The 137399-nt window shown below is 58.6% G+C and overlaps 4 protein-coding genes across 11 annotated transcripts; 3 read left to right on the forward strand and 1 right to left on the reverse strand.

Moving 5' to 3' along the window:
- Positions 1–8774: 8774 nt before the first annotated feature.
- Positions 8775–43909, forward strand: FGD3 (FYVE, RhoGEF and PH domain containing 3). Of its 6 annotated transcripts, XM_046023512.1 has the most exons (19): positions 10064–10204; positions 15600–15754; positions 17008–17159; positions 18193–18352; positions 22570–22659; positions 23255–23391; positions 24961–25117; positions 27580–27718; positions 28162–28220; positions 30602–30748; positions 31105–31197; positions 32533–32612; positions 34162–34192; positions 35015–35122; positions 36088–36150; positions 40109–40231; positions 42161–42304; positions 42829–42975; positions 43235–43909. In XM_046023512.1, the coding sequence occupies exons 1-19, from the start codon at positions 10123–10125 to the stop codon at positions 43442–43444; spliced, it is 2277 nt and encodes a 758-aa protein (XP_045879468.1). In that variant the 5' UTR covers positions 10064–10122; the 3' UTR covers positions 43445–43909. The 6 variants fall into 6 exon arrangements, with proteins under 6 accessions (XP_045879470.1, XP_045879468.1, XP_045879469.1 ...); XM_046023514.1 differs by lacking the exons at positions 10064–10204; positions 15600–15754 and adding an exon at positions 8775–8886 and having other exon boundaries at positions 17820–18352; XM_046023513.1 differs by lacking the exons at positions 10064–10204; positions 15600–15754 and adding an exon at positions 12424–13169 and having other exon boundaries at positions 17820–18352.
- Positions 43910–57219: 13310 nt separating this feature from the next.
- SUSD3 (sushi domain containing 3) lies at positions 57220–70347 on the forward strand. Its single transcript, XM_046023852.1, has 5 exons — positions 57220–57339; positions 66054–66242; positions 67941–68085; positions 68585–68743; positions 69763–70347. Exons 1-5 carry the CDS (start codon positions 57252–57254, stop codon positions 69956–69958), a joined length of 777 nt encoding a protein of 258 aa, XP_045879808.1. The 5' UTR covers positions 57220–57251; the 3' UTR covers positions 69959–70347.
- A 4239-nt stretch (positions 70348–74586) lies between these two features.
- Positions 74587–88132, forward strand: CARD19 (caspase recruitment domain family member 19). 2 transcript variants are annotated; one of them, XM_046023965.1, is made up of 6 exons: positions 74592–74752; positions 84121–84263; positions 85870–86023; positions 87114–87173; positions 87350–87421; positions 87847–88132. In XM_046023965.1, exons 1-6 carry the CDS (start codon positions 74746–74748, stop codon positions 87960–87962), a joined length of 552 nt encoding a protein of 183 aa, XP_045879921.1. In that variant the 5' UTR covers positions 74592–74745; the 3' UTR covers positions 87963–88132. The 2 variants fall into 2 exon arrangements, with proteins under 2 accessions (XP_045879922.1, XP_045879921.1); XM_046023966.1 differs by lacking the exon at positions 87114–87173 and having other exon boundaries at positions 74587–74752.
- A 7746-nt stretch (positions 88133–95878) lies between these two features.
- NINJ1 (ninjurin 1) lies at positions 95879–104844 on the reverse strand. 2 transcript variants are annotated; one of them, XM_046023572.1, is made up of 4 exons: positions 104691–104844; positions 98059–98284; positions 97271–97432; positions 95879–96426 (listed from the first exon to the last, which is right to left on the reverse strand). In XM_046023572.1, exons 1-3 carry the CDS (start codon positions 104763–104765, stop codon positions 97278–97280), a joined length of 456 nt encoding a protein of 151 aa, XP_045879528.1. In that variant the 5' UTR covers positions 104766–104844; the 3' UTR covers positions 95879–96426; positions 97271–97277. The 2 variants fall into 2 exon arrangements, with proteins under 2 accessions (XP_045879528.1, XP_045879530.1); XM_046023574.1 differs by having other exon boundaries at positions 95879–96429.
- Positions 104845–137399: the final 32555 nt, after the last annotated feature.

Here is a 137399-nt window from a genome sequence, read left to right on the forward strand (position 1 = left end):
ACTAGAGAACTTTTTGCAAAAGTGTGTTTTCAGAAAGCAAAATTACACTCTGTGTCCCTTCCTTTTGGGTTTCTTAACCACATTTTTTCCCCCAGAGAAATGTAGGACAGCTAAGTAGAAATTAAATTTTCCATATATAAACAGACTTGGAGACAGCTGGCTCTGAGGCAGTTGCTAGAGGCTTAGAATCTCAAATGAGCTATGGAGGAGATGTTATCATCTTATTTTTAAATAAGTCGACTTCTCTCCCAATTGCAAATATAATAAATGTTCTTTGTAAAAATGTATATAGTACCGAGAAGCATGGAGAGGAAAGCGAACACCCCCAGAAGCTCAGCGCCCAGAGCCGGAAGGTCATGGGTCTGAGGGCGTGCGCAGCGGGCCCCTGCTCCTGGGTCTTGTCTGGGGCTGTGCAGGGGCCCCCATCCAAAGCCCGTGGGTCCCACCCTGCCTCCTGTCTGGCTCTTGCCCAGCTTGTGGAGAAGATGTCAGCACTGGACACTGTCCCACCCTGGCCTGCCCGGTGTCCCCAGTGCCCCACTGACCTGAGAGCCAGGAGCGGGCAGCCCCCTGGTCCTCACATGCCTCCCTCTTGGGAAGCTACTTGAGGCTCCGAGCACCTCTGAACCCTGGTGTCCTCGTCGGTAACGGGACTCTCACAGCCAGGGCTCCCACTGGCCCTCCAGGCTCTGCAACCCCCTTGCCCCATGCCCCTCCTTACTCTGAACCCCCTGCTGCCTACTCGCTTCCTGCTGCCCTGCACCCCCGCCCTTCCCACCACTGCCCTGTGCCCCCCTCACTGCCGGCTCACCTCCTGCTGCCCTGCGTTCCCCCCCACTCCCCGCCCGCTGCCTGGGCCCCTTCCAGCTGCCGCGTGCCTCCCTGCCCTGCGTGCCCCCCTCCCCCGCTGCATTGCACCCTGTGCCAGTGGCCAGCCATCCTGGTGGTGTCCTCTGCCGATTCCTGCTTCACCTCCTTAGACACCCCCTCCCCTTCTGGAAATGGGGCAAAGGGATGGTCCTGAGGCTGCTCCTCATTTTCTCTGTTTCTATGTGGACGTGGGGACAGCGAGGCCAGGTCCAGATGGCGTGGGGAGGGGAGCAGTGGGTACAGGAGGGCAGGAATGGCCAGCCTGCGCCCCAGAGCTGGGTGTGCACAGTGAGGGAACAGAGTGAGGCAGGCGGGGCGCACCGGGTCTTGTGGGGGAGCTATGTGGTCTGGGGTCTCCGCCGCTTCCGTTTCTGGTGATGTGGAGGATCCCAGAACTGCCGTTTTCCCGGGAAGTTCACTGCTTCTTGTAAGAGTCAAGGTACCTGGGACGCCTGGGTGGCTCGGTTGGTTGAGCCGCTGCCTTCGGCTCAGGTCATGATCCTGGGGTCCTGGGATCGAGTCCCGCATCTGGCTCCTTGCTCGGCAGGGAGCCTGCTTCCTCCTCTCTCTCTGCCTGCTTGTGTGTACTCTCTCTCTCTCTGACAAATAAATAAAATCTTTAAAAAAAAAAAAAAAGAGTCAAGGGACTCCGTTGGCCTTTTTTTTTTTTTTTTTTAATGAAGCTTTTTCTTTTGCAGCAACTAACTGTAGGCTCACACACAGCTGTGAGAACCCCGTGGGGATGGTGGACCCTTTGCCCAGCCTCCTCTGGCGGTGACATCCTGCAGAACTATAGTGCCCCCGCCAGGGCGGGGAGGTCTGCACCGTGCAGGGCCGGGGACCCCTCCCATGCCCCTGCAGGCGGGTGACCTGCACCCTGTGAGTACACTTGGGTCATTTCAAGAACGCTCAGCATGTGGAATTCGGAACGTTTTCACACTGGCTTTTCCAGTTGGCGCTCATCTCAGGCGACTCACCCAGACCGTGGTGTCCGGCTCCCTTCCTCTCCAGCGCCGACTGTGTCTGGGATGTGGCCGTGCCACGTTGGGTCCTGCACCCCTTGAGGGCCATCAGTTGTTTGCCCTGCACGTCTGTGTGCGGGTCTCTGTGTGAACGTAGGCTGCACTTCTCGGGGACACATGCGGGGTCCCCTGCTGCGTCCGGGGGTGGTCCAGCATGTCCTAAAAGACCTCGCCCAGCTCTTCCCAGGGAGGCTGTCCCACCTGAGTGCTGGGTCTGAGTGGCCCCATTTCAGTGCATCCTGGACGACGCCGGCGGGTAACCCTGCTTCCTGTCTGTCCACCCGGCAGGTGTGAGGGGAGCTCCTCGCCGCGGCACTGGCTTGCATCTATTGACGATTTTGTGATGGCTCTTGCTCTTGGTGTCCCATCTAATCTAAAACCCTACCCCACAGATCCCACAAGTGGTTTCCTAATTTTTTCTTGTTGAAGTTTCCTGGTTTACATTTTACATTTAAATCTATGATCCGGGGGCACCTGGGTGGCTCAGTGGGTTAAAGCCTCTGCCTTCGGCTCAGGTCATGATCCCAGAGTCCTGGGATCGAGCCCCACTTCGGGCTCTCTGCTCGGCAGAGAGACTGCTTCCTTCTCTCTCTCTGCCTGCCTCTCTGCCTAGTTGTGATTTCTCTCTGTCAAATAAATAAAATATTTAAAAAAATAAATCTATGATCTGTTTTGAGCTGGTGTCCTTGTTGGGCACGCGGTCTAGGTCAGGTTCTTTGGCTGCCTGGGATGTCCCATTGCCCCAATGCCATCTGTGGAAAGGCTGTTTTTCTTCTCTTTGCACCTTTAGTAACCACCCCTGTCCTTGGTGGGCTCCTGCTGGGTCCCCATTGTGTCCTGTTCACCCCTGGATCTGTCCCCTCAGCACCACCCCGTGCCCTTTGCTATGGCGACAGAGGTGTGGTCCATCCTGGTCAGGCTGCCTCGCTTCCCCGGGGGCCTCTGTTCTTCACGTACATTCAGGAATGAACTTGTCTTAGAGCCACAAAAAGCCTTGCTGGGGCTTTGACAGAAACGGTATTAAGCTCATGGATCATTTGTGAGAGAAATGACATCTTTCTGTCATTTCTCTCACAAATCTTTCCATCACATCGTCAGTCTATGAACATGAACACAATATATCTCTTTTCTTGGGCCTTTATTTCATCAGTGTGTTGAAGTTTTGTTGGATTTACATTTGAGGCTCCTTTTTAAATTTTTTTTAATTTTCTAGTGTGAATGGCATTGTGTTTCTTAGTTTTTGGTGTCTGCATTTTAAACATTCAAGCAGCTTTGATCTTGTCTCTGACCTGCCAGATTCACTTGTTAACTCTAGCGGTGTTTTTGTAGATTCTCAGGATTTGCTTTGTAGACAATCGTGTCATTGGCAAATAGGGACACTTCTCTTCCTTCCATTTGCTCTGCGTGCGTTTTCATTCCTCACCGTGCCTTATTGCGTAGCTGGAACATCCAGTACTCTGACGAGCGAGGACAGTGATGTTACAGGATAAATTGCATCGCCCCAAAATTAGTATGCTGAAATCCTAAACCTCAGTGCCCTCATTTAGAGATGGAACTCTTAAAGAGGTAATTAGTTAAAATGAGGTCATAGGTGTGGGCTCTAATCCAGTGGGACTGGTGTCCTTCTAAGAAGAGGAGGTGAGGACAGACATATACTGAGGGACGCCCACATGAGGACTGGGGAGAAGGTGGCCTGTCACCCAGGCCAGGAGAGAGGCCTCAGGGGGAAACCTGTCCCGCCCACGCCTGGATCTCCGACTTCTGGCCTTGAGGACTGGGCCAGGATGCATTTCTGCTCTTGTTTCTGTGGAGTTTTGTTACAGCAGCGAGAGCAAACCCATACTCCTGCCCCCGGGGCCACGGAGGTCGTGCTGCTCCAGCTAGTTCTGCCCATTCTTTAACCCCATCTAGAGCAAACTGTTGCACCTGGCTTCCCTTGTGAGCTTCACCCACGTCCCTGGTTCATTGGTCGCTGAGTAACCTTCCGTATGACGAACATGGCGGCACACTTCGCTCAGTCGTTCTCCAGTTGGAGGATATCTGGGTCATTTTCAGTTTTGTGTTATGATGAGTCGGGTTGCCACAGACACGGTGACCAGGTTTCTGTGTGGACAGATGTTTTCTCTTCTCCTGGGGAGAATCCACAGGTGTGGAATTGCTGGGTCGCTAGCAAGTGTGTGCTTAACTTCGTGAGGAAATGTCAGGTGGTTTTCCAAAGCAGTCGTACAAATTTGCACCTGTCAGCACTGGGTCACTGACCCCTGCGTGCCCCGCGTCCTTGCTGGCGCGCGATGGGCGTGGTGGTGTCTCAAGGCTGTAGCTTACATCTCCCTCACGCGGGGGCTCGGGAGCACGTCCCTCGGAGCTCACTATCCCTTCAGAGAACTTTTGAAGTCCCTGGTCTAGTCTGTTCCTCAATTTATTTTTATTGGATTGTGTTTTTCTTTATTGAGTTGTAGGAACTTTTTATATATTCTGTGCACAAGTCCTCTGTCAGGGAGATGTATTACAAACATTTCCTTCCTGTCGCGGCTCTGGCTTTCATCTTTTTCGCGGGGCCCCTGGATGAGCACCAATTCTCCTGCTGATGAAGGTTGGTTTATCAAGTGTCTTTCTGCGGCTTTTAGGCCGGGGACATCCTGGCCTGCCTGTGCGTTTCTGGAAGCTCTAGAGTCCTGCTCACAGTTAAGACCAGGCTTCATTCCAACTATGTTCGCGTGCGCGTGCGTGTGTGGTGTGAGTGATGGTTAAGGCTCCCCTGTCTGTGTCCACGTCCTACAGCACAGTCATGAAGGGCTTTCCTCTCCCATGCTGAGTGCTGCCGCCTTTGCAAAAACCCGACCCACCACACGCATGTGATCGCACGTCAGGACCCCCGTTCCGTTCCGTTGACACATCTCTCCATCCCTGTGTGACACCACCTGTCTTGTTTTATCTTAATGTGCTTTCATTATTACAGTGATTATCTTACTTAATAAGTGAAATCATTTTACTGATTATAGAAACCCCACCCGTGCTATCCCATTGTCAGACACTCACGTCTCCGATTTTCCGCCTTGCAAATACAGCTGTACTGTGGGACTAAGGACCGACGCGTGGAGGGGCTGCGGGGGGCAGGGGTGTGAGCGGCTCATGTCTGCTGTTTCCGTCGAGCCTCCAGGTTGCCGTCCACTAGGCAACCTAGGCAAGTCCCACTAGGCAGGGAGAGGGGTGCTCCTCAGCCAGTCAGCTCCTTTTCACGCCTTCCTTCTTCTCTGGGGTAGCGGTGCTCCTCCCCGTGCTCCTCTGCTCCTCTGCTCCTGGGCTCCCCCGTCCTCATCCTCCCCCGAGCTTCCTCATGCTCCCTCCTATCCTCACTCTGCCCCGTGCTCCCTCTGCTCCTCTGTGTTGTGCCTGTGGAGCCCCAGCCTGTGTCTTGGCTTGGTGCTGCCTTTGCCATGGGGACAAGCCATGAGAAGAAGTGGAATTTTAAAATTTGTGTCTTCATCATGGTCATATAAAAAATTATTAGGGGTGCCTGGTGGCTCAGTCGTTGGGCATCTGCCTTCGGCTCGGGTCATGGATCCCGCGGTCCTGGGATCGAGCCCTGCATCGGGCTGCCTGCTCAGCGAGGCGCCTGCTTCTCCCTCTTCCACTCCCTCTGCTTGTGTTCCCTCTCTCTCTCTCTCAAATTAATAAATAAAATCTTAAAAAAAAATACCTTAAAAAAAATTATTAAATTTAGGGGCCCCGGGGGGCTCAGTGGGTTAAAGCCTCTGCCTTCGGCTCAGGTCATGATCCCAGGGTCCTGGGATCGAGCCCCGCATTGGGCTCTCTGCTCAGCGGGGAGCCTGCTTCCCCCTCTTTCTCTGCCTGCCTCTCTGCCTACTTGTGATCTGTCTGTCAAATAAATAAATAAAAATCTTTTTAAAAATTATTAAATTTAAAAGTAGGCAATATGGTTACATGGTTAAAAAAACAAAAAGATCCAAGAGAGCTCTCGCTCCCACCCTGGCTCCATCCATAAGATAGCCATTTTAAACAGTTTTTAAATTTTTCAAACTTATGGAAAAGATGCAGGAATTCATTTATCAAGCGTCAATCATTTGCCCTGTTTGTGCTTCCCCCATGTAGAGAGGGAGGCGCGTTTCCCCAGAACCATTTTGAAGAGTTGGCAGAGCTCACAACTAGAACATCTGGCGGCCAGGTACTTCATCCCATTCTAGTGACCGGCTGCGTCTGCCCATGAGGAGGTCTGGCCACTCTGCCCATTAGATGCTTCTCTGTGCTGAGCGGGAACCACGTGGTCGACCCACTGGCTCCCCAGGTGGGCCTTGGTTGTTTCCAGCCTTGCTCCTACCTGCCCTGGTGCAGGAACCACCTGGCACCCTGCTGTTGTGCACCTGGGCAGGTATGCCCAGCACCAGTTTCCAGAGCAATGTCCACTTCTGTCCCACCCGCCATCCTGTGGAAGGGTCTTTGCTAACCTGATGGGGAGAGAGGGCACTTGGGTGTGGGCTGTAACTGTCTCATCACGTGTGTGTGGTCACTTAGATTTCCTTTCCTGCGAGCTATCTCTTCCTGACCTTGGCCCTGAGCTATCAGTTTCTGGATCATTCCTCAACCCACTCGTCCCTCACCCGGCACCCAGACTCAATGACAGAGGGGACTCATCTAATGGGGGCTAGCCATTGGAATCTTAAAAACACAAAACCAAACCATTTTGCAAAAAAACCAAGTGTGGGCTGAGTCGAGGCAGCCCCATGCATGTAAACAGCAGACAGACTGCTCTGTGTCTGGGGACTGTCTTTACCACTCTGTGTCCCTTGTGCCACCTCAGTGGTCACCGAGGATACAGGGAGATTTCCAGGACGTGAAACACTGGAAGAAACAAGATTCTGAGAGAAGCGACGTGGCTCGTGGTCCCACACAGTGTTGCTCCATCCGTGGAAACACTAAGTGTTGAACTTAAAAGCCTTTGATTCTGGAATAATTCTACATGTGCAGACACATTGCGGAGACAGTGCAGAGGGTCCCTTCTCCCCGTGTCAGCACCCACATAACAGGCTCCGTTGGCCCAGAAGTGAGCTGGCAGAATACCACAGGCTACAGACCGTTGGCACCCAATCTGGGATACAACAACGTGTTCAGTAAACATGGAATTTTAATTTTGTTTGTGCCTAGAATTCTCCTAAAAGGCAGAAGAGAGAATTTGGTTATCTCGATACATTCTGTTTACAAAGAAATAAACTCATTAATTCTCTGTGTGCTTAATGAGGGGTCAGGCTGGAAGGGGCACATGGCTCCTGTGGCTCCCGTGGTCCGGGGCTGGGTCCTGTGGCCCTGTCTGCTGCCAGGGAGGCCGGGAGCCAGCACACGTGGTCATGCCACTGTCCAGGAGCAAGTGGGAGCCATACCACTGTCCCAGGCTCTTGCGCTCAAAGGAGTGCAGAGGAAACAGTGACCAGGGACCATGTTATGCTGCTTAATATTCTACATGATGAAAACACTTGTTTCTGGGAAGTGTGTTCCTTGTTGGACAGCGCCACTGCCCAGGTAGAGTTGTCCCCCGCCCGATGTGGTCCGGCCGGGCTGCACCCCACTCCACTTTTAGTCCATCACCTTTTGGGTCACGACATCTGAGCTGCTGCCTCCTTAGGCCATTTCTGCACAATGGGACTCTGGCCTGGGTCCTCAGGTCTCGGTGGGGTCTCGCCGCCAGTCTCCTGGCTCAGGGATGTCCATGGGCAAGGGCCATGCTGGGGAAAGGTGTCAGATGTGGCTCTTGCCCACTGGAGTGGGAGGCACCTGGAGAGGCCACCTGCCACAGGCCAGGCCCTTGTTCCTTGCATCCCGTCTCCTTTCCACTTTATGGCAGAGGACTGTGGCCCTGAGGGTTCTCAGCCCAAGAGCCCGGATGTGTGCCCAGGTACCTGGGACACCAGCCACCATCCTGCCACCTGCCAGTGGGGCAGTTTGGAGTCCTCAGCGGTGGCTGGAGGCCAGAGGGTAGGCGCTGTGCGTGCTCACCGGGGTCCTCACGTCCCTGGAGGGAGGAGCACCGATGTCCGTGCACACGGCGCTACCCCTGGGACCTGTCCGTCCCCGACTTCCTCATAGACTTCCTCAAATCTGGGGTTAAGAGGAGGACTATCTGGAAGTGAAGTGGGTAGTGTCAACAGTCTGATCCCCTCGCCCCCAGACAGCCGAGCACGGGAGCATCTTTGCTGTGTGGACACCACCGGCGAGGGCGTGGAGAAGCCTCCGCTGTGTGCCCCCGGGGTGAGGTGGGGGGGACGAGGCAGGTCCGTGCGCGCTGGAGGAAGGCCCTCGTTAGCGCCCCGGTGCTGACTTCCTCATACTCGTGTGTTCCTTGTGTGTGAGGCGCTGCCCCTGGGGGACTCTATGGTGACCCCCTGCCAGCAACAGGGCCACCAAGGTTCAAAGAAATCCCTTGTTTCTAAAGAAGCGTGCAGGGTGGGAGGAAGTGGCCGCTGCTGGAACCGATGCAAGAGCTCATGCCCTGAGCTTTGTAGGGTTCGGCATCTTCGTGCATTTACCTTCCCAGGGGGTCACGGAGCTGCCCTGTGACAAAGGTGCTCTTCTGACCGTGCACGGGCCCCCTCTTAGCTAGGGGACCCCGCTGCTCAGGACTGCTGGACCCCCTGAGGGTCCCAGTGTCCTGTGCCCACAGGTCTGTGCAGAGAAGCCCACAAGGCGAGGTGGAGGGGGCAGGCAGCGGCCTCCATCACCTCCACCCCTGGACGGGAGCCGTTAAACCACCACAGGCCGTGGTGCAGAGGCTCACGGGGGCCTGGACGGCTCTCCAGCCAGTCTAGCTGCATTTTCACAGAGGAGGCAGCTGGGGAACCAGTGAACTTGGGCGTGTGACGATGCGGAAATGCGAAGCCGCTGTCTTTGGTGACCTGTGTTGCAAAACCAGCGAAAGGAAGTTGTGTTTTGCTGTTGCCTGAAGTCAGCCCCGGGCAGAAGCACACGCTCCCAGGGAAGGCAGGTGAGTGGTGCTAGCTCCGGGGTCTTTGCCAGACACCAGAGCCTGTGTTGATCCTCCAGGGGCCACTTTGGGGGACAAGGATGCTCTGAGCAGGAGCGGCTTGGGGTGGTGGCTCCAAGGCAGGAAGCCATGCAGTGGTGGGTGAGTGGCACGTCCGTGCTCCTTTGGCTCTCGGGTGCCCCTGGCTCGATTTGCGAAGAGCCAGCAGCAAGCGTGCCTTCGGCCGGGACAGCACTGACTGTTGTCTGGGTGCCTTGGACTCCTGCTAAGATGAACTGAGCCCCCGAGGGGCCAGGGTCTGAGGCTGACCCACATCAGGGTGACCCCCACGTGGGCCCCACATGCGCACCTGTCACCGAGGCCCTGGGCAATGTGGGTCTTCCTTTATCTGGGCTGAGGAAGGGTGAGGGGTCCACACAGTCGCTAGGGGGCTAGGCCTTTCCACAAAATGTGCGGCTCTGGAAGGTTCCTCTGCAATCAGATGCAGTTGAGACACTGATGGGGCTTGGCTGTAGTGGTTACCGGGGAGGAGGACACCCTGGGATGCCCATAGCACCGACTCCGGGAGGGGGATGGGGGCGTCCTGGGTGGCAGCGGGGTGGAGCCAGATGCCACCGTGTTCTGTAGAGTTGGGGTGCGTTCAGGGGCACAGCTGTACCCAGAGAATTTGGCTCCTGGGACCCTTGGGGCTTGCAGGCAACTGGCTGAGTGCTTGGCCACTCCTGAAGGAGAGGAGACAGAGGGAACCCTGGGCCTTGGCCTGCACGCTGCCCAGCTGGGCCCCACTCAGACCCTCAGAGCCTGACAGTTCGCCGGGGCCAGGCGGGGCTGGGAGGGGCCGGTGCTCAGGGAGGAAGTGGTTTGGCTCCAGCTGGGTGTTTGCAGGAGGCCAGAGGCCCTGGTTCCGCTCCTTGGGTTTGACGTCTGTCTCCCCGCAAAGGCCAGCACCTCCGAAAGTTCACAGAGGCCTGATCCTTGGTTAGTCTGCGAAGGCCAGAGCTCAGATGGGGGCTAACAGAGGCCTTGAGGACATGTGGGGCTTTGGTGTCCTGAGCCCAAGAGCCCAGGGACTCAGAACAGTGCTGGCCTCAGCTGGGAGGCTAGGAGCACCGGCCTCTCCACATCCTTCTAGGTGGGCTCTCATGACCCCCACTGACAGATGGGCAGAATGAGGCACCTCAGTAAAGGGGGTGATGTGGAAGTCAGACTGTGGGCCAGATGTGAAACCAGCCCTGAATGGAGCATCACTCACCCTGGGCCCACGGTTGGGAGACCCATCCTGGCTCCAACCCCAGCGTTCTACCTCCTCTGTCTCCAGGTACATGCCTCCAGACGGTTGGGCTCATTCTCCTTTGCCCTGCTTCTTCTCTCTGTCTGGGACGCTGTTCCCCCCGCCTGGGACACTGCTCCGTCCGTCTGGGATGCTGTTCCCACCACCTAGGATGCTGTTCCATCTGGGACGCTGCTCTTTCCATCTGGGACACTGCTCTTTCCGTCTGGGACACTGTTCCCTCCATCTGGGACGCTGTTCCCTCCATCTGGGACGCTGCTCTTTCCATCTGGGGTCCCACGTATGGTGGTGATGGTTGGTCACCAGATAGGCATGCAGTGAGGAGGGCAGTGATTAACCTTCCCAATTGGCTCTGGGGGTTCCGATGGACCCCCATGAGGCCCATGTATGCCCAGGATCTATGGCTATAGTCCCTACAAGTGTGTGGCTTTGGGAGGTTGAACCTGCGGCCTGGTCTCCCTTTCCCGCAATAACCTAGTAGGTCACTGTGCAGTCCAATGGGACCTGAACTCGTGGGGAGGCATCCCTCAGGGTGGCAGTGAGAGACCCTAGGCGGGGGTCTGGGGGCAGCAGTGAAAGTGTATGTGCGGAGCTCCCCACAACCCCATGGCGCTGACACCTGGGGTGGGCAGCGCCAGGCTGCATGCACACAGGCCAGCCCTGGGAGCATGGTCAGGATCTCTGTGCAACTGGAAACTTTTGGAAGGTTCTTGTCTGGTCGTTTCACTAGGTCTTCTAGTGAACATCTCAGACATAAGCAAAGGTGAAGTTGTGTGGGGAGCCCGGAGCACCAGCAGTCGGCCTGGGACCCTGCCCCATGCACACGGCCGGACAGTAGGTCACCCAGCAGGTCTCTGGAGCTTCACGGGTCCGCCCAGAAGCAGCTGGGGCTGTGGCACAGCTGGTTACCATGTGGGGACCCGTTTGTCCACAGCAGACAGTGATGCGGTGTCTATATTCACAGTCCAGGTGATGGCGAAATAAACACAGAATTGGAAATACAAATAAAGCACATGAGAATGCGCGTGTTAACAGTAGAAAATAAAATTAGGAAGAAAAGAAGAGCATTAAGTGTAAAACTGAAAAGATTAAGTGGAAGCAGCTCAGGCGGTCAGTTTTGCGGGCCCACCGGGTCCGTGCATGTGCGTCCTGTGTGCTGTGAACCCTCACGCCATGCAGCCTGCGTGCCGTGCGGCCCTGCGCGCGAACGTGCTTTGCGCTGTGCACCCACGCACCATGCACCTGCGTGCCTTGCAGCCCCATGCGCTTGCGTCCTGCGTGCCGTGCTCCCGCGCGCCGTGCACCTGCGTGCCGTGCAGCCCCATGCGCTTGCGTCCTGCGTGCCGTGCTCCCGCGCGCCGTGCACCTGCGTGCCGTGCAGCCCCATGCGCGTGTGTCCTGCGTGGCCTGCGGTCCTGTGTTCTCCCGTGCGCCTGCGTGCCGTGCAGCCTCATGCGCATGCGTTCTGAGTGCCGTGCTCCCGCGCGCCGTGCACCTGCGTGCAGTGCAGCCCCATGCGCATGCGTCCTGCGTGGCCTGCGGCCCTGTGTTCTCCCGTGCGCCTGCGGCAGCTCTTCTGTCATGGCTTCTTGAGGAGACGCAGTGCATTTCTGGGCTTGCCGTCTGGGAGCTTCTGGTAAGCTAGCGTTGAGCACACAGAATAAGTAGTGTGCCCTGGCACGACCTCACCAGGTCCTGCAGGATGCAGCCGGTGACAGGGACCTGGGAGCTTTCAGCTGTGTCAGTGGCTGAAGCCCACCAGCCTGGCAAGCTGTCCTGGCGGTGTAGGTCTGCTGGGCTGCCAAACACGTAGGATGTGGCCAGTTCGGGACTCAGGGCTATGCCCGCCTTTGCAGGACTGTTATGTCCGTTTTAGGCAGGAGAAAACTGAGGCTCAGCAAGTGCATCTTGTCCCCGTGGCCCGGCTGGTGAGTGCAGCAGCCCATCGCTCTGGGGCAAAGCATCAGGCCGGCTGCTCGACCACCTCCCCGCATCCACACCGCAGGACCCATGATGCCCCTGTTCGCTCTGGGGGGGGGGGCACGTGGGGGCGCCGCATGGAGCATGGGCTGCAGTCTATCTCCTTGGGGTCTGTGTCAGGTCGGCAACCCCCCGGGTCTGTGTCAGCGCCCCTCCCCGCCCCAGTCCCTGCTCTGTTCCAGCCCCACCCCCCCAAGGGCCAGGTCCTCGTCAGAACGCGTGTCTCAGGGGGGCGCCAGGGGTTTCCAGGGTGTGCAGAGGAAAGGCCAGGGCCCAGGCAGGCAGTAAGTTCTAGGCATTTCAATCACTGTTGTCTTAGCCATCAATGACACATCTTCTGATGAGAATTTTCTAAAACACATTCTTTTTTTAAGCTGTTTTTTGGTGGTAGAGTACACGTAACATAAAATTTGTCATCCAAACAACTTTTAAGTGTCCAGTGGTGGTGTTTGCATGCGGTGCCGCTGTCCTCACTGTCTGTCTCCAGAATGTTCTATCTTCACAAACTGAGACTGCGTCATTAAACACTACTGCCCCCCAGCCCCGGCGCCGCCATCCACGCTCTGTCTCTGTGATTTGACGACTCCAGGGACCTCACATGGCGTCTGTCCTTCTGGGACGGGCACTCAGCCTCGTGTCCTCAAGGCCCGTCCATGCTGCGGCAGGTGTCAGGGTGTCCTCCCTCTTGAGGGCTGGGGAATGTTCCATCACCAGTATGCCCACGAGCTGTATATGCGTCCCCTGCCCTGGCTGCTGGGGCTGATCCCCCACTAAGCCCCCGTCTGCTGCTGCGAGGAACGCTGCTGCGATTGGGGGTGTGCGTGTATCTGTTCAATTCTCTGCTTTCAGCTCTTCTGCGAGAAGAGCATTCTCGAGGACCAGGTGTTGGGATTCGGTATTGCAACGACAGCCTCATCTCTAAGAAAAGGTGCTGCCCCCCTCCAGGAGCCCCCACTGGGGCCATCCTGCCCACAGGCCATCCTGCCCACACGGGCATCCCAGCGCCACAGGGGTAGGGAGCGTTTATATCCTTTTTGGTTTTCTATAACTTCTAAGTTTACTAAAGAGGACGGGTCACTCCATCAGCCGTTGAAGGCGCGGTAACTTTAAGCGATGGTGTGAGCCGATGAGGGCATCCCAGCGCGCGGGGATGGCTCTGCGTGGGTCTGCCTACTTTTTTCTGTGCTCAGCGTGCCCTGCAGCCTGTCCCCAGGTCCCACTGACCCCGACCACATCCCAGAGCACATGGCACCCCACCGTTAGTGCCCGTCACCACGTGCTCAGCAGACAGGGTGGAGACCCCAGGCTGAGGGCCCAGGACAAAGGTTGTGCTTCTGGAACCTGACCCTGGAGCACAGCACCTTTGGGTCCCAAGCCTTTCTCACTGCTGCATGGCCTCGTGGATTCTGCAGCCTTGTCTCCCCTCCTGGACCTGTGGGCAGGTACCGCAGGTACCCTGGTGTATTTTCAGACTTGTTCAAGTGACCTATTGCATGTGAGCCGCCACTCGAGCGTGGTGGGGAGAGAGCAGCCCCACTGAGCACTGTCCTCTCGCACAGTCTTGGTGCTGGTGCTGGTCAGGGTGGGACAGTTTCAGAGGCCAGCCAGAGGTGGCTGTTGTCGGCAGGAACCATACAGGGTGCCAGGTGCCAGGCAGCAAGAAACAGGAGGGTGGTATTTCTAGTGGGGGTCCCCATGTCGCTCCCAAGGAGGGGACACCTGGCAGCAGGTGGGGTGGGGCCATGCTCGGCCTTGTGGTCCATGCGCAGGACCATCCCTGCCTGTCTCGGGCAGCCACCAGGCAGTGTCAGGGCTCCAAAGCCACTTACATGGTCCAAACACCCTGGACATTTAATTTCTCCATCCTTCTCGAGCACCCAAACCTCCCCCAGGCTCAGTGTTAGGGCTTTGATGCTGGGCGGTGGCACCCTTGGATGTCAGGGGCCCTGGGCCCTGGCTGTGTCCTGCTGTGTTTGTAGCTCCCCTGCAGGTGGGAGCTCAGCTAGGTGACTCAGCGTTTCTAAGGTGCGAGCCAGGGCTGGGTAGAGAAGGCTGACCACAGCTCTGTAGTTCCTATGCTCACACCCAACCCCATGCCGGCCCTGGATGTGTCAGTATGAACCAGGGTCAGCCTTGGCTTCCTTGTCTGAAACACAGGATATCACCCACCTTGGTGTCTGTGAGTATCCAGAAGTGCTGAGCGCAGCTCCTCACGCATGGTGTGTTTGTGTGCGTGTGTTATGGAAGCACATGTGTAGGTGTGAGTGTGTGTGCATGTGTGTGTTCCCTTCCCAGGGCCCCCTGCTCCCCTGTGCGGTGCAGAGGGCAGGTGGGAACTGGGCTGGCCTTCCCTGGTGCTCACCTTGGACTTGGAAAGGCAGCAGGGAGACCAGTCCCAAGGTGAACAAAGCCATGGGCTGCATCCTACACCTTCCTGGGGGAGCAGTGGTCTTTGTTGTACCCCACACTCTGCTCCCTGTGGGATGTCTTTATGTTGAGCTTTGGGCTCTCCCATCTGACTGAGCTGGTTCTGCCGCCCTTGGAAGAAGAGTTGGTCATGGCTCAAGGTCTCCAGGGGATGTGTGCACCCCAGTCCTCTGGATGAGAATGACCATGTGGGCACCAGGGCTGCCAAAGCTTCCCCAGGCTGTGGGGTACCACCTGTGCTCTGCCTGACCCCCGTACCTTCTGTAAAATTGGCACTTGCGGGAAGGGTCCTGGGTGGCTCAGTGGGTTGAGCATCTGTGTTCCACTCCGGCTCAGCAGGGAGCCTGCTCCTCCCTCTCCCTCTGTCCCTCCCCCTGCTTCTGCGCTTGTTCTCTTGAGCTCTCTCTCTCCAATAAGTAAATGAAATCTTTTAAAAAATGGCACTTGGGGAATGTCAGCTGGGTAAGTTGGCTCACGCCCGAGGCATCGCCGTCTGTGCAGGACGGCACACGTGCAGAGTGCAGACCCGATGCGCAACACGTGTGCGTACCCGTGACTCAGTCTCCCTGGTCAACACAGCGAGCCCGTCTGTGGTCCCTGACTACAGGTTCACATGCGTCTCCTGGAACTCTGTGTAGACGGAAAGGCGGGTGTGTACCTGGCCTTCTGCCGGTCGGCATCTGCCATGTACAGGGCTCAGCGTTCTGCAGAGCCTTCTCCTGTTCCCCAGCGTTTGCTGGAATTCACCCCGAAGCCTTTGGAGCCTGGAGCTTTCTGTGTGGAAAACTACTTACAGACATTTCTCGTGCTCGCGCTGGTTGAGACCCTTGGCTCTGTGGGTTTACAACTTCCGTTGACGCAGGAATGCTGTGGTCTGTATTCCGCAAACACTTCCGCCACTCCCCTGTCCGGGGTCCGGTTACGCCTATGTTTGCTGCGGGACGTTCGCTCACAGCGCTCTGTCTGTCCGTCTGTGTGTGCTTCAGCGTAGATGGTTCTGTCGCTGTCCCCCCAGACCTGCTCGTCGTCTGCAGCGTCCGGACGTCCCTCTCCCGCAGGCCTCGTGCTCTCGCTGGAGGCTTTCCCCTCTGGAGGCTGGAGGTGCGGCTGCCCTGGCTCAAACTGCTCTTGAACGCCGTTCGGGGGAGCCGTGACGCTGCTAGGAAGCAGGTGGGCATCCTGGGACCTGAGCAGAGCTCCCCATGGGGTGGACCGCCCCCCCCCACCGGTGGGGCCCAGCTTTGCCCTGCTTGTGCCTGGCCACTGCTGTTCCCCCAGCGGCTCCTGCTCAGTCTCATGGTGCCCTCCCACATGTGCCAACCATCCTCAGGGACCCTGCAGGCCTCTGCCCCCTGACAGGGCTCTCCGGCCGGTGCCCTGCCTGTGACCTCCACTTCCTTGGTCTCCTGTCCTGTCCCTGGGGTCCATGTGGGGCTGGATCCATGCAGGAGCGGGATGCAACGGAGGGCGCACTGCTCTGGTTTCCACCTGTTGGGGACGCTGTGCTTCGCTGTGTGGTCGTGGGGTGACCAGAAGCAGGACCCCTGGGGGTTGCCAAGGCTCCCCTGGGTCCAGACACCACATTTGACACACAGAGGCTGAGCGTGGGGCCCGCATTCCAGCGGCACGTCTGCAAGGCTCTGTCGTGTCTGCGTGCTGGGACCTCGGGTTTACCTCCTGTGCTATGAGAGGAATGCGGTAAAGCAAGTACTTTCTGTTTCAAAACCTTCATGTTTCTCCTCATGAAGCTCATCAAGAACAGGGTAGGGGCCCGTGGTGCATGTACCTGCTGCTCTGGCTTTGGGGCCACTTAGAGAAAGGTCCGCCCCTGAGCAGTCTGGCCCGGCGGGAAGGGAGCTGTGCGGCAGGTGTCGTAGGCGGAGTCCACCGTCCCACCCAGGAGGCAGCATGCCCAGAGGTCTTCCTGCCTGCGAGGCGCTGAGGGGCAGGCTCTGGACACCTTTAGGGCTCTGTGTGAGGGCGAGGTGGATGGTTCTTCAGCCTGGTTTGCGAGGGAGGAGGGGAGCGTGTGTAGAAGCTGTGGGCTGCTAGGCGGATAGTGGGTGTGAACCCTGGGTGCCTGTGTTTGCAGGAGTCAGGAGGGAGCTCGGGTCGGGCTGGGAGGTGCCCTCTGGCCCTCTGCACACTGGGTGGGACCCTACCTCCCCCAGCATGGGCACCACGGGTGGGGACGGTCAGTTCTGGCCTGGAGGTTTGGGCTGGACCCCCCCAGAGTTGTCCCTATGTTCTGGCAGGAAGCCACGTGCTCCATCTGCCTGTGGCCTATGACCTGTCCAGGGCTGGCCACGCTGGGCGGGGCCACGGAGGTGCCCTTCCACCTTCTGTGTTTGGAGCTGGCTTGACACCCGGCCACAGCGGGTGCCGGTGAAGGCAGCTTTCCTGCTTCTGTCGTGTTGTTTCAGGACCCCTGTGTCAAACCTGCTGGACAGGAAAGAGATTTGCAGCTAGCCTCCCAGCCCCACTCATGCTCACTGCCTGAGGCAGCCAACCCAGACCCCGCACACAGCCCGCAGGGAACCAGGTGTGGAGCCCGCCCTGGAGACCAGGGCGTCAGGTGAGTGGAGTCAAAGGAAGATTCTGGGGAATGTCGATCTCCCTGGCCTCGTCCCCCCCGGACCCTCCCACATGGTTCTCGCCTCTCCCGTGAGGGTGTCAGAGAGAGGCGGCGGTGAAAGCAGCCAGCAGCTCCAGGGCGCTTTGTTGGGGGGGCGGGTGGCATCTGGGGCAAAGCCCTGGCCTCCCTGGGCCGGGGTCTCTGGACGATGAGGGTCACAGTGACGCCACAGAGGGGGCCCCTCAGAACCACACCCCCGGGGCAGAGCACGCAGACGACCAGCCCACCGCACTCACCACGGTTATTTCTGTGGGTGTAGTTTAAACGTGTTGTGCAGCAGGGGGCTTCACCCTGTGGGATTCCTTCCCTCCGTCCTCCTCTTCGTACCTCCCTCTTCCCTTCCCTCTCTGTCTCTTTTCCTTTTTTTTTATTTTAACATAGAGAAATTGACTTATTTTTAAAATCAAATGCTTTCCGTTTGCCATTCCGCAAAGGCCTGTCTGGCAGGACCCAGCTGGAGCTGCATGGGCTGTCCCCACACGGCCCCCTCCCTCCTCCACCCTTCTCTGGGTGGACATGCCTGGGGGCTGCACTCGGGGCTGCGTGCAGGGGCTGGTGCGTGCCTGACTGGCTCTGACCCTGCTCATTTCCCCCCTGCAGGCAGCCCTCTGGCCAGCTCCCCCTGGAGCTCAGGGAGCTCAGCTGTGACGATGGAGTCAGGAGGGGGGGCCTCAACAGCCCAGCCCCGCATTGCTGCCTTGGGGGAGCTGAACTCTGGGCCTGGCTGCTCCTCCCAGGAGCTCCTGAGGGCAGACCCGGGGAAGCTCCAGGTTCTGCCCCTCGGGCCTAGAGCCCACGGCAAGGACTCTGACCCTGGGAGCCCCCGCAGCCCAGCTGCTGCAGGGGTTGGCCCCCCGGATACAGGCCCCTCGGGGGAGCTGAATGGTGGTGCTAAGCTCCCCAACCGGGATAGCGGGATCGACAGCCCATCCTGCAGCGTGGCTAATGAGCAGTTCCCCTGCGGGGAGGGCAGCGAGGCTGGCCAGGGCCCCACAGTCCTGGAGCCGCAGCTGGACGGAGTCCCAGAAGGCAAGGCCCTGCAGGAGGTGGCTGATAGCGACGTGGGCGAAGGCAGCGGTGAGGAGCCCGACCCCGAGAACAGCCCCCCCGAGGACCTTGCTGACCAGGCCAAGGTAGGCCGCCCTCACGTCCTGGGGTGGCAGGGGCTCTTCTGAGGGTTCGTGAGGTCAGGGAGGCCCGGTGGTGGGTCAGTGGGGAGGGCAGGGGCTCTGGCTCCCCATGTGACGGCCTCACTCCCAAGCCTAGGTTCCACGTCCTCACTGGGGTGCAGGGGCCCTACCCCCAGGACGGTGGCCATAGTCTCAGTGCTCACGGAGCCACCACCAACCCCTTGATCAGGGCTGGCTGCCCACCTTGCAGAGCCCCTGTGTTGTGAACAGGGAACCAAGGGTCACCATGGGGCGTGACGGGTGGGAAGGGAAAGACATCCCGGGAAGCAGATGTACCCACGGCACAGTGGGTTCGCTGTGAGAGAGCCCCTTTGCGTCCCGACAGCACCCTGGGCTCTGGGGTCTGCACTGGAGTGCGTGGGGACGAGGAAATGAAGCAGGGGACCCGGGCTCAGAGACACGGCCTGTGCAACAGGTCCCACAAGCGGCATAGGAGGCGCCCGATCTGCTGGCCTGGTGGGGACAGTCCTGGCTAAAGGGCCCCGTGACAGAAGACAGGCCTGGCAGACGAAGGACAGCCTTGTGCCCGCACTGTAGTGAGCCCGCTTCAAGGGAGCGGGCAGCTGGGAGTCACGTTTGAACCTAGGTTTTGTTATTATTCGGGTATGGAAACCCCGAGAGATCAGGGTGCGTCGGCCACTGAAAAGATAGCTCGTTGCTTGCGGTTCGTAAGAGGAGGAGCAGGCCAGGCCCCGGGGCCACACAGGAAGGACCAGAGTGGGTCAGGAGGCAGAGGGGGTGGAAACTGCGCGAGAGCCTGTCCTGTTTCTGGGGGAGGGAACAGGTGAGGCAGGGTGAGCAGGTTTAGGACCGGCAAGCCGGCGTGACTTGGCGCTGCACAGAGGCTGTGCACGGTGTGTGGCACCTGGTTTGAGTGACCAGGGCCGGGGGGCCCGTGAGAGCCCACGGAGGTGCTGGGCTCTGCAGGGGCTGGTTTGCGTGAAAGGCACAGCACATGGGTCGACAAGGACCTGAGATGTGCAGACACCCTACAGCATAGGGTGTGCTCAGGGGGAGCGCCGCTGGCCTCCTGTCTCCCAGGTGGTGGGGGGCAGGTGCTCACCCCAGGCCTGCTCCCCGCCTGCCCACGCAGGCTCTGGGGGAAGGCCCATGTCGTCATGTCTGTAATACGGATGTGCCAACCTTTCTGGGTCTATGTGCTCAGTCAGGCCCTGGCCTGTCCTCAGGGTGACCCTACGCCTCATGTCCCCTACCCAGGTAGCGGAAGTCAGCATTTGTCCTGTGGTGGAAGTCCCATTTACTGGTGGTTTTGTCACAGGGGGCCAGTGAATGCTGTCAGAGGCTGCTTCTGCATCGATGCAGGTCATCACAAGGGTTTCTCACGGGCGTCGAGTCTCAGAATAAACCTCCCTTGGTCCTGGTGTCCAGTCCCCTTCTGTACGGTTGAGTCGGGTTTGCTGGTGTCCTGTCGAGGACTTCTGCGTCAGTCTGCGCCAGGGTCGTCTGTCTCCAGGGTCCTTGGCAGGGCTTTGCCTTGCTTTGGTGTGAGGGCAGTGCTGGCCTCAGAGCTCAGACGTGTTGTCTCCTTGTGAGTGTTTTGGAAGCACTTGAGAGAGATTGGTATTAATTTTCCAGTGAACCCAACTGGTTCCAGGCTTTTCTTTGTTGCCAAGTTTTTCATTGCATATTCAATCCACTTACTCCTTCTTGGTCATTCAGATTTCCTATTTCCTCATGTCTTCAGTCTTGGTGTGTTTCTAGGAATTTATCCGTTGGTCTGGGCTGCCCAGTTTGCTGGAGTATAATTGTTCGCATCAGTCTCTCTTGATTCTTTTCATTTCTGTGATGTTGGTTGTAATAGTTCCTCATTCATTTCTAATATTACTTATTTGAGTTTTCTCTGTTTCTTAGTTAATTTGGCTAAGGTTTTGTGAATTTTGTTGATCTTTCCAAAAAACAACTCAGGTTGATTGATTTTTTTCCATTGTTTTTCTATTCTCTGTTTCATTTATCTCTGATCTGATCTCTGTTATTTCCTTCCTTCTGACTGCTCTGGGTTTAGTGTGTTCTTTTTCTAATCTCTTGAAGTGTGAAGTTACGTCGTTGATTTGAGATCTTTCTTCCTTTTTCACACACACATTTACAGCTAGAAATGTTCTTCCGAGCGGCGTTTGCTACGTCCTAAGTTTTGGTGTTTGTATTTTCATTTTCATTTGTTTCAAGCTATTTTCTAATTTCCTTTGTGACTTCTTCTATTCTTCTTGAAGACCGTGTTGTTTAATTTCTACCTATCTGTGGGTTTCCCAGTTTTTCTTGTGCTGTTAATTTCTGGTTTCATTCTACTGTCACTGGAAAAAATATTTTATGTGATTTCAATCTGAAGTTTGTTAATGCTTGTTTTGGGGTCTGATATATAGACCATCACGGAGAATGTTCCATGTGCACTTGAGAAGAATGTGCCTTCTCCTGCTGGGCGGGGGTCTGCGTCTGTGTGTCTGTTCATACCTCATTTCCTCACTGGTATTCTGTCTGCGTGTCCTGCCCAGTGTTGAAAATGCAGCACTGAAGTCTCCTACAATCACCATGCTGCTCTTTCCCCTTTAATTCTGTCAAAGTGTGCTTTCAGAGATTTAGGACTTATGAGTTTGGTGCATAAATATTTGTTTAAGCTTTTTTTAAAAGTCTTTTTATTAATTTAAGTCCTTTCTGCACCAAACATGGGGCTCAAACTCAGGACCCCGAGATCAAGAGTCCCACACTCTTTCTTTCTTTTTTTTAAGATTTTATTTATTTATTTGACAGAGAGAAAGATCACAAGTAGGCAGAGAGGCAGGCAGAGAGAGAGGGGGAAGCAGGCTTGCTGCTGAGCAGAGACCCCAACGCGGGGCTCAATCCTAGGACCCTGAGATCATGACCTGAGCCGAAGGCAGAGGCTTAACCCACTGAACCACCCAGGCACCCCAAGAGTCCCACTCTTTCAATGGAACCTGTCGGGTGCCCCTGGTGCATAAATATTTCTAATTGTTTTATCTTCCCGTGAGTTGGTCCTTTTATCATCATATGATGTTCCTCATTATATCTGGTAACAGTTTCTTATTTACAGTCTGTTTTGACTGATATCAGTGTAGCTGCTCCTGTTCTCTTTGGAGAAGAGAGAGTCCATTTACATGCCCGATCTTACCCGTCCTCCACTTCCAGCCTTTGTGTGTGTCATTAAATCTAAAGTGTCTTGTGCATAGCATGTGGTCAGATGCTGTTTTTTAAATGCATTCAGCGGATCCATGTCTTTTGATTAGGGAGTTTAATCCATTTATGTTTAAAGTAATTATAGGGAGGGATCGTTGCTATTTTGATAGTTGTTTTCTACACATCCTGTGGCTTTTTTGTCCCTTTCTCAGAGCCTGCCTTATTTTTTATTGAATTTTTGTAACGATATGTTTTGATTCCCTTCTTGTTTCCTTTCATGTATATTCTATAGATATTTTGCTTGTAATTGAAATTACATAAAGCCCCTTGAAGTTAGAGCCTTCTGTCTTGCACACGGCTGGCCTGTTTCCAGGACTTTCAAACCCTGGTGCGGGTCATGACAGCACTCCCAGTTGGGCAGACAGAAGCCAGCAGTCCCTCGGGCGGCCCCCAGACACGTCAGAGCCCTGGATGTGAGGCTCACTGTCTCATTTCCATCCCAAGTGGGACCTCCAGCCTAGGGACTACATTCCACGTGGGCCACGCTCTGCTGCCTGGGGAGGGACACTAAAGGGCATGCCAGATGCTGCCTGGTTTCCCCATTTGCTGGAATCTCTTCTTGGTTTTACCGTGATGTGGAGCGGTAGCTTCTCAGCTCTCCTCTGGGTTCTCACGGAGGGATTCCGTTCCGTACGTTGTTGGCTCCATGTCTCTGGGGACAGGAGGGCCTGTAGCTTTCTAGTCTGCTGTCTTGCTGACAGCAGGCCACAAAATATTTTGATGTGGCTGCTGTAACTGCTCTGCGGTCAAGGTCTCAGGAGGGCAGAGTTGTATCTGGGATGGTTGGGGGCGTTGGCAGGAGCTGTTGTGCCTTCCCCAGAAATCTCCCTGAGAAGTCCATCTGTGAGATCTGGCCCAGTCAGTGCTAGTGGCCTCCTCTGGCCCCCAGGCCCCCTGATTACCCCCAGTGTCAGACCCGCCTCCCCAGGGACCTGTGGTTCCTCTCTCTGCAGTGCTCTGAGCCCCCGAAGCTGCTCCACATCGCCCAGGAGCTCCTGCACACCGAGGAGACCTATGTACGGCGGCTGTACCTGCTGGACCAGGTAGCCCCCTAGGCCTGGGGTCCCGCCTCTGTGAGCTGCCAGTTTCAGAGGCAAAGTCCCCGTCTCTTAGCGCTGGCTGGCCCTTCCAGCTGGAGCATGAGGGCCTTCACACTAAAACTCAGGCCACTGTGAGTCTCCTCTGCAAACTCCTCCCTTTTGCTGTCTGAGCCTGGGGCTCTGGGGCCAAGGTCCTGTCCCGTCACCTGGTTGGAGGGGTTCTTCCTGGCAGTTGCGTTATCTGAGCATGGAAAGGGGCTCCGGGAAGCTTGCTGTCCCCAGAGCAGCCCGGGTTTATGAGCACAGGAAGTGCTCTGGTGGACACCCAGAGTCCTGCCAGGTATCGCGTCCATGTGTAGCTCACAGAGCAGAGAAAGGAAATCCAGACCCTCCAGCTCCCTTGAGAGGTGAGCAGAGGCAGGACAGCAAGTCCCCATAAGCAGAGGACCGTGTCTGCCTCCCCCGCAGTCCTTAGCCGTCAGTGAGCTGGCTTTAAAGCCATAGGTCTGAGCCCGTTTGCTGAAGCGGAGGTTCGTGAAGAAAACAGGAGCCCCTCCCCCCAGCTCAGCACCCGCTGTACGGGCCTCTGTACCCCCAGGTTTTCTGCACCCAGCTGACAGAAGCCGGCATCCCTTCGGAGGTCACCACGGGCATCTTCTCCAATATTTCGTCCATCTACCGCTTCCACGGGCACTTCCTCCTCCCCGAGCTGCAGACGCGGATCACGCAGGAGTGGTGAGTGTGGCCCCTGGTTCCATACTCTGGAACCACATTCAGGAACCCTGGTTCCTGGGTCAGGGCAGCTGTGCGGGGCTCTCGTGGCCAGCCTCTCCGTGCGGAGTCTGTGTGCCCGAGAGACGCGCAGGCACGGGGCGGGGTGGGGGGCTGTCTCGCGGGTCCTGCCTCCTTCCCTGCACGGGCCTGGGCCAGCTCTGACCCACAGTGTCCCCACCCACCTCCGTTTCTTCATCTGCACTTCAAAGCTCCTTTAATCCCCCCGCTCAGGCTCTGTGGGGTCTGTGAACAGCAAACAGCAAGTAAGCAAGTAAACGGGCCTAGCACGTTTGTTTTCCCTCCTCACACAGACTCCACCTTTGCTTTGGAGACGGAGGCTTCCCCTTCCCAGGGCACTTTGGATCCTCCGGCTGCCCCCAGGGCCTGTCCTTCTGTCCCTCTGCCGCGTCTGCTTGTTCTTCGAGGAGGGCCGGCTCGACTCAGAGTCTGGATAGCAAAACATCCCAGGGGTGGCCCTCCGCCTGCCACTGTCCACTTCGCACGCGTCCCCCACTCTTCCCAGAGCTCTGATTTGCTCTGGGTTGTCTGCTGTTTCCTCTCTCTCCCGCCTGGCTTTGAGCCAGTGCCGGGTCTCCTGGGGCATTGGGCTCCTCGGGAGCGCCACCCCTTGGCTCCCTGAGAGCCCCTTCTCCAGCTGCAGGCAGGCGAGTGAGGGTGCAGAGGCCAGGAGCCTTGCCTCAAGGGTGTCCCCTCAGTTGCCCGGCCCAGTGAGGGTCCCTGTTGGTTTGCAGGTCTTCATGAGGAGCTCACTCCCCCTGCAGAGCAGATCATACTGTGTCCCCAAGGCCATCAGATTAAAGCCCAGGGCCCAGCTGACCTTCTGTCCACACTTTCTAAAAATGAGTTTTGTCCTCGAGGCCCCAGAGAGACTTCTCGTGCACAGACCACAGGGAAGAAGGCTCACCCGCCCGCCTGCACGGGCAGCCCAGCCTCCAAGGACGGTGACCAGAGCGCGTTCTCATGATGCCACCCCGGTGGCTTTGTGCAACACCTCCTTGCTTTTTGATGATGTCTTAGGGTCACACTTCCCCTTAGAACTGTGGTTCAAAGCTTAAAGACTATGGGTGTATTTTATGCTTCTTGAAATTTATTTTCAAATCCCTGTCCGTGCTGGGTTTATCACTAACCTGCTGCTTTCCAGTGAGATTGCCAGAGTCTGCTCATCCCATTGTTCCTGAAATTTGCCCCTCTAAGGGGTGACATGGGGCCTCACAGATCCTCTCTGATGAGCAGCCTGCCATTTGAACAGTTGCGTCCTCACTGGCACCCCTGGCCTGGAGCCGCCGTCCTGTGTCCGCACAGTTGGAGAGCCCACGGGATCCTCTCGTTTACCTCCGTGTAACACGCAGTTCCCCCCTACATGGTATCAGGGAGGAAAGTAAGGCTCAGAGAGGGTGACCAGTTTGCCCACCATCACACAGCGCTGGGAGTTGGGCCATTGCCCCATGGATTCTGGGTGACGTCCCTGTCCCACCCTGACCCCTCTGATGACCTCTCTCCCCCACAAAGGGACACAAACCCCCGGCTCGGGGACATCCTGCAGAAGCTGGCCCCGTTTCTCAAGATGTACGGCGAGTACGTCAAGAACTTTGACCGGGCCATGGAGCTGGTGAGCACCTGGACCCAGCGCTCTCCGGTGTTCAAAGACGTAGTCCACAGCATCCAGGTAGGCCAGCTGCCGGCACACACTGGGGTCGCAGAAGTGTGGGGGAGATTCTGGGAAGCTGCAGCCCGTGTCCTGCTCTGCTGAATCACTCCGGGACACTAATCCTTGTCATCCTTTCAGGGGACGGGGGAGCGCCTCCGAGAGGGTGTGTGGTCTGTATGGTCACTGTTGTTGGGTGCACTTTGGATCCCAGCGCGACTGTGACTCCCGCCTCTCTCCAAAGTCCCCTCCTCCCTCCATGAACCTGCCGGCCTGTGGGGACCTGCTCATCCGCTTGCTTTCTCTCTTCCCGCAAACAGCCCCTTCCCAGCTCTTCAGTGTCGCTTTTCCATATCAGTTTGCCAGGATTTTACACATTAAGAATGTCTTTTATTATCTGTCCTGTATCTTACAAGTTATTTTCCCCATTGATTTTTATTTACAACATTGTTTACTAAACAAAATGTTTAGTTTTTAAGGAGCCACTTTACCAGTTTCTTTATTAAAGTGAAAAGTCTTTTTTAAAATATTTTTAAATTAAAAACAACTTTTTTTTTTTTTAAGATTTTATTTTATGTATTTGACAGACAGAGATCACAAGCAGGCAGAGAGGCAGGCAGAGAGAGAGGGGGGGTGAAGCAGGCTCCCCGCTGAGCAGAGAGCCCGATGCGATGCGTGGCTCTGGCTCGATCCCAGGACCCTGAGATCATGACCGGAGCCGAAGGCAGAGGCTTTAACCCACTGAGCCACCCAGGTGCCCCTAAAAACAACTTTTTAAAAAGATTTTATTTATTTATCTGAAAAAGAGAAGCAGGCTTTCTGCTGAGCAGGAAGCCCGATGCGGAGCTCAGTCCTGGGACTCTGGGATCATGACCTGAACTGAAGGCAGATGCTTAACCGACTGAGCCACCCAGATGCCCCACATTCACCAGTTTTTAAATAAAATAATGGTTTTATTTTTTTAAATAATGGTTTTAAAAATCTTCAAAGTAATGCTTATACATGTATTTCCTATCCCGTGATTAGATCATTTTTTTTCTAATGTTATATCTTTGTTTAAAAAGATTAGAATTGCTATTCCAGAATAGTTTCCAGGTGGATTGTGGTGTGAGATAAGAGTCCAGATTTCTTTCTGTGAATAGTTAGCTACTTGTCCCAATATCCTGTGTACCTTGAGCACCACGCTTGAGTGTCACATACCGCATCGTGCACACACACCGTGCACACGTGTGTGCGTATGTGCATTCCCACGGGCACACGTTCCTCCTTCTGCGTTTCCCCCAGGTCCTGTGGTCCTCGGGTCACCCAGGGTTTCCTCGTGTGGAGTCCTAGATGCCCCCGTGTTCCTGCGCACAGAGGACAGTTCCAGTCCTTCCTCCTTTAGCTCCCTCACCCCTGGTCTGGGCCAGCCCCAGCGGTGTGCGCAGACCGTCCCCCAGTCCCCCAGTCCTCCCAGGCTGTGCCGGTGGCCGAGCCCCGGCCCCGAGTGACCAGCAGGAACTAGGAGCTCGCACTGCCTGTGTCAGCCCCACTGGCCGGAGCGCTGGGAGGCTGGAGCTCTAGGCAGGTGCAGGTGTGGGGGCCATGCGCTCCTGCTGGGGCACGAGGTGCACTGCGGTTTCCTCTCCCAGAAAGCACGTGCCCCCCCAAAGTGTGTCCCCTGTGGTTTTAGGAAGTTTCTTGCAGGGAGATACTTTGGAATTCCGTGAATGTCCGGTTCCTGGTCACCCCTGATTAGCCTCCCCCAGAAGGGTTGTTTCTGTGATAGCTGCCAAAGGCGCTCCTTGGGCCCTGTCGTGTCGAGGGCACTTGGAGCTCCTTCGGGCTGGAGGCTGTTCTCTTGTGAGCCCTGAGTGTCGCGGGTGGCAGGCAGGGAGAAGCAGGGGGACAGCGTAGCCCCCAGCAAACTCAGGGGGAAGGCCGGAGCATCTTAACCAAGGAGCACATGCCTGGGCACCTGCAGGGAGTGGCGGCAGACAGCAAGGGCAGGGGCCCCCAGTGGGACAGCACAGAGGTGCAGTGACTGAGGGCCAGGGTTGGGGGCGGGGCACGAGGCCCGAGCACCCACCCCTGCACTAAGGGTCGCACTTCCCTCTGAGCACACAGCCACATTCAGAGTGGCTTCTAGGCAGGGCCTCAGGTCCCCCATCGTAATTGGGAATCCAGTCCTTCCTGGTGTCCAGGGAAGGAAGAGGCCCAGCCTCCAGCACCCGAGTGAGCGATCATGCAAGTGAACGTGGGGTGGGGGGTTACCTGGGAGGGAAGTCTTCCCGCAAGGATGAGTTCTCTCCCCCGAGGACCTTTATAAAAGCCTGCACAGGGGTCTGGATCCTTGCTCCATTGTTGGGTCTCTCCAGGCCTCGATTTACCCTGCTGTAACGTAGTCTGCAGTCCGCAGAGTCCCGGTGCCGCGGAGGCCAGAAGCGGGGGCCAGGTGCACACGTGTTTCTGCAGGGGCCACGTGCTGCCTTTCTCCCCCACAGAAGCAGGAGGTGTGTGGGAACCTGACGCTGCAGCACCACATGCTGGAGCCCGTGCAGAGGGTCCCTCGCTACCAACTGCTGCTCAAGGACTATCTGAAGAGGCTCCCAGGAGATGCCCCCGACCGGAAGGACGCAGAAAGTGAGCCCAGCAGCCACCAGGCCGCGTGGGAGCTGGGGCCCCTGCTGGGAACCCACAGGGAGAGAGGAGACAGAGAGAGAGACAGGAACAGGGACAGAGCGGGGCAGATTGCCCAGTGCCCCCAAGCACATCTCAGGAAGTAACTGCAAGGGAGAAACCGCCCTGCCCCCACTGCCCTTAGAGGGGGGACCCTGGTTCTGGGGAGGGAGCTGCTGGATGCTGGCAGAGGTCAGGCCCCAGGAAGGTCCTCATGGGGCTGGGGGCGGTTTGGGGAGTGGGATGCCAGCCCCAGCAGACCCCCTCACCAAACGGAGTGTGTCTGCAGGACCCAACCCAGGGCCGGGCCTCCTGAGCAGCCTCGACACCCACAGGGAAGGGTGGGAGCGGGGCAGCCCCGGCGAGGTGGCGGGCACCCCCAGCCTGACTGTGTCTTCCTCCGGCAGGGTCCTTGGAGCTCATCTCCACCGCTGCCAACCACTCCAACGCTGCCATTCGGAAAATGGTGAGTGCGGAGCTCACAGAGGATGCCTGAGGGCCCCCCAGCAAGCCCACCCCGCATGGACAGGGGTTCGGTCACAGGACGGACAGGCCTGCCGGTTCCTAGCTCTATGGCTCGGTCTCAGCCGGCGCCTGTCTCCACCAGCCGCTGTAACAAAATCCCACAGACAGACTCGGGCCCCACCGTGTATCTCGCAGCTGGGTGCCAGCAGCTTCTGTCCCTGGCTTCTGAGCAGGCAGAGCGTGTTGTCTGGTGTCTCATCAGGGTTGTGACCCCATCATGGGGCGCCCACCCCCAAGACCATGACCTCGTCTAAGCTTCACCTCCCAAGAGCCCCGCCTTGGGACACAGCACAGAGATGGAGGGGACAGTATCCCCTGTTGTTGTCCCCCTGTTGTTGTAACACCTCCAAAGCCCATGGTCTGTGGATCAGGGAGTTCTCTGCAGGTGGCCCTGTCCCTTATGTGGCCTGCACGGTGTCTTGGCAGAAGTTCTAAGTCCTTGCCCAGGACTACAGATCAGGAGAATCCAGACTCCTGGCTTTCCTGAGAAACCCTGTAAGTCCCACCCCACAGCCTGTGCCTTCAGCCCTTCTCCAGGCGACCACAGTCCCCACCCACCCCCGTGTCTCCCAGTCCCGAGATCTGTTTATTTTCACACAGGCACTGCTGTTTTCTGAGAGGAAAAAAAAGGTGAAATATCGGTTTTACCCCACGTCTGTCAGTCATGAGAAGTGAGAGGCAGAGACTTGTTTCAGCATGGCCATTGCTATGTGCGGTCTGATGCTGTGTCCTCCTTAGGGGCCTGTCCCCAGGTTTGCTCTGGGGCCCCAGGCCGACCAGCCAGAGATTAGGCCCATGGTGGGGTATCCACTGCAACCCCAACAGGTCATGGTTTACTCTGGGTCCTCTCTGTCAAATGTCCCTTTCCACCTCCCCAGACTAAATCTGGTGGAGACGAAAGACGAGCTTCTCAGAGCTCTGCGGTCGTGAGCTCACATGGGGCCTATGGGTGTTTCGGGGAGCCCCCATGGGTTTCTTCTCTGAGGGCCTCGCCCCAGGGTGGACTCCTTCCCACCTGCAGCACACCCGTAGTGGTTCTCTCTCCTGGTCTGCTGAGGCCTCTGCCCACCAGGTGTGATAGGTGGGGGGCTCTGGCATTGGGTCCAGGTCTGACCCCAGGCCATGGCCTTAGGGAGTGATCAGTGTGTGCTTGTGGGAGCCTTTTCACACGCCCGCTGGTCCCCACCGCCCTCAGCCTCCCCACCTGCCGTCTACTCGGTTTCTGACCCACACTTCCCCAGCTCAGAGCTTCCTATGGGGAATCTGTCTTGTTGCTCTGTGTTCAGAATCCTCTGGCCTGCTATTGCTTGCAAGGTGACACCAGATGTCCCATGTGCACACCTGGCCCCCCAGTGCATGGCAGGTGCATCCTCCCTGGTCCAGGCTCGGTGCACACCCGGCCCCCCAGTACGTGCAAGGCCCTTTGGCCCTGCCCTGACTGCTTCTGCTTACTCTCCATGCCAACTCCCCTTTCTGGCCCCACATGCACATCGACCACCTGTGTCTTGACCAGAGGTAAAGGGCCAAACCAGCCTGCTTGCGGGCTGTGCAGGCCGAGACTGGCCAGGTGTGAGGGCAGCAGCCGCTGTGGTATAGCAAGTCCAGGCTCTATGACGCGGACTGATGTTACTGCAAGCCCAGCTCTGCCTTCCGCTGCATTCTTTCCTCGGGGGGCCGGTAGCAACTGGTCAGAAGCCCATGGCTTCTGGGCTCAGAGCTGGGGCCACAGGCTGACACCACCTTCCTATCACACCCCAGGGCCACAGGTTGGCCGCTGATCACCCAGCCAGTCTTGAGGCCGGAGGGAGAGGACCTGCAGACTGGCAGAGGTCTGGTGTCATGAGGGCACTGGGCCACATGGTCTAGTGTGGAACAGGGAACCAGGCAGGGTCACCGCAGGCAGTGATGATTCCGAGGCAAGAGAGCAGCCTGAAATATCTCCTCTGACCGCAGAAGGGCCATCCTGGTTCTCTAGCAGCTCACTGGGCTGGTCCGTAGCAGTTTCCTGGTCCGTGAATAGGGGATAAAATGGCCCCTACCTCCTGGGGTAATGGGGGAGCTAAATGAGCTGATACCTGCCTTGCGTGTGGGCATAGCCTGGCCCGCAGCAGTGGTGGCTGCGGTTCTCTGCGGGCGAACATGGGCCCATCCCTCACTGCCCAGCCTCGGCGTCACCCCGCATTTTCCGGCCCATTCCATTATCAGGAGGCTCGTTGCCGGGTCTTGGTTCCCTGATTCCGGGCCATGCTTGCAGGGCGGGGCTCCCCTCACCCCGGGGTCCCCCTGCGGCCGCCGCGGACCTGAGCACTGTGTCTCACACAGGAGAAAATGCACAAGCTCCTGGAGGTGTACGAGCGACTGGGTGGGGAGGAGGACATCGTCAACCCCGCCAACGAGCTGATCAAGGAGGGTCCGATCCAGAAGCTGTCGGCCAAGAACGGCACAGCGCAAGACCGCCACCTCTTCCTGGTCAGGCCCCGCCCCAGGGCCCCCATCCACCCCAGGGCCCCATCCTGCTTGGCCAGAACCACGCCCCTTTAGCACAGCACCACGGCCTTCGCCAAAGAGCCTGGCTCAGCCCCGTCTGCCACGCCCCTGTCCGCCACCCCCTTCACCAGAGCCACCCCCAGTCCTGTCTGCCAAGCTCCCTCACCGGGGAGCCACGCCCTTGCCTTCCCCGCCCTTCACCGGAGCCACGCCAGTTCCTGTCTGTCACGCACTTTCACCACGACAGCCACGCCCCTTCTCCAGGGAGCCCCGCCCTACCCAGCCTGGCTGCAGAGCCATGCCTCCCCGCCTCCACCCTGTACCTGTCTCGATTGCAGTTCAACAGCATGATCCTTTACTGTGTGCCCAAACTGCGGCTCATGGGCCAGAAGTTCAGCGTCCGGGAGAAGATGGACATTTCGGGTCTCCAGGTGGGTAAGCCCTGCCTTCTCACCTGCTCCCCTGGCAGGGCACTGGACAAGGTAGGGACACTGAGCTCTGGCTGCTGGAGGGTCACCACTGTGCACCCGGCCTGCTGCCCACTTTTTGAGCTTTGTCTCTGTGACCCACGTGTGGCCTGAACATTTCTGAGTGCCACTCAGCCTGGCGTTGGGCATGGATCCTGTTCCCGTACTTGGCCTACCCACCCAGGCGCTGCTACCTTGTGCGTGCAGGATGAAGGCCTGGGCTACCCTCCGTCCCTGTGAGGTTGGTGCTCAGAGCCTCATTTACAGACCCGAAGGCGAAGCTTGGGGTGAAAGTGGACGGGGTGCCTTCCATACCCAGTCCCTGGTCCCCTGGCCCCATGCACTCTCCTCTCCTGCGCCGGCTTGGAGTCCAGATGATGTTCTGCGGGCTCAGGGTCTGGACGACGTGTTGTCCTTGCTGCCCCTTACGGCCTCAGCCTCTCCATGTCTCCTGCGCGGGGGCCACAGAGCAGGACTCTGCCCCCTCTCCTGTGGGGAGGGCTCTGAGTTAACCCCCACTCCACAAATACCGACTGGATCAAGTACTCAGTCCGTATTCACATGTGAAGGTGTGCCCTAGGGATACAAAAAAAAAAAAAATACTTCTTATTCTGAAATTCTTTGAGCCCCAGCTCAAGAAACATCATTAAAATTAAAAACTACAGAAAAAAATTTTTTTTCATAGTTAGAAGAAATAATTCTCATAGGTGTTTTATGTAAGAAGTTAGTGGGGGGGTGGGTAACTAGATGTGCTAACACAGAAACCCTCAACTTTGGGGCATTTGGGAAATTACTGCTCTGAGGCCTGGTGTCAGATTCTGGCTGGGCCCGCTTCTGCCTACAGCCAGGCTGTGGAGCTGAGAGGGGGGAGCCTGAAGGCCACATCCAGCAGTGTCTTGGGGATGGGGTATAAGTGATGAGGGGTGGCTTCCCACCATAGGGGCTGGTGGATTGGAGACCCCTGCAGAGCGGTAGAGAGCCTCGTGGCCCTTTTAAGATTCCCATTCCTCTCTCAGGGGCGTTCAGGTGCCACGGTGGGAAAGCTTCCGTTTGTCTGGGGCTGCCGGCTGACTTGCTGGGAAGCCCGGCAGGCGGGAGGGTTTGGCCGGCACCATGCCAAGTGCAGAGGATGAGAGGTCCTCCCCCTCCTTCATGGACCAGCTCCCCCAGTATCATGCCCACTGGGTCGCCTGGGCCCCCCCCTCAAGGAAGACCTCTGTGTCTGAGAGCCCAGGGCTGCCCCTCTGGGCCCGCTGAGCAACCGGTTGTTTTGTTATATCCTTGGCCCTTGGCCTCTAGGTGCAGGATATTGTCAAGCCAAATGCGGCGCACACGTTCATCATAACGGGCAGGAGACGGTGCCTGGAGCTGCAGACTCGGTATGGGTGGCCGTCCCAGCACCCGCTGCTGGGACTCAACACTTAGCTGTTGGCTCCTTTTCCTAAACAGGATAACCTTGTGATATGTTGTTTTTGGTTCATCTTATTCGGGGATTTGTGGTTGAAAACGTAATAGTTTTCTGAAGGGAAGTCGATGAAAATTGAGCCTTGGCTTTCCTCTTGCCCTGCCCAGCAGACGTTCTCAGTCACCTCTGAGGAGTCTTTCCCAGACTTCTGTGTGCACGAACGTGTCCCGAGTTTCAAAACCACACACAGCTATTTACTGTATAGCCCATTCTGCTTCTTGCTTTTTTCACTTAATTTGCCAGAAATCATCCCGTATCCGAGCCTCGTTTCCAGAAGCAGTGTAATTCTCCATCACAATCGCCCGACCCATTCCTGCTCCCGGGCACCCTTTGCCGTGGAAGGGTGCTGCACTCAGCATCCTCATGCCTGCTTAGGGCATATTTGTCCTTTTGTCCATCAGAAAGCTTAGTGAAGAGCTGCTGACCAAAGGGTAGCACATCCGCTTTAAGTTTTGGGGGCCATTGTCCCACCCCCCGCTGACTGGGGCCAGGCTTGTGCTCTCACTGGGGGGAGTGTGTGGGAGATCCCATCTCTCATTTCCTCCAGCGATGTGAATCTTTGTAAGTACCTGTTGTGGTCCCAGGAGCTGTTGATTTACATCCCTTGTAGAGGGGCCTGCAGACTGCAACTGACCACACCTGACCCTTCCTGGATATACCTGGACACACCTGACTCCCCTAGCCATACCTGACTCCACACCTGCCCTACCTGATCACACCTGACCCACCCGGACACACTTGGCTCCACACCTGCCCTACCTGATCACACCTGACCCCACCTGGACACCCTTGACTCCCCACCTGCCCCACCTGATCACACCTGACCCACCTGGACACACTTGACTCCAGAGCTGCCCCACCTGGTCACACCTGACCCACCTGGACACCCTTGACTCCCCACCTGCCCCACCTGATCACATCTGACCCACTTGGACAAACTTGACTCCACACCTGCCCCATCTGATCACACCTGACCCACCTGGACACACTTGACTCCAGAGCTGCCCCACCTGGTCACACCTGACCCACCTGGACACCCTTGACTCCCCACCTGCTCCACCTGATCACATCTGACCCACTTGGACAAACTTGACTCCACACCTGCCCCATCTGATCACACCTGACCCACCTGGATACACTTGACTCCACACCTACCCCACCTGATCACACCTGACCCACCTGATCATACTTGACTCCAGAGCTGCCCCACCTGGTCACACCTGACCCCCACCTGGACACACTTGACTCCACCTGAGCCCACCTGGACACACCTGCCCTCCTCCCCTGTTACATCTGACCCTGCCTGCCCACAGTGTACCAGGCACTCAAGGACTGTCTTCCAGGCCTTGAGCTGCACTTGGAGGCTGTGAGCAGCTCATCCATGTGCCCTAGGGTTGAGAGGGGTGTGGAGGTTAATAGTGTCTAAGGCCAGGTTAATAAGATACTTGTGTTTGTTTTTGTAGGACAGAAGAGGAGAAAAAAGAGTGGATTCAGGTGAAGCTCCTAAAATTTTAAAGTAATCACATGACCAAATTCTTGCACAGTATGGCCATTTAATGCTGAAACGAGGGATGGAGTGGCCCTGTGACTCCCCAGGCTTTGTCCGTCCGTCCGTCCCTCTGATGAAGTTCCCTCGCGAAGTCTCTTCAGATGCTGCCAGCCTGTCGGTCCGTTTGGTTGCTTAGCTGCAGTAAATATGCCGGCGCGAAGGGCTGGAGGCCGGCACGTGGGGGGCCCTCACCCAGGGTGTGGATCTGCACTGTCTGAGGGGCCCAAGGGGACCCTCACCCTCTCCCCACCGCCAGCCAGCAGGAGCAACAGGTTACCTGGGATGAGCAGTTGGACTTAGAGGGTGGGGGCCTGTGCTTTGGACGCAGCCAGGCAGGGAGCCGTTCAGTGTCCTGGGGCAGCCAGAGCAGACTTGGCTCGTAGGACACAGGGGAGAGAGACCTAAGCCTACGAGGGCAAAGGTCAGAGCAGAGGCTGAGGCAAGGATCCTGGTATAGCATTAACTGGGAAGGTCTGTGGCTTCTAGAATTCGCAGGACAGAAAGCTGGGCAAGGAGAGAAAAAGGAAATTCAAACAGATGTAAGGGGACATGCCAATGCAGGAAACAGAACCATGTCTGCCAATCCACGTGGAGTGTCCGGGAAGCATCCGCAGCAGCTTGGAACGCTGTGGGAGGCACCAGCCGCGTGCCGGGTGGGTCGGGGACATGTGTGACCACAGGACCTGTCTGTAGGGACAGAGGCGCGCTGGGCCCTGCCCTCTAGGATGAGCTTGCTGAGGGCCCTCGTTCTCTGGTTTGTGTCTCAGGTCATTGAGGCCACCATTGAGAGGCACAAGCAGAACAGCCAGACCTTCAAGGCCTTCAGCGGCTCCTTCGGCCAAGAGGAGGACCCATGCCTCTCTCCAGAGTCCCCTGTGAGCACCAGTGTCCTAGGGACGAGGGAGGGGGACCTGGAGGGGATGTGCCCCGGGCCCCTTGAGGAAGGGCTGGCATCTCCGAGGGAAGCTGGTCCCCATACGTATGCTCCCTGTGCCAAGGGCCAGTGGCTGGCAGGCAGGCATCGCTCCCTGCCTGTCCTTTGCTGAGCACCAGCATGGGGGCCAGGCCTCAGGAGGGGCAGGCGGGAAGAACGGGTGTGCATGAAGCCGCATGTGAGGTGGGGCTGGGATCTTATCAATGCCGGCAGCTCCTTAACCCCGTGCACAGCCACCCCAGGGCCAAGGGAGCCAGGAGGCAGGGGCCCTGCCCAGGGCCAGTTGGGGGAAGTCAGCTGCAGCTGCCCACTGGGAGTCCGATGGGGGCCAGAGCCCCCTCCTGTAGGCACAACCACCCTTGCCTTCAGAGTGAGGGTCCTCATGCCCACCTCCCGCCAAAGGTGCTCTCAAAACCAAGGATGCCCGGCCCGGCCCAGTCCAGCAGCCCCCTGTCCCCAGCACCAGGCCTGGCACCCTCCTCATGGCCTTATCAGCCACTCAACGTTTGCATCAGTTTATCTTGCTGTCTAAAGATATTTTAGAAGAAAACTTTGCATCTCTCCCAGGCTTCTTTGAACAGAGGCCTCGTGGACTCAGAACATGTCTGTGGTTATAGCAGTGCCTGAGGAGCCAGGCCGCCCAGGCCCTGGAAGGCCTGCCGGTGGAGGTGGAACCCAGGGCCGCTTCCTGCGGAGGCACGATGGCACGGGTGGGGGGGGGGGGCGTGCTGCAGGCTCCAGGGCGTCCCACACTGGCCCAGGAAGGAGTGCTTCCCCAAAGTCCCAGCAAACACTGACCCTGTGGCCACACGGAAGGGCTGGGGTGCTGTCAGTGGTCAGTGCTGCGCTGGGGTCCATGCATGGCCAGGGATCCTCGCTCATGCTGGCTGTCTCTGTTCCCTCCAGGTGGTGGGCTCCAACTCAGAGGGGCCGGCAGCGGCAGCCAGCGGTGGAGGGGTTACAGCAGGGGTAAGTGACCCCCCCCAGCTTTGGCAGGGGCAGGAGGTAGAGGGCGAGGTCAGCCAGGGAGCTCTCCAGGGTGGGGGTCAGGCCAGGGAGCCCTCCAGGGTGGGAGTCAGACCAGGGAGCCCTCTGGGGTGGGGGGTCAGACCAGGGAGCCCTCCAGGGTGGGGGTCTGACCAGGGAGCCCTCCGGGGCGAGGTCCATGGGTGAGCCACCCCCATGTGAGCTGAGTCCCCACAGTGATAGTCTCTGGCTGGGTTGGGAGGGGGCTGGGGGTGCCTGCTGGGACCCCCGTGTCTATTAGGTCAGTTGGGTGGTCCCAGCACTGTGCTCTTTACCTTGTGTGGAAAGTATGTGGTTAAAACGACTTAAGGTAGTGCCTGATCCTTATGCCACTGGATCATCCGAAGAGGGATGGTCAGCCCCTGGCCCTGGGAGTCGGGGCCCCAGGAGGATGGAGGGAGGTCCTTGTTGTAGGCCCAGGAAGGCAGTGGTACCCAAGACCCCCCTCCACGCCTGCTCACCACCTGGGCCGTGCAGGCAGGGAGGGGGCTGGGCAGCCTATGTCCTGTCCCCCCAGCAGGGGCAGGCTGTGGATGTGCTGGAGCCCCTCCTCTCTGCCAGCTGCGTGGGGATTAGTGGGAGGGTGTTATGTGCCTGGCCTGTCTGGGCGTCCAGTGCAGGGGAGCACGGTTATTAACTGGCCCACCAGTTGTGAGCCCTGCTGACAGTTGTGCCCCAAGACACCAGGGGAGTGTGGCCCCTGCAAGCTGCCAGGGGACGCTCCTGGACAGGCTTGGGGGGGAAGGGCTGGAGGCCATGCTGCGGCTGTCTGCCTGAGCCCCGGCCTGGGCCCTAGACAGGGGTTTGCTCCTGAGTCCCCCATTCTCTCTGACCTGCCAGCCTCTCCCTCCCTCTCCCACGCCCTCACCTCCCAGGCCCCAGTCCCCTCCCCGGCGGGTGCTGCCCCTCCATCAGCCTGGAACTGCTAGTGAGTCTCCTGAACTCAACATCGAGGCCCAGAGCTCGCCCAGTGAGGTTGTGCTGCCCTTGTGGGTTGGTCATTGTTCTGGGCAGCCCCACTCTGGGGCTCTGGGGAACAGAATACGGTCCCCAGTAGTTATTGCCATTGAGGCCAGCAGCATGGAAGTGGCATGGACAGTGAGAGAGGGATGGTCTTGTCACAGCCCACGAACCCCCGAGGAGCTTCCTCACCCTCCTGGCCCTCTCTCCTCTCACTCCACCCTGCCCCAGGGTCTTTGCACCTGCCCAGAGCCCACAACGCACAAACACAGTAACAGACAGTGGCCCCATGCTTTTCTCACCGGTGTGTCCTGTGAACAGAGATGTTGGTGGATCTGGGGTAGCTCAGTGTGGGTAAAGGTCGGACTGTATAGGGTCTAACTGAGACTTGCTCAGTGTGCGTTAGAGGAAGGTGCTCAAAAATGAGTTTTCATTCCGACACCTAAAGACTGATGCTTGCTGCAGATTTAAGCTTTTTCTTAGCACACTTAGAGAGGAAGGTAAATCCCCGTGTGGCTGCTGGTCTCCTTCCCTGAGCCCTGGTGTCCTCAAACACACGGTTCTGCAAGCACCCCTTTCCTAAGAGGAGCTCAGCCCAGGCCAGGAAGTTCCACAAGGTGGCTAAAGCTTTTTGTGCTCTGCAGAAGTCATGGAGCTCTTCACAGAGAGGCTTTCTGGGGCTCAGGCTTGCAGGGGGGCATGGGCACCCCTCCCAGAGGCCGAGCCCGATCCCGCCCGACCACCCGGCCATGACCTTAGGGTGCACAAAGCTGGTGCTGCCCTTCTGCCCCGAGCCCATGCTCTGGCGTCCCGGATGGAGCTGCCCACAGGGAGCAGAGGGGCCAGGCAGGGCCTGTGTCCACAGTCTGCAGGACTCAGGGCCAGCTGGGAGCTGCCGTCAGAGGCTGGTTGTCAAGCCATCTTTGGGGCCCGATTCTTACCTAAATGTTCCTCCTCCTTCTGTGCTGTGGAGCCAGAAACACCCGAGTGAGTCAGAGTCTGCCCTGGGCAGAGACCACCGCCCGCGCCCCAGCACGTTGGGTGCTTTGGGCGGAGACTCACAGATTCCCCGGTTCTGTACCTGCCTGAGGACTTGGCCCGGGCCTTCCCATGTCCCGTCATCCTAACAGAAGGCCCGAGCACCCCCTGCTGCAGAAATGCCCTCCATCCCACTGGCCTGCAGCTGGTGATCTTGACGCCACACCCCAGCCCCACTGCGGCCACCTCCTCCATCCATCCTGGGCCAGCCCTCTCCTCTGGCCCCCATCCATGCCTCTGTCCCCCCAGGACGCCCCCATGGCCGCCTGGTGTCAGTGACTTGTGGCTCTGGCCTTGGGCCCAGCTGCCCTGCTGTCGACCACTCCCACGTCCCAGGCCCTTGGGGTCCTCACCTGGAAGACAGGGACAGTGGGACCACCCTGAGGGATGGTGGGGGGGGGGCGCTGCTGGGACGGCCATGTTCCCCTTGTCTCTCCCTCCCTTCCCTGAGTGCCGGGCCCCAGGTGGCTCCCCTCTCATGTCTGGCCCTGAGCAGTCCTGAGATGGTCTCTGGGGGAGGATCCCCGAGTGGGGTGAAGAGAAGTGGGAACATAAGGGGAAACTGGCCAAGTCCATTGGGATCCATATGCTATGAGGGGCCTCAGGAGCCATTGCTAACCCCACTGTACAGATGGGGACACTGAGGCTCAGGAAGGAGACCATCGTCCGTGGTCTCATGACTAATGAAGGGCAGGGTGTGGGGCTGGTCCCCACCTTGTACAACTCCTTCCCAGATGGGGAAACTGAGGCTCGGCTGGCCACTCTGCTGAGTCCCCACCAAAGCCTCATGCTATACCTGCTCTTGCCTGCCCCCTGCTCGTGTGAAAGCCCTTGCCTCGGTGGGGCTGGGGTCCTGGACAGGAGTGGGGCGGGGAGCAGCGCACACAGCCACCCCCCCCCCCCGTGCTCCCACACTGTTGTCCCAGGGGCCGCTGGGTGGCTGCAAGGGGGCAGGGGAACCATCTGCTTTCTACTTGTTTACCGTGTTTCTTCCTCTTTTCTGAGATATTCTTGGTGAGCTGCCTGCTAGGAGGGTCCCCGGCCCAGCCAGCCAGCAGGAGCGTCTGGCTGTGCTTCCCCGTCTCCTCTCTCTGCTCTTCCAACCCCTCTGTGCAGAAAGTCCGCTGTCTGCAGGAGCCGCCCTGTGGTTGGGTCCTTCTCCCTGAGCCGTGCCAGGGGCAGCTTTAAACCGAGTCCCACTTGTGGCCTGGCCTCCCTCGCGTGTGCAGAGGGCCGCTCCCTTAGTTTGGGATGGCATCAGAGTGAAATCAATAGTTTGACAAAGAGGGAAATAAGTGCCTGTTTGTAAAGACTAAGGAGGGGAGGAAAGTGAGCCCCGCCTTCGCCCTCCCACCCGGCCCCCGTCTCTGAGAGGGCTCTGAGGTTCTGGCCTACCTGGCCCAACGTATGGAAAGGCACCCATGGTGTCCTCATGACTTGTCCTAAAGCTTGTTTAAGCTCTGTGAACACAAACCATGTTGTTTCCTGACTTCTGTCGTTCCCCTTGTCAGCTCCCTGATGGGAGGAGCGGACAGCTTGGTGGAGGGGAAAGGGAACACAGCCCAACCCGCCCCTGAGCGCTCAGGCGGGCCCAAGGCAGCCCCTGAGCCTCGGCACCTCTGGCCCTGGCGCAGACACTGTCTCTCGCCTGGGCCGCAGGGCAGACCTTCTCCAGCATGGGCTCTGGGCCCCGTCTTTAACGACCTACCAGGTCGGTCTGTGCAGAGTTCCAGACCCACCTAGAACCTCTGCATGCATGCTGGTGACCCCAGGGCAGCCTGGGCAGCAGGGCTGGGTGGGGGCTGAGGCTACGACGCCCCAGCTTCGTTCCCTTCTGCGTCTGCTCTGTGCACGTGCTGCCCGTGTGCTCACGGAGTGGCCCCTGCATACTTGCCTCCCACAGCCCGAGCCCAGGAGGGGGTCTGGTAAGACCAGGCGCGACAAGGAGAAGCAGGGCTGCAGAAGCTGTGGTGAGACCTTCAACTCCATCACCAAGAGGAAGCATCGGTGCAAGCTGTGTGGCGCGGTGAGTGCAGACACTCAGTGCCGGGTCCCCTCGACCACAGGTGAGCCTGGCGCCCCGGAGCAGACAGGCGATGTCCCGTCTGAAGTCAACACTAACCTCCTTCCTCTGGTCAGCTCTGGTGTCTGACCAACAGGGCTGTGGTTGAGAAAGGACCAGATTCAGAACCACAGAGCTCAGCACTGGGTGGCCTGGGTCGAAGGGGAGGTGAGGGACGCCATGCCTGGGAGGAGGGAGAGGGCATGGGGAGGGGCGGGGTGCAGCTGTTGGGGGACCTGCCTCCTGCTACTTTGGTCCAGGTGCTCCAAGGGTGGTGGAGGTTGAGTGGGCCTGAGGGATGTGAGGTTACCTTCAACTGGTACGCCGAGTGATTACCATCTCTATTTCTCCTCACAGAGCCCCCCAGAACCCTTTTCTTTCTCTTGAGGATGGGCTTCTGAACTTGATATTGAAAGGGAAGATTATTCCTCATCAAAGGACTATTGTTGATTTAACTATTTCTAGTTTAAGTTATTAAAAAGGAATTTATGTTAGCAGGTGGGTTTTAGCATGGAGCTGTCTTAGAACTGGTTTTCCAAAAAGCAGCAGCAGACTGTGCCAGGTGTGGTGTTCATTGTCGTGCCCTTGCATGAAACCTTGAGACACTGGGGGAAGGAGAGATAAAAGGATGAGTCCTCAAATGAATGGATAAATGGATAATGGATGGGTGTGTGAGTAGTAGATAGATGGATGGATGGATGGATGGATAGGTAAGTGGATAGGTGAATGGATGGGGAGGTGAATGGATGGTGGGCAGAGGGTGGGTGGGTAGAGGATGGATGGGGGGACGGGTGGATGGGTGGATGGATGGATAGGTGGATGGGTGGGTGGGTAGGTGGGTGGATGGGTGGGTGGGTGGATGGATGGATGGATGGATAAGTGGATGGATGGGTGGGTGGGTGGGTGGGTGGATGGATGGATGGATGGATAGACGGATGGATGGATGGATGGATAGGTGGATGGATGGATAGGTGGATGGATGGATGGATGGATGGATGGATGGATGGATGGATGGATGGATGAATGGATAGGTAGGTGGATGGGTGGATGGATGGATGGATGGATGGATGAATGAATGGATGGATGGGTGGATGGATGGATGGATGGATGAATAGGTGGATGGATGGATGGATGGATGGATGGATGGATGGATGGATGGATGGATAGATAGGTGGATGGGTGGATGAATGGATGGGTGGATGGATGGGTAGGTGGATAGGTGGATGGATGGGTGGGTGGGTGGATGGATGGATGGATGGATAGATGGATGGGTGGATGGATGGATGATAGATGGATGGATGGATGATAGGTGGATGGATGGATGGGTGGGTCTTCATCCATCTACTCACTAATCCAACCATCCATAAAAATAGAAATCATGGAAATTGCCAAGTCTTAGGGTAACTCTGTTTTCAGTGTTTTTGGGGACTGGATATCCGTCTTCCACAGCAGCTCTACTGTCTTGCATTCACACAAATGATGCATAAGGGGTCAGTTCCTCCACATCTTCACCAACATCCTCACTAATGCTGATTGCCTGTGTTTGGGGTACTAGCCATCTTGATAGGCATGAGATGATATATGATATCTTACTGCGGATTGGGTTTGCATTTCCCTGGTGATTAGTGATGCTGAGCATCGTTCCATGTGCCTGGTGCCTCTTCCCAATTTTCTTTCTGTGCACACAGACTGCGGGACCCTCCAGGAAAGGAGACAAGTCCTGGATGGCCCATGGGGCCAGCCCTGGGGTCCTTACCCTCTGATGAGGCTCCTGCGGAGAAGCCCTTCCCCTCCACATGCGGTGTCCCTCCTGGCCCTGCAGCCCCTCCAGCCTCTTTCTGGACAGACGTCTGTCCCCGGGGGGCAGGGTCACAGGTGCCCTCTTCCTTGCAGGTCATCTGTGGGAAGTGCTCCGAGTTCAAGGCCGAGAATGGCAGGCAGAGCCGCGTCTGCCGCGAGTGTTTCCTGACGCAGCAGGCGGTACCTGAGAGCCCCAGCCCCGAGGCTGTGCCTGAAGAGCCCAAGCATGGCACAGAGGTGGGCAGGCCCGATGCTGGGAGCCTCGTGACAGGAGCCCCTGTCCCCAGTAGCCTCTGCAGTGCTCACAGCTGTTGGCTTGTGCCAGGACAGATTGTGTGTGTGTGTGTGTGTGTGCACATGCTAGATGCATGGTGCGTGTGTTTGCCGTGCGTGTGCACACAGTGTGCATGGTTGTGGTGTGCATGCGCATGCGAGGTACATGGTGTGCATGTCCGTGGCGTGCGAGCACGTGCGTGGTGCACTGTGCCTGTGTTCTGGTGAAGCACACACAGTCCTCCCTCACGAGCCACACCTGCTTCCAGCTCTTCCATTTTTTCTTTATTTCTGCCCCAACGCCACTCATAGTCTCAGTCCCCTGGAGGGTCCAGCCTGATACACAGAGGCCCTTGTGGTGACCCTGGGGTGGGTCAGGCGGGCCCAAGCCCTTGTCCAGCATGTTCCCAGGAGGCAAGGCCTGCCCCTTCCCCATGAGGGTGACCCCTACAGCGAGCCTGCCCCTGACCCACCCTTCATGTCTCCAGAACCCAGTGCCTGTGGACCCCCAGCCCAGCATCCTCTGCAGCTCCCTGCAGGTGTCGGACAGCGGTGCGGTGTGGAGCGAGGTGTGGGCCACCATCCCGGCGTCAGAACCCTTGGAGCTGGTGCTGCACCTGCAGAGAGACAGCCAGGTGTGTGTCCCCCACCTGCCCCCGGTTGGGCTGAGGGTTGTGCCCCGATTCTCATAGCCTGGAGCCTGAGGCCCACAGTGCCCAGGGGGGCCTGGGCCATGCAGCCTGGGACCAGCCCTGCTCAGGCTCCTGTGATCCTGGAGCCTTGGTTTCCCCGACTGCTCAGAGTCACCCCTCTGCTCCCTGCCCGTGGGAAAGAGTGTTCTGTGGGCTAGGGCGGCAGAGGCCGGCATGCTGACGCCGCTCTCCCTTGCCACAGGATGGCGGGCCGCCACGCACCATCCCCCTTGCTGGCTGCACAGTGAGCGTGCTGGATCCTGTGGAGAGGCCGGACAGCAGGCACGTGTGGCGGCTACAGCAGGCCCAGCAGTCCTTGTACCTGAGCACCCCATCAGCGGACCTTCGGCAGCAGTGGCTGGAAGCCCTGAGTGCGGCTGCCCGCGGGGACCCCGGCCTGGTGGCCCTGTGAGCTGAGCCTCGGCCCGGTGTCCCGGCTCTGTGGCCACTGTAGCAGGGCCTGTGCCCACCTGGGAGGCTATGTGCAGGCGTACGGGGCTCTCGGACTGCTGGGGGCGGACAGGCCACGGTACACTTGACCCTGGAGGGACCTCTTTCTGAAGCAGAGGAAACAGGCCCACCGCCGGGTGGAGGTCTGCAGCCTGGCTTTCCCTCCCCGCCACCCTGCCCCGTCTGGATCGTGCGAGCTGAACTGTGACCGGCCTGGACTGCACCTTCCTGTTCTATCCGCTCCCGGCGCTGCCGCCGTAGCCCGCCTCCGTGTTCGGAGAGGCCCTTGTCGCTGGGGGCACATCCGCGGGACCTCCCTGAGAAATTCCGCAGAGCCCAGCAGAGGCCTGGCCTGCATCACGTGGGGCCGAGATTTGTGCCCGTGTCCCCTGGCCAGCAGCAGGCCATACTGGTCTGTGAAAATAAATGCTGGCGGCCAGTAGCTGGGCATAGCCTCGGGGTGGGGCCCCACGGAGGGGAGAGCGGGGGATGTTGCAGTGAGGACTGCGGGGAGCAGGTCCCGCCCCTGCGAGGGGGGCAGTGAAGCGCCCAGCCCACCCTTCTCCCTGGTCCGGTCCCTTCTCCTCTGACCTCTGCTCTTTGCACTCACTGATCACCTCCTGCGTCCGCAGGCCTAGTGGGCTCTTCTCAGGGGTGCCCTGTCTGGGACATTCCCACGTGACAGCTGAGGAGACTGAGTCACAGGAGGTCCCATGGGTCTCAGAACTCCAGACCTCAGGGGCAGCCAGGACTGACCCACTGGATATGGGGCACTCCGCTGGGGTCAGGTGTGGAACTAGGCCCCCACAGCAGGAGACCACCTGGGGTCCTCCTGGCCAGCCCCCTAGTGAGCTGTCTGGGACCTGTCCTGCCCAGCAGGCTGGGGTCCCCGTACACAGGTTTCCATGGTGACCTCAAAGGGGCCCAGCCCTCACCAGGCAGCCCTGGGGTGGGCGTGCTGCCCCCCGCAGTCGGCTGCAGTCCATGGGAGAGCCTGGGGCCAGCCGTGGGCCCCACAGACTGTGGCTACAGCAGGGCCAGGAGACATATGCCCACTGCCCATTCTGGACCGGGCTTTGAGGCTGTGCAGGAAGGAATTCCTCCCTGTGGAGCCATATCTCCTGCAGCGTGGGTGTCGGCAGAGCGGTCAGAGGAGGGCAGGTCCCCTGGAGACCTGCAGGGAGAGCACACAGGCCAAGGGCAGAGCTGAGAGGAGCCAGCAGAGCAGGCTGGGGGCCACAGGGCCTGGCCCCAGGTCTCCCCAGCGTCTCCTCTGGCGTTGCTCTGAGAGGTGGGGGCCATGAGGTGGACTTGGGAGTGTGAATGAGCCCGGCCGGCTGCCATGGGGTCAGTTGGTGGGGGCTGATGGAGACAGGGCTCCAGGTCCCCAGCAGGTCTCCAGCAAGAGCCCGGCGATGGGCAAGCCTGAGGCTGCCGCTTCTAGCTGTTCAAGAGATGACTCCGGCTGAGCGTGAGGTCCCAGGGTGAGTGGCGGTGTGTGCCCCCTTGGGCACGTGTCTCCAGGTCCTGGGCTCCTTCCCAACCCAACGGCCTGCCCTGGAACCCAGGGTCTGGGCTCACTCTCCTGAGCACCCACAGAGGGCAGAGGCTCTGGGCTTCTCCACTGGCTTCTTCCTCGTCCTGCTGCTCCTCCTCCTCCCCACCTGGTAGCCCCCGAGGTACGGACACAGAAGGACAATCCCTAGGAGCGGGGAAGGGAAGCCTGCCGGATGGGAGCCCAGGCTGGGGTCTGGGCGGGCCTGCCTGGCCTGGTGCCAGGCCCAGGGGCCGTGGTAGGAGTGAGGGGCCTGCCTGAGCGGTTTACACAGGAGGAAGAATGGAGGACAAAGGGGCAGGAGCTGGGGAGGTGAGCGCACAGGGGCCTCTGCACAGACGTCCTGCATGGTGCTTGGAGCCCAGGCTCCAGCCAAGGGTTCCGGGGCCTGCTGACCACCCCACCGCCAGAGCAAATGTCCTCACTAGGCCCAGAGCGGGTGCTGCTGGCATCCGCCGCGGTCTTGGAAAGGGGATGGAGCCGGCCACCTGCTGAGAAGAATTACTACTCAGAGGCATCGCAGCCTTAGGGAAACAGGCCCAGAGAGGGAAATGCACTTGCCCTGGGTCACACAGCGAGGGAGGGGCTCGGCTGGTGGTCATTCCTTCACTCTGTCCACCCGTTTGTGCACTGGGCACGGCTCCCGTGTGCCGCCACTTGGATTTCTGGCACCGGCGTCACACGGCGCCTGCGGACCCTGGACCTTGCACACGTCCAGCCTCATTTTGTCCCCCACACCCTGCACTCAGGCCCCAACCTCACCACCACGCCCCGCCCCCACCCCCAGCTCTGGCCCCGCCTCCTTCCCACCTCCCGCAGGTCTTTTTGAGACCCTGCTGGACGCACTCTACTGGCCCAGGTATGTGCCCTGTTGTAGAACCTCTGTGCCCCCGTGCAGCACTGACTCCCAGGGCAGGATGCGGCACCGACAACAGGTGCTTGGTGTCTGCCAGTAGCCATGGCGAAGGCTTGGGGACACTGTTCTTGGCATGTGGCCCCTGAGCACTTTGGGTCTGGAACCTTCATTTTACAGATGGGGAAACAGCAGTTCAGAGAGAAGCACTGGCTGCCCGAGGTTGTAAGGGCCCGGTACTCTCCGGGTCTCCGGGACAGAGCTGGTTCATCTTGGGACGTCTGGTCTATTACAGAGACCAGCACCTTGAGACCCAGAGGGGCTGTGTGCCCCAGAACACTGGCGGAGGGGCATTTGGGTCCTACTTGCAGGTCTGCTGTCCTCCACTCCCCCGCCCAGGGGACCGCAGCATACACATAGGCATGGCAGGATGAAGCCCAGATCCCAGGCCTTGGGGAGCTCCAGCTTTGGCCACCACAGCTTCTCGAGGGGCCGGTCCTCCTCCTGGAGTCTGATGGTCCTGGCACCGGGCATGCAGGGAGGAGGGTGGGCTCGTCTCCCCCAGAGCTGCTTGCAGTGTGTGTGCAGATGAGCTCGCTCTGATGGAGCCTTCCTGGAGACCCAGCTGGCACCTGAGGCCGGTTGTATCCCAGACCCCCAAGGCCCATCCCTTTCAGACAACCCCCAAGCTCACAGGGCTCCCCAGTGGGCAGGGTTGGCTGGGGGTTACCTCAGATATCTGACATGGGTGTCATGGAAGCCTCCCAGGACAGCACCTGAGACCCTCAGGCCTGCCCCCAGTGGGACCCTACCTTTCTGTATCCGGGTTCCCACCCAACGCCCTGCTACAAGAACAAAGGACGTCTGTTTGCACCGGGGGCCGGGGCCTGTGGGCAGCGCGTGCTGCCCCAGAGGCATCCAGTCCAGGCCTGTCCACCTGTCAGCTTGGCATCTCCATCTTCCCCAGGTGATGCAGCCTTGACCCCTCAGAGGCCCTCTGCGGTCCTGAAGGGTTCCAGGTGGTCCCCAGGAGAGTCTGAAGGACCCCAGGGGCTCCAGCCTTCCTGGAAGCAGCCACCTGCTCTCTGGTCAAACAGCCTCATGCCCACTGCTGCTCCAGTTTATGAGGGGGAAACTGAGGGCCCAGGGAGGTGGGCAGGGCCGGGACAGGTTGTGGGGCACAGCCAGGTGCCCACCCCTCATTCTGCACATTCCATCCTGGGAAACCAGCCACCTCCACCCTGCTGGCTCCGAGGCCTGCCCAGCCCGGCCTGGCCCCGCCCGGCCCCGCTGGCTGGATGGACTTCTGGGCTCGGTGCTCGCCTGTGGGTGCAAAGCGCCGACGGAGACTCCTGACCCAGAGCCCGGTGCAGCCTGCAGGCTTCCCTCCCGCTGTGCGCGCTCAGGCCTTCCCAGCCTGGCTGGCACCCCCAGTGGGAGCGTTGCCGACCAGCTCCCTCCTCCCTGGCCAGGGCTAGTCCCGGCAGCCCCCAGCATTGCGCAGTGCAGGGGCCCAGAGGCCCACAGCAGACCCATCTCGGACTTCCCCAAAGCCGCTGTGTGAGAATAAAGCTCGTGCAGTAAGCTTTCCCGCTCACCGCTGCCCGCCCACCCGGCCGCTGCCATCTGTAGGGGCTGGCCCGCGCCCTCCACCATGTCCTGCTTTGGCCCTGTCTCCCCACCTCCAGTCGGGCTGGCAGTGTCCCTGGGAGGACCAGGAGGGTCCCCTTCCTGCCAAGGCCAGCACTGCCTGCTGTGATATGGGTCTCCATTCGACAGGGGCTCTGCTGCCCGGTGACTTGTCAGTCCCGGAGAAGTGAATGACACCCCAAACACATCTGCCCCCAAAGGGGCACCAGGAAACTGGTGAGCAGCCCATCCTCTTCAAGAAAAAATAATGGGGTCATTCTCAAGGACCCCCGCTCCCCAGAGCAGGAAGTGCACATGGGCCGCAGCCCAGAGCCCACAACATTCTCCCAAAACCTCACAGAAAGGGGCCATCATCCTCCCCTGCCCAGAGAGGCGTACAGGACAGTTCAGCATGGGAGGGCGTGTCTTCGGGGAATCCCCAGGAGCTCAGTGCAGGGGTCCGCGTCTTTGGGGGGGTCCCAGGGAGCTCGGGGCGGGGGGGGCGTGTCTTCGGCAGGTCCCCGGGAGCTCAGAGTGGGGGGCTGCATCTTCAGGGGGTCCCTGGGAGCTCAAAGCAGGGGTTTGTGTCATGTAAGGTTCTCTCAGTGGCAGATCTCGCCGCACAAGTTGAATGCAAGGAATTTACTTGGGAGACCTCCTAGGAAAACCCCGGTGGGGGGACGGAGAAGGATAGCAAGCCAACACACGTGTCTTCGGTTGATTCATGTCCACCTGGAACCTCAAAATGTGATATTAGTTAAAGTAAGGATAAAGCAGACGGTAACCCCATAACCGGGTCTGTATCAGAAGAGAGGACACTCCGGGACGGCCACGTGACAGCTCGGCGCACCCAAAGGCGAAGGCGGTGGAGAGCCAGACAGGCAGAGCGAGCAGGGTCGCAAGGTGCCCGAGGGCCCTCCCCGCTGCCTCCAGAGGGAGTATGGCCCTGCCCACCCTTGACCCCAGGGTCCCAGCTTCCTGAACCAAGAGAAGATACATTTCTGTTGTTTTGATGAATTTAAGTTCTGTTGTTGGCAACTTTGTGGCAATGTGTCTTCTCCAGCGATCTCGCCCCGACTTTGTGCTAGCAAACACCGGACGGTGGGAGTGGCTGAGGAGCTGGGAACTGGACGAGTTTGGGGCACGGGATGGAAGATGCCTCAATGTCCTCCAAGAGCTTCTCGGTAGAAATAGGGAGAAAGGCTCCTCTGGGGAGGGCGTTGGGGTATTGAGTGTGGCAGAGACTGGCTGAACCACACTCGCGGGTTGAGTGCGAAGGAGATACCGGAAGGGACGAACTTGGAAGGTTAGCTGAGGATATTTCCAAACAAAGCTGCTTGTAAAACCTTGGGGGGGGGGGGGGGTCCCAGGAGGCCAATGGGGGAGGGGCTGTTGGGCAAAAGGAAATCTGCCCAGATTGTTAAATTAGGTCTGAAGGGACACCGGAGGTGCCGTGGGAACCCCTGTTCCTGGAGAAATTGGGGGTGCACCCTCTCAGCCCAGCACTGGGACAGAGGTGGGGACCCCAGGCCAGGTCTGTGAGGGTTCTTATCTGGTGGCGTGGACTCCCTGATGGGGTGCCCAGGGCCCCAGAGAGCAGGGCTGCCGCATGTGCCTAGAGGACAGAGTGTCGGGCCACAAAGGATTATTCTCAGGCCCTGAAGTCTCTGGCTGGTTCTCCTCCAGGCTTCAGACTTGCTTGGGGCCAGCGACTCTGTCCTTCTGTCCATTCTCCTCTGCCTTTTGGAATGGGTTAAGACTCTGAGAGCTGTGAGGATGGGCGGATATATTCTGAACATGAGACCAAAGTGACTTTTAAGGGGATCAGAGGGCAGAGTATGGTGGGTTGATAATGTCCCCCCAAATCCACATCCACCCGAAACATCAGAATGTGCCATAATTTAGAAATAAGATCTTTGTGAATGTAGTTAAGAGAAGGTCCCCATGACGGGTGTCCCTGTAGGAAGAGGGAGAAGATGCCCAAAGGTGGAGGGCAGAGCCAGCACAGCCCACGGACAAGGAACGGCGAGTGCTCTCCGGCAGTCCCAAGCCTGCTAGTCTGTAGCACTTTGCTGCAGTGGCCTCAGGACACTGACACAGGGCCTGGTGTGGAGCCACTCTGGTCTGGAGGTAGCTGGAGCGTGGCCTCTCTCCCCAGCCCCAGGGACATACCAGGGGCTGGCGGCTGCCGTGGCCGGGAGCAGCACGTGGCATGGGGAGTGCAGGCATCTCTGTGCTGGGGTGTCAGGGGCTGGGGGCCAGGCTGGCATGAGGAGACTCTGAGGAGAGGTCAGGGGGCAGGGCGGCTTTGTTAGGACATGGGCCTGTCCATGCCTGAGTATCAGTAACGTCTCCCAGAAGGTGGGAGGAAGGGAGGGAAGAGCCGTGTCAGGTGAGGGGGCAGCGGTCACTCAGATCCCCAGGATGGAGAACATCTGGTGTTCCTGCCGCTTGCCCAGGGACCTCACGTGGACAGGACTGGGGAGCGCTGCGTCCTTGTCTCAGAGCGACCCTGTGTGATGTTGGTGCTGTGTGGCCGCTCCTGTTCCGCTGGAGAGCCCCATGGCACAGCAACCTCGTGGCAGGGGGACCGTCCCTCAGGGCCATCCTGCTCCAGGGGCCAGCAAACCAGGGCACCCAGCACATGGGGGAGCACGGGGGCCCCTGGGAGGGGTTGGCAGGAGGCAGACAGAGACCAGAACATGGCAAGAGCTAGTCCCGTGGTTTCTGTGGGAGGAAGCCGGCAACCATGGGGAGCAGGCCCAGGATTGGCTATTTGAGTAATCTCAGTGGGCTCTGGGCCTGGGGGCTAGTTTAGTTGTCTGGTGCCTGGCCTGGGGTGACTAGGGCAGGTGGACGCCCTCCCCGCCCCCCCCCCCCCCCCCCCCCCCCCGCCACCCGCCCTGCATGGTGGGTGTGGCTCCGCCCGGGCTGGTTTGCAGGTGAGGCAGCCCCCGGGCGTCCTTTACCATCCCCAGGCAGTGCTGAGCCTTGGGAGTCTCTCCAGGGTCAGTGCGGCCCATCCCAGCCTCAGATCACAGAAAATGAAAGACCATAAGGAGGGGCCCCAGGGGAAGCCTCAGGCACTGCGGGGCTTGGCTGAGGAGGTGTGGTGGGCACAGGCGGCTTCTATCCAAAGCACCCCAGCAGCTCCAGGGTCTGAGCTCAAGGTTGCCAATTTCAAAGGCCAAGGTCATTGATGACCTGGGCCGGAGGTCCAGCAGGTGAGTGGAGAGAAAGAACAGACAGGGGATTTGCCTGAGGCATCCCCAGCATTACCCACGTGGGCCAGCAATCCTCCGCGGGCTCTGCAGAGCGCTGGTACCGGCTGCCCTGGGCCTGGCCCGGGCTGTATGTGCAGCCACAGAGAGGAGCTGCATGCGGTCCCCACACTCCTGGTGGAATCTGCTCGTGGTCTCCCCAGCTCAGCCCTGGTCAGCAGGGAGGCTTTCCTGGAGGAGATGGCACCTGTGCTGTGTATGAAAGTGCTGGGTAAGATGGGGAAAAGTCAGTGTCACAGAGGGCTTTCCTCCTGGGCCCTGTGGACCTGGGAGATCATGGAGGCTGGTAGTGAGAGTAGCCAGGTGGCATTCCGTGGTGGGATGGGTTGACGTGAGAGATGGGAAGGGCTGAGCAGGGACTGGTCAGCCTAATCACCCCTTTGAGTCTGGCTTACAGAGGCGGTGGCTGCCTCCTACAGGACCTGGGAGCGTCCAGCCCTCTGAAATCTGCAGCAGCATGCTCGGCATGAAGGATCACCGCACTCAGTTCAACAGGTTGTCCACTGTACAAGGGTCCCAGTGAGCATGTAGCCACACTGAGATCCAGCCTGCGCTCACCATCAGGGCCTTGGCCTTCACCAGCTGGGTGAGCCTCAAAATCCCCTGGCCCTCCCTGAGCCCCACAAAGGAGCTGGGAACAAGGTGATCTCCGGTGGTCTTAGGAGCATGGGGTGCAGGGGATGAGGGAGATACGAGTGCAGCAAAACCCAGGATGGCCACGTGAACTTGGACCCACCCAGGCTGAGAGGGGTCTGAAGAGAAGGAAAATCCATATGCACCATTGGCAGGACCGCAGGCGCTCAAGAGATGACCTGGTCTCTGCTCTCGGGCTTTGCCCACATGCCAGTAGATGGCAGCAGGATAGCCTGAGGCTAGACGGATGGACCGCACATTCCCGTGAAGTCTAGAAGTCCGGGGAAGCTCCTGGGACACGGGAGTGTCCCCTCCAGCACTGACACCAGGCACTGCTCCCCCGGGATCTCCTCTGTGTGCCCCTGCTTGTGCACGTCTGTTCCAGCAGACCTCCGCGGCGTCACACCCGCCTGTGGGGTCTGAATCTGGTGCTACTCTCTGCTCGGGAGCAGGCTGCTGGAGTGCAGGTGGCCGGCAGACACACAAGCAGGGTCTGGGACAAGCTGGCCCAGGGCCCGGACTCCCACGTGGCTCTCAAATTTGCCAAGGATCGTAGCACTGAAAGACAAGGTCTGTCTCCACTCCTGGAACCCGAGCTCTAAGGCTGCTTGAAGAACAGAGTCAAACAGAAGTGAGCCACGCTAGGCTCACAGAAATGGGCGATGTGCACTTCCCGTCTTCTGGGACACGTGCTCCTGGGAGCTAACTCGGGCAGCCTCGGGGAGAGGCATGGAGCCAGAAGGCCCAGCCCTCTGCAGATGGGCCTCGATGGCAGACTCAGGAGCAGAAACGACTGTGGCCCTTGTAAGCAGTATCCCCTGCTTGCAGCAGCAGGATCCAGGAGCCCTGGCCCTCGTGCGCCTCTGCCCGGCCGCAGCGACTGGCCCAGGGACAAATGAGCCCTTGGTCCAGAGCGTCCCTGGGCAGCGGCGTCGGGGTGCTGGGAGGGCAGGACCCAGAACCACAAGGGCCTTTCTCAGAAGTCCTCACCTCCGCCCCTGGGCTGACACTGGGTTTCTCTCTTTTGTAGCTGACTAGGGCAGCCCTTTAGCAAACTGTGTGGCTCAAAAGCCCGAGCCTCAGTTTCTCACCCATAAAGCAAAGACAGTCAAGTGCTCGAGATGGTCACTGGGCAGCATGGCTGTCGGCGTGGAGAGTAAGGGGGTGAGAGCGGGCGCACAGCCCCTTCCCGCTCTGCAGTCTGGAGGACCTGCTTCTGCGGCGATGACACGGAGCCCCTCCTACCAGCCCCAACTGTGGGCCTCCCATGCTGGACATGCTCAGAGGCACCGCACATCCTGTTGTCCGTCAGCCCGGTCGGAGGAGTGCTAGCACACCCGTTGTGCTGGTGGGTAAACAGAGGCACAGAGAGCTGGACAGTCAGTCCCTGGCCCCTGGGCCTTGGCACGAAGGTCTGGGTGAGCAGTGTCGCCAGGGCAGACCCTTCCCTCCAGGCTCCAGTGTTCCCATCAGTGAAATGAGAGCTGTCCCAGCACCTGCTTGGGGCCCGGGCTCCCGGATCTGTCCACTTGGATGGCCTTGGCCAGATTTCCAGGCCCCACGAGGGGCCACCCTATAGGGGCCCCAGAAAGGACTCCTTAGGCCTGGGCCTCCGAAGTGCCTGCAGGAGAGCACTGAGCATTTGCAGGCGTGGCTTGGGGGAGGTGGAGACCAGACTGGAGGCCAGAGAGGGGCAGGGCTCACCCAAGGCCTCCCACCGGGCAACGAGGGGGGCCTGTCCTGGGAGGCCAGCTGGGAGCATGGGGGTCAGGCTCTCACACGTATCTGGTGACTGGGGACTCACTAGGCAGGTGCAGGGCTCAAAGAGGCTTAGCCGGCTCATGAGCGCTAAGCGCCTGGATTGCCCTTGACCCTCCTGTGCACTTGCTACTGCTCCAGTTGCTGGGGAGCCCTGGAGGCTCTGAACACAAGTCTCCGCCCCCAGCAGGGCCCGGAACCCTCTCATTGAGGTGCATGGCCCTGGATGGGGCAGTCCCTTTCCCCGTGCCTCAGTTTGCCTATCTGTAAACAAGGGTTCTCACCCATCTTTTTACAGTGGGACCTGGACCATCTTGTGAATGCATGCAGTCGTTACAGGTCCCTTAGCATTAAATGTTTTACTATTCTCCTGTTCTCGGATTAGATGGATCCACACTTGTTGCAGAAACTTCAGATGACACAAAGAAGAGTGAAGAAGCAGAAAACAGTGGCCTGCAGCCCAGAGGTGGGGAGCAACCCCTCAGGCCATGTCCCTCTCGTGTCCGCTGTGTCCCGTGCCCTGTGCAGGCCTGGCGCCTGGGAGGGGCTGGTGGGATCCTGTCTGTGAATCTACCAGCTGCTTTCACCTTCCAGGGAAGCATGTGGCCCTGAGGCCTGTCTCCTGGCAGGAGGTGGGGAGATGCCTTGCTGCGTCATCCCCGAACTGTCACGGTGAACCTGTGGGGTGGCAGCTCAATGGCACTTGGGGGACCCATCCCCCGCTCCTGAGAGGCCAGGCAAGCTGGCATGTGCAGGCTGCCTGTCAGGGAGGACAGCTGGGCAGTGAGAGCCGGACCCTGGCAGGCAGCGGGCTCCAGGCAGGGGCTCACCTGCGGAAGGGGACCGGGCTGCTGCCTTCCTGTGGGACAGCTGGAGGGCCCAAGTGCACGGAGGGCGCCGTTGTGGGGCAAGTCCTCCCCACACATTCAGCTCATTGGAGCTACAAGTTCATGTTATTTTATTGAAAATTGCTTTAATTAAAAAAAAAAAAAAAAAAGGCCAGCCCACGAGGCCACATTGCTTCCCTAACTCTTAGCATCTTGCAACGAACGTTCTGGACCTGGTCCATTGTCAGAGGTTTTTAGGATGGAAATCTCATGCTTCTGTTGAGTAGGAGCAAAACAATCAGGAATACTTAAAGAAAAACAAAAAACATTTAGCCCTTCTACAGTTATTATCCGATTTGAGGGAAACACACCAATAACCACCCCTGCCCCCCACCGGGCTTATGCACAGGCCCCTGTACCCCAGGCCACCAGTGCCCATGGACACATCAGTCAACCTGGGACAGCCCTTCAGGAAGAGGGACCCCCCCCCAGGGTAGAGCCTCACCATCCCTTTGTTTCTGGCAGCATGTGTGTTGGCCCATTTTACAGAGCAGAACCCTGAGACCGTGGGCCTCAGACCGCTTTCCTCTCCCCCGTTCCTTTCCACAAAGTCATTCATGGCACAAATATTCTAGCATACTGTCTGCTCCCAGCTGTAAACTGAGACAAGGAGCAGGTCATGGGATGGGGGCCAGAGAGGCCAAGGCTTTAATCGGTGCCTTAGGCGTCTGTGCTGGGCTCTTCTTGCCTCTCCAACAGCGGCCCACAAGTTCCTTCCTGGTCTCTTCCACAGGAACGAGGGGAAGCACAGTCCTCTCTGTTTTAGACACAATACTGGCTTTGAGGTCACACACACAGAGATCAGCTTTGTAGGGGCAGGTGAGCAGGGAGGGCTTCCTGGAGGAGGCAGCCAGTGCCCGAGGGCAAAGAGGCACCAGCCAGACCTGGTCCAGGCACTGCTCCCAGCCAGGACATGGAGAGGCAGGGGTTAGGTGGGGGGGGGGGGGGGGGTGCGGTAAATGCAAACTCCCATGGGGCCTGTGTGGCCTCCTCTGTGGCACAACTCCATCGCTGATCATGTCACAGCCTCTGAGGTTTCAGGAGGGTGACACAACATTCTCTGTCCCTCGGATGGGAACATTAAGGCCCAAGGCATGGCAGGAGACCGTCAGAGGTGAAGGGCTGAGATGTTGGGCCCAGGGGGTGGCCCAGGCAGTGGGTCTACCCAAAGCACTTGAGTTGAGCCAAGTGCTTTCCCTCCCAGGCCTCAGTTTCCCTTCCTGCACACAGTTAGTGTTGCTGGACTCTCCAAGAGGCCCCAGAATCAGTAGACAGGGCAGTTCAGCTCGTGGCTCCTATCAGCTGTGGACTCTCTTCCAGAACCAACCCCAAGGCCTCCTGCTGCTTGTAGAGATGGCTTTGGTGGCAAGTGTGTGCCCTGACCCATGATGAGGGACATGGTTTCCCATGGGACATGGCAGAGGTCTTGGGCCACCCTTAGCTGTCTACTGGTACAGAAGGAGGCCAGCACCACATACTTGAACACCCAGAACATGCAACCAAGCCACACACCAAGAAAAATGTCTGTCCCCGACCTTGATACCATCTGCTACAGGCTGAATTGTGTCCACCCACCCCCAAAATTTAAGAGCTGAAGTCCTAACCCCCAGCACCCCAAACATGCTGTGTTTGGAGACAGCGTCTTTCTCTAGGTGACCAAGTTACAGGGAGGTCAAAAGGACTGATGTTACCCCAATAAGATTGGTGTCCCTATAAAAGAGGGGAAATTTGGGCACAGCGACAGAAATGTACAAAGGGACTGCCAGCCACATGAAGTCTGGGATGGTGCTGCCACCAGCCAAGGAAGCTGGAGAGAGGCCTGAGACAGATCCTTCCTAGTGCCTTTGGGTGGGTGGGGGGGCTCTGCTGACACCTGATTTTAGACTTCGGGCCCCCCAGAACCCCGTGAGCACATTGCTATTATCCTGAGCCTCAGTCCACGGCCCCTTGTTACAGCAGCCCCAGAAAACATACACACCCTAAGTGGCCAGGCTCAATTCAGCATTTTGGGGTCCTGAAGGCCATCCCACCTCCCCTCCAGCCCTGTGTGTAAGCCCTGGAGTTGGGCTAGGGGGCATCTGGAAGGGAATTCTGGGCCTCCAGTCCCCTGGCATGGCGTGGAGGAGCCCTGAGGACTCACCTGGCTTCCCAACATGGCAAATGGGAAACACCTGCTTAGTCAAGGGAATCGAAGAAACTCATCCTATGTGGTCCACAGGTCTGAAGTGGGGAGCGGATATTATGAGGCAAAAGCAACTCCCACCCAGGAGAGGGGTGTGCCCCTTACATATTCTACTGGGCTGGGAAAGCAAAGGCGCAGGACAGTCGGGTGGGGGCGGGGAGCTGCTCTGCTGAAATGCTACTCTGTGGTCCCAGGAGAACACTCACCTCTTTGCTGCCACCTGCCAGACCCTTCAGAGCCAGTCCTGTCCACCTGGGCCAACTTCCCAGACTTTCTGAGTCAGCCACCGGACTTTTGGCTGTTCCTCAAGCTTCCAACCTCAGGACCTTTGCATCTGCTGTTCTTGCTGATAAAGAAGCTTCCCCCTTCTCTGCAGGGCGACCAGCCTACTCAGCAGCGGCCTGAACCACCCAGAGCCTCCTCAGATCCTGTGTAGATGTTAGGAGAGCCCACTGGGCGGTCGACGGGGCGGGGCGCGGGGACTGAGCTGGGCGGGGTCTGGGGAGAGGAAGGGGCAGGCCGAAGCTCTGGACCCAGCCCGGTACCACGACCCAAAGTAGTTGAGCTGGAGGGGGAGAGCTGGGAGAGGGCAGTTCCCCCGCATGTGTAGGTGGGGGCACAGCCAGAACCCAGGAATCTGAATGTGTCCCCAGCACCCGGGGTTCCTCAGTGAAGGCCAACAACATCGAGCCCTAGCTAAGAGGGCCTGGCTCATGGTGACACAGATGGGGCAGCCACGTGCCCCTCACGGAGGACACCTGGCCTGGGGGACCGGGGTGTTCGGAGGGGCGGGAGCCGAGGGCAGAGCCCTTGCAAGGCCCTGGAGCGAGACTTCCTGCACAGACAGCTTGGCCCCTTGGGGGTTGGGGCTCCCGCGGGGCCGGCCACGCCCCCAGGCCCGTGGGGAGGGGCCCCTGGAGGGCGTGTCCAGGGCTGCCCCGCCCCCCGAGCTCCGGCCCCGCAGTCCCAGCAGAACGCCGCGGAGGCCGGGATGCCCACGGCAGCCGCGACCCCTCGCCGTAAGGCGAGGCCCCGGGAGCGTGAGGGGGACGAGGAGCCTGCCCCGGGGAGCCGCACAGGTGAGCGCCGGAGCTGCGGGCCGCGAGTGGGGCTCTGCACCCATTTCACGGACAGGGAAGTTGCGAGGCGGGCGGCACGGCGGAGGCGGGGAGGGGGAGCGCACAGCCGTGGGGGCAGGAGCGCACAGCCGGGAGAAGGGGCGCACAGCCGGGTCCGGGACGGCCCCCAGCCCGACCCCCGCCAGAGAACGAGCCTCCCCGACCCGCTCTGCGGGCCGAGCCGGCGCCCCAGCGGAGCCGAAGTCCGGCTGCAGGCGGTCCGAAACCAGGCGGCGGCGCCCAGCAGCCCACCCGCCCAGGTGCGCGCCCTCTCCCGGTGCGGCGCCGGCTCCTGGCCGGCTGCTTACGGGGGAAGTCAGTGAGGCGGACGTGGGGAACCCGCCTCGCTTTGCGGGGAGATGCCGCTGGCTGCCTCCCCGCCCCACTTCACAGGCGGGGAAACTGAGCCTGGAGGGGAGGACGCCTGCCCGAGGTCCCGCGACTGTCGGGCCCGGCGCGAGGTCCGGGGTCTCCGGAAGGAGGGCTGACAGTTGGCTTACTTTGTGATTGATTTCGAGAGTGTTTTGATGAGGCTTCACCGTCGTGCTTGGCTGGGGTGTGGGAACACCTCCGAAGGCCCAGGTTTGAACGCTGGCTTTGCTGCATGACTGCGTCTAAAGCCTAACCCTCCTAGAAGCAGCAGCAGATGTCCCAGAGCCTCCCTTTAGTGCGCGCTGCCCCTCCTCCTTGAGCCCGAGGGTCTCTGCACACCTGTGCCCCAGGCCAGGTGGACCTGTGCCCACACGTGGAAGGTGGACCTGGAGGAGCAGGCTGGCCCAGGTCACACCCCCTGGGGGGCAGCCCATTCAGGCCTAAAACAATGACATCTGCCACGCTGGGGGGGGGGGGCACGGGAAGGCAGGTTCTTCTCAAATGGGGAAACTGAGGCCCAAGGAGGTAAGTTGCCTGCAGAGCAGAGGTGCTCAGCTTTGGGAGTGGGAGCTGAGACCTGCCCATGGCTGGGTGAGGGGCGTTTATTTTCTTTGACCCCCCTCGCACCCCATCCCCTCCTGCATGCGGTGCTTTGCCACTGCTGCTCTGTTCCGCGCGGACCCTGTGGCTTTGTTGCCCCACCCCCGGGGAGGTGGGTGTTGCCCAAGAAGGGGTTTGCACAAGCAGAACTTCTACTGGGATGGAGGCCCTGATGTGTTTGCATACAAAAGACTGCTGAGAACTCTGCCTGGGGCGGCGGCGGCGGGGGGGGGGCAGGGACAGAAGGGTTTCTTCGAGGCCAGTCCCTGCCCTCTGGCCAGCCCAGCCCAACTCCACCCCTGCTTCTTTTTTTATTTTTATTTTTATTTATTTATTTGACAGAGAGAGATCACAAGTAGGCAGAGAGGCAGGCAGGGAGAGAGGAGGAAGTAGGCTCCCTGCTGAGCAGAGAGCCCAATGCGGAGCTCCATCCCAGAACCCTGAGATCATGACCTGAGCCGAAGGCAGAGGCCTTAACCCACTGAGCCACCCAGGCGCCCCTCCACCCCTGCTTCTGATCAGCTACCGCTCAGCCCTCTCCCAGATGTGAGCCTGGGGAGGGGGAGCTCCCAGCCCACAGGAGTCCTTCCCCAGCATTTGGGTTCGGACCCCCCTCCCTCTGACCTGGGATGTGTCTCTCTACCTCTCCCCTCAGTTTCCCCATGTGCTGAGTGGTGGGCATGGTATACCTGCCCCCATGCTTGTGGATGGGCCAGGTGGAGTTGGGGGGCTTGTGTGCCCACCCTGGCCATGGTCCTTCTGCTCCCAGGTAACAGGTCCATCCAGACTCCACCATTCCCCTGCCCCCTGGCCCTGGTCTTTCAAGCTGTGAAGTGGATTCCCTCTTGTTCCGGTGGGGTTGTGAAGGGATGTGTGTGTGGGGCGGGTCTTTTGGAGACACTTTGGCACTCCCTTAAACATAGCAGTTGGGGGTGTCCTGCAGTCGTAAAATGGACACATTGCTCTGCTCTCCTGAGATGAGGCGTTGAAGTCCAGCTGTGTCCTGGGGTCCGCATTCTTCCCGCATCACCCATGTGTGGCTGCTGAAGGGCAGGTGGGCGGGGAGAGGCTGGCTCAGAGCAGGGGCTTAAATGTTTGTGGAGTAGTTGCCTGGGTGCCCAGCCCACCAGGGAGGCCGCCCTTCCACGGCCCACGGCTCCCGCCGGCTCTGGACCTCGTCCCAGAGCAGCTGCAGCAACTCCCTGATGGGAGAGATTGTATAGGACTGCAGGAGGGACACAGGGTTCCAGCCGCCAGAGGTGCCCTCACCCCCGAACCTTCTGGAAGGCCTTGAGGGGCCTGGGAAGGAGCAGCAGGAGGACCCAGGATGGCGAGGGCATGCCCTGGGCGTCGCTCCTGCTGCACAGCTGACCTGCACCCTTTTCATGAAGAAGAGACTGAGGCCCAGGGGGAGCCGTGGAATCCAGATGTGGCCTGTGTTCCCCCCCCAAGGCCAGCTCGGCCTCCTGCCAGGTGTGGGCAGAGCCTCGATGTTCTCCCCTGAAAGGGCTGGAGTCAGCCTGGTTCTGCTCTGGAAGGCACTGTGTATTCCGCTGGTGTGAGGTCACCTGCCAGCGGCCAGGGGAGTGCCTGGATGATCTAGTCTCCACAGTGGCCAACGTCCAGGCCCGCCCCCCCCCATGGGGAAAGGAGACCCACTCTGAGAGGGCGGGTGTCTTGCCTGAGGACACAAACCAGGACTATGGGCCTCCCACGTGTGGCTGTCCCTCCTGCTGGGATCGTGGGGGTCCCACCCCCCATAGAACACCTGTGTGTGTGCAGGTCACCCTTTTAAACTCTCCTCCTGGGGTCTCCCTTTCCATTTAAGGGAAACAGACTCAGCAAGAAGCAAGTCCCACGTGGCAGAGAGACCCAGGCCCTTGGTGGGCTAGCCCTGAAGCTGGCCTCCCTATCTCCCGTGATCCTTTGGCAGAAAGGGGGTAGGTAACTTATTTACCTGGGCCCCCTGTGGGTGAGGTCAGGGTTTGAGGGCAGCTGGGTCTCCAGGAAGAAGGATGAGAGGGGTCGGCCTATGGTCCAAGGTTCCAGATAAAAGATTAACAAGAGAGGCTTGTTCTCTCCCCCCGCGCCCCCCCCCCCACCCCCGCAGCCTGCGGGCTGGGCTGGGGAAGCGCCGAGGTCAGGCCCTGCTCCCCTCCGTGTGTGAGGGCGTCAGGGGGTGAGGAGGTGGGCAGTCCAGCGCAGGTCTGTCCTTTCCTGTCCAGGGAGCCCACAGGTTTGGTTTGGGTTTGTGTCTTCTTTGCATCAAATCCATTTGCTGTGTTTTTCCTCCTTTAAGATGTATTTGAACGTAGCGGAAAAGAGAGAGGGTCATAAAGGGCCTGAGGAGCGAGGCGGCAAAGGCCGAGGGCTGCGGCTTCCAGGTGGAGGGCCAGCCTGGCCGGCGAGGTGTCTGTGTGGGTTTTCAGCAGGGATGGGAAAAGATGGGATTTGCCTCTTAGACATCAAGGGAGGGGCTGTTGGTGGGCTAGTGAAAGGGTGGGGGGGGGTCCTGGGGGTCTCCGGACTGGGCAGAGGCTGGGTTTGCAGATGCGGTGGCTGGAGCCAGCTGGCCCAGCTGCTAGGCCTTGGTGACTCCTCAGGATGTGTTGGGGGGTCGGGGGGGCTGAGGTAGGTAGGTGTTTCAAATCCCCAGTAGCCCTTTGGCACCGTGCCGCCTCCCTGCTCTGGCCTGGCTGTGTGTCACCAGTGGAAAGGTCTTGTGGGGACCCTGCCAGTGGACACCTGGGGTGCTGGGGGACACGGTGGACCTCAGCTTCCTCTTCTGGCAAATGGGCTCAGCCAGGGAAGGGATGCAGGAGAGCCCGTAGGAGCCTGGGGCTGGGAGGTTGGCTTGGTTACCTCGGCCTGGAGGGTCAGAAGAGGCATTGCCCCCTCCCAGGGGAAAGTGTTATAAGTGAGCTCCAGGCATGACTCTAAGGTTTCCATGGGGTGGTCCTCGCCATGACCCTGGGGGCAGGGCACCCTGTTTCGCAGATGGGGACATGGAGTCTGAGCAAGGACCTGGGTCTGGGAGACGGTGGAGCAGAGTCTGACCCCATGGAGGGGGCCTGAGGTTTGGGGGCTGGGGTCTTCCCCACAGGGCAGGACCACCCTCCTGCTTGTCCGCATCCCGTCCAGGCTCTGAGATCACGGAGGCCTGAGCGCCCAGCCTGGCCCCCTCTGCAGGGTGAGCTGTGGGCAGGGCTCCTGGCCCTCCCCTCACTCACCAGGATTATTTCCTCAGGCCTGGGTTTTTAAGTGTTCAAGCTGCACACTCGTGCTGTGACACAACTCCCGGCCCCTGACGGGTCTGAGCTCCGCTCGCTGCTGGGAAATGGCAGAGTCTGAGGCCCCAGGGCTGGGGCGGGCGCCAGGCCTCTCCCGGAGCCCTGCTGCGTGTTCACAGGGTGAGCCCCCACATCCTTTTCCCCCATCTTGCGTTGCGGGTGCGCCATGGAGAGCCTGCAGGTCAGCGCCACCCCCGCACTCTCCCACCCTCACTGCTGGGAGCACTTGGGGAGGAGCGTTGCCGGATGGTGAAAGCTAGGTTGGGCCCCCAGGCCCCCGGAACTGGCCACAGCTCAGGATGTGACTGTTGGCAGCGGGCCCTGCCCCCACGCTGTGCACACGCCAGGGCGCACTGTGTCCCAATGATAGTGGTGGTTTCCCTGTTGGGGCCTTGTTGTCTGGGGCAGGCCCCCTGCCCAGCCAGCTGCCACACTGACAGGTAGGTCCCAGGCCCAGAACCTGTCCCAGGCCCAGAGCGGCAGAGTGACAGGGTCTCCCAGCTGGTGGGGTGGGGGAGTGCGCTGCAGAACAGCCTTGCTGCCTTGATTCCTAGGGCCCGAAGTGCAGCCAGGCAGAGCCCCAGGGGTAGGGGTCTAGAGGGCCACCTGGTTACATGCAGCCATGTGGCGTGCTGGGGGCGCTCTCCCTGGGTCTTAAGTTATCACAGACATACTCACAGAGTTGAAGGGATTTGTTACCATGCCTTCTAGCCTGACCCTGACCCTGGACCTTTCACTGGTGGCTCCATCCTGGGTTTTATGTGGCGTGCTGGGGGCGCTCTCCCTGGGTCTTAAGTTATCACAGACATACTCACAGAGTTGAAGGGATTTGTTACCATGCCTTCTAGCCTGACCCTGACCCTGGACCTTTCACTGGTGGCTCCATCCTGGGTTTTCTTGAGAAAGTTCTAGCTGTACAGACTGGGTGCTGGTGTGGGGGGCAGGGCAGACCAGGGCGAGCACCCCCGGAACTCAGCTGCCTCCCCTCCCCGAGGGCCAGAGCCTTGCAGGGCGGTATCAAGGAAGCCACTGAGCACAGAAGAATGCAGAAGTGACAGGTCTAAATCAGGGACTGGGAAGTGTTGGCTTCAGGGTGACCACATGGCCGGTCTCTGGCCTGTCTACCCTTCCCAAACCCCCCTGCCCAGAAGGACCTCATGAGTCCAGGTCCGCGGTCCTGGTGGAGGTCCCAGGCTTGGGCCTTCTTCCGTCCATTCATGAATGCACGGTCGGCTGTCGAGGGAGAGGTTGGTCAGTTCAGAGCTCACTCCGGAGTCTGGGTGTGCGTCCCACTGGGCACCCCACAAGGTGGGTGCTGGGTCAGCGCCCTTCCACCCCCCACCCATCTTGGTAGGCTAGTCATTTTAACGTTGACCCTGCCAGCAGCCCCAAAACAATGCCTCACGTTTCAAATGTGCATTTCTTTGATTGACAGAAGTCTTTTCCTGAAGTTGTTTGGAGCTTTATTGAGAGATAATTCATATACAATGTGATTCACTCTTTGAAGTATATCGTATTTAACATGTCCGGCAGATCCGGGCAGCCCTCCCCACGGTCTGCCCCAGGACATTTTCATCACCCCAGAAAGAAGCCACGCGTGCCGCAGCAGTGTCTCTCCCGCCCCGGCTGATCCACTCTCTGCCTGAGGATTGGCCTCCTGCGGGAGGTTCATGGAAATGCAGTCCAACCACGTGAGGTTTTGTGGCCGACCGGGCCACACGGTGGGTCAGCTCCTCTGTGCTTTGGTATTCCGTGTGTGGCTTGTCCTGTGTGCCATTTATCCGTTCATCAGCGGGTGGGCGGGAGGGCAGTTTCTAGGTTCCAGCTGTTGTGAATAGTGCTGCTGGGAACGTGTGTGTACAGGTCTGTGTGGATGTGTTTTCCTCTCCCCGTTCTGTGGCTGAGCGGGGTGTGGCGGCATCACACACCGACTGTCTATGTGTGTGCTGGGCCCTGCTAGGGCCACTTCCCGCCTGCCACGCGGGGCTCGGGTTCCCACACCCCTGGTATACCTGTCCCGCTCTGTCTCAGGGACAGACGCTTGTGGAGGAGAAGCAGCACCTCCCTGATCTGAGCAGCACTTTCCTGAAGGTGAAGGACACCGAGCATCTTGTCATAGGCCACTGGTGCATCTGTAGAGAAATGTCCGATCCTTCACCAACTTCTAAATTCAGGTCCCTTCTGTAATTCAGTATAATAATTTCTGCAGGGGGGGCGCCTGGGTGGCTCAGTGGATTGAGCCGCTGCCTTCGGCTCAGGTCGTGATCTCGGGGTCCTGGGATCGAGCCCCGCATTGGGCTCTCTGCTCCGCGGGGAGCCTGCTTCCTCCTCTCTCTCTGCCTGCCTCTCTGCCTACTTGTGATCTCTGTCTGTCAAATAAATAAATAAAATCTTAAAAAAAAAAAAAAAAAAAAAAATTTCTGCAGGGCACCTGGGTGACTCAGTCAGTGAAGTATCTGCCTTCAGTTCGGGTCATCTTGGGGTCCTGGGATCGAGCTGCTCATCAGGCTCCTTGCTCAGCGGGGAGTCTGCTGCTCCCTCTGCCCGCAGGTGAATAGTGTCGTCAGGCACCGGTTGCTGGAACACTGTTCTTGTCCCACTGAATCGTCCTGACACCCTTGTCAAAACTCGCTTCATTGGGAATACGAGTTTATTTCTGGGCTCTCAGCTCTGCGCCACTGACCTCGATGTCTGTCCCTTTGTCACCGTAGCTTTGTGGAAACTTTTGAAAGTGTGAGTCCTCCAACTTGTTCTTTTTCGAGATCATTTTTGTGTGGGCTGCTGGGTCTTCTGCAATTCCTTACGAGTTTGGGACCAGCAGCTGGGACTCTGGGACAGGCTGCGTGTGCAGATGAGCGGAGGCGAGCGTCCGTCCCCCTGGAGTCCGTCTCCCTGTCCGCAGGCATGGGTGGCTTCCCTTCATTCAGGAACTTTATTTCCACCAGCAGTGTCTTAGAGTTTTCATGGTTTAAGTTTTGCCCTTATTTTGTTCAGTTTGTCCTACAAAAGAGAGCGGGATTGCCGTCTCCGTCTCTCTTCCAGGCTGTTCCCAGCTGCTGTGCTGAAATATGGCAGATTTCCGTGTGTCGGTCTTGTCTCCTGTGGCCCCCTGGGAATTCTTATTTGTTTCTGTAGGTTTTTACTAGATTCCTGGGGGTTTTTCTAGATCCAAGATCATGTCATCGGATGCAGAAGTTTTGCTTTTTCCTTTCTGACATGAATGTCTTGTATTTAATTTTTTTAACTGATTGCTCTACCCCTGGTTTTTGAGATATTTGTTTTTCTTTTCTGCTTGACCCCTACTTCTCTGTTGTGACTCTGGGCGCTGTTGTTGATAGGTAAGGGTGGTCTGTAGGGAGAAACCCCTCCTGCTATGCCGAGTGTTACTTCTGGGCCCCTCCCCATGGCGTCAGCCCCCTCTGCGAGATCGGCGTCCCCGCGGGAAAGGGGGGATGAGGATTCCTCCCTGCTCTCCTCTGGCATGGCTGTGGGTGCTGAACTGGGCTGGGAGCGAGGGTCCTTCTTTTTTTTTAGGGATGTGAGAGTCCTTCTTGACTGGAACATTCTATCAGAGTTGTGATGCTGGTGGCAGCGGGGACACTGGTGATGGTCATGTGCACACAGGAAGGCCAAGCACTGTCCAGCCTTGTCATGCCTCAGTTTCCCCACCTGTGAGGGAGTGATGGACTGCCCTGCTCATGGGAGCGAAGCACCCATTAGATGCCCAGGGTGTCTTAGCTGATCCGGGAGTGAGCCCCCCCCCCCACAAAGTGCACAAAGCCTAAGGGCCCCTGGCTCACCTTCTCCCTCACATTGCAGCCGTGGGGCCCCCCCAGGTTCTCAGTGGGGCCGAGCACTTGCAGCCTGGCGGAGCACAGTCACGGGTGCTGACTCCACGTGGTTGATATTCAGGTATAACTTCAGACTCTCCCCAAAACCTCACCGCTGCTGCTGCTTACCGCTTCCTGGGGACCGAAGCCCCACTGATCACACCAACAGCCGCTAGACACGTGGCTTGTGTGTTAGGTGTGTTACGTGCTGTGGTCCTACAGTAAAGGGAGCTGGAGAGAAGCAGACGTCGTTGGGAAAGTCGCAGGTAAGGGAACTACACAGACAGTTCTGTCCTGTGATAAGTCCAGCATCAGTGGACCCGAGCCGTTCAAACCACGTTCAGGGGTCGCCTGAATTTGCCTTTATGGTCTTCCGACACAAAGTTATGTTTTCAACACCGTGGTCCTTGGAGTCTCCAGAGTTCACTTACTGTGGGACCCGCTCTGCCTTTATCTGTGGCCACCGGCCGGATGGCCGCCACGCGTGGTAGCCTGGGCCGTGACAGTTCTCCAGAGTGTCCCGTGGCTAGTGGGGCTTCCGCCAGCATGGTTCTCACACCATCTCTCCTCTTTTCTTCCCTAGGCGTGTGCACACGTGTGCAGCCACCACCGAGGGGCACCCTCCAAGTCCTCCGTGGCAACGGCACTTCCGTGGGGACCGTCATTGTGTTCCACTGCCCCTCAGGCCACCAGATGGTTGGGTCTGGCCTCCTCACCTGTGCCTGGAAGGGGAGTGTTGCCGAGTGGTCTTCAGTGACCCCTGTGTGCAAATGTGAGTCCCACTCCCCTGAAGCCACCCCCTGACTCAGCACCTGTGGGGGGTGAGGGGCTTCCAATCCACGGCGGGGGTGCTGTGGATACGGGTCAGCGAGGGGCCTCTGTGTAGGGTCTACTCCTGGTGCTGGCAGCTCAACAGCCCACATGGGGCTCCATGTCTTCGTTTGCACTCCAGGCCCAGCAGTGGGGCCCCGGCTCTGCCCCTGAGGTGGCCGCTCACCTCCGAGAGGTCACTTGTACGTTGGAACTAGCGCTCTGTCGTCTTTGAAGCGGGCAGCTACGTTTGTTCATTCATTCGGCCTCTTGTGCATGCACATGGCCGATCGCACTAGGAGGGTGCCACGGATCCTCGCACTGGGGGCACTGATGTTCCCAGTTGGGAGAAGAGACAGCTTTCCAGTTTTTGAGTTGTATTTGTTGTACAGGGTGTTAATAGCACCCAGCACAGCATTTCCCAAAGTGCAGTCATTGTTGTGTTGATGTATGTGCATGGGAGAGGGCTCCGTGGTCAACACAGATGGGAAAATGCAGGAGTCACAGGCTGCAGCACTTCTCAGAGCCTTTAAAATGCTTCTGTGCCGGATGAATGTCTGAGAAGGAGGGCGCCTGTCAGATTAGACTCCAGGAGACAGGACACCCAAGAGAACAGGTTCACCAAGCTTTCTCTTGCCCATGGCCCTCAGGAAGGGCATCTCCTGTGGCGCCCCCTGTAACAGGGACCCAGGCCTCTCTGGGCTGCGGCTCGGGGACATGGCCCGGGATGGGAGCACCTGTTCCTGTCAGGCAGGGCAAGGAAGCCCTCAGACAATGCTGCCCACCCTTCTCCTCACCCCAGTGAGCGGAATGTGGACATGTAACTGCAGGGGAGGCCGGGAGAGGTACTCGGTGTGGGTGGCCCATGTTCGGTTAGGGCAGGAGACGGGGATGGAGTATGAGCAGTGTCTGACGAGGGAGGATATGCAGTATCGCTCACACTAAAACCCCAGGCCTTGTTTTCCCAGAACACCCTTTATAACGAAATAGAACCACTTCATGGCACATAGCTGGTCACATGGCTATTAAGTGGCAAAGGCCCTTTGACCCTGAGCACAGCAATTTTTCTTGCTTTTTTGAGTCCTTCCAGAAAGTGACAGCCCATAGGCCCCTGGAGGGTTGTGCTGGCTTGCAACCTTGTGGAAGCAGGCCATGGACTGTATGTGGGCATCTGGGGCCCAGGCTGCACTGACCTCACTGTCAGAGCTGTTCCCAGCGTGCCACTCGGAACTCCTACACACCCTCAAAAACCCTGCCCAGATACCCCTTTCTTTTCTTTTCTTTGCTTTTTTTTTTAAGATTATTTATTTATTTATTTATTTGACAGAGAAGAGACACAGCGAGAGAGGGAACACAAGTAGGGGGAGTGGGAGAGGGAGAAGCAGGCCTCCCGCTGAGCAGGGAGCCCGGCGCGGGGCTTGATCCCAGCACCCTGGGATCATGACCTGAGACGAAGGCAGACACTGAACAACTGAGCCACCCAGGCGCCCCAAGACACCCTTTTCTTAGACGGCAGTGTTCCCTGATAGTCCCGCTCAGACAACATTCTGCACAGAACTTGGCCCCAGCCACCAGCACCTCCCTGCTCCCCACCCATGGAGCAGAGCTTGCCGAGAGCCTGGGCGAGCCCCGCGCAGGAAGTAGCCTTGTCTCCCTGCAGCGGTGCCGCCGTACGAGACCTTCGGCTTCAAGGTGGCCGTGATCGCCTCCACCGTCAGCTGTGCTATCATCCTGCTCATGTCCGTGGCCTTCCTCACCTGCTGCCTCGTGCGGTGCATGAAGAGGAGTGAGCAGCCCTCCCACAGGTACGCTGGCCCCCGTAGCCCCCGGCCCTCCCTGCTGCCAGAGGGCTCTTCACGGGCCCCTGCCGCCTGTGCCGGGGCCTCCTGCAGGTATGTGGGGCCGCTGGGGCAGCCCTGACTCCTCAGGGAGCCAAGCAGCAGAGCATGGCCCCACGGCAGTGGGGGGCGCGGCATCCCGTGTACACGGGGCTGGGCTGGGTGTCCCTTAGGCAGGGCTGGCTCACGCTCCACTGTGCTGGGTGAGCAGGGCTGACCGGTGATGGGGAGTTTCGGCGGGCGGCCAGACGCTGGGCCACGGCACCTTCACCGTACTGTAGCTGTGCCTGTGTGTTTCGTATAAAATACGTACAGTGTGCGAGCTGCCACCTTGACCCTCTGCAGGGCTGCGGCTCAGGGCTCAGTGTGAGCGGCCCTTGGCACCCTCCGGCCCTAGAGCTTCCGGCCGCGGCGGCTGTCTCGCCGAGGTCTGGCGTCCTGAGCGTCCTTCCCCATCTCTCCCCAGGGCGACCCAGCTGTGGCTCCAGCTGAGAGCCGGGGACCTGGAGACAGTGCCGCCCGCCTACCTGGGCCTCAAGGGCGTGAACAACAGCAACAGCGGTGGCGGCGGCGGGGGGCCCGCAGGCCGTCCTGGCCAGGCCCACGACAACTACAGTTTCACCACGTGCGCATGGGGGGTGGTGAGGGGGGCACCGGGGTGAGGCGGGGCCCCGGCTCAGTCATAATACCACCACCCCACACGCTGCCCAGGCTTACCTGGACCTCAACTCCCACCCCTGCGCCAGTGGTCGGCCGTCCTTCTCACCCTGGGTCCAGACCCTGTGCCTGATGCCTTTCTCCTGGGAATTCAGACCTGCAGGGACATAAGCTCCCTTCCCGAGGCCCCAGCAGGACTCCCTGTGTCTCCCGTCCTGTCTCTCATCCTTCCTACACGCGTGCATGTGCTTTGTGAGCCGTCACAAGGATGTCCTCTTACACCCCATTCTCTGACTCGGGGAGTCCCGTCGAGGCTGCACGTGGACTGCAGAGAAAGCACCTCCTAGTGTCGCTAGCTTTAAGGGCATGCCGCCTTACCCCGACGACAAGTGGCACCTGAGGCTGGGTTCCGGGCACCCTAAGTGGGATGGCCATTGCCATGTGCGGGCCCTGGGCCTGTGGCCCCACAGAGATGGAATCCTGGGCCACCAGGCTTCTGCACAGCCACATTCGGGCTGCGTCTCCACGAGGGGCCCCATGGTGGCACGGGTGCGGGTCACAGACACGGGTTGGGCGGGCATCCCGTGGGCATGTGGGCTGCAGTCTCTACGAGGAACCACTCTGCCGTCTCCACGACCTCTGACCCAAGGCCTCAGGGTCCAGGGACGTTCCAGCCGGAATCAGTTACTGTCCTGGGATGACAGAACGGCCCCTAGGGTTTATGTACACTCTGAATGATGCCCTTCCTCAGCACCACCCCCAAGTAGCCCCTTCCCACCCTTGGAAGGTGGGCACGCTGCTGCTTGGGTCACGTACAGGTGAGGGGTCTGAGGCCCAGGCAGGGGCACCAGTGGGGGGACCTCCTCAGGCTTAGGGCAGTTCTGAGTCTGCCTGAGCCTACGGAAGGCCAGGCCCCAGGGGCCTGTCATGGGGGCAGGGTGACACAGGTCCCCACCCTTCCCCAAGCCTTGCCTCTTTTTCCTGCAGGGACCTAGGTGAGGGTACCAGAGAGATGGCTGGCATGGCTCGTGGCGCAGACAAGGACCCCTGGACCACCAGTTGTCCTCCAAGCTCACCCTGTGCCCAGGTGATGGTGCACGCGGCCGACCTGGGGCGCACCCCGCCTGCCCCCTGGCCCACTGCAGGAGTGTCCAGACAGCACATGGCCTACGTCCCAGGGTGACTGAGGCAGAGTCTGGAGCCTGCCCTTCACATGGGAGGACCAGGGACACCCCACCACCCAGCCACCTACGTCTCAGCCTGTGTCCAGCTTGCGATGGGTCAGTGAAACCAGCTTCTGGGGTTAGGGATCCCTCATGGAACTGAGCTGAGGACTCCAGAGCGGTGTCCTGTGCTAGGGCAGCTTTTACAGACGGGTGTCTATGGAGCCACCACAGAGTTTCCAGAACCAGATGCAGCCTCCCCACCCAGCTGGCTTCTTTAAAGAGCCTGGGAGATATTTTAAGCAAATCTCGTTTTGCATGGGGTGAGGGAGAGGGAGCAGACACTGAGCTGGGGCACTGTAGCCATGAGGGGAAAGGGGTGTGAAATAAACAGTTCAAACGCTGGAGAAACAAAGGTAATAATCGCTGTCTCGATTTTCAGTCTCTCTCAAAAGACATCAAGCAGGTTTTACTCAAGGTGTAAAACTACTCCCTCATCACTCCTGCTCCGTGCTCTGGGCTTGGGGGGCTGTGCTGGGCAGCATGGTCAGCCGCTGGTTGGCACCGGGCCACGTGGAGGCTGGCTGGCTCACACATCTGGGCACTGCAGCTGTCAGCAGAGACCTCACTGGTGGCGGCTGTCTCGCGTGGCCTGGGTCTCCTTGCACCCTGGTGGCTGGTGTCCATGATGAGTCCTGAGTGCAAGCCTTGCCTTTCAGGGGCCTGGGAAGCCATGCCAGCTCACGGCCGCTGCATCCCACCCAACAAGGAGGGCAGTGGGGCTCCCCTTCTGCGTGGGAGGAGGACCAGGCAGGGGTGGACGCCTTTAAAGCCATCCTGGTCCCCTAACCCACGGCTGTCGCAGCAGGTGTCAGAACACCCTTCCTATTTAAGGCTGAACCCACCGTGTATCCATGCCACATCTGTATGTCCTTCCATCGGGGGACACTTCCATCTGGACACTGGATGGCTTCTGCCTCTCAGCGGCTGTGAACATGGGTGTGCAGATGTCTGGGAGACCCTGCTTGCAATTGTTCCGTGTATACAGAGGCTATTTTCAGACGGAACAATCAGAAATCACCACGCCGCCCTCAGCTATCATGTGGAGCTCTCCCTCGCTTTGGCCGGGCGTCCACTCAGATGTCTAGCATGTTCCTTTTATGCTGCCACATAACCAGTGACCCCGAGATGTAGTGGCTCAGAAATAATTAGCTCCTGTTACCTCTCTGTGTCAGGTGGGGTTTGGCAGAGTGGCTCTGGCTCGGGGCCTCTCGTGAGGCTGGGGCATCCCCTGAAGGCTTGCTGGGGCCGGGGACCCACTTCCAGGACAGGTGCCAGCTGCTGGCTGTGGGCCTCCTCTTCTGCGGGCATAGGGCTCGCCGCAGTGCGGCCTGAGTGTCCTCAGCCATGGGGGCCGCCCCTCCCCTGGAGCAGGCGGCCCAGGAGGGAAGGGAGCCACAGTGCTCCTTACCACCTGGCCTCAGAGGGCACCCCGCACACTCGGTCACCCGTCACCCTCACACAGGCCAGCCTGATTTGCTGTGGAATGAGATGGCAGAGGGGTGTGACCCGGGATGGGAAGATGGTGGGGCCGTCTTGGGCATGGGCAGCCTCTCCAGGAGGTCTCTAACCTCTTGCTTTCCCAGCGCTCAGCGCCCACATGCTTCATTTGCTTAATATCAGTGGAACCTCTATTGGGGCAGGGCCCCCTCTACCTTCCTTGTAATAATCTAGATCTGGGTTGGCCGCGCAACAGGCGTTCAGATGTGTGTTACAGGAATGAGAGTGAAGGAATGAACGGTGGGCCTTGGTGGTGTGAGAACGTGGGAGAACGTCCTTGCTCCTCAGCATTCACACCCCTCATCACCCAGTCCCTTTGTATGGTCAGCTGCAGCCACACGGGCCACCCTTCATGGCACCTATGCCCCTGCTGCCTCCAGCCCCTCTTTGTTCAGCTCATCTAGTCAGGCTTTAAGTGCATTTCTGGAGCACCTGCTGGATGCCCGGCACCGTGGCCAGGTGGGGCCCCATCCTTAGGAGCTGACATTCTAGTGGGGAAATAGTAGCAAGTGCAGGGGAGCAGGACCAGAAGCCTAGGGAGGTGCCCTGTGGTGTTGGGGGGGGCGGCCTTCCCCACTGGCAGGCCCACACAGGGCTGGCTTAGGATCTTGGATTGTGCCGCTTGGACCCATGAAATGTGAAGTTCTGGTCCTGGTCAGAAGTGAGCGGCGCGCAAGGTGGATTCCTCCCTCACTGATGACAGGCGTGTTGACCCCTTCTTCCGGATTCCTAGGACCTCTGTTAACTGTGGACGTGAGCCTCTGTGTGATGGGCTTCTAGCACCCTCCACTTCTTGTTTGCCTTCGCTGAGCTGTTGAGGCAGCGGCTGAGAAGAAACCTCAGTAAGTAGGGGGTAGCAGGTGCAGACATCACCTGGGGTGGGTGTCCCCCGCCCAGTTTAAAATTGTATTTACTTTCTGATCACATAAATCCTGCCACAGTGACAGAATTCAAAAGAAGCAAATGTCTGAGGCAGAAGTGGAGTGGGGGCTGGAGGGGGTCAGAGCCAGTGCCTGCCTGAGGTCCAGGGACAAGTAGGGGACAATTTCAGTTTGCTCTCCGAAGCCTATGCAAGGGCGATCCTGTGTGCCATGTGAGACCCTCACTGCTCAGGAGTGGTGAGGGTCCCCAGGACCACCGTCCTACTGGCCCAAGTGCTCACTTTGCACCCTAGTGGGTGCTGGAGTGGGCAAGCGGGGAAGACATTGTGCCTCCCCCCCACACACCTAGGGAGCCACAACCACCTGCTGCTCCCGCGGTGGGGACGGGCTGGTCCTGTCCTGGGGTCCCAGCTCCTCCATGCACTCCTACTCAGCTCACCTGAAGGGCATATCCAGAGGGCTCAGAGGTGCGGGTCTGTGCACACTGGGTGCAGGTCCCTTGGAGCCATTCTTGCACCTGGGAGACCTGGCCTGGCAAGGGATGCCGATGCTTTGAGCCTCAGTTTCTCCGCTCAGCCTGTAGCAGGAAGTGACGTGAAGGTGGAATGCTAGCTGTGGGGCAGCGCTCACTAAAGGTGGGGAGTGCTTGGGAAACCCCGCAGTCCCATCCAGACCCTGCGGGTATGGCGCTGACATTACTTCTAGAGGGAGAAACAACCGAGAGGTAAATGCTAGGATGCATGGCAGTGTGCAGAAAGCGGAATAATGGGGGGTCAGACGGCGTCCACTGGGAGGTCCCTGTGGGGGGAGCACCTGGGGCCCAGAGCTGGCTGGGAAACAGGCTTGCAAGAGGCCAGGAGGGACCCCAAGGGGCGCCCATGACTCTCCTGCCCCCCCGGGGACACTGCCCTTGCCGTCCCTCAGCCTGGGCCTCCTAGGGAAGCCTGCGGAATTCGCTAGTGTTTGGGGATAGGGCAACTCCTGTGCAGTGAACGGCAAAACTAGGCCCACGAGTTTTGGGATTTCCAATCCATTCCCTGGACGCCCCCAGCACAGCCACCCGTGACGGGCAGTCCTGGCTCTGTTTTACAGGGGACAGCTGAGGCAAGGCGGGGTGGGGGTGGGGGTGCATGGGCCTTGGGGAGTGGAGCACCCTTGTGCTGTTGGTGAAGTGAACTCTGGGTCAGGCCCCGAGTGGCAGATGAGAGCTTCCGATGTGGAAAGGCCAGCACAGTCAAAGAAGGAACCAAGGAAGACCCAAGCCCTGTCGCAGTGGCCATGTGAAGGCCCCGAGCTCCTCCCCAGCCAGCTCTGCGTCTCGTAGTTGGGAGCAGAGCTCATTCACCTGTGGGGCTGTGGCTCCCTGAGCGGGAAGCAGAGAGCTGCGTGAGGTCACCCATTTTACAGCTAGGGAAACTGAGGCTTAGGCAAGGCAAAGAGCTCCTAGTCATGGTCGCTGCCAGGCTGGTGTCCTCTTCTGCCGGCAGGGTCCTCGAGAGAGGCTTGCTTCACTCAGGTGACACGGTTATTTCTGGCTTCTCCCCTGAACCTCCTACAGCCTGACCTGCCTGACCTTAAGTAAGTCACTCACTCTCTCAGAGCCTGTTTCCTCATTCCGGTAGTGGAGTCTGGTGGCGCGGGTCGGGGTTGCAAGCTGCGCTGAGCCGCCGGCGCTCCGGAGGAACAGGTGTGGGGCGGGGCCAGGAGGCAGGCGTCGGCTGGTGTGGTGCCAGGTCTGGCGGCCGGGCTCGAAGGAGGGGTGGGGTTCAGGGCTACCCTGGAAAGGAACGACGGGGCGGCACTCAGTTAGGGGCGGAGCTAAGGACTTATGAGACTCCAGTACCTTACGCAGGTGTAAGCAAGGCTCAAGACTCCCTAAGGCCCCCGCAGCGGGCGGGGGCGGGACCCAGTGGGGGGCTTGGCTCAGGGCTACGGCAGTGACAACAAACGTCAGCGAGGGTGGGGCTCAGTGAGGGCGGGGCGTAGAGCCCTGGCATTGGCGGAGAGGCGCCAGGAGCGCCCGGAATGGGCGGGTCGCAGTGAGGGGCGGGGCCGAAAAGTCAGGACTGCGTTGCTGCCGCCGCGGGAGGAGGCGGGGCGTAGAGGGCGGAGCTTAAGGCCCTCGAGGGGACGCCGCCGACGCTAGGGGCGGAGTATAACGGGAAAGGGCGGGCTCAGTGAGGGCGGGTTTGGGCTGCGACCGGGACGCTGCCGACGCCTGAAAGAGGCCTGCGGGGGGGGCGGGGCCCTCCGGGAAGGGGCGGGGCGGGGCGAACCGAGAGGGGCGGTGGTGAACCGACAACCTGACCGGCGGGCGGCAACAGGGGTCGGGCCGGGGCCGGCCGGGCGCGCGCCGTGCCGCCGCCATGACAGGTGAGCGCGGGCCGGGCGGGAGTCCTGCCTGCCATTCCGGGTCGGGCGCGCAGCTGCGGTGGCCCCCAGGGTCCGGTTCCCCGACGTGGCCCCGGCCGCAGCTGCTCGCGGGCGCGGCCGAGTGACCTTGGTTCGTGGCCGCCTGCGGGTCGGCGGGCGAACGCCAGGCCGGGGGCCGTGGTCGGGGTTAGGAGGCCCGCGGGGGCGGGGCTGGAGCGCGCCTGTGGGCGGGGGAGGCGCTGGGGGGTCGCGGCGGGCTGGCGCCGGGATCCTTCCGCACTTCTGTGAGGAGCTGCAGCCCCTCCAGCCTCAACCACCTGACATCCAGAGGGGGGCGTCCCGGTGGGACTCTGCAGTATCCCGGGACAAGCGCCGGGGGGACAGACCCCGCCGGGCGCCCCTACCCCCTCCAGTTTCTTTTCGCGGGATGGGGCTCCCTTCCATGCCCCCGGAGCCTGTTTGGACTGGAGAGCCCACTCCGTTCTGGTCCCAGCTGAGCAGGGCCACCTTGCTCTGTGGAACTTCTCGGTGGGAGACACCCGGTGATGGTGATGGGTTGGCGAGTTGGGTTGGTGATGGGTTGGACTCCGTGCTCACTGGAGTCCCACAAGTAGGATTTCAGGAGCTGGAACCTGGTGTCTTCTAGGACCACAGTGTCCCAGCCTAGGTCAGAAGTGACCCTAGCTGCTTCCCATACCCTTGTCATCTTCGGGAACCTTTTTATTTGTGGCTGCTGCTTCCCAGCGCCTACACTCAGGTGCCTCCCATACAGAATTGCTGCAGGATATCCTGTCTGTGTGGAGGAGGAAATGAAGGCTCAGGTTGGACAGGTGCCAAGCCCCAGGCTGCCCGTGGGTGGTCAGTGGCAGAGGCAGAACTAGGCCTGGGTCCTGCCTCTCAAGGTCCCGTGGGAGCCTCCCCACCTGCCCCTTTCTCATAGCCAAGTCTGAGTGCCGAGCCTCTAGACATCCTTCCCATCACAGCCCGCCACTTTTGGGGTGGGGAACTGAGGCCCAGAGAGTACAGGCCCTGGAGGGTCAAACAGGCAGCCTCTGCAAGGCTGCAGGCATGAAGTCCCTGGCTTGCTGTCCCTGCGCACTGACGGGGCGCCTGCCTTGTGCTGCTTCTGGGGCCACCATGACAGGCAGCAGGATGAACATTTGGACCCGATGTGTCGGCCCAGGGCCAGTGCCAGCCAGCTGTCACTACAGCAGTTCCTACTGCTGTGGAACCAGGCCCTGCCTTGTGGTGTGCTTTGGAGTGAGCCCTCTCACCACCTGAGGCCTGACTTCTGGGGGGGACAGGAGCCAGGGGTACTCAACAAGGCCTCCTCAGGGGAGGACAGTGAGCTGAGCACCACTTAGCCAGGGAGGAACCCCAGAACACATGTCCTCATCCTTGGGCAGGTGTCCTGGGCAGTATGGTGCCGTTGGGGGCTGCTCTGCAGGATGGCTCAGGGGCCTGGGGTGAGGACAGGTGGGGCAGCTCCCTCAGGGCCTTGAGTGCCAGGTAGGGGTAAGGGGTTGGAGGCGTCTGTGGTCTTGGCACCAGCTGTCCACAAAGGTGGGGGATGTGGGACTTGGCCAAAGAACCACAGTCCTGCTGGGTTTTGTGCCAGAACATCCCCCTCTGTCTTATAAAAATTGTCGGGACTATCAGTCAGGACCTGGGACCAAAGTCATTTTCTCTCTGTGCTTTTTCATTCCTGGGTGTGGGCCTCTGGGTGTGGTTTATGCGCACAGCTTCCAGCCACCAGAGGAAGCTTCAGCCCCAGGCTTGCCACCGTGCCAGGTGACTCATGCTGGTGGCTGCAGCAGGGGGAGCCAAGGCAGCATGCCGGCCACAGTCCACAGGTAGCCCTGGACCTTGGGCCTTGGGGCTACATCCATTCATTCCAGAACTCTTTAGTGGGTGCCTACTGTGTTCCTGCCCCGTGCACACACTGCAGAGGCAGCATGGGGCAGAACAGTCTGGGGCCAGGCCGGGAACAGACTTGATGCAGCTTAATTGTACCGTTAATGAGTGTGATAATTAGATAAGTGGGAAGTCCGGATGTCAAGCGGTTGCCACAAAACCATGCGTGGGTCCAACCACCGTCCTCACTCCCAAGCTGGCTGTGGTCTTAGGCAGGTGCCATATCTCTTTGCTATGTCTCAGTTTCCCCATCTGGAAATGGGGGTTGGTGGTCTTGCTAGAGTTGCAGAGCTGATGGAACGATGAAGGTTTATGCCTAGAGCTATAGACTGCCTGGTCATGGGGCACACACCATGAACTGTGGCCACTGTCCTTAACACTTGAATCAGGGGGGCTGTACGTGGTAAAGCTGCATGACCAGGGATCCTTCCCATGTGCCCTGGCAGGTCTTCTGGTGGCCCTGTGGGCAGCTTCCTCACCATGGTAGGGCTGCTGGTGATTCCGTCTTCCAGGTAGACTTTTAGGGCCTAGGAGGATTCAGAGGTTAGAAATACATATTTTTGAGGGGGAAAGACCAGCCTGGACGAGGTGGCAGCGGGAGAGAGAGATGAGGAGGACGCAGTCTGCTGAGTCGGCCCCATGGTGGAAATAAGGGAGAAGACCCTTCTTGTTCCCACATGATGACCGCGTTTGTTTGTTTTTTAAGGTTTTATTTATTTATTTGACAGAGATCATAAGTAGGCAGAGAGGCAGGCAGAGGGAGAGAGAGGAGGGAGCAGGCTCCCTGCTGAGCAGAGAGCCCGATGTGGGGCTCCATCCCAGGACCTTGGGATCATGACCTAAGCCGAAGGCAGAGGCTTTAACCCACTGAGCCACCCAGGCGCACCAATGACCCCGTTTTTAAAAATCAACTTTATTGAGAGATTATTTACTCACAACAAGTGCACTTATTTTTAATGAATAGTTTTATAAATTTTGACAAATGTATACATCCATAGAAATACCACCACAGGCCCAGTGAAGTCAGATGTTTCTGTCGCTCTAGAAAGTTCATTCATGCCCCTTCCCAGGTAACCACACTGAACCCAGGGATTCATCTGCTTTCTATACCTTCCATTTTTTTCTTTAAAATTTAACAATGGAGGGGTGTCTGGGTGGTTCAGTCATTAAGTGTCCACCTTTGGCTCAGGTGGTCCTGGGATCCACCCCTGCAGTGGGCTCCCTGCTCCACGGGTGAGTCTGCTTCTCCCTGTCCCACTCCCCCTGCTTGTGTTCCCTCTCTCACTGTGTCTCTCTCTGACAAATAAATAAATAAAATCTTTGAAAAAGTAAAATTTAAGAATGGAATTTAACAAGTAGGATTTCTCTTTAATTAATGTTTTGTTTTTAGAGACTTTTTAGTTTACAGAAAATTGAGCAGATTGTATAGAGTCCCATATTCTTCCCCCCAACCCAGTTTCCTTTGTTAAGAATATCTTGCATTAATGTGGTACATTTGTTACATGTGATGAACCAATACTAATATACTGTTACTAACTAAAACCCCCAGTTTACATTCTAGTTCACGCCTGTGTTACACATTCTATGACTTTTGAAAAGTGCATAGTATCCTATGTCCACCACTACAGTATCCCACAGAGTAGTTTCACTGCGCTAAAAATCCCCTGGGCTCTGCCCATTCATCCCATGCCCTTGCCTTGGCCCTGGTGACCTCTGCTCTTTCTACTATCTCCATAGTTTTGCATTTTCTGGAATATCATATAGTTAGTATGTCGCCTTTGCAGACCGGCTTCTTTCCCTTAGCAAGATGCATTGCAGTTTTCTCCTTGCTTTTCTGTACTCCAGAGGTCTTTTCTTTTTATCCCTGAATTTTCATAATAAAACTGATTAAACAGAACCACTCTTCAATCATGCATTCATTTGTGTGTGTGTGTATTACTATGTACGGAAGATAAAACTGACCTGTCTACACATTTCGTGGGCATCCTGCCCATGGACAGTGTTGTGAAACCATCAGACCTCTGTGCTCCCAGAACTTCGTCTTCACCCCAAGGGGAAACTCTGCCTCCATTACACAGTGACTCCCTTCCTCCCCTGCCCTCGGCTTCTGGTAATCACTGTTCTACTTTCTCCCTCTGGAATTTGCCGTTCTATATATTTCATGTAAGTGGAAATCATATACTGTTTGTCCTTCGGTGCCTTTATTTCACTTAGCATGTTTTCAGGGTTCCCCGGGTTGTAGCATCCATGTCTTAGAGGCGTTTTCCCTTTTCTGCCTGTGTCATATTCCACTGTGTGCATTTACATTTCGTTTTTCCACCTCTGTGTGTGGACTCTTGGGTTGTTTCTGCTTTTTTGGCTGCTGTGAATAATGCTGCTATGAACACGGGCGTGCTGGTGTGCGAGTCCCCGCTTTCCGTTACTCGGATGGAGCTTACCTCCAGCAGTGGGATTGCTGGGTCGTGGGGTAAGTCCGTGTTTGACTTTCCTGCTCCACAGAGTGTCTGCCCCACATTACAGTCCCCCGATCCTGTTCATACAGAACTCTGTATGTACCCTGTCCTGGGCGTGGAGTGCTTTCTCATCGCGGTTTTATCTGCATTTCCCTCAGGATGATGACTGTGAGCATCTTGGCTTGTGCTCAGTAGTTCTCTTATGTCTTCTTTGAAGAAGTGCCTGGTCAGGTCCTGTGCCCATTTTTGAATTGCGTTATTTATGGTTTGTTGTTGTTGTTGTTGTGGAATGATAGGAGTTCTTTATATATTCTTTATATAAAGAACTTTATATATATTTACATATCAGCTTATCTGATAGAAACTTTGCAAATATTTTCTCCCATCCTGTGAGTTGTCTTTTCTTCACACCACCTCCCCACACACACTCAAAATAGGGTTTCCTTCTGTTTCATTCCAGTGGTCTTTATGTCTGTCCTTGTGCCAGTATCACACTGTGTTGATCATTGTAGCATTGTAGTAAGTTTTGAAACCTTTGTGAGTCTTCCAACTTTGTTCTTCTTTTTCAGGGTGGTTTTTGCTATATAGGTCCCTTTTAGGATGAGAAACAAGAAGCATCAGTGGAGTTTGGATAAGAATTACACTGACTCTGTAGACTACTTTGGGAGCATCGTCATCTTCACAACGTTAAATCTTCCAATCCATGAACAGAGGGTGTATTTCCATTTATTTGTATCTTTTTAAATTTCTTTCAGCAATGTTTTGAGTTTTCGGTGCACAGGTCTTTCACCTCCTTGGTTAAAATTTTTCCTAAGTATCTTATTCTTTCTAATGCCATTATAAATAGAATTGTTTTCTTATTTCCCTTTTTGGGTTGTTCATTGTCAGTGTGTAGAGATGCAACCGATTTTTGTGTTGATTTTGTATCTTGCATCTTTGCTGAATTTGTTGATTAATTTTGATCTTTAGGGATTTCCATATATAAAATCATGTCATTGTCATCTGCAAAAAAGAAATAGTATCGCTGCCCCCTTTTCATTTGAGTAACTTTTATATATATTTTTTGGTCTGGTTGCTCTGGCTGGAACTCCCAGTGCTACACTGAATAGGAGCACCGAGGGTGGGCATCTTGCTTGGGTTCTGGTCGTAGGGGAAAAGCGTTGGGTCTGCCACCCACTGAGTATGATGGTCGCTGTGGGCGTGTCATACATGACCTTCATAATACTGAGGAAGTTTTCTGCAGTTCTTAATTTATTGAGTTTTTTTCTTTAGTCAGGAAAGAGTATTGAATTTTGTCAAATGGCTTGAGATGATGATGGGTGGTGTGTGTGTGTGTGTGTGTTACTTCATTCTGTTAATGTAGTGTATTACACTGATGGATGATCGTATGTTGAACCAGCTTGGTTTTTTTTTTTTTTTTTTTGAGGATTTTATTTATTTATTTGACAGAAATCACAAGTAGGCAGAGAGGCAGGCAGAGAGAGAGGGGTAGGCAGGCTCCCTGCCAAGCAGAGAGCCCGATGCGGGGCTCGATCCCAGGACCCTGGGATCATGACCTGAGCCGAAGGCAGAGGCTTTAACCCACTGAGCCGCCCAGGCGCCCCTCAGGGTATTTTCTGATTTCCTTTGTGGTTTCTTCTTTCGCTCCATCGTTGTTTCACTTTCACTTGCGAATTTTCCAGTTTTCCTTCTGTTACTGATTTCTGGCTTTATTCCATGTGATCAGAAGAGATCCTTTGTGTGATTTCAGTCTTTTAAAATATATTATGACTTGTTTTGTAGCCAAATTTATTTTGCAGTCTGTCCCAGGGAATGTTCTGTGTGCACTTGAGAAGAATGTGTACAGGCCCACCTCAGAGCTATCGTGGGTTTGCTTCCAGACAATAACTGTTCCACCACAATAAAGCAGATACTGCCATCAAGTGAGTCCAGTGAATTTCCTGGTTTCCCAGTGCGTGTAAAAGTTACATTTACGCTGTATCGCTGTCTGTGAGGTTTGCAGTAGCATATGTCTAGCAAACAATGTGTGTGCCCTAATTAAAAATATTTTATTGCGAAAAATCCTACCAATCATCTGAGTTTTTAGCAAGTCATAATCACTAATCACAGATCGCCATAACAATTGTAATAATAATGAAAAGGTTTGAAGAATGACAAGTTTAAATTGTGAGAACTAACAAAATGTGACACAGACATGAAGCAAAAGGTTGCTGGTGGAAAAGGGGCGCCGAGAGACTTGCTCCACACAGGGTTGCTGCAGACCTTGGGTTTGTAGAAATGCGGCGCCTGCAAAGCACAGTCACATGCGCCATGCCTGTGCTGGTAGGTGGACTGCGCGGTTCCCTCTGTTCTGTTATTGAAGTTGGGGTACCAATGTCTCTAACTATCCTAAACCTTTACTGTTACCTGGGGACTCTGATATTTGGCACATGCATGTGTTAGATGTTCCTGGCGAATCGACCCTTTTATTAATTATTTTTAAAAATATTTTATTTATTTATTTGACAGACAGAGATCACAAGTAGGCAGAGAGGCAGGCAGAGAGAGAGAGAGAGGAGGAAGCAGGCTCCCTGCAGAGCAGAGAGCCCGATGTGGGACTCGATCCCAGGACCCTGAGATCATGACCCAAGCCGAAGGCGGAGACCCAACCACTGAGCTACCTAGGCACCCCGATTCAACCCTTTTATTAACAGAGGGTGTACTTCTGTGTCTCTTGTACCCATCTGTGATGCAAAGCTTATCTTGCCTCCTGTCCAGGGAGCGCTTCTGTTCTTTCCGGCATCATTTGCTGCGACACCTGTTGTCATGTTCTCGTTCTTTGCCTGTTTGTGTCTTTGGATCTGAGTCTTTTGGAGACAGCATATGGTTGAATTATATTTTTTTCATCCTGAGAGGGCAAAGAACTCTGTTTCTCCTCTACTCCTACCCCAGAACTCATACTCCTGAGGACCCTGACACCGCTGGTCACTGGATGTGTGTCTCCCCTCTATTGAGCAGCCCTCCCACACCAGCTGTGTGTCTCCCAGTTCGACTCACGTCTGACCCCGTCTCCCTGGGGATGGCCTCCGGTTCCACGTGGTGGAGGCTCGGTCCTGTACAGCACCCCCACTGCAGACACTGGTCCCCAGGCCAGCTGCCACCATGCCTCTGACGGACTGGTTGTACCTCGAGGGTCCCATGACTCCATTTTTGGTTCAGTCATTTGCTGCAGTTCACAGAACCTGGGAAAACACTGTAGGCACTATTGGCAGTCAATTACACAGGATATTTGAAAGGATAAAAGTGACCCTCCACACAGGAGACGCTTGGGGCAAAGTATGTGGGAAGGGACACACAGCTTCCACGCCCACCTTCCCAGCTCCTCCAATGCGCTCAGCAACCTGGGAGCTCTCCAGACTCCAACCTTTTGGGTTTTTATGCAGGTGTGTTTTTTGGGTTTTTTTTGTTTTTTACGTAGGCATGGTTAATTAAATCACTGACCTCACTGGCCTCCAGCCACGCTCCCCTCCTTAGAGCTCGGGGTTCTGTGGGACCGAAGCTCCAGGCCTCCCACCCTGTGCTCAGCTTCACTGGCAACCAGCTGGCATCCTGTGGTTCTTTAGGGGCTTTCGAAAAATCACAGCATTCACAGGAAGTCATATGAGGCTGCAAGGGGCTTCTTTCAAACAACAAAAGGCACCCTTTCCCTTCATGGCTCATCACTTAGGAAATTCCAAGGGTCTTAGGAGCTCTGTGCCAGGAATTGGGATGAAGACCTAATATATATTTCTTTCTTTTTTTTTTTTTTAAGATTTTATTTATTTATTTCACAGACAAAGATCACAAGTAGGCAGAGAGGCAGGCAGAGAGAGGGGAGAAAGCAGGCTCCCCACTGAGCAGAGAGCCCGATGTGGGGCTCCATCCCAGGACCCTGGGATCATGACCTGAGCTGAAGGCAGAGGGTTTAACCCACTGAGCCACCCAGGTGCCCCTATATATTCCTGACTCTAAATCACAACATCACAAATCCATTTTGCCAATCTGTGTCTTTAATCTGTTTACCTTTAAAGTAATTACAGTAATTAGTGTTAATGAATAACTCATTTCTGCGGTTTTGCTCTTTGTTTTCTGGTGTCTTAGAGGTTTTTTGTCCTTCATCCACTACTGCCTTCTTTCTTGTTTGGTTGACCTTCTGTAGTAACACATTTTTATTTTCTTTTGTCTATATTCTGTGGGTATTTTCTTTGTGGTTGTCATAAGAATTATGTATAACATCCTCAAGCTATAACTGAATGGAGAGTGAGTTAATTCCAGTCACGTATACGCACTCCCCTCCTGTGCTGTGGGGTCTGCGCCCAGCCCCTAGCCATCGGCAGTGGGGACGGGCCGCCACCACTCAGGAGGCTGGTGCCCCTGGTCAGGTAGTTGATTCTGTGGAATTGGGACTCTCCCTTGGGGATCCTGGGCCTCCCACCAACCACTGACCCCTCTCTGGTCTTTAGAGGCCTGGTGTTCTAAAGAGCATTCTTAATGCCAGAGAAGGTGCACAGTGCAGCTTTACAGATAGTCCTGAAAAAAGCCACAAAGGGAAAAGCACCCCGGCCCACGGGTGGGCACACCCATGTCAGCACAGGCCCCCCAAGCCCTGCACTCCTGTCCCTGTGAGAGCTGCGGTGAGAGCTGCTGGGCCCTTCCAGAGGGACAGTGCACTTGGCCTCTCTGTCTTCTGCAGTGAGCTCTCGGGCATAGAAGAGTGGGGCAGAGTCTCCACTCTCTTCTGAGCCCTCAGGACTGTTCCCACACACTAGTGCCCCGCATCTCTAATGGGGGCCAGCAGGACAAGGGTGGGGATCCGGGCTGTGCGTAGCCCATGCAGGTAGGATGTCAGCGGTTGTCCAGGTGGTCACAGCTGACGTGCCTCCAGGGGACCCGGAGGCCACACCGTGTGTGGTGTGGGGGACCAGCTGCCCCCCCCACCCCAGCCATGCTGACTCAAGCCCTCGGTGCTCCCTGCTATTTCAGAGCAGACCTACTGTGACCGGCTGGTCCAGGACACACCTTTCCTGATGGGCCATGGACGCCTCAGTGAGCAGCAGGTGGACAGGATCATCCTCCAGCTGAACCGCTACTATCCCCAGATACTCAGCAACAAGGATGCGGAGAAGGTAATGGGGGGCCCTTCCCCCCTGGACTGGGAGGAAGCAGGCTTGGGGGCAGGGCAGGGCAGGGCATCTTGGAGGTGAAAGCCCGGCTCCTTGCAACGACGTTGGGCCCAGAGCATCAGCTCTGCAAGCCTCTGTCTCCTCCTGTGTCATCAGGGCCTGCTGGCGGTCCTCCAGAGATGCCGGGAGCACCCCAGGAGACAGGACAGCATGCCCCCACACATGACAGGCCTAGGAGTAGCATGGGGGGCGGGGGGCGAGGAGCGGGGCTGCTGGCCAGGCTCCACGCCAGTGCCACGGGGCTCTGCCCCTGCCTCTTGCAAAGGTTCAAAAATGGACAAACATTCGGGGACACCAAGGGAGAGTGGGTGCATTTTGCCTACACTGCCCTTTCTCTGACTCCCCCTCAGGACAAGGGCTTTGGGGTGCAGAGCTCCCCTCCAGCTGGGTGACTGCGTGAGCCCTGCTCTTGGAGCTGCGGCTCCTGCTGCTGGTGCCGGGCAATGGTGCCATATGCAGAGGTTTGGGGCCTCTCCTGGGGACAGCTGAAACCTCCCCGGGCCCTGCTACTAGCTCAGAAGCTTAAGGTATAAGTTTACAGTAAGTTAAAAAGCATGGGTAAACGTTACACCTTATTATTGTAGTTAAAAGTCTAATATATTGTGCACAAATTTGAATTTGAAAAGTTTCAGACATTTATAGAGAAAAAGGGAGACTCCTGCCTGTTCCCACCCACACTATGCCGTTCCTCATAGTTTCCGTGGCTCCTGCCACACGCTTGTCTTTGCCTTGCATTTCTGGTTCAATTCTCGTTCCAAGTGGAGTGGAATATGCCACCAGGTGGCAGCAGCAGGCCACAGCCGCCGGGTCCTAGGGTCCAGGCCAAGTGCCCAGTTCACTGACCTTTAGAACCATGCATTTCTCCATCAAACACATCAAAAGAGCTTGTTTTTTTCTGCTTCACCCTTACTTTTTATTCTTTTTTTTTTTAATTTTTAAAAAGATTTTATTTATTTATTTGCCAGGGGAGGGGGGAGAGCAGAAGCCGGGGAAGTGGCAGGCAGCAGGAGAAGCAGCCTCGCCACCGAGCAGGGAGCCCAAAGTGGGACTCAGTTCCAGGAGCCTGAGATCATGACCCGAGCTGAAGGCAGATGCTTAACTGACTGAGCCACCCAGGCGTCCCTTAACCCTGGGTTTTTAAAAACTTGAATCACATTCCTGTAGACCATAAACTACTGGAAGTTACCACTTACGCTATCATCTCATTGATTCCCTGTAAGGACCCTACCATTTGGGCTTATTACACCCTTTTTAGAAGCGAGGAAACAGATTTGTAGGGGGTGAAGTGACTTGCCAAAGTCACACAGCAAACCATCAGTTTCTAACAGTTGGAGTGATGTCACCACTCTCCTTCTCGATGCTGTGTCTGGCCTCTGCAGGGAGGGAGTGCAAGGCCCAGTGGCCATGCTGTGACCGCAGCATGGCTGGGCTGCGACCCTGGGTAGTCTGGGGTGGTCAGTTGCTGCCTTCTCTAGGTGCGCTCAGCCCTCCAGCCATCCTGGCCCTGCTCCTTCAGCCTGACCTTTCCTTGCACCCTTTCCACCCCCAGTTCCGGAACCCCAAGGCGTCCCTGCGCGTGCGGCTCTGTGACCTCCTGGGTCATCTGCAGCAGAGTGGCGAGCGGGACTGCCAGGAGTTCTACCGGGCCCTGTACATCCATGCCCAGCCCCTGCACAGCCGTCTGCCCAGCCGGCTTGCCCTGCGTAAGTATGCCCAGCCCCTCACCCAACGCCGTCTCCACAGTGGCCCCCAGAGAGAGGAGGCAGTGTTTAGATTCAGAGATCGTCATCTCTGTCTCTCTTGGGCCAGTGTTTGCAGAGAAGGTAGCATCTCGTGCACGTGGCCCTGCCCTTCCCTCTGGCCCAGCGCACCAGGAATCCATGGGCTTGTGTTGCAAGCACCAGCCTTGAGGGAACGGTGCAGAAGCCGAGGCTGCCCCCACGACCAAGGATGCCCAGGGGGATCCTGCAGTATGGGGTTTCTGTAGAACAGTCTGGGGCTCAGATGGTGGGTTCAGGACACGTGTGTTGGTTTATAGGGTCTTGCCTGCGTGTTCAGGAGGCGTGAGAGTCCCAAGCGATCCTCTGAGCTGCTGGGTTGGCGATAGGGGAGGCATGGGTGGGGATGGTGGCTCAGTCCTGAGGCCCTGTGGCCTGCTCTCTTGGAGCAGGGGCTGCTGTCCCTCAGTCCTCTGATGTGAACCTGGAGGCCAAGGGACAGGGTGGCTCACCCGCTCACCCCAGGATGCTCAGCTGGGACCCAGGGCCGGTGTCCCTGACCTGAGGTTGGGCAGCAGGACTGGGCCCTGAGCTCTGGCCCAGGACCCGTGCATCATGCCAGCCACTGCGGCGGCAGGGGGGTGGGGCACGGCCTGGCTGGGAGTCACGCACCCTCCAGGCTCCAGGCCATTGGCAGGTGGCCGGTTGGGAAGTTCTGGGGAGAGCACGCTCCCTGCCCTCGTGTGGACATCAGACTTGGGACAGGCGGGTGTTCATCCTGCATCCGCAGGGGACAATGGCCCCCACCCCATGGCCCTCAGGGTCTCAGGAAGTGGACAGAAGGAAACCCAAAACTCAGGGTTCCATGAGGCTTGTCCCCAGTCCCCTCTCTGGTGCTGACTCCCCCAAGTCCGGCCCAGAAGACTGGGTGCCCCTACAGCCTGGTCCTGCCCAGCCGGGGCCCCCCAGGGTTGGGGGGAAGGAGCCTGAGCAGGCCCTTGGTTTCCGGCGGGCGGGGCAACCCCCTTCCTCTGGCCTGCCCCCCACTAACCGAGCCCTGTGATTTTGTTTCCAGAGAACTCAGATTGCACAGAGCTAGACTCAGGCACCGTGGGCCGCGAGCTCAGTGACAGGGGTAACCGCCTCCGCGTCCCCTCCCATCCCCCCCCCAGGGCTCTGTCTCTGCCTCAGGGGCTGTTCCTGTCAGGCTTGGTCCTGACTCCCCGTTGCACGGGCCCCAGGGTGCTTGCTGGGGCGCCCCGTCCTCCAGGCTCAGACAGCCACTTGCTCACTTGCCCCCTTTGTCCCCAGGACCCGTGGCCTTCCTGGCCTGCCTTGGCCTAGCCGCAGGGCTGGCGCTCCTCGTCTATTGCTGCCCTCCAGGTGGGTACTGCCTGGCCAGGCCCAAGCACTGAGTCCCTGGCCTCCCCGTGCCTCAGTTTCCTCACCTGTGCAGTGGAACAGTGGCAGGGCCCAGGAGGAAGAGGGAATGTGCCCTGGTTCTCAAGCCCACCACCCCCGGGGGGGCGGGGAATGACATCCCCTGACGTGGCAGAGCACAGCTGGGCTCTGGGGTTAGAAAGCCCTGTCCTCTGTGGGGCCTGGAGCAGGGCATCTACCTCTGGCCCCTCGGTGGCTCAGCCCTGACAAATGGACAAGAGGCCCGTGGCCCCGCATGCCAGCAGCTGTCCCTTTCCTGCCGTGCCGGGCCTATCGCTGCCGTGCTTGGCAGGGCCACCCCCTGTCACTCGGCTCTAGGGCTAAGAAGGCCTGTTGGTGGCAGTTTCTGAAACCACCTTGTCTTCCAGACCCTAAGGTGCTGCCGGGGGCCCGGCGTGTCCTGGGCTTCTCCCCTGTCATCGTCGACAGGCACGTCAGCCGCTTCCTGTTGGCCTTCCTCACAGATGACCTAGGAGGGCTCTGACGACCCCCGCCTGCCCACCACCCACCAAAGAAGCCCCACCCTCCTGCCCAGGGGCCCGCCACTTCTTTTCTAAATGCTTGTTTTTCACTATTTATACTTTTTTTTAAAGAAAGTTGCCTTTTCCTGACAAAGGTGCTCAACAATATTAAATGTTGGAGTCTTGTCCTTTTTCTCAGGAGTGTTTTCTAGGTGATTCAGACCCTGAGCACGCCTGGGGTCCCACGACCAGCCCAGGGTTCAGTCCTGCTCAGGCTGTCCTCCTGGCCCCTGCTGGCCCTCAGCGCCCACCCCCGACACACCCCTCACACCCCCCACTGTCTTCCCCACGTGCTCCCTGTTCTCCCTCCCCTGCCCCTTCCCACAGCTTCTGTGCAGAGCACACGTCTCCCACTTCGAGCCCCTCTGCCGTTCCTTGCTTGGTATGTCGCTTGTCCCCACACCCATCCCTTCCCATTGTCCCTTCTTTCCCAGCCCCAGCCCCAGCCCGAGGTGGGAAGGCTAGGTGGGGGCACTGCCCTGGGCCTCCAGGGGCACCAGCCGCACCCCCCAAGAAACCTCAGTGCCCACACGTTCACTTCCTTCTACCCAGTGCCCCAGCAGGTGGGGGCTGCTTCTCTGCTTTCCTGAAGAGGAAACAGAGGTTACTTGGCCAGGAGAAGGGGGACCCGGCATGTGAGGGGGTCCAGGCTTCACCACTGTCCTCATTCCCTTTCCATGATGTGTCCCCATCCAGTCACCAGAGCGGACACCCCAGTCCTGGGCCCCGCCTGGCCTTGCCGGCCCCTGTGTCCTGGGAATGGAGGCCCTCCCCTCCGGGAGGTGAGGACCTGGGCTTAGTGGGTCTGGGGTAGGTCTGATGGATATGGCTCCAGGCAGAGCCTGGAAATGAGCACAAGATCTTGTCCCAGATTCCAGGCAGAAGCTCGGAGGAAAAAAGTCCACAGAACCTATTAGAATGTTTATTTTTTTATTTTATTTTATTTTTAAAAGATTTTATTCATTTATTTGACAGGGAGATATCACAAGTAGGCAGAGCAGCAGGCAGAGAGAGTGGGTAAGCAGGCTCCCCGCTGAGCAGAGAGCCCGATGCAGGGTTTGATCCCAGGACCCTGAGATCATGACCTGAGCCAAAGGCAGAGGCTTTAACCCACTGAGCCACCCAGGCGCCCCATGAACTTGTAGAGATGAAAAACGTCATTGTGCCATCTGAGGTCCTGGCCTCTGGCTCCTCATGCCTTCCTCTCAGCAGCCTGGGGTTTGACTGCACCACGCCCCTCATCCTCACCTTGGGGACCTACGTCTGTCCCCTCAACCAGGGTGTCTACACCCCTGTCTCACCTGCCAGCCTCAGGCTCAGGATCCCAGTGTGGGAACTTCCCTCGTGGACATGGGAGGGTGTGTGTGCAAGTTCAGGGGGGCCTGGTGCCCTACGCTTGGCATCCAGCGGCACAGTCCCGAGGGCCCTGTAAGCCCACCAAGTCCCCAGTGCTGGGCTGTGTGTGCACCACCCGCTGGCAGCAGGAACTCTCGCACCGCACCCCCTCTAGGCGCTGCCACTTTCATTAGGGCCGCCAAGATGGGGCTTCCACACGCGCTCCCTGCACACGCACACTCACACTCACACAGCCACACGCAAGAGGCGCACGTGCAGCAGGCTCAGCTGGTCCCCCGCGGTCCCTCTCCCAATAGCCGCCCCGTCAGCTCCTGCCCCAACAGCCTCCTTTTGGGGAAACAAGCATATTTGTCAACCTAAGAATCACCATGAGTTTGCATTTTCCATGGGAGGTTTCCGGAGAGGCCGGGGCCGGCCAACTCCAGGAATGACAGCTGCTCGTGGATCTCAGGGTGGCAGGGCACAGGGAGGGAACCCGGTGGGGGCAGAGGAAGCAGCTCCAGGGCCTGGCGTCCCAGGCCAGCTCTGGCTAATTCACTTGTTCCCGGGCGCGGGTGGGCAAGTGAGGGCTGGGGGTAGGGAGAGCCCGGTGCAGGGGCCGTCTGGCGTGCCTGGATGCTGCAGGACAGCGCGACCAACCACTGGCTCAACACCCGTACGGCAGGCCCCGGGGGCTCTAAACTCGGAGTCTCAGTTTGCCCATCTGTATAATGGAAACACTCCTGGGAGAACTGGAGCAGGCCTGGGACAGCACTGCTCGGTGAAACACTGTCCGCCAGAACTCTGTGAACTTAGCAGCTTGTGGGAAGGTGCCTCGGAGGCATGTTTCTCTCCAGGACCCCCTGTTCGGTGGAGCAAGCACAGTTGCTTGCACTTGGCTGGGAGGAGCAAGGGCCACACTGAGCCACTGGGCCGAATGGAGCACCCACAGCTTTGCCCCCCCACAGAGGTCCTCTTGACCTTGCTCAGGGCCCACGTGAGGGACCTGCGAGCCTGCCCGTTCCCCAGCAGTCCCCCTCCCGGGCCTGGCTGGGGCTGGATTTCAGATCCCTTGCAGCCAGGTCCCCATGCGAACGGCTCCGGTCACTGCAGAGGCTGGACTGGGGGCCGCTGGTCCGCTGGCCCGCCACACCAGTGGCCTGGTCCCCGCACCCACTCTGGACTCGGAGCTCAGAGGTGGCGGAGCCTCTGGAGGTCGGTGGACCCGTGAGGGTCCTTGTCTGGTCTACAGCTACTCCACGTGTCACGAGGGGGTGAGATGCCAATTCCCAGAGCAGATCTCTTCCCGGGCAGGTGCCCTGGGAGTGTTCTCCGCGTCTGTCCCACTTTGAGAGATGCAGGTGGGAAAAGGTGACAGACACACGCTGGTGACGGTGACAGAGACATGTGGGTGAAGGTGGTGAGAGCTCCCCAGTAAGAGCAAACGAGGCCCCTGCGAGAAGGTGCGGGCCCGGCTGGCTGCCAGGAGGGGAAAAGAGGCTTCCCAAGGGCTGTAATCTTAGCTCAGCTGCTAACACCTGCTATGTTGTGAACATTCGCGTCTCCAAAATCCAGAATATTGAAACCTACCCCCCAAGGTGATGGTGGTAGGAGCTAGGGCCGCTGGGGGTCACCCGATCGTGAGGGGGGAGCCCAAGATGGGGTTAGTGACCTTACAAAAGGGGCTCCGGAGGGTCCGCCACGCGAGGCTACGGTGAGAAGAGGAAGCCGGTTCTCACCACACACCACACACCACACGGAATCGGCCAGTGCCTTGCTCTCGGACTTCCAGCCTCCTGAAGTAAATGTCTGTCTGCACACGCCACCCAAACCAAGACAACGCCCCGGAAGAAACCTCAGACAGGCCCGGCAGGCCGGTGGCGGGAAAGGCCCCGCTGCTGTCTGCCACCTGAGACCTGTGAGGCCTCCACTCCTTAGGGCCCTGTGGCGGGGTTCCTTCCCCTGAGCAAGGGGTGGTCAGTGCCTGTCCCAGGTCTCAGGACCCAGCTGGTGAGCCGCGGCGGTCCTTCCGGGCAGGAAGGGCACCACAGGTCACAAACTCCCCTGCTCCCCCTGCCCCAGCTGCTCTAGACTCTCACGGTTCGTCCCTGTACCCTCAGCTCCACACATCGACAACCGGCACCATTCGTGGTCCATGCCTGAGCGCGCCGCGCCCACAGCCGGAAGGCTCTTTCCTAAACCCCCACGGATTTAACCTTCAGACTTCGGTAAAATGTTACTTCCTCCAGGAAGCCCTTCCAAATACTACAGTAACGAGCCTGGCTACAGTAGTGTTGGGATGTCGTTTCCACCTCCAGAAGAGTGCAGGAGCTGGGAGAGGCTGCCTGGGGTGGAGAGTAGTTGCCAAGATTAGATCTGTGACGGGTGTGAGGAGGGTTAAGGAGAGTGAATGATGTGTGAGGAGGGTGTGTGGAAGTGTGAGGAGATGTGAGGGGGTGTGAGGAGTATATGAGGAGGTTGAGGAGGGGAGGAGGTGTGAGGAGGTGTGAGGAGTGTATGGGAGGTATGAGGAGGTGGAAGAAGATGTGAAGAGGTAGAGGAGGGTGTGGAGGTGTGAGGCATGTGAGGAGTGTATGAGGAGGTGTGAGGAAGTTGAGGAGGTAGAGCAGAGTGTAGGACGTTGAGGGTGTGAGGAGGTGTGAGGAGGGTGTGACAGAGAGTGTTGGTGAAGAAGAGATCTTCCAGCGCAAGGAGTTTGGGCTCTGGATGCCCTCGCCTCGGACGGATGTGGTTAGGGCCATGTGATTTGGGCTGGGTGAGGACACAGCCTGGTGTTTGTGGGGCCGGAAATGGCATCTTGCACAACACAGCGCTCCCTCCTGGGAAAGGGTGGTGTTGACGGCAGGTGCAGTGTCCGGGGGAAGGTGCTGACGCGGCTGGATCCGGAGTTGTTACTTCCAGTTCCCCTGGGTCAGCATTCTTCGATGGGCTCAGCAGGGTCCTGTCCCCCAAGCCCCCCGATAGCTCTGTTCAAGGCCAGGCCTGACCAGAGCCCTGGATCGGCCTCCTGCTGGATTGGCCCTGGCACCCGCTGTCGCGCAGATGGGATGAAGGTCCCTCAGCCCTAGCCAGGTGGCAGCGGGGACCCTGATCCTTACCTCACTGATTCTTACCACTGAGGGAGGGCCTGGCTATGGTGGGGGCGGGTCCTGCTGCCCAGGGGGCAGCTTCCTGGGGCCTCACACAGATCCCTTACCTCAGTCCTTGAGAGAAAGAGGAAAAAAAACATCAAAAACGTCAGCTCCCGATTTTTAAAACGCCTGGAGAAATGCAGGATTCAATTCAAGTCAGGTGGGAGAGGAGGCACCTGAGGGAAGGAGAACGGCAATGGCGGCAATGGCGGCAGCGGCCTGGTGCGGGGAGGACGGACCTGACCCCGCAGCCAGCGGCACCCACCTGGTCCCAGCCTCACCCAGCCTCGCTGCCTTGGGCCCCTGAGCCGCCCCTGGCCCTCCTCCTCTCAGGTGAGCGGCGCGGGGGCCTTGAAGGCTGTACGGCGGGGAGGAGCGCCAGGGCCGAGGAGCCGCGGCGTGAGGAGACCCAGAGCGCAGAGGTTCCGGGGAGAGATGGCGGGCGCCCTTGGCCTTCCACGGCGCAGAGTACTTCCCCTCATGGGGACGCTGCCCAGGGATGACCCATCTGTCACCTGGCCCCCGTCGCTCACCTAACCCATGGTCCTTGCCCAGCCGTCGGCTCTCCCCGGGTAGGCAGCCCCTGCCGAGGGCCCCTCAGGGTCCGGGCACCGCCTCAGAGCTCGCACCTCTCCAGGGCCCCCCGGTCTCCAGGTCTCTGGGCTCCTCCCGCCCCTCCCTCACTCGCGGGGTCTCACTGTCCCCCCAGGGCTCTGTCGGCCCCGGTTGGCGGACACACACGCAGGGCCTGGCTCGGGAGGATGAGTGAGGAGGTCCGCGGCACATTTACTGAGCGCCAGCTGTATGCCAGACACGGTGCCAAGGACACAGGACACGGGTGGTGGCGTCGACCCTCAGGAGACTGGCAGGTAGGACCCCCCCCCGTCCGGGGGCAGCCCTGGCCTTGAGCCAGGCAGGGCAGCGGTGGGCAGGGCTCAGACACGGGCAGGGGGGACGCCGTGGATGCTCACGCCAGCCCAGGGCACTGCGGGCAGAGTGAACCCAAACGGCCTAGGGCGCCCAGCGGAGGCGGTCGGAAGGCCCTGCAGGAGGACCTCAGAGCGGAGCCCGACCCTGGGGATCGGCTCACGTGCCAAGGTCCTGAGATGGAAGCACATCTGCAGGGTCACGGGCCAGAGTGGCTGCCGAGGTTCGCACCTGGGAGCTGGGGGCACCTGGGGACAGCGGAGCAGGCTGTGGGGTCCGGGATGCACAGACCCGGCCACCGTCTCTCGCTGTCCCCAGTGCCCCCGGCACCCGTGAAGGCCAGCCTGGCTTGGTGGCCCGGGACTCAGTCCTCTGGGGTCCACCCCTCTGGCACGTGCTGACACACTTCCCGTCCTGGCCAAAGGAGGAGCTGGGCCATCTGTTGGCCATGTCCCTGGCACTCCCCATGTGACTACCGGCCAGCCCACATCACCGGCCACAGGCCACCGTGGGCAACACCAGGGGCGTGGTGCAGGGCGTCTTCCACCTGCGTCAGACCTGGGGCAGGACTGAGCCAGGGAACAGGCTGTCCGGGGCACGTGGGGGTGGCCGAGGGGGAGAGGGGCAAGGGAGACAGGACGGGCTGACAGGAGGGCCAGGTTGTGGGGACAGGTCACAGACGTGAGCCTGACTCACCACTGCTTTCCGGCAAAAGCCAAGTCAATGAAGGGGAGACCCGCTTATGGAAGCCAGTAGCGGGAGGGGTGGGCTCAGCCGCACCCCCATTCCCGAGTTGATGACCTTCGCGCCACCAGACCCCAGGGCCGGCCACTGTGCAGGTCCACACCTGCCCCTGCTTGGCAGGGGCTCGCGCTCTTCAGCGCCCCTGGGAACACGTGTCCACCCTCTGCCTGCTCCTCGTGCTGCTTCACGGGCCTTGTCCCACACGGGGCTCCCCTTTACAAGCCCTCCTTGCAGGGGACGGAGACGCTCGCCAGAGGGGAAGGCTGCCCTGGGGCCCCAGCTCAATGCTAGCCGGCATTTCGCCACCGTGTTTCATCCGTTCCCCAGGCTTGGAGTGTTTTGATGGATTTTTTTGAGGTGGGGGAGGGGCAGAAAGCGAGGGAGAGAGAACCCCAAGCGAACTCTGGCTCCAGTGTGGAGTCTGAGGTCGTGACCTGAGCGGAAATCAAGAGTTGGGTGCTCGACCGTGTCTCCCAGGTGCCCCTTTCCCGGAGGGTCTTAAGGCAAAGCCTGGCCGGTCTCAGCATGAGCACTTCTGTCATTGATCACTTTGTGCAAGCTGACCAGGGGGTCACCGAGCATCTCTAAGGAACTGCCCTGGAGCCATTAGGTACCCCACCTGGAACACCGGGTGAGGGTGTCGCCAGGTCAAGGGCATGAGGGGTGGGGCCAGTGGGGGTCAGGACAGAGGGGCCAAGGGGGCAGAGAGCGAGGGGTCAGCCCCCGGAGGTTGCAGGCGCAGACTGAGAGACCAGGGGGTTCTAGCCAGCGAGGGGACTCTCGGGACAGGCCCTGGCTGGTGTCCACCCACACCAGCCCCCGTCCTCGGCCCCCTTGGCCCGACTGACCAGCAGCCCTGGGCATCCCACGTGGGCCAGGGCTGTGGGCATTGGGGGGAGACTGTGGGCAGGAAACCTGAGTGCCGGAAATTTCCATGAGGTCAGGGGCTGTGTGGTGTGTGCCCCGAGTACACATGGGGGTGACGCTGCTCCCCAAGCTTATCCTGCACACTGTCCTTCCCTTGACCTCTCCAGTGGCGGTTCCAGGCCTTGACTTCTGACCACAAAAGCCACCAAAGTTGATGAGGGACCAGTGGCCTCATCATGCCCATGACAGAGCACCCCTGCCCGTCGTCCTGAACATGCCTACCTAAGCCCCAAAGCCAGAGCCGGGAGTGGGGTGTGCGGGGTTGACCCTGCTATGTGAGTCCGCGGGCTGCCTGGCAACGCGCGCACAGATCTGCAGTGTAGACGAGAGCGCTGAGTCAGGCTGGTTTTCTGACCTGGTCATCATGTGCAGTCATGTCGGCGACCTCACTTCTGGGAGGCCCACACTGACCTTTCTGGCATTCGTCACTGTGTGTTGTCCCCATGAGCCACAGCCGCCCTGGAAAACCCGTGTCCCAAGCAGCTCCAGGGCTGGGGGCCACAGCTGCGCCTCACAGAGCAAACAAGGATGCGCGGTGTCACCCTGGGCCTACGGGATGAACCGTCTCTGTGGCTCTCCTGTGTGTCTCCATTAACAAAAGATGCCCGCCAGGAGCGTCAAGAACCTGGCTTCTGCCTCAAACTCATACTGCCAGGCCAGGTGCCGGCGCCGCGTGAGCCCTCGGTCCCTGCGCAGGCGCCCGTGGTTGGGACTGCAGCCCCACGTTGGCCCAGCGGGTGGCCCTCACAGGCCCAGGGGTCTGGGGACGTAATGCAGGGCCCAGGCCCAAGAGGGGAAGAGATGCATCAGCTTTATTGGTTGTTGGTTTAGAAATGTGGGGGCTCAGGCCCCTGAGGGGGGCGGGGCGCTGCCCCGTCACTGCTGGTGGAAGGTGTGTGCAGGGGCCGTGGCCAGTGGGGGCCAGCAGTCCCGCGTCCCAGGTCAGGAAGCACAGATGCCAAGGGTCCCCAGCGTGGGGCCTCGAAGTCCTCATTGCGCTGGCAGACGCGGGGGTCTCCTCATCACTCTGGAAACGTCCTGAGTCCAAGGCCGACTGGGACCCCTTGCCCACATCCTTGAGCTGCTGTGTGTCCGTGGTGACCACCACCCTGCCCCACTTGTCCCCTGGGCCACGCTCCAGGGCAACGGGCAGCTGAGGACAGAGCAGGACCTGCACTGGCCTGGGGTGGCCTAGCCATGGGCGGCTAAGTCCCAGGACAGTCTAGTGGGGCCTGCCTGGGCTCTTGCGGTTGCCAGGAGTGCCCCCCATAGGGAGGTGGGCCTCAAAGGGGAGGCGGCTCCAGGATCTGGGTAGCCGTGGTCGGGTGCGATCCGGGGGCATCTGCTAAGAAGGGAGAGGAGAGGTGTGAGGGCCTCCAGCCCTACTCTGGTGACCAGACTCGAGCCTGGAGGCCACTACGACTCCAGAGGCAGAAGGGACCGATTCTGACCTGGGCAAGCCTCAGTTTCCCTGCTTGGGTCAGTGTCAGGATTTAAAGGGGGGCCGTGGAGAGCAGAGGCTGGCGGGCTGATGGTCAGGGAGGGGCAGGACTGCGTCTGGGGCACACAGTCGGCAATTAATAAACAGCTGGGTCGCCATGCCCCGAGCATGGGAGTAGGCTGGCATCTGGAAGGTTCTACGGGGGACAGCCCTGGCAATAAACCAGGGCCAGCAGCCAGGTAGCAAGTGGGACCCCAGATGGGGCCAACAGCCATGGTGTGGGCAGAACAGACACATGCTGGCCCTGCTCAGGAGCCTGCCTCATCACCTGTGTGTTGAGCAGTCGGGTGTTCAGGCAGTGTCCCGCCCACTCGGCTGGGGTGCAGGGGCGTGGGGTGCGGGCGGGCTGCCTGTTAGCGGCGCCCGCCCTCACTTGGGGGCAGGCTCGAGGCCATATGCACCTGTGGTGCAGAGCCCGGGCCAGAGCCCCAAGTGTAGGACACATGCGCTGTGCCTGATCTTCTGCGTTCGCCCTGGAGACGGCCAGGGGTTCCCCGCCTCCCTGCAGCTCCTGCTCCCGAGGAGGGCAACCTTGGGTGGGTGCTCACCTCTCTGAGCAAGGACAGGGGATGAGCATGGGGGCTACATGGCCAAGAGTGCCCACCCTGTGAGGCCCAGACAGGACAGACGCCAGGCACAGAGGTCCGCTCGTGCTGGACAGTGGGGAGCCTGCCCTTCTGCTCACCTGAACCCTACTGCCGGGGAGCCACGTCCATCACAGGCTTCTGGACACCAAAGGCCGTGATGAAGATATTGACCACGACAATGATGAAAACCAGGCCGGTGGCCAGGTTGTTAAGGAAGTCCAGCTTGGCGTGCTTGGCCGGATTGTTGAGGTCGTACCTGACTGCGGGCACAAGGGAGCAGACACTGCACCGCGGCCCTGCAACCCTGGGGCTGCGGCCTCATGCAGGGTGAGAGCTGGGCCTGTGGTCTCAGCCCTGCAGCCGGGCTTCCGCCAGCACAGAGCTCAGAGTGGCCCTGCGCGCTGTCAGAGCAGAGGAACCAGCCCTGGGGGCAGGTCTGGACTGTAAGGCACACTGTGCTGAGCTCACGCAGGGAAGCCCCGTTCTGAGAGCCCGTGTGTGGTGTCTGGTGATCTTCACGTCTCCCCAAGGACCTGTCCTTATGCCCACCTTATGGATGGGGGAACTGAGGCCTGTGTACCTGCCCCAGGTCACACAGCCAGCAGTGGAGGTGAGCCCTGACCCTCACCTCAAGGGCAGGACCACCATCCATTCCCTGGAGACCGCTGCATTTTTCTATGTCCTCAACTTGGGTGGGTGGAAGGACAGAGACATGGGGGACCCTCTGAGGGCCGCAATGGGGAGCCATATCCTGACCGCATGGCTGAGTGAGGCCTATCAGGTGGTGAGTACCCTGTCCCAGGCAGTATGCAAGCAGCAACACCGGATCACGGGCAGGGTTGCCCCAGGGCCCTCCCCCCATGGAGGCCCCAGCCCAGGCTCACACCAAGGAAGATGAGCAGCACGCCCACGCCAATCTGCAGCACGAGGGAGATGGAGATGAGGACCACCAGGGGGACGAAGAAGGCGAAGCTGGGACCCTGCTCGATGACAGCCTTCAGCTGGGACGCGTTGGCCATCAGCAGCGCGATGTCCAGCATGCTCTCCGCGGCGCTCTTCTTGTTGGCGTAATGGTTCACGTTGATGGGCCGGTTCCGGCCCCAGCGGGATGGCTGCGGGGAGGGGGCAGTCAGCCTGGGACGGGCAGGGCTGTGGGGCTCGGTGGGGCCTGCAGATCGGAGGCCCACACAGGGCTGTGGGACGCCCCTGGGAGTCAGGTCCGGGAGGAGAGGCTCAGCACACATGCCGCTCTGAGACAAGAAGGCCACCATCCCGCCCTGGGTGGGGCCCTCTGGCGCCTTCCCTGCGTGCCTGGTGCCCCTGTCCGCCCTCTAGTGGCCGCAGGCCAGGGCGGGAAGGGATGAGCGGATGGTGCGGGGCCCTGTGCGCTCATCCAGCCGTCTACCGAGGCAGGGCTACAGTGGAACTTTGCTACTGCTTTTTTATTTTTACAAACAATTCTAAACCACTTGATTGAGGTGCCTTCACCCCAGGAGAAGCTGGGCACGGCAAAGGTAAACAACCTGGAGCCTCAGCGGGCACACACGTGACACCCTCGCGGCTCCCGGGCCTCTGCTCCAGACGCCTCCTCCTGCCTTTTATTCAGTATTTGTGCTGAGCTCTGTCCCCACAGAGCCTCTGGGACTTGGCGTGGGGCGGGGCACTTCCTGCCCCGGCTTCCCAGCACCTCTGCCTGGGAACAGGGCCAGGCCTCTGAGCGGGGCCGCTGGCCACACCTCATGCCCTCCACACCCCGCCCAGAGGTCACCGCCTCCAGGAAGCCCCTCTCTCCTGGGGTGCCAGCTGGGGGGAGGCAGGGGAAGGCCCTCCTCCCTCACTAGGCCTCCCCTGCACCCCTCGGTCCCAGCTCCTCACGCACAGGAGCCGCGGAGCCACCAGGCCCAGCAATGCGGCCTCCCGGGGCACTCGGAGCTCGTGTTTCTACAGTCATGAAAGATGCAGGCCTGGGAGGCAGGCTGCCCTGAGAGGGGCCGACACGGCAGGCGAGAGGCCCCCCCAGCTCCACTTTCTGTATCTGAAAGTCTCACCCCAGAAAATCCTGAACTCCAGAAGCGGGGGCGGGACAGGGTTCACTCCAGCTGCCTGTCTTGTTAAACTTAAATGTAATTGAGAATAACGTGCCCAGGAGGAAGGGAGAATGGGCGTGCAGAACAGAAGCCGTGGGACCTGCCCTGCCTTTCCTCAGCACCGGCGGCTAAGCAGCAAATCCACTGGGTTTAAAATTCCAGACCCAACACGGAAAGCCGGCTCCTGGGACCCAAACCCCAGTACTGCTTCTGGAATATTCCACCCACAGCCAAGTCCCGCTGGGGTCTCAACTTCACCTCTTCCCATCAAGAGACGTCAGGGTCCCGCGCAGGTGCCTGGGGCCAGTGCTCCCCACCGCCGGAGGCTGTCCCAGGCTCTGCTCCTGCACCGCTGCGGGGCAGGCCATGCCTCGTTCCGTGTGCGCCCCTCTGAGGGGCGGGTGTCCGGGGTGCTGGCCTGCACTGGGCACGTGCTCCCAAGGTGCACAAAGCCAGAAGCACCAAGCCTTCCCTCAAAGGCACCACAGTACTCATTCCGGTCCCCAGGCCCGGAGAAAACAGCCAGGTGCCCGCATGCACACCCACACAAGCACGGGCACATAAATACAGTGTATGAGCAAACAGAACCGTGTCTGCATGTATACACACGCATGAGCAAACACACACAGGCACACGTGTACATACCCAGTACACGCACGCACGCACGTCTAGGCTCACGGTGCTGGCCTGCGGAGGAGGAGGGAGTCCCTTCCCTCTTGAGCCCCTCCAGACCGTTTGAGCCCTTCATAGACACGCACGTCTGAATCCGAAGGACCCTCGGTGCCCTGTGTCCCCGCTGTCCTCCGCATATGGGACATATGTGAACCGCGCGCAGCTGGGTGTCCTCCTCCGCGGCGCCCCCCCAGCCCCATCCTCACACACACTCACTGTGGGTAAACTGAGGCTAGCAGGAAGCACCCATCCAAAGCCAAGAGCAACTGAGGGCTGCATGTGGAACACAGGCCCGGGGCTCAGAAGCCCCCTGCAGAGGGGGTTGGGGGCAGGGCTGGCCTGTGGGGGCTGTGTACTCGGAGGCACCCCCGGGCTCCAGCCGTGTGACCTCAGGACAGATAGCGCCCTCTGAGCCTCAGTCTCCCGTGTGGGCAACAGGGCCAGGAGCACACAACCCACGAGGTTCTAGTGCGCCTGGCCGCTGCCTCGCAGCCCTGGGGGACATGCCAGGGCCGGCAACACACGCCCCTCCTGCTGTAGGGCACTTCCTGCCACAGGATCATCTGCTTCCTGTTGAACCTGTGCAGTGATGGGGGCACCGGTGGGAGACCAGTCCCGGCCGTGCAGCCTTGACAACGTGCTCCCCCGCGGCTGGCTTGTCTCCCGGTCCGTCGGCCCCAGGCCACACTAGGAAGCTTTGGTACCCACAGAGTTCCCCACTAACGGAGAGGGAGCACTAACCTCCCTTTCCACAGAGTCGGGGAGCCGCGGTTCAGGGGAGCTGCCTGGGGCAGAGCAGAGCCCCGCAGCTGCCGAGAAGGGGCTTGGAGCTACAGGGGGACTCTGGGGCCTGGGTGATGGCTGAGTCCGAGGGAAGCCCCGGTCCTGGGAAGCCCACCAGGGTGAGGTCGGAAGGTGGCTGGAGCCTTTGACCTAAACTGACCGACTTCCCAGAGCCGCGCTGGGAACCACCCCCAGAGGCCTCTGCCTGTGACCTGAGTAGTGCAGGGAACAAACACCCTGGTTAATGTGTTCCCAGGGCCCTCCCCAAACCTCGGTAGTGGTCCCAGGAGCTGGGTGAGCTCTGGATGTGTTCCCCTAAAAACCAGGAAGCCTCCTTGTGGATAAGGAGCCAGAGGAGAGCAAGGAGGACCCCCTTGTGTGGACAGAAGCCTTGGGGTGGCTCTTCACAAGACCTAGCCCAGGGCGACTATGCGGGGCGTCCTCAGCTTGGACGGGGAGGGGTTGGGACATATGTAAGCCCAGATGTGCACCCGAGCAAGCACTGGGTTCTTGCCCCAGCTTAACGGATGCTGTAGTCCAGCCCCAGCCTGGATGGAAGGAGCTGGGGTGCTCACCCCAGCCTCCTGCTTCCCTGGGAGCTGAGACCAGGCCAGAGCCCACTGAGCCCTGCAGGACCCAGGGGTTTCAATTATGGCTGCTCTCTAATCCTGCCTGTTACCGACCCCAAACCCCACATAAGAGGGTGGGACAGGAGCTCCTGCCCAGAGGCACCTTTGCATTTCCAGGATGAGAGACAAAGGCCCCCACCAGATCCACAACGTCCATCAGCTGCCCGGCTAGGAGCTGGGGTGGCGCTTCCACAGGCACCTCTCTCTAGCACCCCTGAGTCCCACACACGCGTTCTCTGCCTCGGTTCCCTCATCTGCAAAATGGGCAGATGGAACTGACTGCAGGTGCGGAGGCCCCTCTCTCTGCTGGAGCACAGCCAGCGAGGGCACACGGCCTCCCCAAACAGCCACACAGATCTGTAACAAAAACTCTGAAACAGGAGAAAGGATAAGCAGAGGAAATGGCTGTGTGAGCCGAGCAGGACCCAGGACCCCGGATCCTGGCCCACCGTGGCCCCTCCGCTGGGGCGCAGCATATACCAGTGGGCCTCTGGGGAGGAACCTGAGAACTAGGAGGGTCTGGCAGGGCCTGGGTGTCCATCACCTGACCCAGTAGAGTGGACATGAAGTGCTCAGAGCTGGCATGAAGGCCACCGGGCACATGCCTGCCCTAAGTGGTCTCTGGATCCACGTCAGTGTCGCAGCAGGAAGTCTTGTTGGGGGGGGGGCGGGTTCCCGCAGCAGCTGGGCCGCAGGCTGGGTAGACCTGCTTCCTGTGGGCTCAGCACTGGCCAGCAGTGACCCTGCGGCCACGTCAGGGTGGCCTTTTAGAACTTGGCCAAGACCCTGCCAGAGCTCTCGAGATCCGCTGGGAAAGCAGAAGTGAGGAAAAGAGTGAACTTCCCCTGGGGAAGCTGAGCTCTGCACAGCCCAGATGTGGCCCAGGAGCCACATTCCAGCTTGTCCGGCTCCCTCCCTGCTGTGACGCCAGTGTCCACAGCAGGGCCAAGGCAGGTGTCTCCATGCCAAAACACAGCAGGCACGACACAGCCAAGGGCCATCCTCACAGTAAAACTGATGTTTACTATTCCTCCTGCCTCCAGCCACAAGCCCCTCCCACAGGGAAGCTGGACAGCCTGGTCTCCCAGAAGTCTTGGGGGCACAGGCGCAGGTGTGGGGGGGGCACCTGTGGGGTTCATCTGCTGTGGGGCTCTTCCTGGAGCCAGGCCACCCTGGAAGGTGAGCGACCTGCCCCACTGTGGCCCGCAATGGGAGTCCTGAGACTGACAGGGGTCTTCGACCTGGGCCTCCCAGTCAGTCCCCCCACCTCCAGGGGTGTCCCGGGGATATAGGACCAACCTAACCATCCACCTTGCCATCCAGTGCTCCCACTCTGGGTGATAAGTCTGAAGACCCCAGGAGTTTGCCCCTCACCCCAGCAAGACTTTCTTCCCACCCTGACCCTCACCCCCATCCACAGGGTCCTGCCACAGGGGAAGGTGCTGCCCCGAAGTCCTCTCCAGGAGTGGGTCCTGTAAGGTGCACAGAAATGTGACGACTATGTGCCCAGCACACAGCTTAGCCCCTGGGGTCCTCACCATGCTCTCCGGGAAAGACACTGCTCCCATCCTAGGTCACAGATGAGAAACTGAGACACAGAGTCACTGACTCAAAAACACACAAGACAGGTCCTGAAGGTGGGAAGGGCAAGGCAGAGGCTGGGGGGTGGTGTCAGGGCGTCCAGGCCCCAGACAGCAGGAGCAGTGGCCTCGAGGCTGCCCGCCCTTCCTGGAGCCTTCCCTGCCTGTGAATGGAGACACCCCCTACCACCACACTGGCTCTCAGAGCCCCAGACCTCCACACCTCCTCCCCAGTCCTGACAAGCTTGTTTGGTGGTACAGTCCTGGGGCCTCTCCATCTCTGTCCTTTCTGCTGGGATGTCCTCTCCCACACCGGCATCCACCCCCACCCCGGCCCTGCAGCACCCAGCGCCAACGTCCTCAAGTGCAGGAAGCCTTCTGATTCCACTACCAACCGCCCATAGATGGAGTTTAGCACTTTCCAGCTGGGCTGGTCTCAAGGCTAAGACAGCAGCTTAGTGGCAATGTGAAAATGGAGCCACATCTCCCCAGGCTGGTCCCAGGCCGACACAGTGACCCCACCCGACCTTCCTGGGCCCAAGACGCACGGGAGCCTGTCAGGCGCATGGCCAAAGCCGAGGGGGACAGAACAGGCTTGGAGCCAAAGGCACAGCCACAGGTTGGGAAGTGAGCAGGATCCCTCCCTTCCAACCCACCTGCCCTATTTGTTACCCGACTTTCCCAAAGGCAGGCAGGAGCATTTTGTTTTCTCTTTTCAGACTGGCACTAGAGGCCCAGAGAGGTGAGGCAGCCTCCCCAAGCACACACAGCCCTCGGCTCCAAAGTTCTTACACACCAGGGCAAGGCTGCATGAGGGTCTCCTCAGTCCTGGGTTTCCCCACCACGAAGCCAGGGACAAAAGTCCTGTGCCACCCGAGGGCTGTCAAGCTTTACTGAAGGGTCAGCACGGAGGCTGAGCCCCAGGAAGCTTCTGCCAAGAACAGGCAAGGATGGACAGGATTACTGTGTGTGGCCACCTGCACACAGGAGGACCTGTCCCTGCCACCTGTGCCTCTCTCACCCCACGTGTCCTCTCACACTCGGGCAGCACTGCCCCTGTCTGGTTCACATGGTTGAGAGACCTGGCATCCCTGCCCCCATCCCCAGGGGGTCAGAAAGTGAAAGAATGCTCAAAGTCAATAAGTCACCAGAGGGCCATGCCCAGGACTGCACCACCAACAGAGGCTCTAGGGAAATGCTAGGCCCTGGGAAAAGGGCATGACACCCCCGGACAGGACCTCAGGGAGAAGGGGTGCAACCGCCTCTCAAGTGGAAGTCGGGACCACTGCCCGGGGGCCTGCGGTGGGGACGAGCCGGGGCCACAGCCGCCCCAGGTTCCCCACCGGGGCACGCAGCGGATAGGGCGGTCGCAGTGGACACGGCGGTGACGTAACTGTCTGCCCGCTGCTGGCCTGCGGCCCGGAGGCTGGGATCCTGCGCGCCCGGGCGCGCAGCAGCGGGAGGAGATGCGGGGGCCGAAGTTAGAGCTTGGCGCGGAAGGCGGCGGAAGGTGGCGCCCAGGCCCCTCCACCGCGCGACTCCGCGTGGGCGCCTCCCGGCCGGACCCTCGCCCCTGCCGGGGTGGCCAGAGCCCCGGGGCCCCCGCTCGGACCGACGGCACAAGGCACGGGGACCCCGGCACCCCGCAGTGCGGAAGCCGCGCCGCGGGCCGGAGCCCCCAGGTGCCTGGGGAGCAGCCGGCGCGGGGCCCAGAGAGGGCGCGCGCCAGCCAAAATCGCACAGCGGCGCGGGCGGAGCGGGGCTTACCGAGGCGTCCGGGGAGCCGGGCGAGCCGGGGCGCAGGTCGCCGTTGAGTTCGTACTCCTCGGGGCCCGACTCCATCGTGCGGCCGCCGGAGCCACCTCGCTCCCGGCCTGAGCGCCGCCCGCGCCTGGGCCGCGGGGACCCGCTGAGCGCCCGCCCCCGGCCCGCCCCCGGCCCGCCCCCGCCCCGCCCCCGGCCCGCCCCCGGACTCCGCCCCACCGCCCCGGACTCCGCCCCCCGGCAGGGGCGGGCCGGCGGGACCCACCGGACCCCTCCCTCTCCCGTGAGGACGGCGGGGGCGACGCGGTTCGCCCAGGCCCCGGCCTCGCGCGGGCGGCGGCACGTCCGGCTCTACCGCCGTCGTGAACACTTTCAATCCCTGAAACGAGGCCAAGAGCCAGCCTTTCCAGGGCCACTTCGCTAACTTCGGGGCGTGCCAGGAGGGGGAGTGCGCCGCTGCCGGGGCACGGGTGTTCTCCCGGCGCCGCGAAGCCCGGGGGCCTGGCTCGCACCCGGGGCTCCCTGACCCTGGGCCCCCCAGCCCCTGAGCCCGGCCTCTTGCACGCCGGGGAGGGGAGGGGAGGCAGAGGGCGGTTGCCTCGGGTTGGGCCAGTTTGGTGCGGGCCCCCGCCCTGTTGGCGCAGCCTCCGTGCCCCCTGGAGGCAGGCAGGACCGACGCCCGGGGAGGCGCCCGGTGCCCCGGCGGGCCGCGGCGGGCGTCCAGAGCGCGTCGGCTCCCGCAGCCCTCGGCTGGGTTAGGCTCTGTTTCCCAGGGCGCCCGGCAAGGCGAGGGCCGCTGGGGCGGGAGGGGCCGGGCGTTACCTCCCGGCGCTGGTTTGCGAAGATCGCGCCGCTGTGTCCTCCGGTCCCGACCTCCGGCCAGGCCCAGCTGGCTTTTACCCTTCCCACTTCTGCCACAGTGTCTACTGATGTGTCCGCCAGGGCACCGCTAGTGTGCAGCGTGCAGGGCCACGGGCGGCTCGGGGCATGCCATGGTCCTTCTCGCGGCCTAGCAGGGCCAGGTTGTGGGGACTCTATAACCCTGAGCCATGGTAGCTGTGTGGGCTGGGGCAGGTGGCTGGACTTCTCCGTTTCAGCTCCCCTGAAGGGGAGTGGTGTTCTTAGGCCCTGCGGGCTGACCTTCCCCCTCCCCATAAACTGGCCTCGCAGAAGGTCAGCAGCAGTACCCTGGGTCAGGCAGCAGCAAGTTAGGCGGTAGGGCTGGAGGTTTGCTCATTCACCCTGACCTTACAGTAGGGATGCCTACAGTAAGCCAGGCCCTCTTCCAGACCGAGGGCTCTGCAGCTGGAGCCCGGCTTGTGTGGCGGCCCTGCCTGGGGCCAGGGACATTACTGTCTGACAGCCTTGGGAAGTGGGCGCTCCCCATCACCTGGCGAGGGAGGAAACCAAGGTGCGGCTGGGGAGAGTCCCAGGAGGACGAGCTCACAATCCCTGGGACAGATGTGGGCCGTCCAAACAGCAGATGGGTTGCTCCCCCAGATCTGCATGGCCAGCAAGTGGGCACTGTGGGGGTGGGGACCCAGGGCCTGCCTCCTGTCCAGGGTCCTGGCCACACTCCAGGCTGAGACTGCCCCTTCCCCACCGGGCACCTCATCCCTGCTGGGAGAGCAGTTTTATAAGTGAAACCGAAGGCATGGAAAATGCAAGTCACCCAGGGGCAGAAAAGGGATCTTCCACTAAACCGGGTCTGGGCCCTCCTGCAGACCTTTCTCTCCTCCCTGGTGTGGGGAGCGGGTACCCACTGGGTGGCGGCACCGCGTGCGGGCAGCTGTCCCAGAGTGTGCTGGTCTCTGAAGGAGCTGCCCATGGCCCAGTTGGGGGCTGAAGGAACTGAAGCTTGGAGACGTGGTCAGTACCTCCGTCCCTCCCTCTGTCTGTTCAGGGGCTATGAGCGGGGACTCCACAGTGCCGTGGGGGCAGGGCAGGTCTGGGCACAGCACCCATACCTGATTGCTGACACACAGCTGGAAACCCCAATTTTTAAATGTTAGTGCCTTTCACACAGAAGCAGTCCCCCCTCCTACTCAAGGGGCAGAGCTGGCTACTATAGGGGCCAGAGACAGGGCAGCCAGGAGAGAGGGTCCCAAAGGTGCAGGGGAGGCTGGGGGGATAGGAGGAGAGAGAGGAGGGCACCCCCTCAGCAGGTGAGAGGGTCTTGCTGGGCCGCGTGGGGGCTGCAGGCTGGGGGATACCGGGTTTCTCCTGTAGGCCCCAGCGCGGCTCAGAGCTGAGGTTCACCATTTGCTCCATCCCCAAGGAGGAAGTCGGGAAGGATTCTGATGTCACAATTCAACCTTTACACCTTGGTTTGTAGCCCCCCCCCCAGTTCACCTTCCTGGGATCAGGATCACAGCCAGCCCTCCCCAGCTGGGGCCCGCCCTCCAGGCCTGCCTCCCTTGAGAATCCCCAGGGAGGGACTTTCAGGCTCTGTTGTGTCATTCTTGCAGGCCTGGGCGCTGTGAGTTTCCCAGACTGTTCCTAGCACAGATGTAAAGGGTTTCAGATCCTCCTGCAGAGACGAGCAGGAACAGCCAGAGGCGTTCAGGATGCTGAACGGAGCTGTGGGTCCATGGAGGAGTGATGATGGGGCATGTCCCTGCAAGGGCATGGGCCGGGCAGGGGTGGGCTGGCCAGGCTCCCGCAGACAGACCCTGAGGCGCCCAGGCAGCCCACACCTTCAGACGCACCTGCGCACAGCGTCTCCACGGAGCTGTGTGGCTGGGGACATTCTTCTGTCTGACAAACGGGGATGCTGTGAAGATGAAGGGTCCCAGCCCGTTTGACACCAAGGCCAATGTCCAGCATGTGGGGACTGTGGAGCTTCTGTAGCCCTCTCTCACCTGGGGCAGGCTCCAGCAGGGATGACCCAGCTGGGGAGAGCCCAGGCCACAGGAACAACATCCTTCCTGGTGAGGAGGGACCCTGGTCTTGCCCCCCAACCCCCGCCACTCCCATAGCTGTGTCCCCACATTACCACGGGGAGAGCACAGTGCATCCCTCCGGGGCCCGGGAGGATGTGCGTGCAGACAGGCCATGTTTCCTGAACAGGAGTCTTAGGAAGTCATGGGCTCTCCGGCCCCTCTGTCTCTAAGAGGCATGGACCCTGCAGGTGGTGTTTCCATTTTCTGCAGGGACGGGCCGGTGGGGGAAAGGTGGCATGGCACGCCCCATGCGACCCAGCTGAGTGAGCCTGTGCTCGGTCCTGCCCCGGGAGGCGGGCTTTGCAGCCAGCGGCAGCTCCCGTTGCCACCAGGGCCCAGGCCGGCCTGCACATGCCCACTGCCAGGGAGAGCCACAGCACCAGGCAAACCCCGGCAGCTGGTGGCCCATCGCCCACCTGGTGGGACTGTGACACGGCAGCGGGTGGACCCAGGCTCTGTGTCTCCATCAGTTCCTTGCAGGGACCACAGCTCCCCCTGGATGGGGGGTCAGAGCCAGGAGGCGGGAGTGGCCACTCCATGTCCAGAAGGTCAGAGGAAGGAGGCCAGGCTGGTAAGGAGCTTCTGTGCCGTCACGCCCACATTAAAGACAGGAGAGGTGTGTGCCAAGGTCACGCAGGCGTGCCCCGGCAGGGATGGTAACGGGCCAGGTAGTGTGACATGGGCACGCACGCAGGTGTCTGCACCGCCTCCCGCAGTCCCCCAGAGAGACGTGACCCACCGAGGCTACCCAGTAAGAGGACTCTGGACCCAGAAATAAAGAGAGTGTCCACCATGAGGGAGACACCGAGTTACGGCCGTCCGCGTTTGGGAATGTCACATAGCCATTAACGGAGTGAGTGGGTGGCAGGCTGGCTGGCCTGGAGGGACCCGTCCGGTACAGCGGAGAGAGCAGTGACAGGCGGCTTCCTCCTGAAGCCGTGACCCCTCCTGAGAGCAGGGTGGGACTGACTTTACTTGTCGTCTCTGGGCATGTGTATCCGGCAAAGCCCCTGTCCTGGGCAGCCAGGGCAAAGGTAGCAGGATCCGTGGTCACCCCCAACCCCGTTGGTTCTTCCCTTCCCCTCTGTCACAGACTGCTGATTTTTAGCTCAGAAAATGGCTTTCCAGAAGAGAAGCTGCGTTTCCCGGCTCTCCTGCAGCTAGGGGTGCTGTGTGGCCAGGTTCTGGCAATGGAAGGGGACATGCGACATCAGGGAAGGGACCTGAAAGGGAGGGGGTATGCCATTCCTTATTACTTCCTTCTGTCTGCTGAGTGGAATACAGAAGTAATGGCCAGAGCTCCAGCAGCCACACTGGCCCATGAGGGGATCTTGGGCCTGAGAGTCTCACATAGCAGAGCTAAAGAAGGAGCCTGTGTCCCCAGTGCTTGGTGTACAGGTCTTTCCTGCGCTGCCCACCTCAAGACTTCTTGGGTGTGAATAAGGAAAAAAAAACTATCTTGTTTGGAGAGTCCCATAATTTGGGGGAGGGGTTGTGATACAATTGATTTAGATCCTATGTTTTTCATTAATAAGTAGTTTTTTTTCTTTAAACGCAGAACATATAACAGATTGAACCGCTTTCCCCACAATCTTATTTTGAAAATGTATATCAGATTATGTCACTGACCAGCTTAAATCCCTCTCTTCTTTTTTTAAAATATTTATTTATTTAAGAGAGATAAAACAAGAGAGAGAAAGCACTAGTCAAGCGGGCAGAGGGATCGGGAGAAGCAGACTCACTGCTAGGCAGGGAGCCCGATGTGGGGCTCGATCCCAGGACCCCAGGACCGAAGGCAGAGGCTTCACCGACCGAGCCCTCCAGGTGCCCCACCTCTGAAATCTTCTTAAAAAAGCCTAGCTCCTGGGCCCGGAACAGCTGAGATCCCTGTACCCTCCCCTCCCTTCAGCCCCCCCTCTGCCTTTCTGTTTATTCCATGGACTCTATGCTTGACGGTCTTTGTGCTCCCCAGTTACCCCACCGATCCGGCCTCCGTGTGGGTGGCTCTTTCCTGTGACCCGATCACAGACCATCTGCAGGCCCTCAGCCCCCCTCACTCCGTGCCCTGGGGCAGCTCCTGAAAGCACCTGCTTATTTATGCGCCTGCTGTCAGCCTCCTCCCTCCCAGATGCAGCCCCCCCACTCCCACCCCAAACCCTCAGCCCAGCACCCTGCCCTGCTGGGCCCAGGGCGTGCCCTAGTCCTGTCTGCTCTCAGCCTGCAGGCACCCCTCAGCCTAGCTGGCTTGGCCCAGCCCATGCTCCGCAAACCACTAATGACAGAGCTGCTGGGCTCCGAATTCCTGGCCCTGACATTGACCTCTGACTCAGGCCCTCAAGCTGATGGGCCGCAGGTGACCGTGGGAGTGAGGATGACTGTCTGGAGTCCCGGCAGGTGGCCTGTGGTCTGGCGAAGAGACATCGCTGGGAGGTCAGGTCTCATCTGGCTTCCTCCCACCTCTCCTGAAGGTCAGCTGCTGACCCTGGCCAGTCCAGGGAGCTGGCTGGGCTGAGGGCCCAACCACGGGCCGAGAGGAGCTCCTCTGGGCAGGCAGTAGCTTCTCCTCAGTAAATCAGTCAGAGAAGAGCTCCTGAGGGACTTGTGAGGCCCAGGCACAACCAGCCCGCAGCCTCCCTTCCCTGCTTCCCCCCTGCCTAGGGCCAGAGGCATCTCATTCTCCAAGTCTGGGGGTCACCTCCTCTAGGAAGACTCTGGATATGCCCAGGTCTCTCTTTGTCCCTCTCAGGGACACCCACTACCCCCACCACACACACACACACACACACACACACACACACACACACACACACACACACACACTGAGGCCCACTGAGGCTCAGGGCAACTTCCATGATGCTCCTGCCATTGGTGTCCATGGCTTGTGACCAGGATCCCACAGGTTATGACCAAGTGGAGATGCCAGGAGGTCAAGGATGGAACTAGCAGGAGTTGTTAAGGGACCTGGGCTGGGGCCTTGGTGTACAACACCCATTCTACCATGGGGACACTGAGCAGCGGGCAGACTTGAACCTAGGTCTTCTGAGCCTAAACCATCCTCCCCCCAGATGGGCGCTGGGAGCTACCTCGAGGGCATGGTGGGGCACCCAGGTGTGCTCGGCTGACTCAGGGCCCTTCCTCTGGCCCACCTCAGACCCCATGCAGACCACAGCTTTGCTCTGCTCAGGGAGACCTCTGCAAATGCCTCAGGAGCTGCAGTGGGGAGGGGCTTTGGACCCAGGAAGCATGGATCCCTCCTGTTCCCGGTCCCTGCCCCAAGGCTCCCAAGCCTGCCCAACACGATGAGGTCACCATGCAAACGGCTATCCTTGTCCTGCCTTTGGTTTGATCAGCATCATGACCACTGAGGGACCCGGCTCTCTGGCCCACTGCCCAGGCCCAGAGAGGCTGCACAGCTGGTTTGGGGGCCCCAGGGTGAGCCCCAAGGTGGGGACTTAAGTCATGGATCTGACTGAGGGGCCCTGAAAGGGAGGGCCCCACTTCTGAGCACCTGCCTTGACCTCACACAGGTGCCCCTTAGCACGGGCAAGTGTCCCTCTGTGTGGAAAGTTAAGGCTTGTCGGTGTGGTGTGCGTCATTTCGGGAGGGTAAAGCAGTTGTCATCAACAAATGGGGGCCTGGAGGACCTTTCTCTAACAACAACCACAGAGCAGGGAGCCAGGCAGGAGCAGGCCGCCCTTTGCTCTCTGCCGGCCTGTGCTTCTCAGCCTGAACAAGTTGGGCTCACAGCCCCTCTTCCAGGCTTCCTTGGGCCCATCCGGTTGGCTAGTCTCTGCTTCTTTCCTTGTCGTCAGCCGAGGCTGATCAGAAGGGTTACAGAGCTGAGAAATTCCATTTTGATTCCACAGCGGCTCCTTCCTTCCTGAGGAGGGGTACAGAGGTCTGGGGGCAAAGCAGCCTGTGCAGGAAGCAGGTGGGAGGCAGGTGTGCCCTGGTGGCTGGCTATGGGGACAGCTGGCCCACCCCAAGGCCTCCTCCAAGGGCCACCACTGCTCAAGGGCTGAGCCACCAGACAGATGGGGCCCCAGTCACATAGTCAAGGCAGGTCCTAGAACCTGGACGTGCGAGTGGCCTGCTAGCCGCTCCGTGGGGCTGATGGCCTGGGTAGCCTGAGGTTATGTGCTACAGAGAGGCTGCAGTCTTTGGGGAGGCTCCCCAAAGTGCCACGTGTCCTGTCCCTGGCTCTAGTGGTGTCCAGGCTGGCGGCAGGCCAGGCCCTGGCAGGCCCGTTGCTGAGCAGAGCCCAGGACAACATGCAACGGGCTCTCCTTGAGGGCATCTCGCAAGTTGATGGAAACCCATCTAGCACAAAGGGGCATTTATCGGACTAGATGCTGTGTCTCCGCCTAAACACAGGGAGGACAGAAATAGCCTTTCACAGAGCACCAGCGGAGCTGGGCTCTCGGCTTCGGAGGGTGTCAGTTTCCCAGCTCCTTCTCTGAGCTGGGCAACCTGTCCATATTCATGGTGAGTTACTCACTGTGGCCTGGGCAGGGGACTCTTTGATCCCTCTCCTGCTGAAACTGTTAGAGAGAGGGAGTGGGGAGAGAGAGAGAAGAGGGGGAGAGGGTTGGGAGGGGAGGGAGAGGGAAGGAAAGGAAGAGAGAGGGGGAGAGGGAAGAAGGCAGGCAGGGAGGGGGGAGAGAGGAGGAGGGGTGGGAGGAGGATGCAGAAGGGGCAGAGAGGGAGAGGGAGGGAAGCGAGAGGGGAAGGGAGGGGCATGGGAAAGGGGAGGAGGACGAGAGGAGAGGGAGGGGGAGGAGGAGAGGGAGGAGGATGGAGAAGGGAACGGAGGGGAGAAGGGGAGAGAGGGAAAGGATAGGGGAGAGGAGGAGGAGGAGGGGAGGAGGGAGAGAATGGAAACAGGGAAGTGGTTCAGTCAAGGCGCTGTCTCAAAGGTCCCCTGTGGCATGAACACCCAGAGCTTGGAGCTCACCTGATGCTCTCACTGACAGGCTCTGGTAAGATGATAGCAGGTGGCCTGCAGGAGGAGACTTCTGTGTCCCTGAAAATGGCTATCCTTCCCAGACGTACAGCTTTGCTCTGCTACTCCTTCTGCCTGCAATGTTTCTGGAAAAACGCACCAGTCAGCAACAAAGTCCCACTTGACACGTATAAAGAATTTTAGAAACTTAAAGTGCTAAAACCAATGCTAGTAACGTTCTAAAGAAGCTGAGTAGCTCAGTTGCTACTAACAGAAAGTTCAAAGACTTAACTAATACAGGATTTTTCTCTCCCATGGAACAAGCCTGGAATTAGGAAATCTAAGGCTAGGATGACTCCTCCACAGTGTCATTGGGGACTTTTCTTCTCTGCCTTGTGTAATGTGGAATTTCCATCCTCAGAGTAGCCTCATGGCCCAAGATGGCTGCTGGAGATCCCACCATCAGTGCAGGAAGGTGTAGGGGGCAAAAAGGGGCTGGTTTCCAGTTGTCTGTCTCCCCTTAAGGAAATTTGCAGGCAAATATCTACGTTCTGTTTCCATTTCACCAGCTCCCGCTTGCTCCAGGGTGGGTGGGGCAAACTGCCCCCCAGAATAAAACCAGGGCTCATTTCCTGAGGGATGGGTGGGCGATCCGTACTGTCTGCTTGCGGCCAGCTGGCACCACGGAGTCCAGCTGGCAGAACCGTGCAGGGGCTGAGCCCTGCTGGAAGGCACACAGGGCGTACCTACTGCAAGGGCGCGGAACGCCCATGGCCTCCCCTCTGTCCATGTCTCTGACTTTATCTCTGGGAACTCGAGGGTACAAACAACCTTTTGATGCACGAACACATTCGTTGACCGCAATCACTAAACGTGACGATCGGAAATGAGCTTCTAACAGGGGCGACACGCGAATGCACTCTGTAACAGCCACGTTGCTGGGGCAGCCTGTCAGTGGCGGTAAATGTCACTCATGAAGGACACGAGGTAACACGGCTTCAGAGGAAGGACAGGATATCAAATACGTGTGATACCAAAGCGGCACGAGATCCCAGCGTCTGAGGCTGGGACCAGCCAGGCTGGCCGCAAAGGCAAGATGTTCTTTTAAGATTTAGCAAAAGCAGGGCGCCTGGGTGCCTCAGTGGGTAAAAGCCTCTGCCTTCGGCTCAGGTCCTGATCCCAGGGTCCTGGGATCGAGCCCCGCATTGGGCTCTCTGCTCAGCAGCGAGCCTGCTTCCCCTTCTCTCTCTGCCTGCCTCTCTGCCTGCTTGTGATCTCTCTCTGTCAAATAAATAAATAAAATCTTAAAAAAAAAAGATTTAGCAAAAGCTTGTCTCACACACACGTTCTTTATACGAAATAATTTAAGACATTTATATAGATAATAAAACATGCAAACACGAGGAATGTTTGTAAATGCTAAAATATATCATGATAATGTAAACAATACATAGTTAATAAAGTCTACAGATAATAAAATAATAATTAAGCAACATCACATGAAAGAGAAGGTAGAAAGTGAGGGTAGGAGGAATTCAGAGGCGGGAGGAGAGGTGGGCCCCGCTCGGGGGTGTCACCTGTCACAGCCGCCTGGGAGCCCCACGCGGAGCGAGCGTGCGTCTTGCTCCTGCATCTGGGGGCTGGCTGGGGCTCGGCACATGTGCCCTGCATGTCCCGCAGCTGGAACCATGCGGTCCTCGGGGCCTGTGCCCTCTTGTTGGGGGTCCGGGGCTCTCAGTGAGCCCTCCACAGGCCTCGGGGCGCAACCCGCCCCTGAAGCCGCTGTCGGCCAGTTCCCAGATCCATGCAGTGGAGGCAGGAGTGGGACACGGGTCGTCTGTAGTTGAAACTACCCCAGACACAGCCTTCCACACCTGTTCTCTGCTTTTACGGAAAGTGTTCTTTACCCAACAGAATCATCCTACAAATGTCATATGGGCTTCATGTCATGTTATGAACATGTTTTCCACGTTGTGCAAGTTCTGCCGCATATGACGCACACAATTCTGGTTTGTGGTCCCATCATGAGCTACGCAAGTGTGGCGCACGCGTGTTTTCCTGCTCTTTGCACACTTCTATGGCTTCTTAAAGAAGCATTTCTACCTGTGAGCTCGCTGGCCCCCAGACGGCCCCGTACTTACTGTCACTGTCACACCGTGCATGTTCTCCCTCATGGACCAGGCTGGCCTGTGTGAGGCCATACACGGGGGGTCCGTCTGGCTCCGTGTCTGCCGCAGCCACGGGCTGCGGGTGCTGTGCTCAGGGGTCGGCAGCCACCCTGGCAATGGACCCCTCTTCCCCTTAAAAAAGCGTACCTCTCCCTTGTTCCCCAGATTTGCCTACAGTTTTGACGCCGCTTACTGTCCTGGGAGGCAATTCTCTCTTCTTCCCCAATAACCCCATCTTTTGCTGGTAAAGTCACTTGGCAGTTCGACATCCGAGGTTACCACGGCCAGGCGCGCCCACGTTCCTAAGCTCCGCTCCTCTGTCTCGACTTGCCGGAGAGTTGCGGCTGAGAAAGTGGAGCAGAGGCTGTCTTGGAGGCCTCGTGGCCGGAGCTCCGGCCTTCCGCCGGGCAGCCACGTGGCCCATCATCCCACAGCGCCAGCCCTGACCGTCTTCAGCTTGTCCCCTCGGGTGGTGGTGAGACCACGGCAGGCCCGTATCTTGGGCCTGGGCTGTGGCACCGGGGTCCGGGCTGGACAGGGCGAGATGGACCTCAGAGGTCAGCCCCCATCTTGAGAATCATATTCATGGACCATCACGAAGGTCAACACTTGGAACAGTGTCGTCCTCTGGAATGTTCTGTCAGGCAAGGGCTCTCCCTCTGCTACAGAGGCCACAGTGGTCCAGACTCCTCGTGCCTCTTCTAGAATCCCAGGAAATGACCTATTCCGTATCCGGCTTCTCTGGCTCACGAAATGTTTTCGAGATTCATCGGTGGTGTTGGTGGGTCAGGAGCTCGTCCCCCCCACTCCCCAGCTGTACGCGGCTGTGCAGTGGGTCCTGAGGACACCCGCCTGGGGCTGTGTTGGATGAAGCTGCTGTTCACTCTCGTGTGCGAGGACTCGTGTAAACATATGTTCTCACTTCTCCTGGGCAAACAGAGTGGAATTTCTGGTGAGTGCCTGTCCAGTGTGTCAGAGGCTGCCAGACCGCTGTTCAGGGGCCACCTGTGTTCTTGCAGCAAAGCCCGAGTCCCGATGCTCCACGCCCCCCACATTGGGGGTTTTTGCGGATTTCCCGCCCCTCCCGTGGGTTTGCAGAGGCGACTCCCTGAGGTTCAACAACTGCTCCCCTCGTGATCGGTGGCACTGAGAATACTTGGACGTGCTCATGAACCCCTCGTGGGTCTTTCCTGATGAAGCGTCTATACAAGTCTTTGGCTCATTCTTTCTTTCTATCTGTCTATCTATGTACTTATGTATTTTTTAGAGAGAGAGGTCTTTGGCTCATTTAGAATTGGGTTATTTAAAAAAAAGGAAAAAAATAAAATTGGGTTATTTATCTTTTTAGCCTTGATTTTTTAAGGTGTTCTTCTCTCTCTCTCTCTTTTTTTTAAGATTTTATTTATTTGAGAGACAGAAATAGTGACAAAGAGCATGAGTAGGCAGAGAGAGAGGAGGAAGCAGGCTCTCCATGGAGCAGGGAGCCCGATGTGGGGCTTGATCCCAGGACCCTGGGATCATGACCGGAGCCAAAGTTAGACGCTGAACCAAGTGAGCCACCCAGGTGCCCCAAAGGCATTCTGTGTGTATTATACATATCTACCTGTTGACCTTAAAATTAAAACAATTATTTTGCCAGAGAAAAAAATGGATTTATTCGAGAATGGCAGAGAATGGCAATCTGGGACCAGCAAGCTGTGGCGAAACCAATGACTCGCCCAACACACTAAGCAGAGGGTCATTATTTATTGATGAGTAAGGGGGATGTTGGGAGGGCGGTTTTGAATCACAGCCCGTTGGAGAAAGTGAGGCGGTTTCCCACAGCTGAGTTGCAGGCCGGTGGGTTTTCTGTAGGAGATGCAGTGAACATCTCCTCCTGTGGGGGCCTGTAGTTGAGGCTTCTCTCCCGCTGAGAGTCCTGGGCCAGATCTGGTAGGGACATGGGGACACAAGGCGGTGTGCTGTGAGAGCTCCCCCTGCTGGCGCCTGGGCTCGGCGTCACTGAATTTCCTTTCCCTAATTTTCACATTTCCCCCTTTAGATCAAGAGTTGTTTTTTGTTTTTTGCTTTCTGGAAGCATCACTGATCAAGAGTGAGGTTTTCTGAATTCAGTGGCCTTTGTCCCTTGGCGCCAGGAAGGCCCTTTCCTGGGTGTCATGTCCCATGCTGGAGGGAAACTGTACAGATTGAAGGCCTGTTGGAGTAACAAGGAAGGTCCGGAGGGAGAACTCTCAGGCCCTTCTCTCCCACTGTCCACCTTTGTCAAGACCGCAAGCCCGGGAGATCATCATCTCATTATTGTCTATCACTTTTATACGGGTTTGGCGGGCAACGAAACACAAAACTCAAAATAATCATACAAAACAAAAGAAGTTACGTGACAATTCCAGACTGTGGATGGGTTCTAAACCAGGAACCCAGGTCTGAAAAGAGCCAACTGATACACTGACTGGCATTTATTCCGCCTTAGAGGGGAAAGGGTCTCCTTATGAGGGCAAAGTCAGAGTCCTGTATACCTTCTGGAAGTTTCTGGCAGAAGCAAACAGGAGAGCTGACCGGCGGTACTGCAAGGGCCTGTTGGAAGAATTAAGCAAATACGTTTGGGAAGACACCGCGCGGATATAAATGTGAACCAACAGCTGACGGACTTTTTGCAAAACAGCACAACTTCGAAGATGTTGTAAAACAGTGTAGTTGTCTCAAAAGAGCTGTTTGGAACCAAATCTGCTATGGATAAGCTTTCCAATTCAGAGACCATGGATTTGAGTAAGAATCTGAAATCAGTTAATAGTTGAGAAGAAAGAAGGCTTTTTGTGAATCCTGAACTTTCTAACCATTTGAAGAAGGCAAGTGAAAGTGGACCCGTCCTGGGATCAGAATGAGGCTGTTTTTAAACAGACATACTCAGAAGAAGAGGTTCCCCTTTCACGAGGACTTGGATAAAACAAAAAGGGACACTGTCTTCCCACAAAAGAGAGCAGAACAACAGTGAGAAGAAGGTACACTGGCCTGCTCCAGGCATCGTGGGCAAGCCGTGTGGTCAGGTGTCGCCTGCTTCTGTTCTGGAGAGTCCGCACTTCGGGCTCACCAGATGGCGTGCGGGGCAGTCGGGGTTTGCTGCTTTCTCTGCGGGTCTCACGTGACCCCGACAGCCTCTTCCCTGGAGTTTGGCGGCACTTTCCTGCGAGGTTGAAGAGGGTCCTTCTGGAAGCATCTTTTCCAACAGACGAAATCTCCAGGTTGCAGGTCACGTCCCCGGGGAGCACAGCGTGGAAAGTCGCTCTGCCAGACCGTGGTTTTTTAAATACAAGCAGCTTGGCCTTGAGAGCACGAAGTGGATCCCCCTTTATGAGCTGTGGGTCAGAGGAGGCCACGCGGGCCCGATGTCCCGGGACTCTCTGGGAGGGTGAGTCCGGGAGTTCCAAAGACCGTGGATCTGAGACTTAGAAGGACCCACGGCAGTGCTTTTGGCCACGGTGTGCGGAGGGTCTCACAGATGTTCCTAGCGGAGACCCCGTGTCGCCGTCAGTGAGTGTGACGAGCTCTGAGCACCGAGGACGGTGTACGCAGGGCAAGTGTCCTAATGCCCGCCGACAGCGCAGATCTGCCGAAGCCCCTGCCCAGTAAAAGGGGTTCCCCGATCGCAAGGAAGCTGGAGAGGGGTCCCCAGGTAGGGATTCTCTTTCTCACGGAACTTTAGCCACATGAGAAGCAGTGGCCTGTCTACAAGGGAACATTTCGGTCCAGTGCCCAAACAGACCACGACTGAAATGTCTGTCTGTCCCTGAAATAGGGAGGCTGTAGGAGATCCACTTGCCAAACCCAGAGTGGCCCAGTAGGCGGTCCAGAGTCTGGGAGCAGAGCAATTTTCCCCGGACTGGGCTCAGAACGGGTGGGACCAGCAAGGTAGGCACTGTGGATTCCGCCAATATCCGTTGGGGATTTTGCCTGTAAGGAGGATGGCAGTTGATCTAATCGGGACAAAAGGTTCATGTCTTTGGAATCAGGTCCAGTTGGCTTAGAGATGGAGCAAAAAAGAGATGCTGAAGGGGCATTTGATTTACTTCTTTGGCTACTTTGATGGCTCCTGTCAAATTGTAGAATGCTTTCCCCTTTGGGAGAGGTAGAAATTCCAGCATGAAACTTTTCTAAGAAATCTCAGCCCAGTAAGTGAATAGGGGCAGAGAACTAAGGAGAAAAGGGCGTGGATCTCTCACAGGGCTGGGACAGAAGGCACTGGGTTCAGGGAGGGGCACCTGTTTGGGTTGACCCGAGACCCCACTCTGGGAGCTGTTTCCATGCTCCGAGGCACGGGCTGCTTCGTGGCAGTGAGGCTGAGCACTGAGAGTCAACACCGACAGACGTTCACTCCCAGTCTGGAGGGTGGTTTCCCCGGGTGGATTCAGAGGGAGGACTGGGAAAAGCCAAGAGCTCCTTGGAGCCCCAGCCCTGGGAATTAGGAGGACGTTGGACAAGGTTGACCAGAGGGTCAAAGCTGCCGGAGCTCTTACACTGGTAACGGTTGTTTCCCCAGTGTCCTGGCCCTTTGCAATAATAGTAAAAACCATGAGGTTTTTGGCTTTGGGGGCTTCCATTTACCAGAGTTGAAAATTGAGAATTTTCGTGGTCTTTGTTTTAGGCGATTCTCCCAGGATTCGAGCAAGGTAGTTTGCCAAATTGACTAAATCCGGGGCAGACGTAGTCTCAGATTCCACGCTGGTCCTTTTAACTAAAAGAGAAAGGTCCCAGTTGGGCCCTTTAGAAAACAGAGTTAAGTGCTACCCGGTTGGATTCAATGTCTAAAGGAAGACCAGAACTTTCTTTAAAGAGGATTTGAAATCAGTGAGCGTAACAGAACAAACCAACTTGTTGGAACTATGTCATACCCCTGAAACTAGGGTAATGTGTGTCAACTCTGTTTCGATAAAGCAAACAAACAACAGAAGACTGAAAGATTTTACTAATAATCTTTCAAACTACCATCTGTCATAAACAAGATAGAAAAACAGCAAATAAGCTGGGGGAAACGAGCGGAACTACATGACAGCTAAATTGTTTTTAAATATTAAAAGTTATTTTGCATCAATAATATAAAGCCAAATATTGCAAAGAAAATATAGAAGAAAAAAACAACAAAAAAGAAAATAGAGAAGAAGGACATGAACAGATAATGCATGAAAGAAAAAAAACAAAGACTTACAATATAAAAGATATTTTACAGTGATAAGTAAATACTTCTAATCACAGCATCAACTCTATTGGGTGTGTTTACTTGGACAATGTGTATTAACTTCCTATGCCTCAACTTACTAATTTGTGAAACTAGGATTAAGATTAGTAGCGAGGGACACCTGGTTGGCTCAGTTGTTAAGCGTCTGCCTTTGGCTCAGGTCATGATCCCAGGGTCCTGTGATCGCGTCCCGCACCAAGGCTCCTTGTTCATCGGGAGCCTGCTTCTCCCTCTTCTACTCCCCCTGCTTGTGCCCTCTTTTGCTGTCCTTCTCTCTGTAAAATAAGTAAATAAAATCTTTAAAATAAATAAATGAATGAATGAATGAATAAAGAGATAAGTAAATAAAATTAGTAACTAATTTATAAAATTTTTGTGAGACTATATAAGATTATAAGATAAAAATGTATTCATCACAAAAAGTGTTCATGAATGTTAGCTATAATTTATCATAATTTCACAAATTTTACCCCCCCAAAACACATTTTTTAAAAATACCCATTGCTAGGGGCACCTGGGTGGCTCAGTGGGTTAAGCCTCTGCCTTCAGCTCAGGTCATGATCTCAGGGTCCTGGGATCGAGCCCCGCATTGGGTTCTCTGCTCAGCGGGGAGCCTGCTTCCTCCTCTCTCTCTCTGCCTGCCTCTCTGCCTACTTGTGATCTTTATCTGTCAAATAAATAAATAAAATCTTAAAATAAAATAAAATAAAAATACTCAAGTTCTTAGGTCACCATTTGGAGTCTCTCGTGATAGTGTCCAGCAGGTGATTCGGGATTTGCGTACAAACTTGACTCCAGCTCTTGTGGGCAGGCTCCCGTCGTGGCTGGGTGGGGACTGCCAGCAGGTGTCCTGGTGTCCGGCCCCAATCAGGGGCTTTTCTCTAAATCCCTCTCAGGGTAGTTTCATCCAGGGTTCAGCTTGGGCCTCACCAGTAACAGGTGGCCTAACTGATCTAAATCCCAGACACCAGCTTGGTAAGTTTGAGTAACTGTTTGAATTCTCAGCCCGCCGGCAGGGCTCCTGCATCGCTTTGGGAAACCGTGTGGCTCGAGAGTCAGCCTAAGTCCAGGGAGCGTCAGGAAGTTGGGGTTTGCTTGGATCCTCAGAAGACTTGAGCGTGGCGGGCAGGTCCTAGTACCTCTAGGAGGAGGCGGGGAGACTCGGAGGAAAAGCAACGTTGGGGACGCTGAGGGTGCAGGGGAGGTGGGGACAGCACAAGGCGCCTCTGGAGCCCATGGGCCCTCATGGCTCAGAACCCGAAAAGAGGGGTGGGGGAGGGGCTTCTTGGGATTGTTTGTCCGTGTTGGTCTACAAATTGTTGTTGTTGCTTTTTTTTTTTTAAGACTTATTTATTTATTTGAGAGAGAGAAAGAGAGTGAGCAAGGGGAGGGACAGAAGGGGAGAAAGAGACTCTCAAGCAGACTCCCGCTAAATGGGGTTGACCTGAGCTGACATGGGGCTCCATCCTGCGGCCCTGAGGTCATGACCTGAGCTGACGTGAAGAGCCAGAAGTTTCGCTGATGGAGCCTCCCAGGCACCCCTCGGTCTACAAACCGGATGTTCCAGACAAGCCGCTTTAGATTCCTGGTCCCGTTCGGAAGCTGCAAGGTACTGTCAGTCATACCCCAGAGTTTCGAGAACTTCAGAGCCGCAGTTGTCCAATTCGGCTGTGAGAGAAGCCTGGGGAGAGGCGTGTTCCCTGTAATGGCCGTTGAAGTTCTAAAATCTTGCGGTTTAGGGCGCCTGGGTGGCTCAGTCGGTGAAGCGTCTGCCTCTGGCTCCGATCATGATCCCAGGGTCCTGGAGTTGAGTCCTGCGTTGGGCTCCCTGCTCAGCGGGGAGTCTGCTTCTCCCATTGCCCCTCCCCCAGCTTGTGCGTGCTCTCTCTGTCAGATAAATAATTAAAATCTTAAAAACAACAACAAAATAAAATCCTGTGGTTTATTTGGTCCATTTAGTTAGAAATGCGCAGGTGCCTGCAATGTTCATACATAGGACTGGGCGGGGGGAGGGGGGCAACCTCAAAGCATTTTGATGACTTGGATCCCATTTCTTAGAGGTTTTTCTCTAGAGCAAAGAGAAAAATCCCTAAACAGCACACTTTGAACAGGAACAGTCTGTTCCAAAAGAAATCTGACCTAAGCCAGCACATTTCCAGTTAGGAACAGTTTGGTTCCAAAAAGGAGTGGGACCAAAGACCAAACAAGTACTCCCAGAAACAAGACTTAAAACAGATTCTAAACAAAGCCTGGAGGGCTCAGAATGCAGAGCACGTGGAGCGGGACATCCAGGAGACACAGCTGCCTGTCAAGCCCGAGGGTCCGCAGGAAGCAGGGAGGTCAGCAGGCTCTGCGGCCATTGCTACCTGCAGGCTGGCCAGCCCGGGGGAGGGGGTGGGTTGGGTGTCTACTCCGGATCCTGCTTCTCTGGCCCCAGGTAGTGCTGACCTGAAAAATACGACTGCTGGTGATTTTACCAGCAAAAACAGATTCATCTGGGAATAGCAGAGAATTGCAATCTGGGACAAGCAAGCTTCTGCAAAACCACAGCATGGGTTAGGGCAACAGATGAAAGAGAGGAGCACTGTTTTATGGAGGAGGGCATGGGGACACCTGCTTTGCAAGCCAGTTGCTGGGGAAAAGCAGGAGGTCCGAGGGATGGCAGTTTTGTACTGGCTGGGTTATAGGGGTGGTGGGTTTCTCCCAGGAGCGGTGCCCCTTTCCTGGCATTGAGGGTCCTTCCCTACCTGGAGTGGGCGGTGGGCACGAGGCCCCCCTGCCTGCCTCCCCACTTCCCTTCATTAAGTTCCACACGTCCTTTCTGGGACACGGGTCCTGTGGATAGTTTTCCAAGTCTGCACCTTCTCTGTTTTATTCTCGATGGTGTCTTCGGACAAGCAGAAGGTTTTATGAGTATGTGTCTTGGCATCCTGTCCTGGAGGCCTCCTCCCCGCGGTCTCTGAGCTCTGGACACCCTCCACTACCTGCTCTGTGGTGACATTTCTCCTTTGCAGACAGCGCAATGTCAGGCTCTCCCAGTGCAGGGCGCTGGGGATCCTCCGTGTAGGGTGAGGACTTCTGGCACACAGCTGTGGGCCCCTTGTGACCTTGCAGTCCGCAGCCTGTCGCTGCCCTTCTGTGGCCTCTCGACCTGGGCCCCCCACTCTGGGCTCACCCTGCATCTGGCCATGAGGCACGACGCCTACACCGAGGCGGTTGCAGACCAGCCAGGGTGTGCAAACCATCGGACTTCCCCGATGTCCACGCCCTCCCCGGGGAGACCCCGTCCCTGCCAAACTGACTCCCTTCACCCTGGGGTCTCCTGTAGCTTCTTAAATCCTTCAGCGCTTGCTTACTTGTGGTCCTGATGTCCCCCTAAACGTCCCTGACTGGATGCAGACTGATGTACAGGTACAGATTAGCCACAGATCAGGTCTCTGTGACCAACGTGACGTGACCTATAGCTAAGCTATATCCGCACCAGATCTGATCTATGTGTAGTTATAGGCCTGTTTTATTTTTAACAATTTACTTATTTTATAGAGAGATTGAGGGAGGGGCAGAGAGAGAGAGAATCTCGAGCAGACTCCGTGCTGAGCAGGGAGCCCAACGTGGGGCTCAATCCCATGACCCTGAGATCACGACTTGAGGTGAAATCAAGAGTCAGATGCTCAACCGACTGAACCCTCCAGGCATCCCTCTGCCTATTTTGTAAAAACATCTTAACCATTGTTACGTGTCCAGTGGCAGTAAGTGTGTTTGCATGTGGTGCCACCGTCCTCGCTGTCTGATTCCAGAATGTTCCAACTTCACAAACGGAGACTGTGCCCTCGTTAAACACTAACCCCCATCCCGCAGCCCCTGGTGCCACCATCCACGCTCTGTCTCTGTGATTTGACGACTCTGAGGACCTCAAAGGGTGTCTGTCCTTCTGGGACGGGCACTCAGCCTCGTGTCATCAAGGCCCGTCCATGCTGTGGCAGGCGTCAGGGTGTCCTCCCTCTAGAGGGCTGAGGAATGTTCCACATGCCCGCGAGCTGTGTATGCGTCCTCCGCCCTGGCCGCCGGGGCTGCATCCCCCCTCCCCTGTCCGCTCTGTGAGGAACGCTGCTGCGATCGGGGCATGCACGTGTGGGACCCAATGTGTGGATGACCACAGTGGGCGTGGATCATGGTGGTTGTGACCGGGCGTTGGCTTTGCACTGAGCGGGGGAGGTGAGGCTCAGGGCGGCTGCGTGGGATGGTGGGGGCAGAACCCCCAAAGCTCTCAGCTCCTAGGATTTGGGAGACAAACCAAGAAGCGAGCAAGCCAGTGTGCCCAGGAGCCTGGGGCCGGCCTGCGCTGTGCTGTCCTCGGAGGGCCCACAGGTGTGTGCACTGTCTGCTCCCTTCCCGGCACCGCTAGGCCTCCCTCACACACCCCGTGGCACGTCACACAATTACACCCTCACACGCATGCATAAGCTCACACACAGTTGCACTCAAGCACGCACACGGCACGTGCGCTCACACACGATTATACACACGCAGAACTGTGGGAGCTCAACACCCTCCTTCACTCTCCGCTGACCCTCACCTGGTTTTCTGAGCGGCAGGAGAGAAGGGTCTGGGCCAGGACTTGGCCCGGAATGGCAGCCCCTAAGCGCCCCCCCCCGCCCCCGCCCATGGCGTGGCTGCTGGGGCCTCCCTGGGAACGCTGCCACCAGCCGTCTGCTCCCCGCGCATCCATGGACCCTGTTCAACTCTGGCGGCTTCTCCTCTGGCACCCAGAGGGCTTGCCTGCCACCCAAACAGCAGATGGGCAGGAAATGAAGGCTCACTCCAACACCAGCCAGAGGACAATCTAATTCAATTGGCAAAGCGTATGGTCCGAAAAGCATGTGGGTCGACACATGCCATCTTGTTAGAGGACTGGCCTTCAGAGACCGGGAGCCAACGACCAACAGCTGCTGGGCTTGGGGTGCTGGGGTGTGCATTCTTCCCTGCATCGACCTGCTCCCAGGTTTGCAGGCCTGGGCTCCCTTCTCCCCGACCCATTTACAGCTGAGTGTCTGTGTCTAATCCTCAGTGGGACGCCAGGGACAGGCCGGGCACTGTGCCCAGTACTTTATATGCTGTGTTGCTCAGGGCCGACTGAGTGTGACCAGGAGGGACACAAACCCCAAAGTAACAGTGGCTTAAGCAAATTAGACCTGTCTTTCTTATCTTGTAGAGGCTGCCCTGAGGCGGGCAGGCCGGGCTGGTGTGGTGGCTCTTTGTGGTGAAACCTCTCCCTTCTGCTCCTGGGCACCCAAGCCCTCTGGGTCCCAGTACTGGCCCAGTCTCACTGGGCATTTTCAGAAGTGCAGATTCCAAGGTCTTTGCCCCAGCACCATGAGCCAGATGGTCTAGGGGTGAGACCAGGAAGCCACGTTTCAGGCTTCCCTCTGGGGTGCTGAAGTCAGAGGCACCCAGCCTGTCTGTGTCCCAGGAAACCCGCTGTCCACGCTGTCCTGCCCACTGCCCCCCTGAGCAGCCTTCGGAATCAGGAGCCAGCCCTCCCTGTGGACAGCTTGGTTGGGAGGCAGTCCACACCCGCACACTTCACACACTTGAAGCGTGAGTGTCGGTGGATTTTGTGTGTCTGGGGCTGTGTCTGTCACCGTAATCGGTTCTAGGACACTTTGATCCTTCCTTTTCGTTTTTAATTTCAAGTCTTATTCAAGTGACTCAAACATTCTGAGAGAGTGTCCTCTGTGCTCACCCCTCCTCACTGCCCTCACGCCCAGCCAAACACTGTTTCTTTCCAGGATCTTTCGTTGGGAGGGAGTGAAGTACACTCAGTCCTGCGGATTTTGTCCGCACACACAGAGAGGGCTGGGACGCCTCCTCTGGTCCCGTACACTGACCTTCTCTGTCTCTTCTGCTAGTGAGGGGCCCAGCTGGCAGCCCTGCGGGTCTGTGGGTCACACAAGGAGCAGGACGAAGGCCGCCAGCATCCCCCTCCCAGGGCTCCTTCGGTCCATGGTCAAGCTGCTGGCTCACGGACAGTGACGTCCCTCCTCCCACACCACAACCCTCAAACCCTGACACCCACCCCCTCCTCGGGCTTCTGACCTGCACTCCCCAGTGGCGTGGATCCCCCCAGACCGCGTGCTTCCCAGGACTCAGCGGGGGTCTCAGGATGTCTGTGGGGTGACTGCTCCAGCCAGCCAGTTCCCTCAGCCACACCAGTGCCTCTGGACCTCCGGCTCACACCCATTCCCCCAGGAGCCTCTGTTTTCTTCTCTGGGGAGTCAGGACTGGCCCCTTATAGAGGCGGGGGCAGGACCCAAGGAGAGGTGGCCATGGGGCTGGGAAGGCAGAAATGTCTTCCTCTCCTGCCCTCTCAGAGGAAGAAAATCAGCCCTGAGCTGCCGCGTCGCTGGGCCTCAGCCCTCACGCCTCTCCTCCAGGCAGGAGTTGTGTGGCCGGGCGCCGGCAGGGGGCGCAGGGCGCAGGGGTCTAGGAGGGCTGGGGGGGAGGCAGGGGACTGAGCAGGAGGGGGCTCGGCCCAGCTTGGCCATGGCCAGGGCTGTGTGAGGGATTTACTTGAACATCCTGTTGAGCGCAGTCCCCCGAGGGAGACACAGAGCGTCTTCAGCACGATCCCACTTTTGTGGGTCAAAGGGCACTGTCAGGGAATGGGTCAACCTCCCAGAACAGTCACAGATGTGATCACAGTCTAGCGTCCACGGACTAGTGTCCACGGACTAGTATACAGAACCCCTAAGGGTGACCAGCAAAAGGACAAACAACCCAACTAAAAAATAGTCAAAGTGGGGGCACCTGGGTGTCTTGGTAGTTGTGCATCTGCCTCTGGCTCAGGTCATGATCCCTGGCTCCTGGGATCGGGTCCCGCGTTGGGTTCCCTCTCTCTCTGCCCGCCGCTCCCCCTGCTTGCGCTAGACCTCTCTGTCAACTAAATAAATAAAATCTTTAAAGGGGGCGCCTGGGTGGCTCAGTGGGTTAAGCCTCTGCCTTCGGCTCAGGTCATGGTCCCAGGGTCCTGGCATCGAGCCCCACATCGGGCTCTCTGCTCAGCAAAGAGCCTGCTTCTCCCTCTCTCTCTGCCTGCCTCTCTGCCTACTTGCGATCTCTGTCTGTCAAATAAACAAAAAATAAAATAAATAGTCAAAGTGCTTGACCAGCTATTTCCCCCAAGAAGACCCCAGCTGTTAGGGAGAAGTACACCCAAACCACAGCGAGATGCCGCTTGCCACCCTCCGGGTGGTTGGAATGGGAAATACGGGCCCCGCACAGCGGCGAGGTTGTGGAGACATCGGAACCCCAGGCACGGCTGGGGGGGACAGGACATGCCGGCCGGTGCAGGGGCTCCTCCCAGGGCTGGGACAGAACGGCCTCGTGGCTCAGAGCCCCACTTAGATGCACAGGAGAATGCGTGGGACCGTTCGTGGCACGAAGAGTGCGCGATACGGTGTGAGAGAGGCTGCGTGTTGCTGGCAGAGCCGGGTCCCCTGGCAGCTGCGCGTCTGTCCTGGGTGAGGGTCGTGGCGGCGGCTGGACAGGTCCACCGCTGGGCTGACAGCCACTGGGTTGCTCACCTTCCGAGGGAACTATGGGAATTATGTCTCCATGGAAACAAAGGACGTACTCGGTGTGAGCGTGTGGTGGCCAGCATCCGTCATGACGTGCCCAGCGCGCTGCTCAGCGTTTCTGCCCAGTTTCCAGACGTTTCGGCTCTGCCGAGGTGCTGTTCTCATCCATTTTACCCGGTGGTTCTTTCTCGGGGTAGATGTGGAGGCAACAGAAGCCAGTGCACGGCCGTGGCGGGGGGGCCGCTGCTTGGCCCAGGCGGGTTGTCACCGTCCCGGGACCCTGCCCAGCTGTCCCAGGAAGACATGGGGGCATTGGCACGGCTGCGCCTTCCCACTCTGGGGAGCTCTCCGCAGGGCTGGCGGTCATGCCTCAGGCTGCGGGGAGGGCGTCCTGCGTCACTTGGGGCTGGCCCCTGGAGGCTGGCTGTCTGGGTGCAGCCCCAGAGTTACAGACGGTGTCTCCAAGTAGATTATAATGAGATGTTGTTTTACAATCGGCCCTGCGAAGGAAGGCCCCCAAAGTTTGGCTGGCCTCATGGCCTCTGGCCTCTGGATGTCGCTGCAGGCAGGCCTGTGGGGAGGTCAGGGTGAGGCCACACGAGAGCCCCTGGTCGGGGCAAGGATGCCATGTGCTTCCCAGCATGCACAGCCAGGCTCAGAGCCAAAACCGTCCCGGGCCTGGGTTCCAGGGGTAGAGAGTTTAGGACGAGCCCTAGGTCCTGCGCTGCTGTGGTTTCTGTCCAGTGGGTCAGCAAGATGAGCCCAGAGAGGTCAGCCGGCCTGCCCAGGGTTGCACAGCTGACTGGACAGGGCTGCTTCTGGCCGAACCGTGGATTGTCATCCCAGCGTTTGGTCTCTTTGCCCTCCTTCTGCCTCTTGTTCCCACCCTCTAGTCCTCTGGACAAGGACTACCATGTTCGCTCATTCCTTTGCCTGTCCTCCCCCACCGATGGGACATGGCTGGAAAAGGGTGTTGCCGCCTTCCCGAGGCTGCTGCCCCTCTGGCTGCTGCTGGCCCCCGTGGCCACAAGGCAGTTCTGCTGGAAGAGGCTGAGGGCACAGGCTGTACCCCCCGCTCCAGGGGCACTACCTGCTCTGGAAGCCCATCCACGGGGGGCCTGCAGGCTCCAGGATGACTAGGGACCCTGGACTGGGAGCCCGGGAGCCCCACCCGGGTTAGGGCTGTGTCCATGACGCCAGCCCTGAGAAAGTCCCAGTGTGCTGAAGGCACGAACACACATACTTGGGACACACACAGGCTACGAGTGGTCTAGGGACATGCGAGGCACAGCAGCGGTCAGGCGGGGTGTTGGGGTCACGGGGGATGCCCTCTTCTCTATGCTTTCTGTGTCAGCACGAGAGAAAAGCACACATGTGCTCATGGGGGTGAGGTCGTTCACCTCAGAGCGGTCTTGCTGCCGGACAAGGCAGGAAGGAAGGACGGTACAGGTGGCCACCCCGGGCGCCAGGCACGGCAGCGACACCGTGTAGAGCAGAGGGTTGACCACAGGGTCTCAGTTGGTGAAAGGAAGGATAATGGGCTCTCCTGGCTAACTCCAGGGGCTGGAACGGACCTTGGTGTGGAATTCGCCCAGTAAGCTGCATTCCCACAAGGGCGCAGTTTCCTAGAGAGAACAAAACGCCCACAGCAGAGCTGCGGGAGATAAAATTGGTGCAGCACGCCACTGACCGCCACGTGGCCACGTGGATGCAGTGAGGTCCCCTTGCCCCCAGACATGGGTGAGCCAGCTGGAAAAGCGGGGATGGCCCCTGGGATGCCGCTGGCCCCTGCCCGAAGGAAGGTTGGATGCTTGGGCAGTGTGCTCTGGGCAGCCCTCTGCCCGGTCACGCCACTCACAACGGGGTGCGTGCAGCCATGGTCCTCCCGTGGGCCAGACACACTGGAGCTTTCCGTGGAAGCAGCAGACAGGACTTGGGGTGTGGGGCCCGCTCCGCACACAGTGAGCACACTGCAGCGAGGCTCTGGGCCTGTGGGCGCTCCCCAGCCCTGCCGTCCTCCTGGCAAAGCCGGCGGTAGGGCTCAGTCACGGAACAGGGACAAGGAAACCACCTCCGGGCTGTGATTCCCGTGAAGACAGGACGGGAGCACCTCTGGGACGTCGAGATCTGGGGGCGTCACGTGAGTGTGCCTGCTTGTGATTTGCTGAACTGTTTAATGCCTTTTCTGGGAATATGTTATGTTTTGCAGTAGAAGGTTTCGCGGTATAAACACACAAGCCAATAAATGCCTGGTTTTCAGGAAAGGAGGCAGCCTTGCGCCTGGCCCACCGCACTTGGCCAGCCGAAGTGGCGGGGAGGGGCTCACGTGTAGAAAATACCCTGGAAACACAGTGGCTGGACCCCCCGTGGTTACGTGGGGAAAGGGGCAGGGAGGCAGCAAGACCTGCCAGGCTGGCGGCCAGTGTCCTCCGGCCAGAAGAGGTGGCATCAGGCTGCGGCCATGAGTGACGTCAGGATGGCGTGCGCCACGCACAGTGAGGACAGGTCAGGGCTGGGGTGTGCTGGCAGGTGTCCCTACAGCTGTTCTTGGCTGGCCACTTCCTTGGTGGGGGGTGACGGTCCCTGTGCTGGCCTTTCTGAACAGCAGGTCCATATGCACCACTGAGCCTCTGTCCCTGGTCCAGGCATCACCCTGAGGACACCCGGATCCATAGCCATCGGCCCAGGGGGCATGGAGGACCCCAGCCTCCCCAGCAATGCCTAGTGTGGGCTTCAGGCAGGCCTGAGGGCTGGGGGAGGTGGATCGGGCCACTGACCCCTGCCCCGTGATGACGAGCCGGCAGGGATGTGACCAGCAGGGACCAGGTGTGGACTCAGCAGTCATAACAGCAGCCGTGCTATGGCTGTGGCTGCCGGGGTGCTGGGAGGGGTCCGGCCCCTGCACGATCTGTGGGAGGCTGGGGGGAACAGGGTTGTAGCTGCCTGGAACCTCAAGGACTGATCCTCCTTTGCTCCAGCCGGGGCTGCCCACTGCTGGCCTGCCGATGTCCCCTCTGTCGTCCTCGTGGTGACCTCGGGGTTGATGGTCCCATGACACCGTGTACAACTGAGGCCTGGGGGTGCGTTAAGGGGCAGTGCCCGGAGATAAGAGGTGGCCTGGGGCAGCCCAGGGGCTGGCTGGCCACCACCCTGGCTCCGTCTTGGGGCAAGACCCCACTGGGTGCGGCCCGGGGAGAAAGAGGCGGGTTCATGCACCCAGTGTAGGGGGCCTCCCATCAGCTTAGGCCCTTCGTGGGCGAGGAAGGTGCTGGAATGGGGTGGGGGGGAGGGCTCAGAAAGAGGGTCTGGGAAGACACCAGCCCGCGTGCAGGCAGGTTGCTGAAAAGAGGTGTTTGGTGGAGCAGCCCTTGTGAGCTCAGGCACACAAGGAGACACAGAAATTACAGCCTCCCCGTGATACTGCTTCTCTCCTGATGCAAGAGTCAATTAACAGGCTCTGCGGGCGAGGCTGCCTCTCTGGTGGGAGTGCAAATTGGTACAACCACTCCCAGACGGTCCGACAACATCTGCCACAACTACCCAGGCACGCTTCTGACCTAGCCGCTGACCCGGGCCTGCGAAGCGGGCACAGTGCATGCACAGCTCTGGGCCTGCTCTGGCCTGCTCTGGCTGGAAAACATCGAGGAAAGAAAAGGGAATTCACCCAAACAGAAGCAGGCATGGCTGATACCGGGTGCATTTTCTGACAGGAGATCAAGCCTTCATCTGCTGCTTGCACGATCTTTCCTTGAGCTTCCGTGCAGCTCGGGGCTGTCCCGGGCTGGGTCCCTGGGGCTGAGGCAGGGGCCCAGCGTCTGTCGTGGCCGGGAGCAGGCGATCTCAGACCCTGTGGTTCCCCAGGCCCGCCTGCCAGAACCCAGTGGTTTCCAGTCTTTATGTCACTCTGAGCTAAACGACTATGGCCCCAGGTCTTTGCTTTCCTCAGGGAAATTCCAAGAGTAGGAGTAAGTGAGATTTTGCCAAATTGCTTTCCTGAAAGGCTGGTCCAGTGGACTGGCCCGCTGGGAAGCTCGCTGTCCCGGGGCCAGCATGTGGGCTTAGTTATTCAAATGAGGAGCGGTAACCTCCCTGTGAAGATGTGGACCTGCCCTGAGACGGCTCCTGGTGAGACCACTCAGTAGTTTAATGTGTCCGTGACCTTCTGTCCGGGCTTGTCCTCTGCTCTCCTTTCTTTGAGGAATTTGGCCTTTTCCAAGCATCCTGACTCACACAAGCTCTTGAATAAAGACTTTATTTATTTATTTATTTTAAATATTTTATTTATTTATTTGACAGACAGAGATCACAGGTAGGCAGAGAGGCAGGCAGAGAGAGAGGAGGAAGCAGGCTCCCCGCCGAGCAGAGAGACCGATGCGGGGCTCAATTCCAGGACCCTGGGACCATGACCTGAGCCGAAGGCAGAGGCGTAACCCACTGAGCCACCCAGGCGCCCTATTTATTTATTTTAAAGAGAGAGGGAGCATATGCATGCGTGGGGGGGGCGGGGAGCAGAGAAGGAGGGTGCAGGAGAGAATCCCAGGCAGATCCCACGCTGAGCACGGAGCCTGACACGGGGCTCAATCTCACGACCCCGAGATCATGACAGGAGACAAAAGCAGGAGTTGAAAACCTAACCGATGGTGCCATCCAGGTGCCCCTTGAGCTCTTTGTGTGTTAATGATAATACTCCTTACCTTTCTGCTTCAAATGCTTCTCCTCAAGTAAATGCCTGTCTTGTCATTATTCTTGAATATTTTAAAATTCAGTCCGTTTACCTTTGTTTTTAAAACCCGGCTCCCCGGCCCCCTGTTGCGCTTGTGTTTGGAGGCCCATGTGCTCACGTCTGATGACTGTTTGTGGAAAGCTCCCTCTGGGCTGGGAAGGGGCCTCTTTTGAACCTGGTCCTGTGACCTGCTCCCTGGGCGCCCGGTGGCTGCCTTCTCCTCTCCAGGCCTCAGTCAGGCCTGCTCTGCTCTCGCCGGCATCTGCAGCGGCCAGGGCCCTCAGCTCCAGGCCCCAGCCCCCCACATCCCCCCACAGAGACACGGGCTAGAGCGGCGGCCAGCCCCATGCAGCACACACCACCGCACGTCCTTACCCCATGGGCTCCCCAGCTTGTCTCGGCCTGGCCCTCCCTGCGCTGCTGATGCAGAAATCCCCCAGGAGGCTGGGAGTGCCTGCGGGTCCCCTGGGGACGCCAGCAGCACCTCGGGTTTCTTTAGCTCAGGAAGCGTCTGGTCATCGGTGCACAATTCTCTTGCAAAATGGCAGTTCTGTCTCTAAGACCACTAAGTGTTGTTTCATCAAAGGGTCAGTGCTGTTTCATGATGGGACTTTGTTCCTGGATGAGCAGGTCACACAAAACCTTGCAGAGAAAGACATGCCACCCGCCCAACAGGCCGCTGAGGCCGTGACCCACTCCCTTCATCGGTGTGTGCGGAGGGCTGGGCCCGGGGGGACAGGGAGCGGTTGGAGAGCGTCTCCTGGGTGCCAGGCTGTCCTTCACTGTGGCCCTGGGCAGGAAGCGGTGAGGAGGCCAGGGTGCACCCCACTGGGGGCTCGGCAGGAATGAGCTGTGGGGCGTGGTGGATGTCTCTCCTGGGAGCCCTTTGGGGACCCCATGGGGGACATCTGAGCACATACATCAGCTCCCCCACTTCTGAATGTCTCAGAGGCTGAGAACCACGGGCCTCACGCCTCAGACATCAGAGGAAGTGAGACGCGGAGGAAATGGGATCCGGGCACTGCAGTGAGGGCAGACCCAGGAAAGCCGTACACGATGACCTGTCTGTCCTTGAGCACGAGTGTACGAAAGCTTAGGTGCATGTCCCAGAGCAAACGCCCAGGACCAGGTCCTCATGTCCAGGGCAACCTGGGGTCCCCATGGCCCCACATCACCCTTGGACTTCCTCAGCGTCCAGCCTGTCTGCGGGAACATGGCATCATAAGGGTCTGGTTAGAGCTGTAATCGCCAATTTTCTTACTGTGGACAAAGTGGCACTTCTTTCATGTTTTATGAGGCTTTTGTGTTCTCGTTCTGTTCCCTACTCACCTCCCTTGTCCATTTTCCTGCCGGGTTATTGGTCTCTCCGATTTGAGGGAGCTCTCACGCACCAAGGAAACGCGTCCTTTGTCTTTCTCCTTTATGAGATTCTTGCCAGGCAGAGGCTCAAGTGACTAAATTTACCCGTTTTCCGTAAAGGCAGCCCACCCTCAGCATTCGTGGATTCGGTGTTTGTGAATTTACTACACGCAAAAGTCTATTTCTGACTCGTAATTGTCAGTCGCCTCACCTCCCAGGTCACTTGTGGGTGCGCACAAATCTGTGAATGCATCGACCCAAGCCGCGTGTGACCCCGGCCACGTATGACGGGTGACACGCCGCCCCTGGTCCAGCTCCCTACCGTGAGCCAGTGTCCTGGTCTCAATCTCCTTTCCGTTAGGTTTGTTTGTTTGTTTGTATTTTTATTTTTGTGCCTTTTGTTGGTGATTTTGCTGATTAAAATGGCCCAAGTGTCCCACTGACGTGCTGTGTGGCGTTCCCAAGTGCAAGAGGACACGCACTGGGGACAAGCTTCCCTTAGACTCCGGACGGGGAGCTGTTGGCCAAGCTTGATGTTGGTGAAGCAACAATACGTATTTGATAACGCGTCTTAGGAACACATACGCGAAGCTGCGCGTCAGAGAATTGGCAAAAATGTCATGTGTAGCGGTTGAGACCCCTGACCCTGTCTCTCCTGGGGCCGTGGTGTTGGCAGTGACGTCGGAGAACACACGGGGTGTGAAAAATGCGTCACCTGTGTACCCTAGAGCCAGCCTCCGCACTGCGTGCCTCCCGCGTGGAGATCCGTAGGGAAAGACGCCTTTCCGTCCTCCTGCTCCGTCTTCGCCTCCCTCGTGATGTGCCCCTTTCCCGGGGGGCACACTGGGCCTGGCGCCCCCAGAACCCTGGCCAGTGTTGAATACTGCCTCAGATCACCCGGGTGCCACCTCTGTCCGAATGGACAGGCCCTCCCGAGGGCCCGCGCTGCTGTGAGTGCAGAGGGTGCTGGAAAACTCTTCGGCAGTAAATTTAGTCACTGGCCAGGGGAAAAACCTTCGTGTGCGTCATGGGCAGTGTGTGGCCCCCCCAGGCTTGCATGGGGGCTGCAGGGGACCCCTAAGTGCCAAGTGGTGACTCTGGGCAGAAGAGACCCCAGTGAGCGCTGTGACCCCAGTTGGCAGGACAATGTGTCTTGGCCACTGGTCAGAGCCCGGCCTGGACAGTGATGTGGGCTCTAGCTGGAGAACCCCCACCCAGCCTGTCAGGCAGGTGCCAAGTTGTGCCTCCCTGGCCTCCACCGTCCTCCTCCTCTCTGCTCCCTCCACGTGCCCCTCCCACCGGCTCCATGACCCCGAGCACCTGGCCAAGACCCCAGGGCCTCTGCGTCCCACCTATGGGGATGAGGAGCGGGCGGCCCTCCTGAGTCAGAGGCTATTCCCCTTTCCATGGGCAGGTCCCACGGGCAAGGAGACAGCTGCGCCGGCACGAGCCGGCCAGAGCAGAGGACCTCCCTTCAGCTGGTTCCTTCAACATCCCCCACCCCAGCCCCGGGGAGGACTAACACAGAAGCTGCGCTCAGAGCCGTCAACCCGTCAACCGTGATGGGCTGAAGGTCACCGCCTGTGGGCAGTGCCAGGATTAGAAGGAAGCCCCCCCAGACTCGCTCTGTTCTCCACGGGGCCCTCCTTCACGGCACGCCTCTGCGGGTCTGGGCACTTTTCCCGAAGTGGAGGCACACGCGAGGGGGCGCTGCCTCTCCTGCACGCAGGAAAACGCACAGAAGCAGAAGCACCCTCTGCTCCCTCCAGGCCACCCCGTGCTGCACCCCTGGGCATGACCTCTCCTCACTTCCTGGGACACAGCACGCCAGGAGGAGTCTCTAGTGCCTTTGTCGTGTGTAATCGTGCGGAGCACATTCTACCTGCCCGTTTGCAGCTGCTGGGCATTCACAGCCTCCAGGACGCCTTCCATAAATCACACGTCAGGGAGCGTCTCTGGGCGCCTTTATCTGCACAGCTGGTCACTTCCTCCCTGTCAGTTGTCGGAAAGGGATTCCAAAGACAATCCACCGCAGGTTCTTCCCACAGAGGGGGCTGATGCTGGGTTTGGGTGCCCAGAGCCCAGCAGGGGCTCCACAGGGACCCAGGTAGCACTCTCAGGTGGGGACAGAGGAGGCTTGGAGCTTGGAGGGGAGGTAGCTCAGGTGTGCATGACCCCCGGCAGTGGGGGGTGCCAGCGGCTCCCGGGCGGGAAGGAGAGGTGTGACCGGCTCTGGGGGCCAAAGAAGCCTGATGGAAGCCTGCCTTCACCCTGTCCTGTGGATGCGACGGGAACCCTTCCAACCTCCCCCCTGCGCGTACGCCCACAGAGCCTAGCCAAGGGGGGCCGTGGGTCTCTCTGGGCGTGGGCAGAAGTGGGCGGGGGACACAGGCTGCAACCACAGGGCCTGACCTCCAGGGCCTCGCGGCAGGAGGTGCTGACGGAGAGGTCACAGGTCGGAGGGTTTTCAACGCCTGTGTGAGTGCGACCCAGCACGTCTAAAGCCTCAATCTCTGGACCGAACTAAACTGGGCATATGACCCAGTGTTTGGTGTTAACCTTCCAGAGGAAAACTAAAAAACAGCAACTCTGTTGGCGAGAAAGAGTTTCGAATGGCCGCGGCTCGTGGGATGGGCAGCTGCTGAGCACGTCCCGCACGGGCAGCTGGCGGCCACACTTACTTGGTGGCACACAGGGATAGCTTCAACTCTTCTATTTCTTTTCTTCTTGCCTTACAAATTCCCCATAATGACTACATGCTCTTCAGAAAATCAATGTCTGTCACCGTGCAATGGAATATTATCTGGCCACGCAGGGAGCAGAGCACGGATGCACGTTTGACCCACGCGGAGTGAGACGTGCTGAGCGAGAGTGCGTGGTCAGAGATCCTGGCGTTCCATGACTCTGGGGACGTGGGATGTCCCGAACAGGCAAATCCATAGACGGCAGATTTCTGGCTGCCTGGGGCTCACAGGTGGGGGCGAGGGGTGACATCTCGTTCTGGGGGTGAAGATGTGGTGAACGAGATGGTGGTGGTGTTGACGACACCTGAATACACCAAAGACCCCCGAGCTGTGCCCTTTAAAAGAGTAAGTTTGAGGGAATGTGAATTCCATCCCAGTGCGACTAGGACTGATTCATTGATTGACTGAATGTGAATTCCATCCCAATGCGACTACGACTGATTCACTGATTGACTGATTGCACACAGGAGCAGGGGGATGGGAGAGGGAGAGAGAATCTCGAGCAGATTCTACGCTGAGCACCGAGCCTGACACGGGGCTCGATCCCGGATCACTGGGACCATGACCTGAGCTGAAATCAAGAGCTGGAGGCTCAACTCACAGGGCTTCTGGGGCGTCCCCCAGTGCAAACCATTTTTTAAAACCACGTTTTAAAATTAGGGAATAAAAGAAATGTTATAGAATTGTATTAATTACAAAAGAAGAGAAACAAAGATTATGTTACAACCTCACATCCTCCACCGAGCGGGGAGGCTTTCTCGAGGGGCTGGGGCAGCAGCCCCGCTCCTTCTCCTCCCAGCCACATGCACTTCACAGGGACAGGGAGCCCAAGCTTCAGAGGCCCACGTGACTCCTACCCCCACCTGTCCGCCCCTAGCACCTACCTTCAGGTCCTGAGAAGCCTGCCCTGCTCCTGTCCCCTCCTACTGCCTCCAGCTGTGGTCCCCCACCCCCACAGGACCTGAGATCCAGACGACCCACTCCGGCCCTGAGGTCTCACCTGGGGACGGGCCCCACAGAAGACCCC

This window comes from Meles meles, chromosome 11 (assembly GCF_922984935.1).
Source record: "Meles meles chromosome 11, mMelMel3.1 paternal haplotype, whole genome shotgun sequence".
Taxonomy (NCBI): Eukaryota; Metazoa; Chordata; class Mammalia; order Carnivora; family Mustelidae; genus Meles; species Meles meles.

Coding starts and splice junctions, on each gene's coding strand:
- FGD3 (XM_046023510.1), top strand. CDS start 15,449: ATGCTGTGGTCTGTATTCCGCAAACACTTCCGCCACTCCCCTGTCCGG. Junction 18,353..22,569: donor ACCTTGCTGACCAGGCCAAG/GTAGGCCGCCCT, acceptor CTCTCTCTGCAG/TGCTCTGAGCCCCCGAAGCT. Junction 28,221..30,601: donor ACGCTGCCATTCGGAAAATG/GTGAGTGCGGAG, acceptor TGTCTCACACAG/GAGAAAATGCACAAGCTCCT.
- SUSD3 (XM_046023852.1), top strand. CDS start 57,252: ATGCCCACGGCAGCCGCGACCCCTCGCCGTAAGGCGAGGCCCCGGGAG. Junction 57,340..66,053: donor TGCCCCGGGGAGCCGCACAG/GTGAGCGCCGGA, acceptor TTTCTTCCCTAG/GCGTGTGCACACGTGTGCAG. Junction 68,086..68,584: donor AGTGAGCAGCCCTCCCACAG/GTACGCTGGCCC, acceptor ATCTCTCCCCAG/GGCGACCCAGCTGTGGCTCC.
- CARD19 (XM_046023965.1), top strand. Junction 84,264..85,869: donor GCAACAAGGATGCGGAGAAG/GTAATGGGGGGC, acceptor TTCCACCCCCAG/TTCCGGAACCCCAAGGCGTC. Junction 87,174..87,349: donor CCGCGAGCTCAGTGACAGGG/GTAACCGCCTCC, acceptor CTTTGTCCCCAG/GACCCGTGGCCTTCCTGGCC.
- NINJ1 (XM_046023572.1), bottom strand. CDS start 104,765: ATGGAGTCGGGCCCCGAGGAGTACGAACTCAACGGCGACCTGCGCCCC. Junction 98,285..104,690: donor CCGGCTCCCCGGACGCCTCG/GTAAGCCCCGCT, acceptor CCCTCCCCGCAG/CCATCCCGCTGGGGCCGGAA. Junction 97,433..98,058: donor CGTGCTGCTCATCTTCCTTG/GTGTGAGCCTGG, acceptor TTGTGCCCGCAG/TCAGGTACGACCTCAACAAT.